This window comes from Lygodium microphyllum, chromosome 19 (genome assembly GCF_053477565.2).
Source record: "Lygodium microphyllum isolate KBCC chromosome 19, Lygodium_microphyllum_v1.1.10, whole genome shotgun sequence".
Taxonomy (NCBI): Eukaryota; Viridiplantae; Streptophyta; class Polypodiopsida; order Schizaeales; family Lygodiaceae; genus Lygodium; species Lygodium microphyllum.
This window is the reverse complement of record NC_141153.1, coordinates 67,384,546-67,528,724: the sequence shown is the minus strand read 5'-3', so window position 1 is coordinate 67,528,724 and position 144,179 is coordinate 67,384,546. Positions and strand designations below refer to the sequence as shown.

At 43.5% G+C, this 144,179-nt stretch overlaps 1 protein-coding gene across 7 annotated transcripts; it reads left to right on the top strand.

Moving 5' to 3' along the window:
• The first annotated feature begins 33,363 nt into the window (after positions 1-33,363).
• Positions 33,364-128,906, top strand: LOC148019979 (phosphoglycerate mutase-like protein 1). 7 transcript variants are annotated; one of them, XM_087700209.1, is made up of 11 exons: positions 33,364-33,529; positions 33,879-33,947; positions 65,383-65,438; positions 87,809-87,916; positions 104,858-104,937; positions 105,007-105,169; positions 126,183-126,257; positions 126,891-126,979; positions 127,070-127,189; positions 127,322-127,366; positions 128,500-128,906. In XM_087700209.1, the coding sequence occupies exons 3-11, from the start codon at positions 65,385-65,387 to the stop codon at positions 128,591-128,593; spliced, it is 828 nt and encodes a 275-aa protein (XP_087556335.1). In that variant the 5' UTR covers positions 33,364-33,529; positions 33,879-33,947; positions 65,383-65,384; the 3' UTR covers positions 128,594-128,906. The 7 variants fall into 7 exon arrangements, with proteins under 7 accessions (XP_087556335.1, XP_087556339.1, XP_087556337.1 ...); XM_087700213.1 differs by having other exon boundaries at positions 33,381-33,537; XM_087700207.1 differs by lacking the exon at positions 33,364-33,529 and having other exon boundaries at positions 33,647-33,947.
• Positions 128,907-144,179: the final 15,273 nt, after the last annotated feature.

Below are 144,179 nucleotides of genomic sequence, written 5' to 3'. Positions count from 1 at the left end.
TAGTGAGTTTAGCTCTTCAGGAGTAATGGTACATCTCAGCTTCTTTGTTTTTTTCTTTGATTTTCTATTTTTAAGAGTTGCTTTACTTTCTTTGTTTGGCTTTCTTGATCTTCTTACTCCACTCAGGATTGGTCAATTCACATCAAAATTATCTCTAACTTTCCTTAGCGCTTGTTCATGTAACTTTTTCTTTGGTTCGGGGTATAGTCAATTAACCATGGCCACTAATGCTTTTCTTGATCCACAAAGAGCACTTGCTAGCACTATTACTAAGATTTGGGTTTATTCTTATAGCTCAATTAATGGTAAAGTTGACTTCCCTTATTCTAGGAAGATCTTCTTAGGTTATGATCCTATTTGTTTTTGGTGCAATTTAGGTTTAGAGTCATTATCTAGACACTAGTATTGTTTAGCTACAAGTGAGTCCTTGGAGCTTAGGCCTAGTAATGTAAGTGGATTCTAAATATTCTAGTTTGAAACTTTCTTTGGCAAGGTGAGATAGTCCTCTAGCTTACTAGCTTGTTCTACTTTTTTGCATTCAAGACTCAATTGGATTAGTTAAGGGTCTCGGTGGTTTGTCCCAAGTTGTGCTTCCACTTCCTCTCGGCTTACTCCCACTTGTCAAGGCTTATTCCAAGGTTCTAGGGACTTCATTAACCATTGCATGAGGCTTAATAATAGCCAAAAAGACCAACAAACACCTTAGCACAAGCAACATGAATTGTGTCTAATTTTCAAGCCTTCTTCTCTAATCAACAACCACCATCAAAACATTGATCCAACTAAGCAATCAATGCCAAGACCAAGTCTAGGGAAGACATCTTGACTATAGAAGAAAAAACTTTATCAAATTCAACACCATATCCCTACTTAAAACCCTTTGCAACCAATCTAGCCTTATATACTGGCTTAAGGTGACCAGGGGTACTCTTCAACTTGTACAATCACTTCCATGGCAATGCATGTTTTCCACATGTAAAGAAACTAAGTCCCATGTATAGTTCTTCTGCAATGAATCAAACTTAGATTGCATAGCCCTCTCCCATGAATGATAATCACCTTTGTGCATAACCTCCTCATAGGTAAGTGACTCAGCAAAGTTATGACCATGACATAGTCTATAGAGGTCTCATAAGGATCAGGAGGATGTGAAGCTCTAGTAGAGCACCTCAAATCTAGCCGTGGAACCTATATGGCATGTCCTCTCTATATAACAATATGATCCTATGTAACATGTGGATTATGGGCCACTACATCATCATCAACTACAACAAGCTATTTCGTTAGGGTTAACTTTATAGTATAGCAAGAGGCTCCTCTGAAAGACCAACTTGAATACCTCAACTATCTGCTCAAGTTGCTTATGCATCTTCTCTTCATGATACATAATATCATGGCTATGGATAACCCTCCAAGCCTATGGATCCCAAAGGTGACATCCCATCTCACCTACATCACCATATCCAAGAAAGATGCACTTGATAGACTTTGGATCCAACTTATTGTGCCTATCCTTGGAAACATGGTAGAAAGTCTCACATCTAAAGACCCTCAAATGAGCCTATGAACAAAGGTTTCCAAGACTATACTTCCTCTGCAACATGAAAATCAAGAGCAATGCATGGGGATCTAGTAATGAGATGCACAATAGTAGTAACTACCTCAGCCCAAAAGTACTATTGTAAGCCTACCTTAGTAAGCATACTATTGACTCTTTCTTGAATAGTCATATTCATATGCTCTGCAATATCATTCTTAGGTGGGGTGCATGGGGCACTCAACTCATTGTTAATACCATGTCCATCGTAAAAGTGCACAACTGCCTTAGAGACATATGTATCTTCATTGCCAGACCTTAGGCATTTCAATCTATACCCAGACTGGTTCACAACAAGAGCAACAAAGCATTGAAATATAGTCAAAACATAATGTTTTTACTTAATAGGATAAGCCTAAACCTTACACGAATAATCATCAATAAATGCCACAAAGTAATTGGCACCACCCACCCAATGATTTATATGGCATGAGACCACACACATCAAAATGGATAAGAGTCAAAGGCTCACCGTGCATGTAGAGCTAGATTTTTATGAATGTTATGTGTTTGCATGCCATAAAGATAATGATCACATGAGTCAAAATGTGAGTAATCAAAAGGTGGAAGATACTACAAACAAATAAGTGCTTATATTCCTTTCAAACACATGTGCCCAAGGTGAGGATGTCATAAAGATACATGTGGTAAGACAAGCATAGCCAATACATGGTCAACATACCCAGATACAAACAAAGGATAGAGGCTAGTAGCCTTGGCACCTCGAGCAAAAACAAGATGACCATGGGTAATATTCCATGCAGAATCACCAAAGAAGACATGATATTATGTATCATCCAACTATTTAGCAAAAACTAGGTCAAGCTAGTACATAATGTACATCATGCAAAAAAAAAGAGTCATATGAAGCAAACTGTAGTCTAACATCCCCAAAGCCAATGATATCCAATGTAGTGTCATTTCTCAATCTCATAGAACATGTAATGCAATAACAGGTATGAAATCAATCCTAGTTTTTAACATGGAAAGAAGCCGCTTAATCAAGTAGCCAACAACACTCGGAGTAAGTACGAGAAGCATTGGTTAACTAAGTAGTATCAAGAGAGAAAGCAACTAAGATATAGTCATCATCAGACTTGGCTACATTACATTTATCTCTTCAATCTTCATGCTAGACTTACTAGGGATGATGCTACAACCAACAAACTTTGCATTATCCTACGCTTTCACTTCCCTTTCTCATTAGGCCAATCATTGTGCATTTTATGGCACTGCAACTTAAAATGAGCCTACTATCCACAATAAATGGAATATCGAAGAGGAACTTATGTATATAGGACTTACTATAAGATTGCCCACGAGAATGAGACTTTGAGCTATGAATCTCTACCATGGTTATTATGGCCGTTACCACCATTTTTGTCTCTAACAATCAATGTATGAGAAGTGCGAGATACATCAATGTTTTTCATGTTTATCTCTTTGATCAATAGAGCACTCTCTATATGTTACATTTAAAACCACCGTTAAGGGGATGAGCACTCATAGTAGTATGAAAGGTATCCCATGACAACTTAGACACTGTAATAAGGAAGAGCAAATACTTAATATTATCTTGAAACTGAATGCCCTATGAGATAAGCTGACTAAAAATGGAAGAAACTCGTTTAAAAGAGCAGACATATCCATACTCTCCTTCATGCAAAGGTCCACAAGCTTCTTCAAGTAGTATAATTGAGATGTAGGACTTTGTTTGTCATAAAGATCACAACTATTTTCCACAATGCATAAGTACCACCCTCAGTATCAATGACATTAAAATACACCATCTTTGATCATGATAGAATGATAGTGGACCCTCTACATCATAAAGCTCAAACTTTATATCCTCTAACTTTAATGGTTTAACCTACCTCTTTTGCACTAAGACTCGCTATATCTACATCTTTCAATATTGGAAGTTATTGACATCAAGCTTTTCAATATTGAAAATAGCACTATCAACCAATGAACCTACCATAATGACTATAAATGTATGTAAATGACAAGAATATGGGTTGTTATAAATTTAGCAAAACAATCCCAATTTTGATCCAAAAGGGCGGGTAAAAGGGTGGGAACAAACAAGGGTAAAGCTACTCACCAAGTGCAATCACAAGAGTGCAAAAGCAAACTCTCTACTCTCCAAAAGAATGTTGAAAACTATAAACACAGTAATGCTAAAATAAAGGCAACAGTATATGTCAATCACTCGTGGGCAAATAGCCAAGAAAGCAAGCTCCCACTGCCAAGGATATCTAGATAGCAACCCAAATACAAAGAATACAATTAAACTCAAGTGCATCATAGATATATCTAGGAGCATAAGCATCCAATGAAGCTTCAATATCCGTAAGTGAGTAAGCATGGAAGCAAGTGGCAAGTGCCTAAATACATTCAATGTAACTCAAAGGTGAGCCTCAAACATCATCCATAGACATTTCTAAACACATACATTAGTGCCAAGCACTCTCATATGCATGTGATATATCCAAGAAGCATGTAGACTTTAATACATAAAGCTTTCCCAGTTAACTTCTTGCTACCCAAACATTGTATGGTAGTAAAACCTTGTAAACACTAAGCTATTTAAGCTCAAATGAAGTCAATAAGCACCTCAATACATCCTCATGGCATGCACCAGTTATTTAGATACCAAATAAGCATAAATAAAATCATACATAAGCTCCAAACACTAAAGAGACCACTATTCCAAAACTATAGCAATAGGTTTTCTATAAATGACAGTAGACAACCGAGATGGGGAAGCTCAAATGATGCCCAAGAGGAAGCCTCCAATGCATGGGAAAGTTTCCAAGTGTTTTGTCAAATGCTAGAGAGTATGGAGTACTCATACTAAGTTGAATGCTTTAAAGAATTAGCTCAAGAAGGGCTTCGAGATGAAGGACATGGGACAAGCCTCAAACATACTTGGTATGCGTATTAGTACAATCACTCGAAGGGACTTCTCTACTTACACTAAAAGGAGTACATTTCACAGAGTACTTGAGTGATTCCATATGCAAGATGGTAAACCTATTGGCTATCTTTTATGTTCTCATGTGAAGGTTAGTCGGTTGGATAGATGCTATGATAGCCACTCGTTCTAACATAGCATTTATAGTAGGATTTATGGCACATTAGCAAATATGTGCATTTTCTATGGCAACCAGGATACAATAGTGATGGGTTACACTGACTCAAACTATGTAGGACATGCAAAGGTGTATTGGTACCTATGCTAGAGGTGCTATCTCTTGGATGTCCAAGATGTAGAAATGCACAACCTTGTCTTCTACTGAGATTGTGTACATTGCAACCACTAACGTTTGCACGGAGGCCCTATGGTTAGGCCATTTGATTACACATCTTGTTATAACTATGATTCCTACACTACATTTGGATTCGATGAAATCCAATTGTAGTGTACATTGCAACCACTAATGTTTGCACGGAGACCCTATGGTTAGGCCGTTTGATTACACATCTTGGTATGACTATGACTCCTACACTACATTTGGAATCAATGAGTGCCATTCAATCTTCCATGCAAAGACAGCACATTGAGATGCATTATCACTTCATCAAGGAGGTGGTAGAAGACAAGACTATTGAGCTTTTCAATATACCTATGGATAAGAATCCTACATATCTACTCACTAAAAGTCTCCTATTGGAATGATATGCTTTCCTTAGGAGATTGATGGGTGTAAGATGAGATGATATCTTTCCTCATCTTATTGTACTCTATGTACATGATGTACTTTTCTCTTTTTTTCTCGTACTCCTCAATGAGGCACATTTGCCTTTATGTGGGAAGTTGTTGGGGGTTAAAGGTCGCATGTGCCTAGCTACCTACATTTAATGTATACAAACCTGCACACCTGTACACCGCAAGTGGCAGGTGCCCATCATTGTCACTTTATTCTTTATTCCATTAGTGACAAATAGAATAAGGAAATGTAGGTCACACATTGTGACTGTTGGAGTTTCCACACACACACACACACACACACACACACACACACACACACACACACACACACACCTCTCTCTCTCTCTCTCTCTCTCTCTCTCTCTCTCTCTCTCTCTCTCTCTCTCTCTCTCTCTCTCTCTCTCTCTCTCTCTCTCTCTCTCTCTCTCTCTCTCTCTCTCTCTCTCTCTCTCTTTGTGTTATAGCTCTTGCTTCCACTTGTGTATTTCAATTCGGTCTCTAGCTTTCAAAAGGTAGGGTTGCACACTATATACAATATCAAAGTTATGTGCGCAAAGTCAGATGGATCATGAATTGCATAAAAGGCACAAAATATCAATGATGGTGACCATTTGCATCAATCTTGGTGGTCTTATTGATTGGTTGGAGGTCTCTAGTATTTTGGGGGCATGGGATTTAGGGATACACAATTGTATAGGAGGTTCTAGGTTAGATTGCACTCAGGGGTGGACACAAAAGACATAGATGTAGCTTAGGGTGGTGTTTTTATGTGTCAAGTTTCCCATTGATAATTGTATTTTGATCAAGGACTCAATATATAATGGAATATAAGCATACATTGGGTGTTCTAACTTAGTGAAGGTGGTGCTAGTCAGTGGAGGTGGTCTATGGATAAATCAAGGTAGTATGCATCAATTGGATCTCGATCATGGTGGTGGGGACCATCTTTTGAGTCATTCACACTTATATGGATGGTGTTTGATCTCTTTATTAACTAGATCTTGATATATTTAATTATGAAATGGTCTCTAAGTGCTACTAAAGCTAGTGCATAGTCTAGATGATGTACCAAACGCTCAAGGAGTTCAAAAAGTCTTAGTCACGATGATCAAGTGGTGTGACCGTAGGTGTATGAGGTGTCTTGGATGTAATGAGAGCACAACTAAATACCCAATGATACACACAAGGTGGATATAGGATCTAGGATGATCGATAAACCATGCAAGAAAGTGTCCAATTCAAATATCAAAAGCGAGTCTAGATTAACCATACAAAGCTTCTACTTGTGCTGGTGTGGACATAGAATCAATCACTCATGACGCTCAACATTCAAGTGCTTAGATGGTTCAATACATATGCATATAGTCATGGTGCTCTAGATCTTGGATGTTATAAACTCACTTGGTTATGGTGAAAAGCACAGCATATAGCAATCGTGGTGGTTGATCTTTGTGTATGAAAGTCAATCATGATGATGTAACTCGCTCATGGTGAAGCCAAATTTAGTTTGTTAAGGCGTCAAAGATGAGATATCCAATGATGGAGCAAAAGAGAAACTAGTCGTGGTTGTGAAAGACAAACAATCCAAGTCATAGGATTAGTCATTGTGATGTGCAGAGTAGGGGAGAGACAAGCTACGACAAAATCACAACCCTAATACTTCAAGCAAGATATAGACGAGCAAACAACACCATTCTCTTCCACATTTCAATTGATTGAATAAAAAATTCATTTGTATTTTCTGCATGTAGAAGAGATGAGAGAAGCTATAAAGACCTTGTGTTGTGGATATTGTAATCAAATACTTTAGTGGTTCCAAGTTATAGGATAGATGTAGACCCCCTCCTTTACTATAGTTATTGTAAGGTGTCAAGGCTTCATATGCAAGAAAAGCAAGTTTCTTTTGAGAAATAAAAGGGCATGGATATGCAAAGAGAGATGTTACATATAGCTATGCCTTTGTTTTGAGAAAGGGGGATGGGGGAAGCAAGTTCCTTTTTTGATTTGCAGTAATCACATGGTGGTCAAAAAGTAGTTGTGCGGATGGTGGTCAAAAAGTAGTTCCTTATTTTATTTGAAGTAATCACATGGTGGTCAAAAAGTAGTTGTGTTGATGGATTTGTGGTAATTATGCCAACAACTCAAACTGATCATGTGGCACTTAAAGGTGGTGACACTCATGGTGCAAATCATCCCACTCATGGTTATGATGTGGCACTCATGGTGGTGGCTACAAATAATAATATCATTTACATATTCAAGGTGCAGATCTAGTTACAAACCAATAAAAATAAAATTTAGTGGTACATGGATTGATGGTGAGAGACACATAAGGTCAAGATCACATGCCACTGTTGGTGTTGATCTAGAGTCAATCATGGTGATGATAGCACATATACTCATGGTGGTCCCCATTGCAAGCATAGTGATACCAAGGGGAGATTATGAGTAGGCCATATGGATGATGAGTAGTCCATATGGAGCTAGTAGCAAAGATGGTCCACAATCCTTGTAGAAATTGTTAACCACTTCTAAGCAATAAAATTTACACATGTATCCCAAAAACATGTAATTGTGTGATAGTTGTATAGTTATAAAGGTGTCCCACTCAGTCATGATGGTGAGAAAATCATATACGATGATGGAAAACACACTCAAATTTATTCTTGTTATACAAAATATGAGTTAGGCACAATAATTTGGATGTTGCACACAATATTATAATCTTAAAGGCATGTAATAAGATTATTATGACTTCTAGAATGACAATATTATGACTTCTAGAATGACAATTGTGTTTGTCTATGGTCATTTCTTGCTTGTAGATTATGTAATGCATAATGGTTTCAGGTGATAACAAAATGACCCACAACACTCCTACTTCATACAAAGTGATGAAAATCGATTTCCTATTATTGAATAAAAAGTACAAACCATTAATGGAATGAAGTATTCCATATGCTTCCATTTATGCTACACAAGCAAAATACGGCACTAAGCTCAATGATCTATGCAAAGAAGCTAAACATTGCATGCATTGTATGTATCCTTTCCTTTACACAAGATTTTGAATCAAATTTTATATGAAATTTTCAAACAAGAATAAGATGAATCCTAATCTAGTCTATTCTCTACTCATTCAATCCATCAAACTAGTTGCATTTCAATTTGGCCTTCTTGAACTAGTTATGTGTGTTTCAAAGTAGTAATGTCTTTTAGTAGGTGAAGAGAAAAGCTCAATCCATCTCACAACCTCCTAGTCCACCATAACATTTAATCCCATGGATTCCTAATCAAAGAGCAAAGGTTCAATCCTTTTGAGTTATCATGGCCTCCTATTTCTATATGTGGTATGAGCAATCTCAAAGAAAGTAGATTCTACCTTGGTTCCAGAAATAGAACCCAAAATCCCACATCTATGCCCAGGGGTGGTTTCAAGAGCTTCTCTCTCTTCTATAGCATAAGCTACTTCTCACATAGTTGACTCATACAACTCTAGCTTTGGAACTAAAAATGTTGTATCCACTTAATCCTATGAATGTGAACAAACAAAGCAAGCTCCAATTTTGTGGTAGCCAAAACTTACCTTTCTCACTATAGTATAAATTACTAAAAGGAGTTTGAGGTTCTCATGATTCAAGGTATACACACTTGAAGATTTCTAGTAGCCTCTTTAATCCAATCTGCCTTCACCTCCACCATCATCAAGAAGAGCAGAAAAGTAAGAGGAAGAAGAAATTAATACAATAATGGATAAGAAGCTTCTTCTTTTGGCATCTCACTCTCTCCCTCACACTCTTGGACACTCACTCTCTTTCTCTCAAGGTGTGATGATGGACACTTAAAGCTCTCCACATGTGATAGAAGAGAAGAGCAAAGAATGGAGTAGAAGATTCTTCATGGCCTTTGACTCTCTTCTTCACACACACTCTCTATCTCTCACTCTCTCAAGCTTTGCCTATAGTGGATGCAATGAGGGAGAATGTTGGACTTTTCATGATTGATCTACTTGCCCATGGATTTGTATTGTGTATGGATCTTGTATGCATGTATAAATATAATTTAAGAATATAAAATTGTGACGACACGAGATCTTTCAATTTGCACAAAAAGGAGCCCAAATCTCACTTTTTAACAAAAATATTCTAGTAGAATATGATGAGATACAATTAAGATATCATGCATGCGAATTCTCGATGCCTAGATAAATATTAAAAGTTCCAAATATTTGCTCCAATGATTTTTGATACCTCATTGAACTTCCAACTTACTTTCTTTAGCTTTAGGTTTCCTTCTTCCTTTGAGTAGATTTCCTTTCTTAACTCATGTGACCTTGATTTGAACAACCTTTGGCCAACTCCTTTGACCTTAATTTTTCAATCTTTGTGGTTTGAGATTAACACTTGCTTCTTAACATTTGGTCTTAGTTGAATTTGTTTGACTAGCTTTGACTTACTTCTTTTCCTTTAACTTGGAACCCTTTTGACATTGACATAAAAAACAATGGTTATAGTATGTCTTTGTACAAGGTTTTCTTTCTAGTGATGTAGGATAATGAGAAGCCTTAGGTAATTGCAAGTGGTATGAAGTAGGATTTAGAAAAAATATTGAAAGCTCAAATAAAAGCATCAATGACACCACCAACTCCCAACGATAGAATAAGTAAGTGCTCTGTGAGTCCCTAGCATTTACATTATGTATCATTGGAAGTTTTAGATATTGTGCTATGCTTGGTGATATGAAGTTCCATTGTACCTTGGATAGGGGCAACATGTCAAACCCACTCTCTCCTTAGTTAAAATCATGTAGAAAGAAAATCATGCATGGACATTGTCATCAAAGGCATTATGATCTCACGTTGGATACTCTATGCATGTGTCCTTAGGCTTCAATTTATATTTTTCTTTCCATATCTTGTTATCCTTGCAAGATTAGGCAAAGGCTTCTCTATCTACTTGGACCAACCATCTTTCAATAGTGATTATGCTTGCTTTGAGGTAATCAACAATTGAGATCGGCAATATCTTCTTGAGTTTTGGTGTGACGATGAAGTCAAATGCAAAGCCTTAAAGTACTCTGTAGCCTAATTTAAGCCTCTATCCTCCTCCTTTATATATATAACAAGTGGGATCTCACATATATATTGGGTGACAAACTGGAACATATTGATGAGCTCATTGGCCTACTCGAGGTGTAGTTGAAAAAGTGGTAGTTGGTGGTTTGGTAAGGGGTATTCTTCTTCACTAGTGGGTACTTCAAGGTGCTCTGATGCCTGTTCCATGGGTACATCTTCTAGGATTGGTGACTCGTCCTCCTACATATTAATTTACATAGATGATGATGAGGCTATTCTTAGGGCCTCCATGGTTTTCTTTTCTATCATTTTTAAAGTTTATGGGTGGGCATTGGATGAGGATAGCTCAGTGAATGAGAATAGCACTATGATCTTCATCCCTCCATGGTTTTGGAAGGTAAATTAATGGCAAGAGGTAAAACCACTTTGGGTTCCTTTCCTTTCCTTTACTTGAGCTTCATGCTTATTGTTCTCTGTTCTCTAGCAAACTATAGCCTTTCTTCAAGATTCTGCTACATGGGAGCCTTTTCTTCCATCTTTAATTATTCATAGGACATTGTAGTTATTATTTTTGGTAGTCATGTTCTTATTCATCAAATATTGTTGTTATTCTTTGGTAGTCATGTTCTTTGCTAGTTATAAATCATAGGACATTGTAGGTATTCTTTAGTAGTGTCATGTTCTTTAGCCCTTCATTTTAATGCACCCTGTTGCTTTTTTCTCAATACTTCTAAGCATGTTTGAATTTTTGCTTCTTCCTAGTGATCTATTATATATTTGTCTTGTTTGTGCTCCATGGACCTCTGAAGCTTCTTTAATCTACTCTTCTATTCTTTTTTGTCACCTCTATTTGCTCCTGTTAATGACAAACTATGAAGGGCAAGGTCGAAGTAAAAGCCATTGAGTCAAAATCAAAGTCAAACTACAAGTGTTTGAACTTATTTTGAAAAACATATTAATATTTGGGCTTCATCAAGTTACTTTGGGCAGTTGCAAAATTGTCAAAGAACATTATGTTCGTAATTGTATTATATTGTGAGAACTAAGATCACTCTCCCATGAAAATTCTAAAATCTCCCAATGATGGAATGTGCTATTCCAATCACAGTTAGGTAAAATGGGTTTCATTATAGCTAAATGAGCATGCATGAAGGGCCAACTAAAAAGCCTCCAATGAGGATAGGACACCCAATAATTAGAGGAAAGCTTGAAGTTGAAATCTATGCATAAAATATGAAAAATGAATAAAAGAGCTCATTCTTATGTGTGCCAACTTAGTATTCAAGCTTTTTCCTTGCACTTGCTCTTCTACTTCTTTCTTGCTATTAAAAAGGGCAGAGGATGAGACACTCCATCAAACTCATTATCATCTTCTTCTTCGTCGTCTTCTTCTTCTTCGTCGTCTTCTTCTTCTTCTTCTTCTTTGTGCTTTTGCAACGAGTATCTCAAGCTTGGTAGAAGAATCGAGATCATAAATCAAGGCTTGGAGCATAAGAAGGCCACTCAAGGATCATGAAACCATCTATCTAATCATGAGACCATTTGTCTACTCTAAGCGTAGAATACAACAAGAAGGAGAATGAGGTGTGTTTACTACAATCTCATAGTCATTGGTTTTCTTTGGCTTGGTCATGGTCAGAGTGAGTCCAATGGTTTGAGGAAGGAAGTGAACAATTAGGTGAGAGCTAATCCATTGAGATTACTCAAACTCTTGAAATGATAAGAGTTTTGTTCATGTCCCATCATTGAGTGCATGTGTGAGTCCATAATCAACTAGCTAAGGTGCTTACTTTCTTACCATGTGTAAGAATAGAAAACTTGCAAAAGTGTGTGTGAGAGATTGGTGAGGAGTCCATATTTTAGGTGCATGGTGCAAGTCTCCAAAACATGCATGGTTATATTAGAAAAAAGTGGATTGTTTAATTGTTTGTTTTATTGATGCACAAAATAGGAACAATTAAAGTGGTACTCTTAAGTTGAGTTTAGTTTAGTTAGAATGTGTAGATTCATAAGAGTAGGAAAAATTAAAATAACATTCAGTAAAGTAAGGGAGAGATAATATTTTCTTTGTGTAGAGCTACTTTGATTCTTTAGGGTTCAAAGAAGGAGTAGATTGGCTTTTGTGTGAAGAGGAGAAGATTCTAAAGTCTATGGATAACCCCCTATGGGAGCATTTGTGTGGCAAGGGACTTGAGTGCAACTCAAGAGGAAAAAAGAGAGACAAGGATTGAGAATGTGACTTGCAGCCAAGGACAAATAGGGTGAAGTAGGAAAAAACAAAGAAAAAACTCAAGTGACTTGGGAGATTGACAAGAGCTTATAGTGAGCATCATTGTACACTTAGTTTAGAGGGTAAATAATTTCTTAAAAGAGAATAACTACTTGTTAGAATGGTAACTATCTCCTAATATCCTAATGATTAAGAAAAGGTTGGATGTTGCCAAAAGGATTTAGTTGAAACAACACCTTAATTGAAGTCGAGGCCACTTGATTCCTTTGAGTAGATTGACTAATGAAAAAGAAGGGAACACTTAAGTGCCACTCTAGCACTCAAGTGCAATTAAATTTGAGTGCAAATAAGATATGCAACTCGTACACTCTCAATTGCATTCTAATTGCCATTGAGCACTTGAGTGTGCACTAAACAACCACTTTACACTCAAATGTGACTCAAGACACTTATATAGACTCGATTTTTATACCCATAAGTAGCCCCCCCCCCCCCCCCGAAAAAGCTAAATCAAACTTACCTCACTCAAGTGAAGCTATCAAAAGCAAGAAAAATCAAAGAAAAAGTGAATGCTAGGAGGAGAGGTGAATTTCTTGTGGTCTGAGAGAGAGAGAGAGAGAGAGAGAGAGAGAGAGAGAGAGAGAGAGAGAGAGAGAGAGAGAGAGAGAGAGAGAGAGAGAGAGAGAGAGAGAGAGAGAGAGAGAGAGAGAGAGAGAGAGAGAGAGAGAGAGAGAGTAGAAAGCAAGCAAGCCTTTTGTAAGGAAAAGCAAGTGAGCCTTCTAAGGAAGCAAGGCAAGCATTCTACTGAGAAATAGAGGTCTAGCATAAAAGAACACATATGCAAAACATAAGAAGAGTGAGAAATAGGAGAAAAACAAGAAGGTAGAAGACAATATCATCAAGCACATCATCTTCCAATTGACCTCCATATATAATCTAACCACCACCTCTATTGATCTCATGGATTATAGAGAGGAAAACATTTAGGGTTTCATTGTTAACTAATATCAACCAGCATTAACATCAACTAACAGAGTGGGTTAAGGGAGGAATAAAAGTCAAGTAGGTTTGCCTTTTTTTAATCATAATAAAGGATTGGCCATTAGACATGAGCATTGTCCAAATAGTTCGCTCGAGTGCACATGAAGGAAAGCACTCTAGTAGAGAACCTAGTCATTATTCTCCCTAATAATGCTTCATAAAAGTAGTTGGGCCGCCCCATCACCTACTTGGATGTGGTTAAGCTCGAGTCACCATAATCATCTTATTTTGACTTGATTGATATATATACATGAAGTATTCAAGCCTGTTTGGTACTTGGCGACCATCCTATGACACCCACTTGACCACCGAGTGGCTCTTGGACACTCAACTCAACATCTTTACCACCCTCAGTACTCATTTGCATGCAAAGGTTTAGTTTCATGGCACCTCAATCAATTGGGTTCATAACTCCTTATCGATCACAAGCCACACTTATTTAGTTGCATGCTACATAGCACTCATAACTCTAAATATGTTGACACTGGAATGCTTAAAACACCCTTATCAACATTGCATCCCATGAGATGTTGTTGTATGGCATCTCCATCAATGCCATCTACCCTAAGCCCATTGACACACCCATGTGTGTGTACTTTTTCTTGCAACTCAAGGCCAAGATCCTTGTGTAGTCCATGGTTGACAGGATTAACCAAGAGGTTTGATTGTGGGGTGCCCAATTCAAGGACAAAGAGGATGCTAAGATGACCCTGTTCTTAGCTATTGATGACATCGGATGTAGTAGTGGCTACAATATCATCCCGGATGGCACCTTCATTGTCACAAAGTAGTTCAATCCTTTCATCAAAGAATAATGGAATAGAAGGCTACATGCAAAGGAATTGGGCACTCGAAGTGGAACTTGATAGGGGTGAGAGATAAAAGAGGGATTGTTGTTGCAAACCAGACCATGTGATAAATCTAATATCATAAATATCAAATATAAAAATTATTATAAAATATAAAATAATCAAATAGGTTAAGAAATTCCAAGAGAACAAGAGAAACACACAATGGGTTCCAATCTCGCCAATGACAAAAGCCATGGTTTGCCATCCTCTATTATAAAATATTGATTATATTGTCTCTACATTTACATCATACATTTAATTATGAAGAAAATATATACAATAATCAAACCATAGAGTTTTAGATATGAGAAGGTTTCTTATAGCTTGTTGTAATTTATGCAACAAACACTACAAGGATATAGGAGTATAGTGACGGCCATTTTCGACGCAAATTAGCGGCGTCGCTATTTGCGTCGCATTTAGCAGCGGTACTCAGGCAAAAAAAAGCGAGCAGAAACCCGAGCGCAGCATTTTGCACGAACGAACGAAAGAGGGAGCGAAATGGAGAGCGAACTATATCTTGCGTTTGAGAGGGAGAGGGAGAGAAAGAGACAAAGAGGGAGAAGGAGAGCTTCTCATCGCTGCCACCGCCATTTGCGAAGAAGAGGAGGAAGTGTACGAAGAGTGAAGAGGAGCCGTCGAATCCATCCTCGGGCCTTTGCGGTGAGTGTATTGTTCCCTCTTGGTTTGTTTTTGTTTTTTCTCCTTTTATTTTGCTTGTTTTTGTTAAAAATGATGTGTACTGAGAGAGAAAGAGAGGAAATGAGAGAGGGAGAGGAAGAGAGAAAAAGAAAGAAGGAACGAGAGAGAGAGAGGGAAAAAACGTTAAACATAATAGAGAAAGAGAGAAAGAGAGAGAGAGGGAGGGAGAGAGGAGAATGAATGGATAAAAAACCAAAGAGAGAGTAAGATCATGTTTTTTAATTTCTTCTTTTCTTTTTTGTAGTAGTAGTAATAGTAGTTCTTTAATTTCTTCTTTTATTGTTTGTAGTAGTAGTAGTAATAGTAGTAGTACTTTGTTAATTTTTTCTTTTCTTATTTGTAGTGGTAGTAGTAGTGGTGGTGGTAGTAGTAGTAGTAGTTCTTTAATTTCTTATTTTCTTGTTTATAGTAGTAGTAGTTCTTTAATTTATTCTTTTCTTGTTTTTTGTAGTAGTAGTAGTTTTTTAATTTGTTCTTTTCTTGTTTTTAGTACTAGTAGTATTATTTAATTTCTTCTTTTCTTGTTTGTTGTTGTTGTTGTTTTTTATTCTTTTCTTGTTTATTTTTGTTGTTGTAGTAGTAGTAGTACCAGTAGCAACAGCAGCAGTAGTAGAGAGAGAGAGAGAGAGAGAGAGAGAGAGAGATGTTTTGTTAAAGAAAATGAGAGAGGGAGAGGAAGAGAGAAAAAGAAAGAAGGAATGAGAAAGAGAGGGAATAAACATACAACATAATAAAGAGAGAGAGAGAGAGAGAGAGAGAGAGAGAGAGAGAGAGAGAGGAAGGGAGAGAAGAGAATGAATGGATAAAAAACAAAGAGAGGGTAAGATCTTATTCTTTAACTTCTTCTTTTCTTGTTTGTAGTAGTAGTAATAGTAGTAGTAGTGGTAGTGGTAGTGGCGAGGTCCGGTAAGGTCCGATGAAATACTACGAGACGAGAAACACTCTAACATATGTTAATTTGTGGGTAGGTGGAAACTTTACATACATTAATTTTGTTGAGTTACAAGAGAAGAAATCCCTTCTCAAACAATTTAAGAAAGAAAAAAAGAATGATAACAAAAACAAATTGTTTGTCGTAATGTAGACCAAATGGAAAACGATGAAGGTCGTGATGTTCAAGATCACAAGGCATATCTTAATCAACGTGTCCCATATCCTTGCTCTCAATGTAAGCTGGAATTTCCACGTGGACGACATTTCCACGTGGAACGTATCGACAAAATGCACTCCGTAACAGATTATGGTATCATGGCAAAGTTCGAGCAAGAGAGCCGACGACGAGCAACGGATCCAAACACAATTAGAGATGAGATGGAGTATTTTGAGAACTTGCAAAGTATTATCACAGTGGATTACCATAGCTTCTCCATGATCCTATTCGATATATGCAGTGGTTCAAAGTGGTACTTAAAGGAGTTGGAGCAACAGTTCGACGAGGTCCATCTAGATTTCTCGAAATAGATTCCGAAAAAAGATGGACGGATTTGAATGACAAGTTTGTGTTGCCGGCCCATTGTGAACAGGTGCATGAATACATGTTTTTTTTAATTTTATTATGACATGGTATATGTCACAAAAGTTAAATCTCTCTTATACGTGATTTTGAACATGTAATTTTCTATCCAAACCCTCGACAACCTTGATGGTGGTATGTTATATCTTCAGCTCCCCGAAGTACGAGAGTATATGATCAAAGTGATGTTCCCAATGTAGATGAGGACAATATGCAAATAGAGGGGTCGATATTGCAAGGGGTGGAGGCCACCGAAAGCTTGAAGCATTTAGAGGAGGCAGAATCGGGTAACAATGATGGAAATATAGGAGTCCATGAGAACGAGGTAAACTCATCCTTTTGTGGTGACATGTCTATCGACCTTCTAGTGTATGCGGAGTTGTGTTAGGAAATTGACATGGAACCATAGGGCACTTCATACTTGGAGCATCCACCTACTCAATTCGTTGACGAATCACTTATAAGGGTACATACGATATGCATTAACTAAGATCATTTTTTTAAGATTTATATTACCGTACTTTGCTTGATTTATATTGATTATGCTAACATCAATTTTTATCTGTGCAGGTGACCTTTGTGGATATTTAGATCAGCACGATGAGTCGAGGGATGAGTGACAAGGAGCTACACGAGATTTTTATGCGTATATCTCCAGATCAGATGGCTCGATTCAGAGATATGGCAGACTAGGAGCTATCTCAGACACCATCAAGCTGTTCTGTTAGATCTACTTCGGTGTGCTATGATGCTTCAGTTTCCAGTAGACGAGGTCGACGCTCCAGACTTGGGCCGGATGGAGAGAGTGGTTCTGAGGGATACTGCGGAGACATGGATGCAATGAGCCCACGGTTGACTCGCGATATAGGTGCTACTCCTTGCTCTTGTGGCAGTTCGAGAGAGCGTGGCTCAAGTGGTTGTTGTGGAGGTACCAACACAGTGTCCCTGTCTCGTCATTCTGCTAGAGTTGCATCACCTATGGGATTTTTCACATATGTGGGGACGTCTACTCCAGTTACTCCATCTTTTGCTCAACCGTCCACAGGTGGCACCTCTATGGGTGCTACTCCGAGAGATACTACCCCCATAGGTACACCAGATGTACAGGGGTCTCCTAGATATGCCCAGAAGCGTAGTCGCAAGTGGGAGAGTACACATCTTAGACATACCCCAGAGGGGTATGGATACTTTGTAGATGATAGGACATGAGCCATCATCATGAATGATGAGGGGAGGAGGGTGATGGATCGTATGAGAGAGTTGTGCCAACAAGTTTTTCGGCACAACGTCTTGGATCATTGGAAGAACATACCGGAGGGGAGCAAGGACTACATAGTAGCATCCTTGCATGAGGAGTTTCTGGTACCCACCGCTACAGTAGATAGGTATTCCATAGGCTGGATGATGGAGTGCATGCGTGTGTACATGTCACACAGACGATCGGACGCATGCAAGGCACTTAAGAGTGGGGCCTCAAAGCCCGAGTGGCTATATGCGGATGACTGGCACCGACTCAGGGAGGAGGCTACAAATTCTCCAGGACGTTGGAGATAGCAACGCGAGCCGGCGAGGGTATGACTGGAGGCAGGAGTGGTCCATCATCTTGGGAGTGGCAACCACAGGACATATCTAGAGGACTTTGTAAGTTTTTCTTTTATTTGCTTGCTTATTTTTTTGCAATATCCCTTGTACTGACAATCGTGTTTCTAGTAGTTGTATTTTGTTTTCTTTGCAGCACTCCATAACAAACCATGATCCCACCGACCTAGAGACTCGATATGCAGAGAGACATGGTCTCACTGCATTGATCAACCAATTGTATGGACGCGACAGCCCTGTAAGTTACTCATCTTTCTTATATGTAGTTACTAATTTTAATTAAAATGCATTACTATATGGTGGATTGATGTGTAGTTGTTTCTTTTTTTGCAAAGTCTGTTCGATGCTCCTTTGCGGTGGGATGAGCTTTCGGATGGCGAGGATCTATAGCTCGCCCTTGGATTCGTGGAGCGCACATACTCTTCTTTTTTGGTCATGTGATTTGTGTAGGCATTTTCTATGCACTATGTTATTATCATCCTTTGTATCTTGCCATAATTGTACCGTCACTTTCATTACACGATCTTGTATTTATTTTATGTATCAGTCTTATGATTCAAGCACACATTGCCTTCATTTAGATGAGCATTGTACACATGACTGAAACTCTTTTGTATGGCCCAAATAAAGCACATAGTGCTAGCTGCCCTGCCACAAAAAAAAAATCCCTATTACCGTCGCTATTAGCATCTCAAATTTACTGCAGGCATTGCTATTAGCGTCGCAATATGCATCACAAAGCGTCGCTATTTGCATCAAGCGACGTTGATAGCGACTGTTCTATAGCGTCACTAATATCGACGTTTTTTGCAACGGCGGGGGTAAATTTTTTAATGAACATTTTCGTCTCTTTGAATGTCGGTATAAGGCCTGTATCTTGTAGTGAAAATTTGTGCGCCAAATTATGATTTTGGGACATCACCATCCTGTCAAAGGAATATGCCAAAACTCCCAAAAAAGACTCTGAAAGCTCTAAATTTTAACTCTGAATGAGGAAAAACAACAAAATTTATTTTTTACATTGTTCTCTTGTTTTGCACACGATCTTGTTGTTTCTCCAAAGAAAACTGGGAAAGCTTTCTAAAAATAACCACATAAAGAAAATAGCAAAGTGGCCCATAAAGAAAGCTTGTTTTAATAAAAGCATATCTTAAAATTTTTATTTTAGTATTATATTAAAAAATTAAATCAAATAATCTAATTAAAAGATAAATTATTCATTTAAAATTACTAGTAAAGAAGCTTAAACTACGATGGCATGCTTGGAGATGGTGTATTGGTAGCCTACAAGGTTGCCTAGGATGGTAGTGACACTACCCATGTGGATGTTTCTTTGAGTAGGGATCATGGCACGAGTGACATGCTTGGTACCAAAGCGCATCCTCTTAACTTTGATGCATGTGACATTAATAGAGAGAGAGAGAGTGTGTGTGTGTGTGTGTGTGTGCGTGAGAGAGTGAGAGAGAGAGAGAGAGAGAGAGAGAGAGAGCTTTATTTTCAATTGTGCAAGTAAACTCCTTCATTAGGTGGTGTATTCGAGGTTTAACTCCCCTTGAGTTTAACTTTTTTAAAGTTAAGTTGTAAATTGCCTTTTTATATTAGCTATCATTTAATTGTCTAGGATGTTTTTGGTTTGAATGACACTATATTTGAAATTGCAGTCCATGCTAAGACCATACCATTGCATATTATACTCATAGCATGTGCGTGCACACATATACACTCACTCATAGTACCATGAACTCTTAAATGTAGTTGACTTTAGGCAATGTGCAACATGCAAATGGAGCATCTGCTTGACATGGATGAGTGTCAATTTGTAATAATAACAAGAAATAGAAGGCTAAAAAATACCTTGATAGTTATCATATTTCAAGAAAATCGATTGCCAAACTAGACATATATTTTATGTCTTCTTAAAACATAGTTCAAAGAAAATGAGATCATATTTGAGGTAGCCTTCCTATATCTAAAAGTCCAAAAGCATCCCCATGCAAAGACCTATCCTCCTTTGCCTCAAACATAATTTACATTTTTGCTCCTCATGGGAGAGGCTTAGCATCAATGGCACACACACACACACACACAAAAGGGCTAAGGTTAGATTGGTTCTCTTTTGATCATTGACACACACACATAGGCTAAGGTTAGATTATTCTCTCTCTCTCTCTCTCTCTCTCTCTCTCTCTCTCTCTCTCTCTCTCTCTCTCTCTCTCTCTCTCTCTCTCTCTCTCTCTCTCTCTCTCTCTCTCTCTCTCTCTCTCTCTCTCTCTCTCTCTCTCTCTCTCTCTCTAGCTAAGGTTGATAGAGCTAAACAATAGCATAATGTTTGATTAGGTTGAAAATTTTGCCCAATTAAAAGTTGCTGACTCATCTCTTAAGATCTCAATTCAACAATGTTCAAATGCATACCTTTGTAGATGTGAAATATACAAGCACAATGTCTTATCTAACAAAGCAATTTAACTTTAATATGTGTGCTTTAACATTATACTTTAACTTTAACAGTGAAAAACTTAAATCATCTATCTACAAGCATAACTAACAAATTGTTCAACTCAAGGTAATAAAAGATGAGTGGTGAAATGGATTGAATATTCAACTTTGATACATTTATACATAAGTGTTTTAGATAACATTGTGACCAATGTGTTAAGAATTGCTTTGCCTTGTTAAGAGAATACATGCTCTCATTAATGACTAAGCTCACAAAATAATGAGAAAAGGGAAAAGAAGAGAGATTGAGAGAGGGTGGCAAAGGGGGAGGAGAGTCACAGCAAACACCATCTATCCTTAGATGCCCTAATGACCCATGCTTGCATTAGTCCTAGCACAGAGTGCTAGTGGACAATATATCTATACTATCTCTTATTATATGATCTACCGAGGCAAAAACAAAACTTGACATCTATATTATCTCTTAATTGTACGATCTATTGAGGCAAAACCAAACCTGACATAATAGCTACCAAGCCTACATGGCAATCAGAGAATGATCTTAACAATTGAGAAAAAAAGATTTTAATGACTAAGCTTATGAGGTAAAAATCTTTTAAAATCTAAATATATATGTCTCTCTGATGAGTTGCAAGAGACCAAAATGCCCATTAATATACCCTCTATTAGAAAGCTAGTTGTGGACACACACACTCACACACACACACACACACACACACACACACACTCTCTCTCTCTCTCTCTCTCTCTCTCTCTCTCTCTCTCTCTCTCTCTCTCTCTCTCTCTCTCTCTCTCTCTCTCTCTCTCTCTCTCTCTCTCTCTCTCTCTCTCTCTCTCTCTCTCTCTCTCTCTCTCACAGAGCAGGTAAGTGTATTCATAATAAGCAACAATGCACCCATGCATGTTCTCTTACTCTCCCTCTACATCATGCTGGTTTGATATATGACTTGATTGTAGATAACAGCCTTTGGCCGGTGCTAATTTAGGGTTTTGCTAATCTCCCCTGTTGTTGGATTCACCTTGATTGGGTATCGATTTAGGGTTTTGCCAATCTTCCCTATTGCTAGATTCACCTTAATTTCTTCATTGTGACCCATCATTATTATGTCGTATTGAATTTGTGGATAGGCAGTACCATCGTAGGTCCATGAACTTTACATCCCAACATTTTCCTCAGCATGGAGAACAATTGATTGTCATTTTCTTGCACATCAGCCACTATAATAGATTACACACTCTTGAGAGTCTCCAACCTCTATCTTTGAAAAGGTAAAAGATTGCATGCATTTTTAAAGTTGAGTTTGTCGATTCCCGCCATTCTCCCGTCTTATAGACATTTTTTGGTGCTCCCATTTCTAGCCCCTGCAGGCTGGATGCATGTGCTAGTCTTGTTCCCCCACCAAAGCATGATGATGTCTCGGTGCTTGCTTGGTCTCCATCACTTGCACAACGTACGCCATGGAGTCCCCAACAATGACTGCATTTTGCCCTTTCCTATCTATCCGAGCAACGAGGGGGAGGATGGAGTGCATGAGGCTGGAAAGCTTCAAGACAAGGGTGTTCATGAGGATGGTGAGGAGAAGCAGCAATTGTACACTGCCACAGCCTACTGTCCACTACAGCTTTAGCTCCAGGCAACAGGCCATCATCATGTATGTGGTTCATGACCTACTATCATCTTGTACATTTTGATCGGTACTATGAGTGTTCACTAGGTCATACCACCTGTGGCATTGTATGCTCTTCATGCTAAATGCATTATATGTGGTTGTCTTATGATCATGCAAAACGTGGTATTATGTGTGCAAATTTGTGCACAACATTAGTGATCTAAGTGAGAATAAATATTCTATACATTCGTGCTACACATTTGAAACCTTAGGCTTTCAATTATGAGAGAGGATACATAATCTTTCAACCCAATAGCTCTCAAGGTTTTTATAATCATTGTTTATTAATATTGTTGTGATTGCTATTGCCATCATTGTCGTTGTCTTCTTTATAGCATAGGTATACAAATCTTTTTTTTTTTTGCACTTAGATTATATGTCGAGGCTTGAGAAAATCCAAAGAAGTGGCATAGATGTACAACTATATTTGTGGTAGGAGAGTAAAAAGGAGAGCGGATATATGGTAAAGGTTGTATATATGATAATGTGGCCTTGAAATGTTGTTTATGTAAAAATGGAAGGACAATGAAATATTTGACATAAGGTATGGGCATTGCTTTGCAAAAGAAAGCCATTGGAAGACTAAGTTTGTTAAAGAGGGTATGGAAAGAGGTTATACTATAGGAAATAAGTTGGTGGACATGTATGCCAAGTTTGGATTGTTATTAGAGTCCCATAAAGTGTTTGATAGCCTTCTAGTAAATGATATGGTGTCATGGACAGCTTTAAATGTAGGATATGTAGAAGGATAACATTATCATGAAGGGTCTAATAGCTTGGAACAAATGCAATAAGAAGGTGTTTCTCCTAATGCTATCACATATATTAGTGGCTTGAAAGCTTGTAGTGGTATGGAAACTTTAGATAAGGGCCAAGAAATGCATGTTGAAATTGTGAAAAGGGGGTTTGACAAGAAACCTCAGATTGGCAACATCTTAGTATATGTGTATGCCAAATGTGGGTCTCTTGCAGAAGCACTAGATTTATTCAACAATCTTCCAATGCAAGTTGTAGTCTCATGGAATACACTCCTTGCATGGAATATGGATTTTGCAAGGATGCATGTGATTGCTTGAAACAAATGTTGTCATAGGCAGTGTCACAAATGATGTGACATTTCTCTACTGCTTTTGATGGCTTGTGCTAGCATAGGAGTTGTAGACAAGGGCCATGAAATACATTTGAGGGTGTCCAATCAAAGTTTTTTTCAAAACATGTTTATTGGCAATGCATTGATTGATATGTATAGCAAGTGCAATTCAAAAGCTGAGGCACAAAGAGTGTTTAATGAGCTCCCAGTCAAAGATAAAGTCTCATGGAATGCCTTGATTGCAGGGTATGCTAGACAAGGTTGCAATGAGGAGTCACTAAATCACAGCCAATTTTGAGAACATGGAAACCTAAAGAGCCTTCTGTTAGTAGACATGTCAACTCATGTGTGAGTCTGTGCATGTAGAGGCTGGGCACATTATTTAGGATATTTTAGGCATTGTTTGTGGTCTTCATTTTGGTCATATTTAGCCTTTATTGATAGGCGACCTGATCATATTGAGGTCATATTCTTGTCTTATATATTCAGGCTCCTCCTCCTCACTCAGTCACTCATTTGCCATCACATGTGTGGAGACTTCGTGGAGAGAGGAGCCAGTGCTGGTGCCCATGCAACTAGTGACTCACTGTTGTTGTATGCGACTGTCTCGTTGTTGGATATATGGATTCCATTTCCCGAGCATACATCTAAGTTCTCATATGTATTGTGTTCTTTAGTGTTCTTTATTTCCCTTTCTCTTTTGTCTTGTGTTTTAGTAGTTTATTGCAACATATGTTTACGCTTCCATTGCTGCTCCACTTCTGACACTTTCAACTTACATGCTCAAATGCAAGATCAAGGTTCATTACTAAATGGTGTTTCTTTCATGGGATTCTTGTCAGCATGCACTAATTCAATTGTCGTTGAAGTTGACAAGAAGGTTCATGCTCAAATTCTATGCATCAATGGAGATTAGTTTTTTGACATGATCATGGAAAGTGCTCTCATTGATATGTATAGAAATTGTGGGAATATGTCTGTTGATCAACATGTCTTTAAAGCATAAGGACAAGGGTTCTATCCACTTGGAATGCTTTAACTGCAGGATATGCCCAAGAGCTAATGCATGTAGGTTGGTGTATATAAGCTTCTCTTAATAAGCTTAAAGGGGCAATGCCAAGAGCATTGACACAAAATCACTAATCTTTCTTGTGACAAGATAACCTTGCATACATCCTAACCTTTGGCTCAACTCAACTCATACATAGACCTTGATTGACATATTTATAGAAATTGAGTGATTCACAAAACAACTCAAACCACATGACAACCTTAACAATGGGCTATCACATGGACTTGTGTGGACTTGCACATTAATAGATTAGGTGACTATTATATCCATCAGACCTGTAAGATATACCATAAACACCTCTTATGTAGTCCATAACATTTCTTGTAGAGTCTATTATTACATATGATGAGTCATTACTAAATGAACTTCAAATCATTGCTCAAACAACATGTGTTATCAATAGCTTGTGTCATCAACAATAGCACAACAATTGAGAAACATATGATGTGTGAGATATAAAATTCTAACATAAATCATAACTTTGCAACAACCGGCATGTGTTCTACATATCAAATTTTTGACATAAATCATAACTCTGTAACCAGCTTGCATAAATCATATGTGCAACTAGCTTGAACAATTGTTGTTGATGCTCTAATCTACACACAACTAAGATATTGAAACATTAAATATTTTGCATGTAATTTTAAGTAAGAATTCAAGACTATGCTTGAAAATCCTGACTGCATTAGAGACATGAAATTCTGACACCAAAATTGATTTTGACATAAATCATAACTCTACAACCAACTTGGACAAATCATCTATGTAACTAGCTTTGATGATTGTTGTCAATGATCTAATCTACACACAACTGAGATATTGAAACATTAAATACTATGCACTCATCATACGTGCAACTAACTTGGATGACTGATATGTATACATAGATGATAAGTGGTATGCATTTCAAGTTGTCTGTACCAGCGTACTATGTATTTCAAACTGTACCAATGTACAGATGCACTATGCAAAGATGATAAGTGGGTATATTGCAAGCATACTAACACATTTTGGAAAACTCAATAGAACAAAGGGGAGTTAAACCGCCTTAACATAATAGCATGCTGATCTTGAATCCCTCTACAGGAGGGGGGAAGGGTTCAATGAGATAACCACTCCCTCCCCACTTCCCATAAGCCAAAACGATGTTAGTATATGACTCGTATATGATTCTTTTGTTAGAATTACCTTCAATTGAAAAGAAAACCAATATTACTTATGCTCAACTGATAAACTAAAATATATGAAAGTTTTGAATTCAAAGCTATTGAAAAAGAAATACATAAACCAAACTCTAGTATGGAATATACACTAAGCGTCTACATCTTCATCTCTATAAATTTCCTCATGAACATTTGGGTGATAATGAAGGTGGCGTCAAAGGTACTCTTGATACATGGGCCTTGCTAGATTGTCTCATCTATCACTCCTTGACTCAAAACAATGATACTCACTCTTATTCTCTATAGGGGCCTCATCCACATTCTGTCCTCTTTGCAATATATCTAATATATCTTCTGTAGCGACTACACGTACTTCATTCAGGTAGATGTTGCTTGCAATTAGATCTCCTCCTCACTGCTTGAAGTATTAAGATCATTCACCACTTCATACACCCAATCTAAGATGAATGAATCTCCATGCACTATACACACATGTTGTGTAGAACATGTTGTGACCATGCTCGAAACATTCATCAAATCCATGTCACACACCTTCAAAAGAATTGTAAATCTAGACTTCAGCATACTAAATGCTCACTCCACTGGCATTCATGTACTTGATTAGATGAAATTCCAATGGTTCTTACATATGTTCAACCCTTCCCTAGAAGCTTTATATGGAGTTAGCATATATTGCCTTGCTAGGTATGCACAATCCCGAAGAAATATTTCCCAAGCCCTTGAGACATACACCTTTGGCCAAGCTTGCTTTGAGAAAACAACACAAAATCCGAATAGCACCTACCCAACCAAGATCATAATCCCATACACGACAATTAGCCATAACCACCAAATGTAGCAATATGGAACAAAATCCCTTGCAGTTGAAGTAATTTGCATGGTACATCCGTGGAGCAATTATTGGAATGTGAGAACCATCGATTGCTTCGATTATGAATGGAATACCTCTTATTGGCTCAAAGCCCTCAAATATTTTGCTCATTGCTCTATCATCTAGCCACTTTACCTATAGATCATGAAGACCAGACTCTTTTATAGCTCAGCAAAACAATTCACTATATTGCATGTTGTACTTATGGCACAACCATACAAGTCCCTAATAATCTCTAAACTAGCTCCAGTTGCCAATCTATGTAGTGCAACACATACATGCTTTTGTACAGGAATTGTACATGTGCACTTTGCATTTCGACTTTGTTGTTGTATGGTTTGAGAGAAGTGTTTCAACCCCACAATATCATGTCGATGCTTTAACCATGTTGCCACAACTTGCTCTTCCTCTTGATGACTAGGGCTGTGAGGAGCTTCCTCTAGGATTGTTGCTATTAATAGAATGCACATACATGCACACAGCATGGGCTTCTCTTCTAACATGTTTAATATTTGAGAGAGATCCATGATATTGCAAAGAAAACAAACATACAAAGCCAAACTTTAAATTCATGAACCTAAACCATGGTATGAAGTAATCAAAGGGACACAATGCAAAATTTAAAGTGTAGAATCCAATCTAGCATGGCTTCAAGTTGCATACATTAGTCATTTTAGAAAGAGTCAAGATACATCAATCTCTTCTAGCTTGGTCAAGAAAGTGGATCAAAGCTATTCCCAAATTCTCTAAGATAGTGAGCCTTCTATTCTTAGTTGTCTCCCTCCATCCTTCAGCTTCATATCTCTTCTCATTTGCATGTTGCAAGTGGACAAGTAAGCGATAATCTATGTCAAGAACTTGAGAAATCAAGTTATCAATCTGTGCATCCTTCTTGTTGGCTGGACTTTGTTTGTTGTAAGTTGGTTGGCTAGTGTTAGATGGCAAACATTGGCCTTCTTTTGGAATCCCTTCTATAGCAATTGTCTCTTCAAATAACACACTATCTCTTGTTGTTGAAGCATGGTTGTATAGACATACATGAGTTGGATCATGCATGTACTCATCTACGACATCATACCATTCGCAAGTTCGTTGAGCATCATTACCAGAGATTGAGGCATGCAACCTGTGAGCTTTGCATGCATTACACACATGACACCACTTCTTACGATATACCTCACTATCTCTATCAAAGTTAGAGTACATTGCTGCTAGCTTGTTTGCAAACTTTGACTACAAGTCCATCCCCTATTTTTGTGGCTTGTTAAACTCATCATTTAAATCACTATGCTTATGACCTAAATTGACTACCCAATAGTCCTTCCATTGAGTTTGTTTACCATGCTCTACCTCATCACTACCTTCAAGTCCTTGACTTTCACTAATATTCTTTCTCTTTTTGGCTTTGTTCTTAGTAGACTTGTTGGGTTGATTCTTTTCTCCTCCAATCAATTTTTTTTTCCTCTTTGACCCTTATGCTGATGTAGGTGGTGTGTTTAGGATTTGGGATGTCTTTAAAGCTTACATTGGAGTAGAAGGATCAGGGGAAGCATCCAAGGGTTGACTTTGACTCATTATCATGGTTGGCTTTGACAAGAGAAGGGACATGTTTTTGGACAGTTAGGCTGCATCGTGAAGAATGCTAGAGTCATAGAGGGATATATAGGGCTAAGGTTTTGGGAGGGATATAAATGAGCTTGGTTGTACATTACCACAAATAGTTGGGTATTGGACAATTGAGAGACATGTGACTCTATCAATTCATCATTAAGCTGTGAATTTATCAAGAGTCGTTGCATAGCCATTTTTTTGTTCAAATACCTAAGATGAGGGCCAAATGGATCCATATAAATAGAAATGTACAAACATTACAAAACGGATGAGAAGTTAAACAAGGAATAGAAAAGATTCATCATGTACATTGTGAAAATTGTAGCAGTTGCAAAAACACAATTGCCTTCTACTTCAACAATAGCATGCATCATTATATAAGTAGACAAATCAAAATTTCATTCTTGCAATATCCTAATTTAAGATAGAGCATTTAAGACTAGTCATCCATGAGAATATGAGATCATAGAAATGCTCAAAGAGAGAAAACATAAAACTTATAAATCTACAACTTAAAATAGTGTATAGAAAAAACTCCATTTATTAAAGAAAATAAAAGATAATTGGATAATCGATATTGCAAAGAGTGATTGATATTGCTGCTACAATATTCAAACAATGAGTAGAGAGTCCCCCATGTATATTCCTACATTCATATAGACAATTGAACTTAATAAGTGTTCCTTCATGTGTTGCTCTTTCCAAGCTTGAATTTAACAAGTAATTTGAAATCAAACATAGATGAAGAAATGATGTTGCATAAGCTTGAATTCGACTGGTACAACTCAATGTCGTGATTGTAAAAATAATTTATTGATGGCAACATATAGGTGTTGTAGTAGAAGAAGATGAGAGTAGAGCTAGATGCACACAAATATCATTGTATGCAAGAGAGAATGTGATTAGCCGGATGCAGTACACAAATATCATTGTATGCAAGAGAGAATGTGATTGTTATTAGCAAACACAAAAAGGAACATGAAACCCATTATAGAGACAACGGGAACAATGAAGCATCAACATGATGAACAACTTGAGATAACATAATTGTCATGTCTAGAGCTATATATATAGCCTCTTAGAGATCCAAACCAACGTTAGGGCTGGCCATTGACCTCAGCGCTGCCAATCAATATTAGGGCGCCGAAGCAGCTTGCGCATGCAAGAGGAGCGTTCTCTCTCTCTCTCTCTCTCTCTCTCTCTCTCTCTCTCTCTCTCTCTCTCTCTCTCCCCCTCTCCCTCTCTGTGTGTGTCTCTCTGTGCCAATCGACAAACAGGGGAATAGTCAGTGTGTGGAGGAGAAACAGTAGGTGGGTGAGGGCCGAAGATAAATTTCAGCATGGGTCCCGCTTTTATGGGGACATGTCGGTAAACTCCCGGTTGCTGGCCGGTCTCTCGACCTTTTCGTTTTTTCAAAGTCAAGTCAAAACGAGATATAAATCTTCCACCAATGTGATTCGCAGGCGCGTGGTGTAAGGCTTCAGGGTGTGGGATCGGGGGTACAGGGTTCAATCCTCGGGATGATCCTCCGGGTGAGACCAATGCACCTTTTAGGGGGCTTTTAATTTGTGGGCCCCACACTCACCCAACGACTGGGTAAACCCGTGAAAGAGCGTGGGGCCCTTTGCTGATATATATCCACAGCCTCTCCTGCCGAAGATAAATTTCAGCATGGGTCCCGCTTTTATGGGGACGTGCCTCTAAACTCCCGGTTGCTTGCCGGTCTCTCAACCTTTTTGTTTTTTGAAAGTCAAGTCAAAACGAGAAACAAATCTCTCACCAATGTGATTCGCGGGCGCGTGGTTTAAGGCTTCAATGTGTGGGATCGGGGGTACAGGGTTCGATACTCTGGATGATCCTCCGGGCGAGACCAATGAACCTTTTAGGGGGCTTTTAATTTGTGGGCCCCACACTCACCCAATGACTGGGTAAACCCGTGAAAGAGGGTGGGGCCCCTGCTGATATATATCCACAGCCGTGGCCTATGGTCAACTGCTGCACCGGCGGGGTTACAGTGTGCGGGCAGCTGGAAGTACGTGCAGGTCTAGTGCCACCACAACCATTGGACGACGCTGTTGAAGATGGGTCCAGTCCCGGCGAGAGGTGGAGTCGGCGAGAAGCAGACAGCCGTGGGAAAGGTCTTTCTTTGGAGGGTGATGATTGGTGGTCTTCCGCTCGCTTCAACTCTTTCCAAGCATCGAATCTCAAGCGGCAACTCTTTCTTTTGCACCACCACTATGGAATCCACCCGTCATCGTTTTATTTCTTGCCCCCTCACTCAGAAAATCTGGTCATTCTTGTGAGCCATTTGGCGAATGGTGGCTGGTTTCTCGCTATGCTCGTTTGATTGGGTTTTTGCGCAGCCCAAATATCCCATACCGACACAGCCACATATGAAGATCTTGTTTCACTTTCTTCGATATTGGGGCTGTTGGCACAACTGGACCATTCGGAATGCTTTTCTTTTTGATTCCGCCTATAATGTTCAGCGGCATATTGCTAGGCTTAAAGGTCTCTTGTATTGGTAGATAGATCTTCTCCGGCACTCTGACATGCTCTCTCAGGAGGACTTACGTCCCTGGCATATGGCAATTTCCTCTGTGTCTTTGCCATGACTTTGTAACTCTTTGGTCGTCTTGTTTTTGTAGAGAGTCAGTGTGTACACACGATGGGGTAGAGCCATCGTGTATCTTGTAATCATGCAAACTTGTACCTTTTTCGTAATTAATACAATTACCTTTTACGGAAAAAAAAGACAGCCGTGGGAAGAGGGAGGGCAACGCCAGTGCCAGCACCAGTGAGAACGGGATTTTTGGATGGAGAGAGAGATTAGGTTTTGACAATGGAATAGTTGAATTAGGGTTAGGGAGTGATAGATTAGGTTTTGAGGATGGAGTAGTTGGATTAGGGTTAGAACTCGCTCTCTCTCTCTCTCTCTCTCTGCATTGAGTCTTAACCCTCGGCCCCTTCATTAACATTCTTAGGTCATCTTTTGTGTGCATGTATGAGAGAGAGAGTGTGTGTAGATAACTCTTATCCACTTACCCCATCTTTAAAACCCTATAGTATACACAAACACTTGCATGCATGTATACATATGCACATGCTCATGTAAACATTCACACCTTGAGAGAGAGAGAGAGAGAGAGAGAGAGAGAGAGAGAGAGAGAGAGAGAGAGAGAGAGAGAGAGAGAGAGAGAGAGAGAGAGAGAGAGAGAGAGAGAGAGAGAGAGAGAGTGAGAGAGAGAAGATAATCCTTATCCACTTGCCCCATCTTCAAAACCCTATAGTATACGCAGATACTTGCATGCATGTATATGTGCATGCATGCTCACATACACATGCACACCGAGAGAGAGAGAGAGAGAGAGAGAGAGAGAGAGAGAGAGAGAGAGAGAGAGAGAGAGAGAGAGAGAGAGAGAGAGAGAGAGAGAGAGAGAGAGAGAGAGAGAGAGAGAGAGAGAGAGAGAGAGAGCGCACTCTAATACACCTACCCCATATTCAAAAGTTTATATCTCATAAGGAACATAGAGATATACACAAACATATGTATGCATGCATGCACACTTATCCTCCTTTATTATGTATTAGTTGTTGGTCCTTATTGACATTCCTAGGGGAGAGAGAGAGAGAGAGAGAGAGAGAGAGAGAGAGAGAGAGAGAGAGAGAGAGAGAGAGAGAGAGAGAGAGAGAGAGAGAGAGAGAGAGAGAGAGAGAGAGAGAGAGAGAGAGAGTGTGTGTGTGTGTGTGTGTGAGTGAGCGAAGAATTAAATTTGGAGAGAAAGGGGAAATAGAAGGGAGAGAGTACATGTTTGCGCGCACACACACGCGCACACACACACACACACACACACACACACACACACACACACACACACACACACACACACACACACACACACACACACACACACACACACACACACACACACATCCTAACCCCAATCCACCTCCCACGCTCTCAAAATCTATTTCCATGCCCGAAATTGTATCTGATGTGTCATTCTAAATGCCCTAATCTTGCATCCCCTTCAAAAACTTAACTCCTATCCAAAAATAATAGATCTTACCTTATCATTTATAAGATAGACATATATACAAATGCATACGTGCATGCACACATGTACATATACACACATCCCCCTCCCCCCACCCCAATATTAGCCTTGATCCTTTGCCCCTTTATTGACATTCTTAGGTCATCTTGAGAGAGAGAGAGAGAGAGATTAGGTTTTGAGGATGGAATAGCTAGATTATGGTTAGAACACACACACACACACACACACACACACACACACACACACATACACACACACACACACTCTCTCTCTCTCTCTCTCTCTCTCTCTATGTCAAGTCTTAACCCTTGGCCCTTACATTGATATTAAGTCTTAATTGTGGCCTCAAAACCTAATCTCTCTCTCTCTCTCTCTTCTCTCTCTCTCTCTATATATATATATATATAAACATTTGGTCATTACATTGATATTGTCTTAACCCTCAACTTTAAGTTTTAAGAGGGGATGCAACATATTCCTTGACATTGAGTCTTAACCTTTGGACCCTCATTAACATTCTTAGGTCATCCTTTGAGAGAGAGAGAGAGAGAGAGAGAGAGAGAGAGAGAGAAGATAACCCTTATTCACCTACCCCATTAAAAACTTTCATGCATGCTCAGGTACACACGCACACCTTGAGAGAAGAAGAAGGCCTTTGACCTCAAGACTCAAGAATGATTCAATGGTTAATTTGTGGTGGATGGGAAGCTACCATTGACATGTTTAAGGCAATAACACATTTTAAGAAGAGGGTGTACATATATAGAGAGAGAGAGAGAGAGAGAGAGAGAGAGAGAGAGAGAGAGAGAGGGAGGGGTAGTAAATATTGAAATATAGAAAATAGTCTAGATGTACATACCCATTAAGAATATCTCTCTCTCATCTTAATGAGCAACATCCATATATGTTTTTTTGAATGAGCGATATATGGTTTTTTTAAAATTTTCTAATGTGATCGTAGATGAGGTACCACCAACAGCATCATCCTCAACCGGTAGGCCAACCCTGAGAGCTGTGTTACCAATTGGCCTACTACACACACGTAAATGGGGAAAAAAAAGAGAGAAAAAGAGGAAAATACGCTAACACCAGCAGGGCGTTCTGGCTTTCTTCTCCTTCCCCACGATCATTATCTGCAAAACAGCAGCAGCAACAACATCATCGTCGTCATCATCCTGCTTCTGTAGAACGGTACGAAGGCAAGATTCTCGCTTCTGATCTTCCATTTTCACGATGTTGTAGCATTTTGGAGCTCCGAATATTCTCCATGCTCCTGTATTCCGTCGATCCTTTTGTTTTTGCTTTTTCGTTTGGGGTGGGGGTTTCCGGGTTTGTCTGCCTCCTTTTGCTGTGTGGCGGAATTTTGGCCGTTTTACTCGCTTTACTACAGCCATTATGTTGAGTGGCATCATCGTCTCTAGCTCGCATTTTGCATACCTTTCTTCGCTTGCTCCTCCTCCTCTTCCTCCCTCTCCTCCTTCTCTTCCTGCTTCTCCTCCTCCTCCTCGATCGTCCCTGACCCTTAGCCCCTTTGCGACAGGTTTCCAGAGGAGAGGCTTCTGTCTACGGGCCGCGTGGAAGGACACCAGTGGCGAATCCCCTTCTCCAGGTGCGTAATCGGACGCGCTCCCTCACATTATGGAGAGAGAGAGAGAGAGAGAGAGAGAGAGAGAGAGAGAGAGAGAGAGAGAGAGAGAGAGAGAGAGAGAGAGAGAGAGAGAGAGAGAGAGAGAGAGAGAGAGAGAGAGAGAGAGAGAGAGAGAGAGAGAGAGAGAGAGAGAGAGAGAGAGAGAGAGAGTGGCGAATCCCCTTCTCCAGGTGCGTAATCGGACGCGCTCCCTCACATTATGGAGAGAGAGAGAGAGAGAGAGAGAGAGAGAGAGAGAGAGAGAGAGAGAGAGAGAGAGAGAGAGAGAGAGAGAGAGAGAGAGAGAGAGAGAGAGAGAGAGAGAGAGAGAGAGAGAGAGAGAGAGAGAGAGAGAGAGAGAGAGAGAGAGAGAGAGAGGTTTTCTCATCAATATGCTAATCAGTATCCTTTTTCCGATTACCCATGATCCGATTTTCCACATTACATTGTTTCTACCATTGATCGCGATCGAATTGTCGACATTATCACATGCGGATTGTTGACATTATGTGTCTTAATCGCCACGTAATTGAGACACGTACGGATTGTCATGATCGAGTTGTCGACAATGTCACACACGGATTGCTGACGTTTTGTATTTTTGTTGGGATTAATCACATAGGGATTGTTGACATTATGTGTCGTAATCGCCAAGTGATTATCTTGCGACATTCTTGTACAAATTATACCTCACGTCATTGGATCAGTTTTTAAATAGCTCTTGATTGCCTCTCTTCTCTTAAATGCTTTTAACAAGTCATTTGGATCAGTTTCCAGAATCTCGAAATCACCCGTTATAGGAATGCAAGATGTATGGTTCTAGTACTCTCCGTTTATTACGGGAAACTTGTCCACTATTCAAAATAAGGGCAACCTTTCAGGCTATACGGCCCTTCTATGCGACATTATATATGGGTTTCATAACTAAAATACTCTGAAAATTGGGCCTTATTTTAAGGGCATGAAACTAATCGGTATTTTAAGTTTCAGCCAGTAAGTTAGACATATGTTTCTAATACATATGTTGAAGAAGGCTTAAATACAAACAGATTGTGAGTATTTGAGTTATGAATTGTGAAGCAGGTATGGCAGGGTGTTCCAACAGACAGGCTTAGCAGTCAGACCAGCCAGTGCATGGGTAATTGGGCCTCAATGTTGACTGCCAAGAACTTAGCAAAGGCCATTCTCCTCTCCCTGCCTTGCATCTTACCTTTATTTTTTTGTCATTCCTAGCATCCACAGCACTCTCTGCTGCAGATTTGCCAAAAATAGTATACGACACACATGAGAGAGAGAGAGAGAGAGAGAGAGAGAGAGAGAGAGAGAGAGAGAGAGAGAGAGAGAGAGAGAGAGAGAGAGAGAGAGAGAGAGAGAGAGGCTACCGTCGACGCCGTGAGCTTGTCCGCCTGTCCCGCCCCTGTTTGCCTGTGCCTGTCGGATCCGGCTCGCCTGACGACCGCTCACCTGCGCTGCCTGTGCTCGTTTCCGCTGCGTCAGGGTGGCTGTGGCCCCGTCGACGCCTGAGAGACGCTGCCCTCGCCAGTCAGCCACCGTGGTGGTTGCCCCAGACTTTTAACGCCTGCAACCTGTTCGTGTGACGTCCTGAGGGTCGTCCTCCGCTGTGTGCAAAACCAGCTTACAGGGGTGCAGATTTCTAACTCAGCCAACAGTGATCTGCACTGTGCGTCAGTCCTCCTTCGAGATCAGCTCGTCATACAAGATGGCTGGTTTGGATCTGGATTTCATAGACCAAACGGTGGCAGCACTTGGCCCGGATTCTGATGCTGAGGAACCGGAGGATATGGTCCCGTGCACTGAAGAGATGCCCCCGGGTCCTGACATCCAGCCTGTGGGTAAACGTACCAAGCATACCTCGGAAGAGATAGGTGTTATTCAGGATCGTTCCTATGCGCAGGTTGCTTCGAATTCTGTGGACTCTCAGGAGGTGGACTGGGAGCATCTGCTGGAATTTGCCAACACTCTGCTTGGCGAATATGTTCAACATAATCAGGAAGCCTTCTCTGACTCTGCACCTGACGATGTTCTGGAAGCTACTGTCGACCCCAAAACTGTCCTACGCTCCTTTTCGGTGTTTTATGATCGCGCTGTGATACTCTTCTTCACTGGTCGAATCTCGCTGATTTCCCGTATTCGCCAATGGCTGCAGAGTCTGCTCCAAGGGGAATGTGTTGAAGAGATTTTTGTTGGGTCCCGAGGTTTTTTTGAGGTCCTCTTGAAAACTGAGGCGCACCGTGCTGCTCTCCTGTCTAAACTGCCTTTGTTTTTTGATCGTCGGTTGGTTCATGTGGTTCCATGGTGCCCGATGGCAGATTTTCAGCGCCTCCTGCAACGTGAATGCCCTGTGTGGGTAGAAGTGGAAAATTGTCCGGTTGTTTATTGGCCGCTATTGAAGGATGCTATGGCCGCTGTGGGCACGGTTCTGGTCCCTCCCAGTCTCAGGGCTGTGAATCGCAACCGCTTGTGCATGTTATGGGATACTGCACGGAAAAGGCCTGCGTGGTTACGCCTCAATTGCTCTGGCATGCATCCGTTACACTTTCGTTTGAAATGGGGCAATTTTGCAGGCCATTGCTTTTCCTGTGGACAGTTGGGGCACTTTATGGCCGAATGCCCAGAGCAGCAACACATTTCAGATGCAGGCCATGTTGCTCCACCCATGGAAGATATGGTGTGTGATGCTCCGTCGCTAGATACTATCCACCCGCCCCAAGTTCTGGCCAAAGGTAAACAACAGGTTTCGGGTCTGGATTCCCGTGCCACTGATTGGGTTGAAGTACGTGCAAAAAAAGGCAACAGGATTGTTGCTGGTATGGAGAGTACTGTGCCTACTACCTCACAAGATTCCATGCGTACATATATGCGCAGGAAGGAAATGTTGTCTTCCGAGCGCTCTGCTCCTGCTCTGGTTTCCTCCGCCCCCCGTCCTCAACCCGCCAAGAAAATGTATTCGGATCGTCTAAAGGGTCCACCTGCAAAGCTGGCTTTTGATACCAGAGGCAACGTCATTACCCCGTGGGACCGTCGTTATCCACGTTCCAACCCCAAGCAAGCAGATATGCCGTCTACTTCCAAATCTGGTCCTCAGACCTCTTTTGCGGTGTTGGCGGATTTCTTGGATGAGGGAGTCCTGGACATTCTCGCCGACAAAGTCAAATCGAGGCAAGCTGTGCCTCGTACCTGATTGTGTCTTGCATACACATGAAAATAGCCACGTGGAATGTGCGAGTAATTTGTTCTCGACACAAGCAACATGCCATGTGGACTGCATTGTATGAGAATCAGTGGGATGTCCTGTGCGCTGTTGAGCACAAGAGTCACGGTGACGCCGGAAAAGTTGTGGATTGCCATGGCTTTCGTTTGTTCTATGCAGGAACACAGGCCATGCATTATTCGGGTGTGCTCATGATTGTACATGCCAAATATCAGCCTGTTCTTATTAAAAATGATGTTCATGGCCGCTTTTTGGTGATTGAAATTTTATTCGAAGGGGAAATCTTATGGTTACTTGGCCTCTATGCTCCGAATGATTCGTTATCTCGCCGGGAGCTTTGGCAGACTTTGCAGACTTCCTTGTCACTTGGCCGACGGGGCTTCTTCATGGGGGATTTCAATATGTATGTTGATTCTTCCCAGTCCACATCGGAGCACTCGGTAATGGATGCGCCGGAAAGTCGTATGTGGCATGAGTTGGCTCTTGCTGTTCTTAAGCAAGATCTCTGGTCCTGGCTACACCCGTCTTCTACAGGATTTACTTTCCATTCGGCCCAGTATGCAACAACATGGTCGCGGTTGGACCGTATATATATCATGCAGAATGATGATTTTCTGCCTGAGATGCTCGAAATAAAAGCGCTGGAGCAATATGCCTTGTCGGACCATTTCCCTCTGCAGTTCGAGTTGCTTGCACAACCCATTGCACCTTTCAAGCAATTTCTGGAGAGACTCCCTTTGCGTTTCAACTCGTCCTACTTGAAGCATGCAATTTTTCAGGGCTATATGCAGCAATTGCTTGACAGATTCTTCTTGGACTTTTCCTCTCAGGGCACTGCGTCATTTGAAAGATTGCTCTCTAATGTGCAGCGGGTTGCTCGGCAGTATGGGATCTATCATGCCTCTCTTTGTCGGCGCCGTCGACAGGCAGCGGCGGACCTGCTGGTTTTGGTTCGCTCCCTGCTGGTGGACACTCCGGATGATGCATTTCTGCTTGCACTGGCCATGCGGGTGGCCGATCTTATTAAAGAATTTCAGTTAAAATCGTATCAGCAGGCCAAATTGCAACATCTGACAGAGACTTTGCAAGATAGTGCATGTTAGACCCATAAGTTCTTTTCGAGCTCTCCATGCTTCTCCTGCTCGAGAGAATCTGACCAGACTCGAGGATGCGCAGGCCACCTTATCCTGGATCCACAGACTATTGTGCATATGTGCAGGAATTATTTCCGTGACCTTCTCGGTTCCGCTTCTCCACCTTCAACCCAAATTACTCAGGCCCGTTCGGTTTTTTATGACCTGGTCCGCAATCAGCTTCCGCAGGACATGCAAGTTACTCTGGAGTCAGATATTGGTGAGGCAGAGGTTATGGACGTCTTGTTACACTTCCCCAAAGATAAAAGTCCGGGTTGGGATGGTCTCACCAATGAGTTCTTTGAAGCTTTCGCTACCCAACTGGCGAAACCATTGCAGGCTTTGTTTCAGCAGGTGTGGGAAACGGGGATCATGCCTCCCTCATGGAAACAAGGACTTATTAAACTGCTTCCAAAAGTTCCTTCGCCATCTAAGTTGACACAGTGGCGCCCAATTTCTTTGATGGGTTCAATGTACAAAATCTTTTCCAAAGTAATGGCGAATCGGCTTCATAAGCATCTCCTTGCCCTTGTGCACCCTCTCCAGTATGGTTTCATTAAGGGCCGCAATATTCTACACAATGTTTTGAATGCCCAATTGGCCATTGATTATGCCAGGCATTCTAATCAGGAGGTGGTACTGATTCAACTGGACCTGGAAAAGGCTTTTGACTATCTGGACTGGTCTTTCGTTGCTAAACTTATGTCTGCTATGGGCTTTGGTGCTCGGATGTCTCGTCTAATCTACACCATTAGTGCTGCGGCGTCTTCGCGAGTCATGCTGAACGGAGGTGTTACTGAGCCATTTGTCCTTGCCCGTTCTGTCAGACAGGGGTGCCCTTTGAGCCCTTTATTCTTTGCCCTTGCGACACATCCAGTTCTTTCCATGTTATCACATATGGCCGCCTCTTCTTAGTTGGCCGGACTGTTGCTTCCTACAGGACAGCACTTCATTAGCCAATCCCTGGCGGATGATACCTTTATAATTTTGCGTGCGGACAAGGATAACCTTCGAACAGCATTTGATGTTTGGGGTCTCTTTGGTCAGGCGTCAGGCCTTCGTATCAATGCGCTCAAATCAGCCCTTCTAAGCTGCACGGAGTCGGATTTGCAGTCCTTGGACTGGCAGGGTCTGGTTGTTCCTCGTGGCTCCATTGTCAGGCAACTTGGATACCCTTTGGGTGTTGATGTTCCTCCAAAGCAGCTTCTGCAGTGGATTTCTCAGAAAATAGTGGCTAAGTTTATGTATTGGAAGTCTCAGGCCTGGCCCTTCCATGTTCGCCTCAAAGTAGCCCAGATAATTATGTTGCCAATGCTCACATATTTCTTGCCATTGTTGCCGTGGACTACTACGACTCTGAATGCTCTTACTCAGTCTATTCGCTTCATGCTATGGAAAAAGGACTCATTGCACGCAGGTATTTCCTGGATCTCGTGGTCGCATGCGTGCACCCCCAAACGCATGGGTGGCGGAGCTATTTTAGATGCCCAAACTCACATGCAGGCACTTCGTTGGTCGCTTTTCCGCGCCATGTGCTCGGATCATCATCCGTGGGTCGCTATAGCCCGTTATTTCCTTGAGGGCCATGGGCTTCTGCATGGCAATACCCAAATCCGCAGTTCTTGGTGGCATGTTCTTAATGCTGATTTGCGGTTCTCCAGTTCTTCTTCGTTGCTGCTTACTCATTTGGTATGTTCTTGGAAACACGTCCTTCAAAAGGCTCAGTGGCATCCAACGGAGGATCGCTTGGCTACTAACTCTTTTCAATTGGAATTAGTGGCAGTCTCGCGTTTACTTTCGTGGGAAGGTAAACATGAGCTTAGACCACAATTCAACTGGATGGCACGTTTGGGCTTGTCTTCGGTTGCGGATGCCACCCTTGCCAGTCGCAATGTGCTTATATCGTTTCGTACAGCTAGGAGGCTTTTCAGGATCCCTCGTGGATATAGGCCTTTATGGGAACAGCTTTTGACGGTGCTCCAGAGCAGACAACCCTTTCCTGCTCTTGCTTCGGATCATCCCTGGCAGGATTGGGACCTACAAGGCCGGCTGAATTTGAGCAAAGCTTCTGCTAACCAAGTGTATCATCTTCTCATTAAAGATCATCAATGGCTAGTTACTAAAGCGAATGCTTTATGGGGATTGCGTAAATCCCGGTCATGGTGGAGGGCAACTGTGATGGAGGGCTGGTTGAACAAGACACCCTTTAAATATAAAGTCTTTCTTTGGAGAGTGATGATTGGGGGTCTTCCGCTTGCTTCGGCTCTTTCCAAGCGACGAATCTCCAATGGCACCTGTTTCTTTTGCACCACTACTATGGAATCCGCCCGCCACCGATTTATTTCTTGCCCCGTTGCTCAGAAAGTCTGGTTATTTTTGTCGGCTGTTTGGCGAGGGGTGGTTGGTATCACCCTGCGCCCCTTTGATTGGGTTTTTGGCCAGCCCAAATACCCTGCGCCCGCCCAGCCACATATGAAGCTCATATATCACTTTCTTCGATACTGGGGCTGTTGGCATAACTGGACCATTCGGAATGCTTTTCTGTTTGATTCCGCCTCTAATGTTCAGCGGCATATTGTGAGGCTTAAGGGCCTCTTGTATTGGCAGTTAGCTCTTCTCCATCGTTCTGATTTGCTCTCTACGGAGGACTTCCGTCCCTGGCATATGGCAATTTCCTCCGCATCCTTGCCATGACATTGTAACTTGTAGTTCTTAGAACCTCTTCACATGATGGCTTGGATTGTCGTCATGTATCTTGTAATCAAGTAATCTTGTATTTTTTTCGTAATTAATACAATTACCTTTTACGAAAAAAAGAGAGAGAGAGGCTGGTCGATGGCGCCCTGTCGTGACCTGCCGCCTGCACCGTTTCGTTACCTGCGCCCTGTCGTGACCTGCCGCTTGCACCGTTTCGTCACTCCTGGGGGTCGGGGTTCCTGCCGCCGTCGCCCTGTAGTTCCGTCAGGATTTGTTTTTCGCGTCCTGGTCCTGAGCGCCGTGTTTGATCGTCCCGGCTTCTGTTGCGCCTATCTACTGTCCCGTCACGCTGCCACGCCTGCAGACACCCATCTTGGTTCGACGATTGTGCTGTCCGCGGGTCCGCCTGCTCGCGTTTGTTCTTCTTTGCAGAGGCGCACAGCTATTGTCAACCCTAATCTCGACAATCGTCAGAGAAGCAACGCCTCGACCAGAGTGCCCACTGATCTGTACACAGAGAGAGAGAGAGAGAGAGAGAGAGAGAGAGAGAGAGAGAGAGAGAGAGAGAGAGAGAGAGAGAGAGAGAGAGAGAGAGAGCCTCTGACGGCTTGGCTGCATTTGCACGGCTGCTCTCTAATGTGCAGCGGGTTGCTCGGCAGTATGGGATTCATCATGCCTCTCTTTGTCGCCGACGTCGACATGCAGCAGAGGACTTACTGGCTTTGGTCCGTTCCTTGCTCGTGGATTCCCCAGATGATGATTTTCTGCTGTCACTGGAGAGGCGTTTGGCCCATCTTATTCAAGTATTTCAGTTGAAATCTTATGAGCAGGCCAAGCTGCATAACTTGACTGACACATTGCAAGATAGTGCCTGCCAGTCTCATAAGTTCTTTCGCGCCTTGCATGCTTCTCTGGCTCGCGAAAATATGACTAGACTCTAGGATTCGGAAGGTCGCATGGTCACTGATCCGCAGACCATTGTCAATATGTGCAGAAATTATTTTATGGAACTTCTTGGTTCTTCTCCCTCGCCTTCTAGCCAGGTTACGCATGCCCGCTCGGTCTTCTATCATCTGGTCCACCAGCAGGTTCCACTTGATATGCAAGCCACTTTGTAGGCGGATATTTGCGAGGAGGAGGTTATGGATGTTTTGTTGCACCTGCCTAAGGATAAAAGTCCTGGTTGGGATGGTCTCACTAATGAATTTTTTGAGAACTCGGCCATGCAGTTGGTAAAGCCATTGGCGGTCATGTTTCAGCAGGTTTGGGAAACAAGGGTCATGCCTTCCTCATGGAAAGAAGGCCTTATCAAACTGATTCCCAAGGTCCCTTCACCGTCAAAGCTGCAACACTGGAGACCAATTTCTTTGATGGGCTCGATGTATAAAATCTTCTCCAAAGTGCTGGCGAATCGGCTTCACAAGCACCTTCCAGCTATTGTGCATCCTCTCCAATATGGTTTCATTAAGGGCCGCAACATTTTGCATAATATCTTAAATGTGCAAATGGCTATTGACTATGCGCGGCACTCCAGTCAGGAAGTGGTATTGATTCAATTGGACTTGGAAAAGGCGTTTGACTATGTGGACTGGTCTTTCATTGCAGATCTCATGTCTGCTATGGGCTTTGGTACCCGGATGTCCCGATTGATCTACACCATTAGTGCTGCGGCTTCTTCAAGAGTTATGCTCAATGGTGGGGTTACAGAGCCATTTGTCCTTGCACGCTCGGTCAGACAGGGTTGCCCTTTGAGTCCTCTCTTCTTTGCCCTGGCGACTCACCCGGTCCTTTCAATGTTATCCTCAATGGCGGCTTCTGCTCAGCTGGCAGGATTGTCTCTTCCTTTGGGGCAGCACTTCATTAGCCAATCTTTGGCTGATGACACCTTTATGATTTTGCGGGCGGACAGGGACAACATTCGAAAGGCATTAGATGTTTGGACGCTCTTTGGTCAGGCCTCTGGTCTTCGCATCAATGCCTTTAGGTCAGCCATTCTCAGTTGCACGGAGTCTGATTTACAGTCATTAGGTTGGCAGGGCCAGGTGGTTTCCCGTGGCTCCATTGTCAGGCATCTTGGATACCCGTTGGGGGTGGATGTACGGCCAAAGGACCTACTGGAGTGGATTTCACAAAAACTGGCGGCGAAGTTTATGTATTGGAAGTCGCAAGCGTGGCCATTCCATGTCCACCTCAAAGTGGCTCAGACAATTATGCTACCAATGCTAACGTATTTCCTGCCATTGCTGCCGTGGACGCCTACTACTTTGAAGGCTCTCACTCATCCCATTCGTTTCATGCTATGGAAGAAGGATTCACTGCAGGCAGGCATTTCGTGGATTTCATGGTCACATACATGTACCCCTAAACGCCTGGGTGGTGGCGCTATTTTGGATGCAGAAACTCATATGCTAGCTCTTCGTTGGTCTCTTTTTCGTGCCATGTGTGTGGATCATCACCCGTGGACCATCATAGCCCGTTATTTTCTTGAGGACAGCGGGCTACGCCATGGTAACACACGGCTTCGGGCCTCCTGGTGGCATGTCCTTAATGCTGACTCGCGATTTTCTAGTCCCTCTTCCTCTTTGTTACTGCACTTGGTCGGCTCTTGGAAAGTGGTGCTCCAAAAGCCCCGTTGGCATCCAGTAGGGGACCGCTTGCAGACTAACTCCTTTCAGCTGGAATTGTTGGCAGTATCGAGATTACTTTCCTGGGAAGACAAACATCAGCTCAGACCGAGATTTAACCGCATGGCCCGTTTAGGTGTGACTTCGATTGCGGATGCTACCCTTGCCACTCGCAATGTCCTCGCATTGTTTCGGACTGCTAGGAGACTTTTCAGGATCCCGCGCGGATACCGTGGTTTATGGGGAAAGCTTTTGTTGGAGCTTCAGGGTAGGCAACCCTTTCCTGCCCTGGCTGTGGATCGTCCTTGGCAGGACTGGGACCTTGTAGGCCGGTTGAGTCGCGCCTTGCATGCTTCTCCGGCTCGCGAAAATATGACTAGACTCCAGGATTCGGAAGGTCGCATAGTCACTGATCCGCAGACCATTGTCAATATGTGCAGAAATTATTTTATGGAACTTCTTGGTTCTTCTCCCTCGCCTTCTAGCCAGGTTACGCATGCCCGCTCGGTCTTCTATCATCTGGTCTGCCAGCAGGTTCCACTTGATATGCAAGCCACTTTGGAGGCGGATATTTGCGAGGAGGAGGTTATGGATGTTTTGTTGCACCTGCCTAAGGATAAAAGTCCTGGTTGGGATGGTCTCATTAATGAATTCTTTGAGAACTCGGCCACGCAGTTGGTGAAGCCATTGGCGGTCATGTTTCAGCAGGTTTGGGAAATAGGGGTCATGCCTTCCTCATGGAAAGAAGGCCTTATCAAACTGATTCCAAAGGTCCCTTCGCCGTCCATGCTGCAACACTGGAGACCAATTTCTTTGATGGGCTCGATGTATAAAATCTTCTCCAAAGTGCTAGCGAATCGGCTTCACAATTCGTGGATGGTGTAGCGGCATTGCTGTAGCGGTAGCATCTGTAATAGTAGCATGTATTGAGCTAGTTGTGGAGCTAGTATCAAGAAACTTTGTAAGAACCCATTGGCTTGTTGACTATACCTTTGTTTTCGTCTTGCTCCTTAGAAGCTTCTCTTTGTATGCTTGAATCTCCAATAAGAATAGTCCTAGGCATCTCTGGTTCATGCCATAGTTTTGTGCCTTCATACATTACTTTGGCTCGAATTGGTACATTGTCTTGCATACAACTTGACTATGGTCATACTATCAACTTCGAGAAGGACTTTTGTTTTGCTTATTGATTGTACTAGATTGATGTTGTAATCAAATACATTCATAGTTCTATCTTTGGCTCACTATAGGATGCTATTTAGTGTACTTTAGTAGTTGATCATAGCTGGGTACAAATTGAGATGCATACATAATAGTTTTTGATACATGCAAGATGTAGGTTAAGTATATACAAACTTATGAATTATAGTCAAGGATCTAATCTTTGCTAGAGTTGAATGACTCTATAATGATTGTCGATTATAAGTCCTCATTATAGTAATGGTTATCAAAAATAGTCCAACAACTCCATACATGCATGTGTGTATGCATACAACATGCATATTCATAATCACACATGCATGCATCACACACACTCTCTCCTCTACAATGCACACATACACACACACACAATCTATGCATGACTTACGTACATCCATATAAAGAGATTTTTGTAAACACATATTTAGATTGGATGCATCAAGCTCAAAAGAAAGTCTTACATTTGTTGTTAAGGTCTTGTTCATGTTTATTGGACATCTGTCTAGGCATTCATACTCAAGTCAAATCACTAGCTCCACTAGAATATATGCTCTATTGAGGCATGCTGCTCTCAAGGAGGTGGACATGCTTGTTTCTCCAAGTAAACTAGTACAAGTAGTCTTCTTTATAGACATCAACTATAATTCCACCAACTCATGCATTCCTTGAGAAGACTTCCATGCATCTAACTTAGATCCATGTAGGGTCACTCCCTCGTGAGATTGATCGGCCTCCTTTAAGATCATAATCTAGTCCCTTCTGATTTTGTCAAATCGCAATTAGGAGCATAAATACTAACTACGTGTAAATCTAGGCCTTCAATATTAATCATGATCCTAGCAAACTTTGCCTACTATTAATTACATAGTACTTCATCACTATGTAAAGAGGCTCAAATCCCTCTTGAAAAAGGAAATGAAATTTCCCTTTGATCTCATAATATACAGTGCATCTATAAATAAGATGCCCTCAAACTAAACCTCTTGGTTGCATAATTGGCAGGTGCATGTATTCTTGGATGTGTGTATATTGTCTTGTCTCAATCCTAAGCTATTGTGATGATGTCCGCATCTGTCCAATAGCAATGCATATCTCATGGGAGAGGTGGATGTCCATGTATGTTGGCTTGACAATGAATCCCTTTGTGGACATGTGAAAAACATCGCTAAAATTGTGCCATCTTCATACCAAGGGGCTCTAGGGGTTGCATCCATGCATGATTTGTATCAATCTCCACAATATCTTTCTTAATACCTTGATTCCGCTCTGTATGCGTGAGATCTAAGTATGGGCAATACAAAGTGTATTGAAGTGGTGGGAGTGCATCCATGTATCTTAAACCATGACTCCATCTATGCATACTAGCAATGTGTATCCCCACTCTCCACTAACTATTTAGAGGAAGTCAATGCCAATCACAGATATCTATATCTAGGGTCCAGGGAGCTCGCATATTCTTTGTAAGCAAGTTATGGCTTGAATTAATGCCCATGTGTTGGGGCTCAACTGTGGATGTGCAGAAGTTTGAGGAGGAGTGAGCGTGAGAGTGTGACAGTTGGTGAGAAAGAGAGGAGTGAAAGTAGAATCCGATATGAGTGTACCAACAATGTGTGTTGGTACATAGAATAAAATGTATTTATACTTAGGGCATATTAAGGGTGCATTCACATGTACAATTGAATAGTGTGTGTGTACTATACACAGAGGTCAAAATGGGCCTTTATTCCAACAACCTCCCACTTAAAGGTCTGAAGTGAACCTCTAGTCAACTCCCACTAGTTGTATGCAATGCTCATGTTAAGCTTTGCTTAGACTTTTAGTGAGAACATTTGCAGGGTTGTCCAGTGTTTTGATCTTGGTCAATGTGATTTGATCATCTTCCAGAATCTGTCTAATAAAGTGATATCACACATCTATATGCATTGTGCGTGAATGATACATGGCATTCTTAGCCAGATACACAATACTCTGGCTATCACATCCCAAAATTGCAGTACATATAGACATGTCGAGATCCTCTGCAAGTCTGCTCAACCATATAGCTTCCTTAGAAGCTTTAGTAGGGCTGATATCTATTCAGCTTTAGTAGTACTCAGTGCGACGATGTTCTGCAACCTGGAATACCAAGAAACGGCTCCACCAGCAAATTGTAAAGACATATCCATTGTTGGACCTACAAGTGTCCAAGTCACCTGCCATGTTTGCATCACAATAACCCTGCAAAATAAGTGCACCCTGCCCATAGCAAATACACTTGCTTTGTGTACCCTTTAGGTATCGAAGAATACACTTGATAGCCTCTCAATGTGTTTTGCCAGGATTTGACATAAACCTGCTAACAACTCCCACTGCATGAGCAATGTCTAGATGAGTAGCAACCATAGCATACATAAGAGAACCACAAGCTGATGCATAAGGGACTCCTTTCATAGCATTTGCTTTTATGTCATCTTCTGGGCTGTTGGCTTTACTAAGCTTAAGGTAAGGAGGTAAAGGTACCCCAAAAAGCTTAGCTTCAGCCATGTTAAATCTGTTCAGTACCTTTTCAATGTACTTTTCTTGAGATAAAAACAACAATTTTTGCAATCTATCTTTGCGAATCCTCATGCCCAAAATATGCTCTGCATTCCCCAAATCTTTCATGGAGAAAGCTGATTTTAGTTGACTTTTGAGAGCATCCAAGCTAGTCTTCCTTTTCCCAGCTAGCAACATATCATCCACATACAAAACAAGTATGATGGGGCTGCCATCTATATCATTTTCATGTACAAGCAATGATTTGTATGGCTGCGTACAAACTCACGAGATAGCATAAAAGTGTCAAACTTTTTGTACCACTGCCGTGGTGCTTGCTTCAGCCCATACAGGCTGCATTTTAGTTGACACACCATTTGTTCTTTTCCAGGAACTACAAAATCCTTGGGTTGTTTCTGTGAGAGTGCGCAACGGAAGAGGAAATACGAACACGGAGGGAGAGAGAGAGAGAAAGCAGAAAATAAGGAAGAGAAATCTGCACTGACTGAAATGAATGCTGAATACACTGAAATGGACTGATCAGTCCCTGCACGCAGCCCGAAGCGTCAGTGAAGGCACCAGATCAGGCTGATGATGATGGCAGCACCACCACGGGGGAGAAGGAGTGTCGGAATCTGCAAGAAGACAAGTGACCAAGTGGGGAGGGGGGCTGCCAATAAATAGGCAACGGACAAACCCTAACCCTAACCCTAAAATGGGCGCAAACCCTAAAATGGGCGCAAACCCTAAAAGTGCCCTAAAATGGGCGCAAACCCTAAAAGTGCCCTAAAATGGGCGCCCCACTACAGTGACCAAAAAGTGGCCGGGCAGCCAGTGGCTGCCCACTAAAAGAGGCCAAAAAGAAATACACAACCTAAAACAGCCAATCAAGAGTGACTAGCCTCCCCCATCATAACACATGACAGACATGTCAGAGCTCCTAATGTCCTCGTCTGACTCAGACTGAGGCTCACAGGCAGGAGATGACAAGGCATGACAAACATGACTGCTAACACCCCCTCTCAAATCCTGGATGTGGCTGAAGGCCGAAGAAGAAATGGATCCGGGGATGGCAAGAGGAATGCCAATGTCGATGAAGTCCGTCGATGTAGACTGCCGCTGAAGGAGCTCCTCACGATCCTGGGAACCCCCCTCTAAAACACTAGGGGTCAGGGAATCCACAGCCGCATCACCGAGATCGTCCCCCTCTGAAAGGGATGGGGGGTACGAGGGAACCACTGGAGGAGAAGGTGGGGGATGGGAAGAAACCTGTGGAATAAAAGGTGCACAAGCGGGAATGGGTGTAGCAATAGACTGCCTCGGAGGACCCTGCATCAAAGAAGGGGAATGGAGCCTGTAAAGCCCGCTCTCCTGCCAACCTGTAGATAAGACAGCTCCTGTAAAAGAATCCTCAATAACAACGGCATGCTCGGTGAAGATCACTCGTGTGCCAAGTCTCGTAAGGCCATAAACTGAGAGGAGGGGAAGGCCCAAGTCCGGAACATGTAGGGCCTGTGAAAGGAAGCTCGTAGGTCGGTCTGTAAACAAAGGCAATGTGCCAACACCACTAATAGGCACCGATAAAATGTCACCAACAGTGACTGAACCCTCTGATGGACGGAGATCCTGTAACAAATCACCTCGGGGAGTCATATGACTCGAAGCACCATTGTCCACTAACCAAGGCTGCGCAGAAGACACTGCAGCCACGGAAGAAGGATCCTCCTCCAAAGCATGGATATGAAGGAACACTGACTCATGGGTAACAACTGGTGTAGAGGCAGAAGAAGGCTCCGATGTAGATCCACCCTTCGCTCCCGGACGAAGGTGAGGGTACTTCTTCCAGCATTTCTCCTCGGGATGTGTCCCTTTCCCATAGTGTGGGCATTTCGGTCTCTTTGAATCTGAGTCAGAGCCTTAAGAACTGTCCTTCTTCTTAGCCTTTGACTTCTTCTTATTCTTCTGTCCTCCCGAACCTGCAACAAAGGCTCTAGTGGAGTCGGATCCACTAGCACTGACCTCTCTGAGTCGCTCATCATGCTCCAAGACAAGCGGGGATAGCTCCTCCCATAGAAGCTTCTCACGGGTCCTCGATGTAAGTAGGCTGGTGTAGAAGACATCAAACCGAGGCGATGGCAGCTGAGTCAAAAGAATCATAGCCATGTCTTCAGAAGATATCGTCCGACCGAGGGATGCAAGCTCATCCCTCATATCCTGTAATCTGTTGATGTGGTCCTTCATGGAAGGACTATCATCAATAGCGAGCATCCGCAACTTCTTTTCAAGAGATATCCGGTGGGCAAACGTCTTCTGTTGATAGAGAGACGCGAGCTTTCTCCACACGTCCGCTGCAGTCTTCAACCTGTGAACATGAACAAGGACAGAATCCTGCAAACTCAGAAAGAGGAAAGATCTGGCTCTAGAATTAAGCCGATCCCATAAGGTTGCACGATCCATAGATGTCCCATCTGCGGGATCCACCTTAGGCCGGGGAATAGGAACAGAAATAAGCTCCCAAAGATCAAAGGAGTCCAAGACACACTCCACCTTGCAGGACCATAGAGAAAAGTTGGAGCCATCCAACCGGTCCTCTTTGGGCAGCTGAGGAAGTACGGGTACCTGTACAGGGGGTACCAAAGGCTGCATCTTCGGCCCACTGGAAGGGGCTCGCCGAGATACATGAATAGAAGGGGGACGAGAACGAGGAATAGACTCCGGACGACGGTCCTCGTGATAGAAATCACGCCTCCGTTCAGATGAATGTCGAGACAAAAGCTCATCATCTGAGTCATCAAAGCCTGTAAACTGATGAGAAGACATCTTCCAATCTGCAAAGTACCAAACACCAAAGAAAACTGTGCCGATGCCGAAGAATGACCACCAGAAGGGTCACCAACCACCAGAAGAACCACCAAACTCCAGGAAATCAGGTCGCCTATCACCAGGAGGTGAAAACGCAGCTGTGTAGGGCACAAAATCCAGAGGGAAAGTTGCCAGGCACCAAAACGCAGCCAAGAAGAGAAGCGCCAGCTGGAGATGAGCCGCCAGGAGGGAAAACGACAACCTTGGATGCAAAACGCAGCCTGTAGTGGAGTCGCCCAGCTGAAGAGAAGGCCGCCCAGCTGAAAATGCAAGGAGACAGGGCTGGTTGATGACGTGGCAGCCTCTGGAAGGGGCTGATGCAGCAAACGCAAATATTCAGACCACCTGGAGGGGCCGCCTGGCTGTTGGAGAGAAGGGGGGCAGCAACAGATGATAGGTGTGGTCTCTCTCCAGTCGATGAAGACCTCCGTGCTCTCAGTTTGGCGATGATACCATGTGAGAGTGCGCAACGGAAGAGGAAATACGAACACGGAGGGAGAGAGAGAGAGAAAGCAGAAAATAAGGAAGAGAAATCTGCACTGACTGAAATGAATGCTGAATACAATGAAATGGACTGATTAGTCCCTGCGCGCAGCCCGAAGCGTCAGTGAAGGCACCAGATCAGGCTGATGATGATGGCAGCACCACCACGGGGGAGAAGGAGTGTCGGAATCTGCAAGAAGACAAGTGACCAAGTGGGGAGGGGGGCTGCCAATAAATAGGCAACGGACAAACCCTAACCCTAACCCTAAAATGGGCGCAAACCCTAAAATGGGCGCAAACCCTAAAAGTGCCTGTGCCCTAAAATGGGCGCCCCACTACAGTGACCAAAAAGTGGCCGGGCAGCCAGTGGCTGCCCACTAAAAGAGGCCAAAAAGAAATACACAACCTAAAACAGCCAATCAAGAGTGACTAGCCTCCCCCATCATAACACATGACAGACATGTCAGAGCTCCTAATGTCCTCGTCTGACTCAGACTGAGGCTCACAGGCAGGAGATGACAAGGCATGACAAACATGACTGCTAACAGTTTCATGTAAATTTCCTCATCAATGTCACCATTCAAGAAAGCTGTTTTTACATCCATTTGGTATAGCTCTAAGTCCAATACAGCAGTGAGAGCAAAAAGCGCACGTAGAGTGGTCATCTTCACAACATGTGAGAAGACCTCTTAGAAGCCAATCCCTTCCTTCTGTGCATACCTTTTGGCAACTAGTCTTGCCTTATACTTGGGTTTCCCATCAACTGTCTTTACTTTGTACACCCATTTGTTTGAAAGAGGCTTCCTTCCCTTGGGCAATGACACAAGCTCCCAAGTATCATTTGATTATAGAGATTTAATCTCTTCTTGCATAGCTAGCTCCCATTTACTGCTGAATTCGCATGACTTGGCCTCTTGTATGTAAGAGGCTCACCCTCATCTGTTAGCATCACATAATGCAAGGAGGGGTCAAACCTATGTGGTTGCCTTCTTACGCGTGTAGACCTGCGTATCCAATGATCAACATTTTTAGGAATTGGGTCTACATCTGGAGGTATATTATTTTCAGCATTTATTGGTTGTTGTAAGCCATTTTCAGCATGCTGTTCATGCTATACATCACCTTCATTTTCATTACCAGCACCTGCATTTTCATAATCAGCAAGTCTATCTTGCTGTCCATGACCTCCTTGTGCTCCTATTTGTTGTTTATCATCATCTGGCTAAAAAATAACCGGTTGATCATCAGTTCGAGCCTGTGTACAGCACCATGAGGCTCATTTTTTAAAGTAATAGGTGGTTGCAAACTCTGAAATTTGACATTTTTCATATCTTCATTAGAGGCTAAAGTACCTTTCAACAATTTGGCCTCATTGAACACAACATTATGGCTGCGAATAATTTTCTTGGATTGAGGTAGCCACACTATGTAGCCAAATTCACCCTCATCACCATAGCCCATTATGCATAAATGGTCATCTCGAACATGCACAAAAGCATCACAGCCAAATATGCGTAAATGGTCATATGAGGCTGATTTGCCAGACCAAACCTCCTCAGAGATGCCATTATTTAAGGACTTGTTTGGAGAGTGGTTGCAAATGTGAATCGTAGTTTTGAGTGCCTCTCCCCAAAATTCATGAGGGAGATTAGCGGTGGACAGCATGCACCGCACGCTTTCACATAAAGTCCTATCATATCTCTTAGCCATCCCATTTGAAGAAGGGCTGTAAGGGGTTGTAAGCTCCCTCTTAATTCCATGCAAGTCACAAAAGGACTTGAATTCAGTTGATGTAAACTCACCCCATTATCAATTCTCAAGAATTGCAGCTTTTAACTTATCTGAGGGGTCACAAATGCATGAAAAGTTTTAAAAAAAGCAAATACTTCACTTTTCTTTTTCAATAGGTATACCCAAATCCTTTTGGAACAATCGTCAATAAAGGAGACAAAATATGCAGCACCACCCAACGATTTCACGGGCATACTACATACATAAGAATGCACTAAGTCCAAGTCATTGGACCTACGAGAGACACCGAAGTAAAATGAATTTTTTATTTGCTTTTCAAACTGACACTCATTACAGAAGTAAAGTTTAGAGCCTTTTCCATCAACCCTCTTTAGAGAGGTGAGGACATCAAGTCCTTTCTGGCTCATATGGCCTAATCTCTTGTGCCATAACTCCAAGTGACTGCCAACATGGAACCCTTTTTCACTTTCCACAATCCACTACCAAACAATGTAGTGTAACCATGCAAGTCAAGTTGACCAATAGATAGTAAACTCTTTTTAATGCCAGGCACATATCTGACATCTTTCAACACAAGCTCTTGCCCATTGTCTAAAGACAAGTGTATAGTGCCAATCCCATCAATGCTGCAAGCATGGTTATTTCCAAGATACACCTTTCCATAAGTGCGTGCATTGGACATAGCAAAATACTCTAAGCAAGGAGTTACATGGAAAGAGGCACCAGAGTCTACAATCCAAGTCTGAGTGACACCATCATCAATTGAAAAAAGTGCATCAATCACATCAGCCTTGGTAATCTGCATATCTTACATGTGACATACAAGGGCATCATAATCAACTGGACATAATACATCAACCTCTGTATCTGAAAGCTCTTCTATGACCACACTAGAGGCCACATTGGCCTTTTCCTTGCCTTTGGCTGCCTCAGATGCATCTGTCTTATCCTCCTCTTCTTTTTATCTCATGCATGCTTCTTTCTCTCTTGTTTCTTCTTGTAATACCTGCAGTCAGATTTCTTGTGGTCCTCTTGACCACAGTGATAGCAAGTAATGTCACTCTTTTCCTTTCCTTTGCTCTTGCTCTTGTTTCTTTGTCCTGCATTCGCATTTTTCTCTTTAGCCGTGCGTCTTACATTATAAGTTTAGTTACTGCCTTCTCCACTAGACATACATCTAATTTCTTCATTCAAGATTGAGCCGCTCACCCCATCATATGAGAGACTGGGGTTATTGCTGAGAGATTGGGGTTATTGCTGAGAGAAACCACCAAGGTCTCCCAAGAGTCAGGCAATGTCATGATAAAAAAGATCGCTCTCAACTTATCATCAAAGTCCAAATTTGCATCTTTGAGCTGATTTAAAATCCCTGTAAATGCACTCAAGTGCTTAGCTGCAGTCTTTGACTCATTCAGTTGCATATTCACTAACTTGTGCATTAAGTGCATCTGATTAACATGTGTGGTCATCTCATAGGTAGTTTTCAGCTTCTCCCATATTGCATAACATGTATCTAAACCCTTAATGTCTGTCAAGATGTCATCAGTGACACCCATCTTAATGTAAGCCACATCCTTTTTATTTACTCTAGCCCAATCTGCATCAGACATTAGTGCGGTTTTATCTTGTTGCAAAGCATTCTCACATTAGGAACAATATGCCTTGCATACGGTCTTTCCAAAGGTCAAAGCCATGACCATCAAACCGTTTGATTTCCATTAAACTCTTGATGTCTGAATTGAAAGAAGTTGCAGCCATTTTATCATGAACACAAGAGTAAATGCCCCTAAACTGCAAAAGCACAAGCTGAACCAGCAAACACACTGCTGTTCTTCCTCAACCAGAAATTAGTCTTTATTGTTTGTACATGAACCAGCCACCGTACGGGCAAAAATGCAAAAATATACCAAATTCTACGCAAACCCCCAAAATTTCAGATTGAAAATTGCTTAAATATTTGCCAATCTGACCCAGTTGAGCAAAATTTTATCAATACATGAAAAACCCTAATTTTTTGGGATCCAATGTCAAGAAATTTTACTCAAAAGAGCAAAATTCTAACAAATTTGGCAAAATCCCTAATTTAATTGAGGTCACCACATGCAATGTCTACAATTTTTGACTTGAATATCACTGCCAGGCATGGATGAGAACAAAACCAAGAAAAGCCCCAAATTTTTGGGCTCAAATTTGTACAGAATTGACAACTATGCTTTCACGTGTGAATCCTTGTTAAGAAGAAGGGGGTAACTTTGAAATTAAAGGATTTTTTTTTGATTCCCTTGAAAAAAAATTGACGGGGGAGGGGGGGGGGGTCTTTTGACCCTGCCCCGTCGCGTGACTGACGGCTGCCATGCGTGGGTCATTGCTAGCTAGCGCCTGGAGTCCTCGTCGTCATGCGTACTTGGTCCGCTTGCTTGCTCCGTTGTGTTAGCTGCCCGTCGAAACACCGCCTGTCGACTAGTCCATTGCTGACATGTTCAGTGCCTGGACTGTCCATTACCACATAGCAGGTCGCCTGCACCCGCTGCAGTGTCATCTATGATTTGGATGTTGCCTACTGACATTTGTTGACTGGGAAGTGTTGGGACTGTCGCTTGCTGACATTTGTTGATTGGGAAAGCGTTGGAAGCATGCATAGAACCTTAAGTTTTGATACTAGTTGGGGTTTAGTTGTGGATGTGCAGAAGTTCGAGGAGTGAGCGTGAGTGTGATGGTTGGTGAGAGAGAGAGAGGAGTGAAAGTACGATCCAATATGAGTGTACCAACAATGTGTGTTAGTACACAAAGAATAAATGTATTCATACTTGGGGTATATTAAGGATGCATTCACATGCACAACTAAATAGTGTGTGTTTACTATACACGGAGGTCAAACGGGCCTTTATCCCAACACTATGTGACCATAGGTGCTCCTCCAATCTCTACTCTAATAATATCATGAGGTACTGATGGTTTACTTGGTATCATGTGAGCAATCATTATTACTAGTGGTCTCTCAATACTCTTCCAAGTGTTTTTGCAAAGACATGGTCCCTATATCGGGGATTGGTATGGCAAGGCTGGGGTAACCAATGTATCAAATAGCCATAATTTAGTCCGGAGTGCTTGGAATTGAGGAAATGCACATTTTATTTTGAGCGTTCCAAGTATTGCATAACCTCTATCCAACATAGCATTTGTTGCATCTTGTTGTAGGTCTTGTAAATGTGGCTTTCAGATATACAAAGGATCTAGCATACTCAACCATATCCCTGCCAAGAGTAAATTGGTGTCTTGCTCAGGTCACTTAAGTGTTCCAAGTGTTGCATAAGCTCTCTCCAACCTGGCATTTGCTACATCTCATAATGAAAATGTAGGTCCTGTAAATGTGCCTCAAATATATACACGGTTTAGCATACTCGACCATATCCTTGCCGAAAGTAAATCGATGTTTCACTCGGTCACTTAAGCTTGTGTGGTATTAAACACCATCACCTTGGTCTTTCGAAGGTTCACTATCAATCCTTTATCTTTGCAAAAACGCTTGAGTGCATCCACATGTCTTTGCAAGCCCTTGGGTGAATCTGTGATCGGTACCACATTATTCACATTCAACAAGATGGGTATCAATATTCTAGCAAAGCTCGTACTTAGTCCTCCTAATCTATCCACATAAGTAGAGTGCTCATTAACATAAACACCAAAGAGAGTAGGTGAAAGTGGGCATCATTGATTCATCTTGATAGTAGTGCCCATCATATCAAAAAGCCCTCTTGGAGCGTGCAGCCTCCTTGTCACTCCTTCATACAAGGCATAAATCCCACATTGTAGATATTCTGGAGTGCCAATATCTTGTATTCGCTACACGAGTTTGGCTCGGGGCATAGTGTGCACTGTGGAATGCTTTGCGATAATCCACAAAGCAACAATAAATCCTCTTCCCACATGCTCTACCTTCCTTTATAATAGTTTCAAGGATCAATATATGATCAAGCATTGTGAACCCTCTCCTAAAGCTTGCCTACTCCCGTGCTCTATACCCATCTCTCTTTGCCCATATGCTAAGCTCATGCTCTAAAATGCAGCTATACATATTGCCCAAGTAGTGATCAATCATGATTGTCTTGTAACTCTCCGGTACCATAGGGTCCGCACTCGTAAAGAGCAGTACAATGGCGTGCTTTGTCCAACTCGCTTCAAACTTCAAAGCCTTGGAACTAGTGATATTCCATGTCTCTAAACCTGCAAACACACTAATTCTGCTGTGTTTGACTGAAGAAGAGCTCGAACGTGGAGAGGAGGCAACTACACCTGCTGCAAGGAAACAATTGTAGACATCCCGCTTGTGTCGAGAGCACTTGTAAAATGCGAAAAATTTGTATTTTCTACAGCAAACAGCAGGCTGAAACTTTGTGTTTTCAGCAGCAGTAGGGTGGTCTTCTTTGAAGGAAACTTGTATATCGTCACTTAGGCGATGATACTATGTGAGTGCGGAATGGAAGAGGAACATGAACATGGAGAGAAAAGGAGAAGAGAGAAGACAACATGAAAGAAAGAAAAATCTGCGTTGAATCTGAAATGAATGCTGAATTCAATGGCAGATTGATCAATCCTTGCATGCAGCCCAAAGCGTCAACGAGGGCTGGTCAGGCTGGAAAATGATGACAACGTTGGAGACGGTGATGGTGATAGAGACCGAGTGTGCAGCCAGCAGTCCTCAGAAAAGACGGAGAAGAATGCCACAATGTGTGAGAGCATTTGTAGAGGATAGAAGAGAGTGATCTGTGCTAGCCAGCTAGTGGCTAGATATAGCCAAAATATGCCAAAATTGGCCAACCAGCAGCTGGCTGACTGCAATAACTGCAATTCGACTGCCGTTTGGGCTTTGAAAATGATGATGTGGCATGTGTGGGCAAGATCACAGCGGTCTGGAGCTGATCAAAGTCAGACAGGGCTGATATGAGGGATGAACTGCGCACAAAACTGAATGACAAACACAACTAGAGCTCCTTTGTCTTCGTCAGACTTTGATGGAGCTAACAACTAGGAGATGAAGTTGAGGGTATTTCTTTAAGCACTTCTCCTCGGGGTGTAAGGTCTTCCCATAGTGAGGATACTTGGGATAGCTGCTTTGATCCCCCTTAGAATTGTGAGGCCAAGTCAACAAGTCTTACTTATGAAAGTATGTGTGCATTGGCTCTGCCAGAATCTATGTCCTTGTTATGCAAATCCTGCTCAAGCACCAATGAGACTAGCTCCTCCCATGTGATAGTCTCCCATATATGAGAGGTGAGGAGATTGGTGTAGGACACACAATAGGTTGGTGAAAGAAGATGTGAGAGAAGTGTCACGTCTAGGTCCCTTGAAGGAATGTCCTTACCAAGGGATATAAGCTTATCTTGAGTCTCCTCCATCATGTGGATGTGATTCCTCATTGTAGTGTAATTATTGATAGAGATCTATCATAGCTTCAACTTGGGAGATAGATGATGCCCGAATGTTTGGATCTAGTAGAGAGTCATCAATCTCTTCCAAACCTTAGCTGCGGTGTAGATATGTCTTACATGCATGAGCATAAAATATGCACAACTCAAAAAGAGAAAAGAGTGGGATTTGGCATTCAGGCGATTCCATGAAGCTACTGAGTCCAAGGTTGCACCAACATGGGGATCCAGGGTAGGTCGGGTGTAGTAGTTCATCCCATGCAACTTCTCGGATGCGGTAGAAAAGGTAGAGCCAAGTACTTGAAGGAGAGGTGCCAACATGACTACCAATCGAGGACTAGAAGCCCTAGAAGAATCTGAAGGGAGAGAATTTTGTAGAGGCCTATCCCACTCTTCAATGTGGCCATTAGGCGGACAATAGTGTTAGATACCTTTTGGATTTTGGAGCCCTTTGAATTGGCAGTTCGAGTTGTTTCCCGCTTCTATGCTTTGAAGGTGCACTACATATGCTTAATTTTGTTGCATACGGCAAAGCAGTGGTCGTAAGCCACCACTGGACTGAAAGCTTCACAATGATGCAATCATGCATGTCTATATAACTTGTCTAATCATAATTTTCGGGAAGAGTAAATGCTTTGATTGAATGCTATCAAAAGTCAATGTGTTTGGAAAGCCAATCTTTGTTACCAAAGGATCATGGCGTGTATCAGAACACAGAGAGTAATCAGTCTAATTAATAATTCTCCTTGTGGAACCATGGGGCTGGTTGATGAATTCCACAAAGCATTGCATGATACATTTGTATTCCAAGAAAGTGTGCTTGTAATCTCTTTTGCAACTCTTCATTATGTATAAGATTGAGAGAGCTCACAAGTAAGAGGTGGATATTATTTGCTAGCTGCTGCTGCCTAGACATGAAAAATGGAAATGGTTGTGAGGATTGACTGCTGGCATCAAGAAATGCATAGAACATTTGGAACATGTGCAGCTCAAAGACTTGCAAAGATTATAATTGTAAAGGCCAAGGATACATGAGTGGGGAGGAGGAGTGGCAAAAGACCGCAGGAGAGATGACGAAATGCACTCAAGAAGGCTATAGAGAGGGGAAGGTGACAATAATGGAAATGCCAAAGCAAGAGTGTGAATGTGATTTTTGAGAGAAGGGTGCAATTCAAGGAGAAAAAAAGATTGTGATGGCGACGACGAAAATAGAGGAACATGATGGCACACATGTGATGGGGATGGTGGTGAAGAGTACAAGATCAGTAGTGAATTGCCTTATTCAACTTTCAGGGTTTCTCACCCTTGCACCAACCAAGTATGAAGGTCTCCTAAATTGAATCATTAATGAGAAAGGTGTTGAAGTAGCGTGACAGAGCTAAGAGTGAACGCAACGGACTAGAGAGCAGTAGAAAGGAGAGAGTGAGCACGACACAATGGATATTTGGTACAATAGACTAGTGTACCTCTTTAGGTTTTAGATAGATATATATGAAAGTACAAATGTGCTAAGGGTGTGTTCACACCCGTGCACATATAAAAGGCACGATGGCCCTTTATTCCCAACAACCTCCCACCTAAAGGCAATGTGCCTTAAGAGGAGAAAAGAATCAGCTAAGTCTAGGTATGTGCAAAGTTGAAATACATATACCCATCCAACTCCTATCATCTGTTGGCAATGAGCAAACCACTTTGTTGGAAGACCCTTCGTGAGAAGATTTGCAAGATTATCATTTGTATGCACTTTGATAAGCTCAATGCTCTTGTTATCAAGTACATCTCTAATGAAGTGATACTTCACCTGTATGTGCTTTGTCTTTGCATGAAAGACGGGATTCTGTGCTAGCATGATAGCACTCTAACTATCACAATGGAGAACAGGTAACTCTGTAATGCCAAGCTCTCCCACCATACGTGAAAGCCATAAAGCCTCCTTGCATGTCTCAGTGGCAGCCACATACTCTACCTCTGTAGTAGACAATGCAACACACTTTTGTAGCTTGGAGATCCAAGAGACTGCTCCTCCAATGAATGCAAACATATATCCAGAAGTGGACTTTTTGCAGTCCGCATGACCAACATAGTCTGCATCCGTAAAGCCAACGACAGATGTCTTTTTCTAAAGCAGATGCACAAATCCTTTGTGTCTTTGAGGTATCTCATAATACCTTTCACTGCTTTCCAATGCTTTTTACCAGGGTTTTCCATGTATCTGCTAACCACTCCCACTGCAAAGGCAATGTCAGGACGTGTAGCAACCATAGCATACATCAAAGTGCCAACAACTGAAGCATATGGTATCTTGGCCATTTCAGCCTTCTCATCATTAGGTGTAGGGTTGTTCTTTGCACTGAGTTTCTCATATGAAGGTAATGGAACCCCAATTGTTTCCCCCCCTCCATATTGAAACGTCTCAAAACCTTGGAGATATACTCTCGCTGAGATAGATAGAGTAATCCTTTTGACTTATCTCTGAGTATTCGTATGCCAAGAATGTGATTTGCATCACCAGGATCTTTCATGTCAAAGCTGCTATGAAGGCTTTGCTTCAGTGAGTCCAAGGCATGAGTATCCCTGTCAGCAATCAGCATGTCATCAACATACAAAACTAAGATAATTAGGTTGCCATCTGCTGCCTTGTTGGTGTACAAGCAACTTCTATGAAAACCTTGAGAGTGCATAAATGTATCAAACTTATGATACCATTCTCTTGGTGCTTGTTTTAGCCCATACAAACCCCTTTTGAGTTTACATACCATCTTCTCTTTCCCTTTTGCCACAAATCCTTCAGGCTGCTCTATATATATGTCTTCATGTAGATCACCATGTAAGAATGTAGTCTTTACATCCATCTGTATGAGCTCCATATCTTCAGTTGTAACAAAGCCCAAAATGGTTCTCAATGTAGTCATCTTGACTATAGGAGAGAAGATCTCATCAAAGTCAACTCCATGTTCCTGCTTGTACCCCTTCGCCACCAGTCTTGCTTTGTACTTTGACGAGGAACCAGAAGCGACCTTCATCTTGTAACCCATTTGCATGGAAGGGTTTTTTTCCCTTTAGGCAATTGCACCAAGTCCCAAGTGCCATTTTTCTCAAGAGATTCCATCTTTGATAACATGGCTTTATATCATTTCTTGTTGTCCTGTCTGTCCATTGCTTCTTTGAAGCAAGATGGTTCACCACAGTGTGTCAGCATGACATAATCAGCCACATTGTTTGCACTAGGAACGAATCTATCAGGTTGTCTAGTAGCCCTAGACGATCTCCTAACCCAATGATCATTGTTTGCTAGCTGTTGAGCCTGCAAATTTCCATTTTCAGCTTGCTGTCTTGGCTTTTCAGCCTGCAAATTAGCATTAGCAGCTTGCTGTCCTGGCTGTTCTTGCACATCCAGTGGGTCATCATTATGGGCAATAGCTAGCTGATCATTTCTAGCATCATTTTTTGTATTTACAGGTTCATTTATAGAGGTATTTGCTGCTGCATAGCAGGCACATTTTGCTGTCCAAAAGTATTTCTTCCCAGAATACAACCCTACGGACCTCCTTAGTCTTTTCGGGTTGTTTGTGCATGCGATCTTCCTGGAAGATAATGTCATTGTTGCATATGACTTTCCTTTTCTCTGGATCCCACAATCTATACCCCATTTCACCCTCGTCACCATATCCTAGGAAAATGCATTTACAAGACTTTGGCTCAAGTTTGCTGCGTTCTTCTTTACGAATGTGCACAAAAGCCTCTCAACCAAACACTTTCCCCAAATACCTGTTCGGTGACCGATTAATCAAGTGAACAGTTGTCATAATAGCCTGTGTCCCAAAGCCATGGATTAATGCAGCATGGGACAGCATCATACGGACCTTATTTTGTATGGTCAGATTCATACACTTTGCAACTCCATTTTGGGGTAGATTATGAGGGGCACTGAGCTTCCTCTTTATCCCTTTGTTGTCACAAAAAGGCCTGAGGTCAGAGCGAAGACACTTAAGTGTCTTATCATTTTGATTTTCAACCAATGCCAAGAATTTTTGAAACTTGTCAAGCACTTCGTCCTTGCTATTTACGAATAGGGTAAACCCATACCTTCCGTATAGCATCATCGACAAAGGTGACAAAGTATTTCTTTCCTCCTAAAGATAACCTTGGCATCTGACATACATCGGAATGTACTAACTCTAGAGGAGAAGATTTCAATGAAAGAGACTTCTTATGAGACGTCTGTGCATGTTTACCATAAACACAATGATCGCAATGCTCAAAATCAGCATAACGAAGACAAGGCAAGTAACCCAAACAAGAAAGTACTTTCATTTCAGTTTGACTCATGTGTCCCAACCGGCCATGCCACAAAGAAACACTTGGCTGCTCAGTCACGGCAACAACATGGTCATGCACACTAGATACATGGAGAGGATACAAGGTATCACTTTTACAACCTCTGGCAATCACTCTAGATCCCTTATTGATCTTCCATTTCCCACACCAAAGGTGATATGAAATCTATCGTTATCTAGCTGCCGTGTGCTAATCAAGCTCTTTTTAGGCTGAGATACATGTTGTACATGTTGAAGTGTGAAGGTAGAACTATATTGAAACTACAACTGCACACTGCCAATACTTGCAATGTCACATGCATAGTTGTATCCAAGATAGACAACACTATGTCGACCCCCTGTATAGTTAGAAAACCACTCACGATGAGGGGTGACAGAAAGGAAGCACTTGAATCTAGAATCCAAGTGTGCATGTCATCATCCGTATCTACAAGTAAAGTATGTGTACTAAAGTGTGAAGAGACAAAGAGTACGTCATTCCCATTGTTACTGTCATGAGTGACTACATTCACCTCTTCAAATTTGACACTGCTCTTCTTAGGTTGACTCTCTTTCTTCTCTTCTTTGCTATCATCTGTCTTCTTGCCCTTTCCTTTCTCTTTCTTCCATTTGTAGCAGTCACGTTTAAAGTGACCCCTCTTGTCACAATGATGGCATTCAACATCCTTACCATGTGATTTACTTCATCCCTTGCTATCAGATTTGCCTTTCTGCTGTGATCTACCCCTAGTATGCAAAGCACTGGAAGACATTGAATGCATTGTTTTGCCAATTCATTTCTTCCATGAGTAGAGAACTCTCTACATCAGCATACAAAAACATTGCATTAGAATTGCTCATAGCAGTCTTGAATGTATCCAAACTCTCTGCGGCAGAGTGCAAAGCAAGAACGTAGCCTTAAATTCTTCATCAATCATGAACTTCAAGGCAACCGGTTGGCTGAAAATGGAGTTAAACTCACTAAAGTGAGTAGACATTGCTCTACCTTCTTTCATACGCAAATTCATAAGCTTTTTCAGCCAGTAAACTTTGCTTGTGGCACTCTTCTGGGCATATAGTCCTTCCAGTCGAGTTCAAATAGCATATGCAAAATCCAAACCTTCAATGTTAAACAACAAGGCATTAGAAATCGATAGCTCGATGGTTGAGCGTGCAAGCTCATTTAACTCATCCTAGTCTTCCTGTTCCATATTTGCGGCTTTGCCCCTTTAGTCTTAATCGGCCTTGCTTGCTTCTTCTGCTATAGGAAATTATAGCACTGTTTTTGCTAGACTGCAAAGTTATGTGCTCCTTCAAGCTTCTTAATGTGCATGAGATGATTGCTGTCGTTGTTGCCAGCCATGATTTTCAGCCCAAATGTGACCAACAAATTCAGCAAATGCATGCCCAAACTGTCACACAAGTGACCAAGGCACAAACAAGTACCAACCAGCAATAGATGACCACGTAGAAGCAGAGATTTCAGATTTGTAATTGAATTTTCAGAAGCACCAAACCATGTGTTACAGCATTCCACAACTGATTACAGCTGTTCCAAAGGCATATACATCTCATTACATGAGAAATCCCAAATTTTAGCTGCAATTGCTGTTGTATATGCACCCACAGGCACAAAATTTGACACGCACTGTCAGAAGCCCCAAATTTTTTGTGCTCAAAGCATCAACCATACATGTGCACTGTCTTTGACATGCATAGAATAGGCCAATTTAGCCAAAATAGAGCAATGTCAGCAAAATCCCCAAATTTTTCCAAGTGCTAGATGTCCAAATTGCATGGAATTAAACCCACATGTACATAAAATGACCAAATGGTGCACAAATTTCGCCCAAACACCAAAAGCCCCAAATTGCACGTGGTCCAATGGGCATCAATGTCAAGAAATTGGTAAATTTCAGCCCAATTCTTGCATGTACATGAAAAGTCTGAAATGTCAGAGGCAAAATGTCACAAATTCTTGCAATTTTTGAGACAAATATCACTGTTGTGTCTCGCTCGCATCAAATCTGGACAAATCCCCAAATTTCTCGGGTTCGATGTGCACAAATTTCAGTGAAATTGAAAAAAATTCACTAAAATGTGAAAAGCCCCAAAATTCCTGGGCAAATGTGCACCGATTTTGCAATTTCTAAGTTAGATTGTCCAGTTTTGCATTAAAGTCCCAAAGTCTGGGAAAAGGCCCAATTTTCTTGGGCAAAATTTCACTTTGTGCCTTTGCGTATGAACACCTGGTAAAGTAATTGCAGAAATTTAAAGTTTTTTTTTTTTTTTGTACAGGAAAAGAAGGCGGGACGGATCTGTTCGGGCTTTGACCAAGGCCCGTCAAACGTGACGCCTGGCATGCGAACTTTAGCTGTCCCGTTGCTTGTCGGTGTACCTATCGTCTGCTTGTCTCGTCGTTGTGTGTCGCCTGCAGCATGTTGTCGTCACGTGTCGCCTGCAGCGTGTCTCCTGCAGCGTGTGACCCGGCGATTGTTGCAAGTCAGGCCCGTCTGCATCTCCTATGACACCTGCCTGTTGAGCCTGCCTGTGACTTGTCTGCCACACACCTGCCTATTGAGCCCGCCTTGACTAGCACTTGTCACCTCAGGGGTGTCACCTCATGCTAGTTACCTCATGGCAGTCACCTGCCCCTGTCACTTGCTTTGATACTAGTTTGTCGAAGCTTGACAGAACTGAGAGTGAACGCGACGGAGAACACACACAGAGAGTAGAGAGTAGTAGAAAGGAGAGAGTGAGCACAACACAATGGATATTCGGTACAATAGACTAGTGTACCTCTTTAGGTTTTAGATAGATATATATGAAAGTACAAATGTGCTAAGGGTGTGTTCACACCTGTGCACATATAAAAGGCACGATGGTCCTTTATTCCCAACAAAAGGAAAGTTTGAAACTTGAGAAAATTTGCACATAGCAACAGCCAGAAATACGAGCCATGCTTTTTGTATTTGGTCTTTTAAAGTAAATGTTTGATTTGATGAGTCAGACCTATAGTGTTCAATGCCTGTTCTTTATTGGAATATACATCATGAGGTGCCATTGTAGCTGACCAGTAAACATCCTTTTTACTCCTTACTCCTCAATCAGACTGTATATCTTTGAAGAAATTGTGAACCATACTAATTTATAATTTTCTGTTTTGTTTCCATTCCAGATATGTCTGGAGGCACAGAAGTACATTTGTTACGAAATTGTAAAATAGTTCACCTGGTATGATTGTGCCTCTATCATGAGAGAGAGAGAGAGTGTGTGTGTGTTACAACATATTCAACTTTCCATAACCTCCTTGTGCACATTATATCTTGTTAAATAGATTAGTCTTTTTGTGAAGCGATGTGGGTGAGTAGTCTAGTCTTTTTTAATTTTAACTTTTCCAGTTCTGAAGTTTGTGAGCTTTTATCAACTGTGACTCTCTCTCTCTCTCTCTCTCTCTCTCACGTGCACGCACGCACGCACGCACACACACAGAGGTGCACCGCTGGAGATGTCGCCTGTGTGTTTGAATCTGGCACTGCCTGTCTGACATTTGCGCCTCCCTCCCTGTACTCGTGTGGACCTGGGGGCCTGCAGCACTGTGAGCCTGCTGTCCAGCGTGCCTGCCACCTTATTCCTGCAGTGTGCACGGGCAGGCACAGAGAGAGAGAGAGAGAGAGAGAGAGAGAGAGAGAGAGAGAGAGAGAGAGAGAGCTATCTCTTTTACGAAAAAAAAAAGAGAGAGAGCTATCTCATTTGGCACTCTGACTTACTCCCTCGGGAGGACTTACTTCCCTGGCATATGGCAATTTCCTCTGCGTCTTTGCCATGACTTTTGTAACTCTTTTATCGTTTAGTACTTTATAAATATAATATCCATTACGAGAGAGAGAGAGAGAGAGAGAGAGAGAGAGAAACACAGCAACACAGAGAGAGAGAGAGAGGGGGGGGGTGGCCTGTGCGCTAGCTGCAAGCAAGGCATCGACCATGCTAAAGTTGAATATCGCCTTCATTGATCAAATTGTGGAGACTTTGGGGCCAAACACAGATACGAATGTGGTAGAAGAAATGGTTCCTTGCACTGAAAAGATGACACCTTGTCCTGAGATGCAGCCATGCTCCGAGGTTCAGCCACTTGTCAAATGTAGCAAGCACACCCCTTATGATGTGATGGTGGATTGTAAAAGTCCTCTACAGTGAGCATCAAGCACTTTCTTATGCACAAATTACCTTGGTTGCTGATGATTCCCAAGAGTTGGATTGGGAACTGCTGTTGGAGTTTGCCAATATGTTGTTGGGTGAATATGCTCAACACAATTGGAAATCCTTTGTGGACTAGGACAAAGTGGATATTTTGGATGCCATTGTGGATACTAATACCGTGCTATGTTTTGTTTCAGCCTTTTATGAAAAAGAGGGGTCATCCTTTTCTTCAATGGCAGTTTTCTAGTGCTTTCTTGGACCCATCAATGGTTGCACTCCATCTTGCAAGGTGATTGTGTGGAAGAAATTTTTCTTGAAATGGGGTACTTTTGCACGCCATTGTTTTTCTTTGGACAATCGAGGCACTTCATGGTTGAATGACCAAAGAAGACCGATGTCTTGGACAAGAGATTGGCTCTGCTAGTCAATGAAGATCTTATGATTGATGACCCTCAAGTAGATGAGGCCCCTGTGAAGATTAATGTGGATAAAGGGAAACAACTTGTGTAGATAGAAGACCAACTTGATCGAGATTGGGTTGATGTCCGTTCTAGGAGAGGTAAGAAGTCTGATGTGGGCATGGCATTTGTTGTGCCTAGCACTTCGAAGAACCCCTTATGCATCTATGTGTAATGCAAAGACAAGCTTTCTTCGGTACACACTGCCAATGACTTGGTTTCATTGGCCCCTCAAAAATCTTCTACTATGAAGGCTTCTGGTGATTGTTCAAGGGACACTCTTTGCTTGGTTTGCTTTTGATCCTCGTGATAAAGACGTTGATATCCAAGGGCTGCCTCAAAGTAGGGGAGTGATCCCTCTAGCTCTAAAGTGGAGCGTAGGGATTTCAATTCATTTGTAGTATTGGCTGATTTTCTTGATGAGGGCACTCTCGATATTCTAACTGAAAAGTGCAATGGAGGCCAAATCAGCCTTGACACTTTGTCATGGTACATGAGGCTTTCTAGTGCATGGCATTTGCTCATGCAATAAGCAACATGACATGTGATTTATCTTCCATAATAATCAATGGGATGTATGATGTGCTCTTGAGCATAAAAGTCACGGTGAAGTAGGCAAAATTGTGGATTGCCATGGGTTCTGTTTGTTTTATGCAGGGGGCTCAATGCAACACTATTTAGGCATGCTCATGGTCATGCACATAAAATTTCAGCTAGTTCTTATCAACACTATTTAGGCATGCTCATGGTCATGCTCATGGTCATGCACATAAAATTTCAGCTAGTTCTTATCAAGAATGATGTGCATGGCTACTTTTTGGTTGTGGAAATTCTATTTGAAGGCTAGGTTCTATGGCTGGTTCGGCTCTATGCTCCTAATGGTCCATCGTCTAGATGGGATTTGTGGCACCGCTTGGAAAACTTGTTTGTCACTTGGCAGATCGGGAGTGTTGATGGGAGATTTTAATGTGTGTTCACTGTTTATCATTTGCAGTCTACATCTGAACACTCGGTGATGGATGCCCTTGAGAGCCGTGCGTGGCATAATTTTGAATTGGCTATTTTGAAGCAGGACTTTTGGGCTTGGCTTCGTTTGTTTGACTGAGGCTTTACTTTATAGTCAACACAACAAAGTGTCACATGGTGTCAATTAGATTGTATGTATGTTATACAAGATGATGCCTTCTTACTAGAGACTTTGGACATGTGAGTGCTGCAGTAATATGGGTTGTCTTCATTTTCCTTTGTAGTTTGACATGCTTGTTCTCCTTGTTGCTCCTTTTGTATAATTTTCCTTTGTAGTTTGACATGCTTGTACACCTTGTTGCTCCTTTTGTACAATTTATTGGACGAAATCTTTTGCGTTTCAATTTGTATTATTTGAAGCATCCAGTTTTTAATGATTATATAGGGTAGTTGGTTGATAGACTTTTACTGTAGGTAAGATTGGTAGGCTATTTAAGAAATGTTGGCTTTGGTCTGCCCTCTACTACTAGATTCCCTAGATGATCCGTTTCTGCTTCCATTGGCTATAAGGCTGAATCTCATTCAGTAGTTCGAGTTGCGATCATATTAGCAAGCCAAATCGAAAAGTTTGAGTGAGAATTTGCAAGATGCATCATGTTAATCTCACAAATTCTTTTGGGGATTGCATGCCTCTCTTGCTCAAGAGAATATGGCTAGACTTTAGTATGCAGAAGGTTAGATGGTTATGGATGCGTAGTCCATTGTGCATAAGTGCAGAGATTACTTTCTAGACCTTCTTGGTTCTTGGCTTCCTTCTATGGATCAGATGACACAGGCCTGTTCAGCTTTCTATGGCTTGGTTGGGGATCATGTGTTGCGAGACATTCATGTTGCTTTGGACAATGATATTTGTGAGGAAGATGTTATGGATGTTTTGTTGGATTTGTCCAAGGACAAAAGTTTGGGATGGGATGGTTTGACTAATGAATTCTTTGAGTCTTATGCTACTAGTGGAAAAACCTAGTGCCAACAGGTTTGTGAGATTGAAATCATGCTTGCATTATGGAAGATGAGTTATGAAGCTGATTTTGAAAGTGCCCTTGCCTTCAATGTTCAAACATTAGTGACCAATTTCTTCGATGGGGTCTATGTGTAACATCTTTTTGAAAGTGATGGCTAATCGCCTCCATAAGCATCTCCTCGACATTATGGACCCTAATCAGTATGGATTTATCTTACAAGGGAAAGAATATCTTACATAATGTGTTTTATGTTTAGATGGGCATTGTATGCTAAGCACTATAAGCAAGAAGTCATGTTGGTTCAGTTGGATCTTGAAAAGTCTTTTGATTACTTTGATTAGGCTTTAGTAGCAAAACTTATGCACATTATGGCATTTGGTTTGCGCATGTCTCGTTTGATATACACTATTGGCACAAAAGCCTCTTTGGGTGTCATGTTGAATGGTGTGAGCCATTCACTCTTGCGTGCTCAGTCAAACAAGGCTGTCCTTTGAGCCCCCTTGTTCTTTGCCTTGGCAACCCATCTAGTCCTCTCCATGTTTTCTCATTTGGTGGATGTGGGGAGATGGCTGGTCTTTCTCTTCGTGTTGGCCAACATTTTTGTTGGCCAATTATTGGCTGATGACACTTTCATGATTCTCAAAGCAAAACGAGATAACCCCGACAAGGCATTGGATGTTTGGAATCTTTTTGGACATTCACCTGGTCTTCACATTAATGTTGCCAGATCCTCCCTCATTAGGTGTCCTGGATTGGATTTGCAATCCTTACAATGGCAAGGTATGGTGATTCCCCATGGTAATGTTGCAAGGTATTTGGGTTGCCCCTTGGGTGTTGATGTTCAGCCAAAGCAATTGCTGCAATGGATTTCTCACAAATTGGAAGCTAAGTATATTTATGGGAAATCTCAAGCTTGGCCTTTCCATGTGCACCTTAAAGTGGCACAATTTATCATGCTACCTTTGCTCACCTATTTTTGGCTGCTTTGCCCTTGGGCTACCTCTACCTTGAAGGATCTTACTAGACATATTTGTTTTATGCTATGGAAAAAGGACTCTTTGCATGCTAGGATCTCTTGCATCCCTTAGAGCCATGCTTGAACTCTTGTGGTCACTAATTCTTTTTTGATGGAATTGTTGGCTGTGTCAAAGCTACTCTTGTAGGATCGGAAACAAGAGGACTGTCCTAAATCTAATCATATGGCATGCTTGGGCTTATCTTTTATTTTTGATGCCACTCTATCGAGTCGCAATGGTTGATTTATTTCCCGATGCTAGGAGGCTTTTTCGAATCCCTCAAGGATATTGCGATTTGTGGGAATTTTGATGGTATTGCAGCCTAGGGAGCCCTTCCTTGCCCTTGATTGTGACCATCCATGGCAGGATTGGGATTTGGTGGGACGACTCCATCTTGAAAAGACTATGACTAACCAAGTGTATCTACTATCACCTTATGATTAAGGATCACCATTGGCTGGCTAGTAAGGGTAATACTGTTTGGGGCTTGCATAAATCTCAGGTTTGGTGGAAAATGATTGTTATGGAGGGTTGGCTCAACAAGACTTCATATAAATGTAGGGTCTTCCTTTGGCACGTGATGGTTGGTGGGGCTTCCCCTTGCTGCAATGCTTTCAGAAGCTGAATCTCCAATGACAATTGCTTTTGCTGTCTCACCAGTGCAGAATCCTCTCCCTATAGATCTCTTTCATGCCCTTAGGCTTGGAAAATCTTGACCCTTTTGTTTGATATTTGGAGAGCTGTGGTTGGCACGTGGATTGGGTCTTTGCCAAAACCAAATACACCACTTTGGCACAACCACATATGAAGATTCTATTTTCTTTTCTATGATTTGGGGGCTTTTGCCACAATTGAGCTACTTGGAATGCTTTTGTTTTTTATTCCGCTTTTGGTGTTTGGAGACATGTTGCTAGGTCGAAGGGTCTCCTAGATTGGCAGCTGGATCTTATTCAGCACATTGATCTTAATGCAATAAACCCAAAAATGCAAAACACAAACAGAGAAGAAAGAGAACTTTTAAGTGAATGAAAGAATGCTGTAATTGAATGAGAGGGTGTACAGATCTTCAAAGGTAGAGCAATGGGAGTAGTCGGAGAGTGATGTCTATGGGAGATAGATCGTGAGGTTTACTAACCACCAGTCAGAGCTGAGATGGTGCTGAAAGTGGAAGGGCAGTGGGGTGGAAATCAAAATGCAGCAATCTCGAGGCTGAATCTGGTAAACTCAGCAATGTAACAACCTGGATGTGAAGGCAGCTGATACCGGCAGCAAGCAGGAGGTTGGGTGACAGCACGGGAAGGCCTGATCTGATGCAGGGTGGCCTGCAGATGCTATAAACACAGGCTGATCAGTTGAGGAAAGTGGGACAGCAGCTGGTGATGGGAGTCATGCTGTAGATGTAGCTGTGTATGGATTCCAAACAACAGGGTGACAGTTGAGAACAGGGCACCCAGGGCTGGAGGGAGTGTCGCAATAGTCGATAAGGGCTGAAGGGCTAATGGAAGAGGGCTGGTGATGTGGCAATAGTCGTGGATGGCTGGAGAGTCACTAGAAGAGTGATGACCTGCAAAAAGGGATGGATTGAGTGGTGTTTACAGGCTCCTATTTATAGATGTGGATCCTCCCAAAATTAGGGCTTTGCCTTATGGGACACAGTCACTTTGGTAATGCTTGAGATTTGGGGCTGTTTTAATGAGCTAATGAAGTTCTAATGTGTAACACATCTTTTTTAGCTTAATACTGGTCTTTGATGGCAAGTGATGGTGACTCGAATCTGCTGAAGATAAGGATGCTGAGCATGGTGATGGGGTGGTTGGCACCATGCTCTATGGAGTATGGCTGCCTAGTCTATTGTGACCTCTTTGACTTGTGGGTGGTGTTGCTGGAGTGGTAGCATCTAGTGAGCTAGCTGTGGAGAGAGCATTGAGAAAATTTGTAAGAACCTGCTAGCTCACTAGTTGTGCCTTTGTAGAAGTTTCTCTCTATATACCTGAAACTCTAATAAGAATAGTCCTAGGCATCTCAGATCTTCGTACTCCATCACCTTGCAGAGGGGCCCAAACCCCTCAAAAAAAGGCAATGAAATTTTCCTTTGATCTCATAAAACACAATATATCTACAAATAAAGTTTTTCTTAGTCTCAACCTCCTTGTGGTATAACTAGCAGATGCGTGCACCCTTAGACATCTGTAAATACCACCTTGTCTTAATCTTGAGCTAGTGTGATGATGTTTGTATTTGTTTGTATCTCCATCCACTTGCTCAAGGTTTGCTTCATAGTGTATTCATATATCTTAGTTGGCATGTGGCCAATCAAAAGGGTCCTGTAACTGCTGGGTACCATCATGGTTTATGAGCAGTATAATTGTATGGTCTAACCAGCTAGCTGGAAATCCCTCACAAATTGTTCTATTGGAAAAATGAGCTAGCACTGGTGCTAGGGTATTGCAAGCATGTGCAAAGTGCTCTACCACATTGAACCATCATGACGAGGATCTGTCCCATTCGTTAACCTCCATATGGTCTGTCTCACTCTCTTTTCCATGAAAAAATTGCAATGTGTTAGTCTAGAGACTTAAGTGAGGGGCATGGGGTCTTGACTAGGAACATTATAAAGTGAGCAGTCATATTTGTGCCAGTCGTCAGGTCTAATTTGTATTGACAATTGACTTTCATGAGTCCTCTTCCGTGCTCTTTTGCTCTCATGTCCCAAGAATATAGAATATATTTCTAATATCTATCTTCAATCTAGCCAAGTATTTCAGTTTCTTGTTTCACACTAAACACTTGAAGAGTGTTCGAGCTTGCTTATGTGTGCATACACCAAGTGCCACCTTGCACTGGAGTGTTGCTCTATAGCCATCATTATACCAACCATTGTGTGGGACACAACAACATGGCAGCATAGTGGATGGCACTGTGTGAAGGCATGGGCCGTTGAAATATATACTACTTCAGACAGATGTCTTGTGAACTCTTCCAATGGAATATGTGAATCTAGCCCCATCAATGAGTTTCCATTTGTAACACGTTGTGTGTGTGTGTGCACGCCTTCACAAATTCACAATGTGGGAAGCTATGTACATATCATTGTGCACTATATGTATGTGTTTGTGTGCGTGTGCGTGTATGTGTGTGTGTGTGTGTGAGGTTTCCTTCACAAATTCACAATGTGGGAAGCTATGTACATACCATTGAGCCTCTTGTACATGATTACATGCCATTATGAAGGTCAAAATAGCATGGTCTGCTGCTAAGTCAATTGATTTGATTGAGATCAACTAATTTACAGTACTGGCTCCCTCTTATTGTTCTAGCATGTTAAACTATTTGATCCTGGCCATTGTGATAGACTATTAAGGATGAGTTTTGGTATTATATTTGGCTCAAAAAGTATTTTAAATGGGAGTTAGGGACAATGCCCCTTTCATCTCACAAACCCAAAATTCTGTAGCCAGATTACCATTATCATCATCATCTTCCATCACCAACAGCTCCCTATGGCACTGTACCAGCCCTTTCTGCTACCCTTGTTGCTGCAATGACATCTCTGCACCATGTGAGTGCCGTAGCTGAAGGCAAGACTGCTGCATTCCAAAACACAGCCCTGTGCTGCAATAATGCTACTGCTTGCTTGCCTATGATATTGCTCTCATGTTGCTGTCTACAAGCAAACACACCACTCTACTACCTGTGCTGCTCCAGTAAAAATAGTCCCATGCATCTCTGATCTTGATACTCCATCTCCCTATGGAGAGGCCACAAAACCATAACCACCTTTATGTTCCTTCTTGGGGATGAGAGGGGCTATTAAGATGGGCTAAATCAGGTAGAATATATATGTTAAATGTAATGACAATTTAATGACTAAATTAAAAAAAGAAATTATGAACAATAAACGTTCTTCTTGGGTGGTTGTACAGCAGCCCAACTCTATAAAAAAGGGGGCTAAGGGGGGAACCACTCTTGATCTTGCACTAGCTTGCTTTATTGATAACCTCCCCACTCTGGTGCCTACCCCCCCCACCACTGGGACTGCTGCTTATGACTGCAACAATTGTCTATGGCACCTCATCTACATCTGTGGACATCTCATATTGCTCAGGACTCCCAAGTTGCATCTGTCTGCTCCTTTCATGCTGCCATGACATTATTTCTGGCTGCTACAAGTGATCGAGACTTCATCAATTGTCATTCTTGCTGTTCATGCTGTTGTTTATGTGGTCAAAGCCTGTGTTTTAGACCAGGTTGATGGCAGGGACTACTGATCCAACTCTTACCAGCCAAAACACAGATATTTCATTATCTACCTCACAGTCTTGTAATCCTACCTTGAGTGCTGGTTGGCTGGTCACAGTTGGGATGCATAGGAGTGAGGGCGCTACTATTTGTGCCATCATGTGACTCTTCCTCTAGCACCACTCAAGTGTCTCTGAACTGCATGTGACCCTAGTATGGCCTTCTGCTTTGAGTCTTCACCCTCATTTTAATTTCTGGCTTCCTTAGCACTTGATACCTTCTCTACTGCTGCTAGTATTACATTATATCACCTCAGTATTATTTCTTTTCCATCATCATTGTGAGGTTCCCTTTTGTTCTAGAGCATGAGCATTTGTTTTGATTAGATTTCGTTCATTTTTTGTGTACTTCACAAGTCACTTGCCCTCATGAGGGCCCAGTCGATAGAACCTCTAATTCTCCCCACTTGACTTGCCACTCGAAGATGGCACTTGAAGTAGAAGATGACCGTACTCTTGACATGTGCTTTATTGCCTTAGAGGAGTTTAAATGGCGAACGATGGAAGGCAATAGAAGAATTTTCTTGAAGAGGTCCACTGCTAGGTCACTTGTAATTAAGTATAAAGCTTGAGCTCTTGAACATGGTGACATGATATTGTGGTGGATCATGACACACTAGGTTCTTGGCTATGGCTAAGTAGCTTTGGTCATTGCATCAAGAAAACATCACAACTCTCACAGAGGAAGCCCTTCTCTACTAGCAATCTGTCAACCACAATGTCGTGGGTGGTTGCATATGTAGTCTTATACTTACATCTTAGAAGAAAGAGCAATGATGGGCTGCTTCTTGTTGTTTCATGAAATAGCACTCAGACTGGAGGTAAAGTGAAAGCCTATGATGGATGGTCACTATTTACATTTGTCCACTTTAATTTGAATTTGTCTATCCTATGAAGGTGCACCCTCCATACATCAAATCTGGTGCCCTTCACTGATAGCCTAGAAAAGAATTTTGTGCATGGAAGAGCTAAGATGACAATTAGTGTTGATATGTGCCGATGATGTATGGATGAGTTAGATCCGGGATCCATTCAATACTAAAAAACATTTGTCAACTGGTTCTTAAGAAGACTGCTAGGGTTTGCACTGAGGACACACAGAGTGTACGACCACGATAGAAACACAAAGACACAGACACAGACATAGAGGGCAAAACTCAAACCCTAAATGCAAAACTCAAAACTCAAACCCTAAATGCAAAACTCAAAACTCAAACACTAACAGAAGAAGGGAGAAAGAGAACACAACTCTGAAGTGAATCAATGATGTAAATGAATGTAAGAGTGTACAGTGTGCTCAAGGGCAAAGCAATGTCGGAGTGTGACGTCCATCGAAGACCGATCCCAAGTCTGTGACCACCAGTCGGAGTGTAGGAATGCTGAATAGTGAATGGCAGCAGGCTGGTCACCAAAACGCAGCAGTCTAGAGGTTGGAAACTGGTAAACGCAGTAGTGTACCTCCGATCGGGGGCTGGAAACTGTGCAGAGTCTGCTGTAAACAGCAAGCTGAAACAGTGTCTGAGAGTGTCAGGGCCTGCAATGCTGAAAATGCAGGCTAGCTAACCCTGGAGATGATGGAGAGCAGACTGAATAGCAGTCTAGGGACAGTTTGGAGCAGTCGCCAGCAGCTGAGAGCTGTTGCCTACAGCAATGGACAGGCTGAAGATGATGTGGCTGCAGTCGATGATGGCTGGACAGCAGATGGAGGTGGGCTATAGGCTGGAAACTGGGCGCCAACGCCAGCAAAGGGTGTGTGGGCTGGTGTAACTTGCAAACAAGGATGATTGTTGAATGGGGGCAAACTGTCTATTTATAGATGTGGAAGGGCGCCCCAAAAATTAGGGTTTCCACTAAACTTTCTCGAACTACTTCCCGTTTTAGGGTTTCCATTGAGCTCTCTCGAACCGCTCCCCGTTTTAGGATTTTACTCTAAAAGAGCATTTTTAGTATGTTTTGGGGCTGTTTAAGAGACTAATTAGCAAGTAATGCATATTTTAGCTGAACACTCCCTCTCAGGCCCAATACTGAGCCGAAAGGTTAGGCGAGCCATTGTGGTATTGATGTACCCCAAGGCGTCCCACCCCAAATCAGCCAAGGTATCGGACAAAGGGTGCACGTTGGCTGCCCAGTGGCCTACCAAGACTACAGAGGCGATGGTTATCTTACCAAGGGAATCCAAGTGGTCACCTCAGAGAGGACATGGCATCGGACAAACGGTGCACGCCAGCTGTCCAATGGCCTACCAAGCCTTACAAAGGTGGATGGAACTAAATGAAACTTTTGTGTGTTTTTTTTTTTCCTTTTGAATAAGTGTGGTAAATTTTATGGGATGTGGCCGATTGAGGGATAGTGACCTAGAAGACGGGAGTAGGGAGGGTACACCCAACACATCACAAAACAGTACAAGCTAACCCATCTACTCAGGGTGTCGATGAACGAGAAAAAGTAGGTGATGAGGTATCCATGTGATGAAGAAGGATGGTGGTGTGGTAACAACAGCCACCGGTGGAAACAACTTAGGATCGGCTCAAGTGGTGCTCTGTACAATGAGATGCAAAGTATGCTATATGTTGAAGAATGCTCACGCAGCAGGTGCCACTTGGACAATGTCCCTCATGGAAAAATTGTTCACTTGCCCAAGCGCCCTAGTACAAAGATGATGAAATCATGCAATGCAAAGGGTAAGGTACAACAGGGGGGAGAAGCCGATGTCGAAGACAAAGTGCTGAAGCCTGTAGAATACCAAGAAGGGTAGGAACCCCCTCTCAACCTGGATGTAGACGCCGAAGAAGAAAGAGGAGTCTGATGTCGGTCTTCGTGTGGTGCCGAGAACCATAAGGAATGAAGAGGAGGAGGAAGCATCCCAGCTGGAAGAGCTAGGTAGAAATCACTATCATGATAGCATCAAGAGAGATGTTGCACGATCCGCCTCAGGAGGGGAAGCCTCCATGCTGGTAGAAGAGCAAAACTCCAAGGATGATGAAACCATGAAGGAACGACGCATATCCCAAGTCTCCAGCCCAGGTAGGACTGGGCAAACCTGCATGTTAGCCCTATATTGAAAACAAAACTTGCAAAGGAGATCAAAGTTTGCAATTACAGAGGTCAGTAGTAAGATGCTCCCAAAACAAAACAAAACAAAAATGAAAAGCTAACTGAACGAACAAGTGCAAAGATGCAAATGTGTATGTGTGTGTGAGTAAATGCAGCGGAAGACTTAAAATATAGAGATAAAAATCCTATGGGCCCGACTCTAAGAGTGCGAAAAATGAATGCTAGACTGACCTAGGGTATTCTGAAAGAACCTAGAGACATACTAGTCTAAGAAGGTGGCCACCATCGCGTACGTCCAGTAGCAAGGCTTTACCAAGGGAACGCCTGACGAGGTGGGGAGGAAGGTGAGATAGATGCATGAAGTGCACGAGGATCGGAACTTGCAGACCAATCAACCAATCCTTCAGGAGTAGAGAAGGATGGCCGGTGAGGCTGTCCGGGTGCCACATGTCCAGCAGTTGATTGCTGTGGGGTGTGGAGGAGCAGATGGGGCAGCAGTGGAAGGCGTAGCCCCACTGGACTGTGAAGTCGTAGCAATCTGCTGAGGCTTTTTAGGTGAAAGACCTTGGGCCTTGGAGCGACACTCCTCGTCCACATGGCCTGCTCTCTGGCAGTGTGTGCAAAACCGGTTTTTCTTAGGGAGTTGCTGCCAAATAGGTCTTGATTATTTGGTTCCATCGGAGGAAGAGGATTCACCCTTTGATTGGCTTGCCTTTGCATCTAGCGAGTTCTTGCCACTGGCAGTTTTTCCTCCCGAAGTAGAAGCAACCAACCCCCGCTGCTCTGAATAAGGCTGTGATGAGGATTTCTTGTGGACTTCATCATGCAGCCTTGCATAACACAAGAATTGACACTCAAACTCATAGAAGGTTGGCAATCGAGGTTGGAAGATGATGTGTTGAATGAAATTGAAGTATTTTGTGGGCAACTTATTCAAGAAGAATGTAATCTGATCGTCATCTAACTTTGGAGAGCCAGTAGTGGCGAACTCAGCAAGTAACCGCCTATAGTCAGCCAGCTTGACTTTCAGATCATCCCCTTCCTTAAGAGAGAACTCTTGAAGCTCAAAGTCGAGATTGATGCGTTGAGTATGATCACGAGCCGCATACGGTCGAGAAGGTGACTCCAACACTCTGATGCGAGCGGGAAGTGCTGCAACTGAGAGTGAAACTCAGGAAGCAATCCTTGCATCAGCTCAACATTGGCTGTAGCATTGCAGACTCTCCATTGACGGATGTAGTCAGGGTGAGCTAGTCAAGGGTCCGGCATAGGCTCTAGACCAATGACGAGGTTCCAAAGACCTTGAGACTTAAGCACTTGTTGCATGAAATTCGACCAAGTAGTGAAATTTGACCCGTTAAAACGTGTCTTATCCGTGAAGGCATTCTTGGCTGTTGCAATAGGAGTGGTAGTGCTCGGAGATGGATAGTGTGAGAAAGTGTAGTGGGGGTAGGATGGGGGAGTGGAGTACACTTGGAAAAGGGCCCCAGAGTGCCCACCAGGCATGGGGGTTAGTGTGCAAGGTAGATCCATAGGTAGGGATGGGCTGACTAGGCATGGGCATGGTAGCCACATGAGGAACCCAAGGAGGTGGGATGGGAACACGGGGAGCAGAAGATGGGAATCCCTGCGTAGGTGTAACCCAAGGAGAGTGTGAAGATGCACCATAAGCTGAGGATGGAAACCCGTGTGTATGAGTGGTCATGGGAGATGGGAAGGTGGGGATAGTGAGGGGGATGCCCATCACAGTCGACCCAGGATTGAGGGGGGTGCTCATTTGTTGAAAGGTGAGAGGCACTGTGTTAAAGGGTGGCCTTCCCCCTAACGAAGTACCATGGTGCAAAGAGGTAGAGAATGGGGTGGAGAAGGAAAAGGTGCTATGAGCGGAGATGGTAGATCCAACCCCTAGGGTGTGTGATGCAGATGTGGAGTATAATCCAAGATTTTGGAAAGATGATGAGAAATGATCAAGGTGTGATATAGAGAGGGTGGGATGGGAGGGAAGTGAGATGTGTGTGTAGTATGCTCAAATGAAACAGAAGCTGTAGATGTACCTGAATTTCGTTTGCTTTGTGAGCCCTCTCTATTGAAGTTCACATACGCAAAGCCATATGGATCGTGTACCTCAAAAGAAGAAACATGCGAGGGTTTTGATTCATGCAACACAAAAGAATTGTACAAACCTGACATTGGACCTGGCGGAGATGATGAAGATGGATCGCCAGATGTTCCGAATGCCGTATGTCTTCCATGTTCGGAGAGGTGGCCAGCCTCACCAACCGGTCCGAATGTGGTAGCAAAACTGGTAGGAGGGGTGTAAATATCAACGTACTTGTTGTGATAGTACTCCTCAAAGTCCTCCTCTGTCATGTTAGTGAAATCTGGTGAAGGTGGAGCGTCGTTCTCCTCACCGAGTCCATAATGCCGTCTCAGGGCCTCCAATGATGGAGAAGCTTGATAAGACATCATAGGAACTGGAGAAGAAGGAGTCTGGGACATTGTGATTCTGTTACGAGTCGTATTGTGTGCCTTGCACAAAGACTAGCTCTCAACAATATCTGTAGGATACTCTTTACAAGAGCACCGGCTCTGATACCATGTTAAGAAGAATGCTAGGGTTTGCATTGAGGACACACAAAGTGTATGACCACGACAGAAACACAAAGACACAGACACAGACACAAAGGGCAAAACTCAAACCCTAAACGCAAAACTCAAAACTCAAACACAAAAACTCAAATACAAACAGAAGAAGGGAGATAGAGAATACAACTTTGAAGTGAATGAATGCTGTAAATGAATGTAAGAGTGTATAGTGTGCTCAAGGGCAGAGCAATGTCGGAGTGTGACGTCCACCGAAGACGGATCCCAAGTCTGTGACCACCAGTTGGAGTGTAGGAGTGCTGGATAGTGAATGGCAGCAGGCTGGTCACCAAAATGCAGCAGTTTGGAGGCTGGAAACTGGTAAACGCATCGGTGTACCACCGATCGGGGGCTGGAAACTGTGCACAGTCTGCTGTAAACGGCGGGCTGAAACAGTGTCTGAGAGTGTCAGGGCCTGCAATGCTGCAAATGCAGGCTGGCTGACCATGAAGATGATGCACAACAGTCTGAACAACAATCTGGGACAGTTTGGAGCAGTCGCCAGCAGCTGAGAGTTGTCGTCTACAGCAATGGACAGGCTGAAGATGATGTGGTTGCAGTCGATGATGGCTGGACAGCAGATGCAGGTGGGCTGCAGGCTGGAAACTGGGCACCAATAGCAGCAGAGGGTGTGTGGGCTGGTGTAACCGGCAAACAAGGATGATTGCTGAATGGGGGCAGCCTGTCTATTTATAGATGTGGAAGGGCGCCCCAAAAATTAGGGTTGCCATTAAACTTTCTTGAACCGCTCCCATTTTAGGGTTTCCACTGAACTCTCTCGAACCGCTCCCTATTTTAGGGTTTTACTCTAAAAGAGCATTTTTAGTGTGCTTTGGGGCTGTTTAAGAGGCTAATCAGCAATGAATGCATATTTTAGCTCAACATTGGTATTTTGGGACAATTTGGACTTGAGATTGATGGGATGTAAGATTGAACTTTCTTTGAGCCATTGCGAAGACTAAAAGTAGCTTTGTTGTGTAGCTTTGCTCTGAGATAAAATTCCTCTGTGGTATGTGAACATCTCTAAGGAAGAAATACAGGATATTCAGCTTACAAACTTGAATTTGCGTCTTGGTTGCCCCTTGTTTGGGGTCCATGTTCAAACCTCAAAGTGATGCTATATTATCTATTCATCTGCATATATGATGATCAAGGTGATCATCTTGCCTTCACATTAGCCCAATTATGATTGACTTGGTTCTGTTGTTTTGCTCTATTGCAGTTTTCTCTTTTAGTAAACTCCATTTGAATGGCATATGATGCAAAATATTGGTCAAACACATGAGAGAGAAACTTGCCTCCGAGATTTACTTCAATCATATGCAGCTTGTAAGTAGAAGTCTTTGCACCAAAATAACCTAATCCCGTGGGGAGATAGACAAACCAGGAAGCTTCGTCGCCCGTCATCGCTATCTTGCCACTGCGCCCCCCGCTACCCCCCGTCTCTCCCATCGACTTACCACAGCGCCCCCCCCACGACCCACCCGCTTCACTCGCTTGTCCCCTCCCGCGATGCGCTGTATCCCCCCCCCCCCCCCCCCCCCCCCCCGCGCGTTGTCCCCCATTCCATTCAACCAACAGCTCCATGCCCCTCACCCGCGCAACTTCAGTTTGGAAACATCTCTAGTGGTGCCCAGTGCCTCCATCATCATCAGAAAACAGAACAGAATGCCCGTCCATCCCCTCGGTTGCTCCCTCCATTTGGAGCAACCCCCGCCTCTCCCCCCCCCCCCCCCCCCAACCCCAATCCCCTCTAGTCCAGTAGTGTGATCGACATGTATCTTAGTAGGGACGCGCAATGGAAACCTTTGGTCAGACGCCGACACATTCTGCGAGTGCCCCCCCAGTCAAACATCTTGCGCGTCATCCTCTCTGAGAGGAACAACTCTTAGCAGTCGTGCCACAGAGCTAGAGCTAAAAGAAACAACAATCTTCGATCAGGTCGTAGGACACTCCCCATCGAGGGCTCAGCTTCGGGATTGGCTTCACTCTACATTGCGGAGATCGTGGAGGCGGTTCTCATGGGGCAAGGAATCTTCATGGTAGGACTCGCCTAGGTAGATGCAGCTCGTGAGCTAGTGACCAGTTCACCCTATGCTTCCATGAAGGGGGCTATCTACATGGTTTCTTGGTATAGTGGCTTCACAGTGGAGGCATTTGTGCTCCACAATAGGTTCCTTAGACATTTGGTCACTCTACTCTTCTTCCTTGGATTGGCAGTAGAGTATCGCTAGCTAGTGGAGGACTTCGGACGGCTCTTCGACAGTGTCCTTCCCGCTTCCTTCGCGGACACAGTGACAGCAGCAGGAGTCCCAAAGGTACAGGCGGCAGTAAAAGAGACAAAGAATATACCACAGTTTGTGGAGATTGAGATAGGTGGACACTCCTTTAGGCAGCAAGTCATTGTGATCGGGTAGCCACGGCAGTGCCTGTGTTGCCATGAGTTTGGGCATCAGGCAGTAGACTGTACGCGATTTGGAGCCAAGATGGCTTTGTCGAGAGGCCCACAGGTGGATGCAGATGGCTTTACACGGGTCCAGAGATGACAGAGGGGGAGATCGGCAGGGGGGCTGCAGCTACCCCCTCAGAGACAGCTATGGTAGAAGGGAGCAAGAGAGCGAGGGTCCCCCCCTGGCAGAACACCACGCGGGCCCCCCCTCCTCGCCCCACTCGGCAGGATCACAGGTCTACGCATCCACCCCCCACGGAGGCGTCACAAGCTACCTCCCTCCCTCGCCATGGTCTCCCCCCCGACCCTATCCACAGCCTCTCCCCTCTAGAGCTACCGCCCCCCTCCCCCACACACACATCCGCCGGGTGCCCCCGACCAGCCCACCACCCCTCGTTTCTCCTCTTTTCCACCATCACCCTTGCCGACCATCCCCCCTAATCCCCACCCAGTACAGGTGACCTCCCCTCCATCCATCCCCCCTCCCCCCACCCCACCCCACAGGAGGGGAGGAGCCCCATACGTCGACATCCTTCACTCACCGGCAATCGAGCCCCCCTTTCTCCCCCCACACAACCACGAGCTCATCCATCCATGTCGCCCGTCACACTTTCCCGAGATAGGTGCAGTTGCTACCACATGAGTTTTTTTGCAGTGGGCAGTGGTCTTACTTTAGAGTTGCGGAGCGTGGGAAGTTTCCACTATGCTTGGAGGTGGGAATCTTCGTGGTGCGTAAGTCAAGGAGCGGCAAGGTCCATTTACTAGCACCATCGGATAGACCAAACTACGCCTTCTTTCAGACCTCTCACACAGGAGACTGGACGACGACACAGATAGAGGAGGTGAAGAGCCAGGTGGCAGACCACATCTCCCAGTGGATGGGAGAAGGTGGACTGGTACTTTTCTCCTAGCAGTGGCCAAGTTGCATGATGGACATTAACTTGTGGCTGGGGCCCAGGTCCTACATGTGAGCATTATCTTTCTAGCCCCTCCGCAGTAGAGAGCGCCGATGGATGTGATTGAGTGGCCTCTGTTTCTAGCGGCCCGCTTCTACCAGTGTACAGAGTCTCGCCTCTCAGCTTGGCTGATAGATGCCTTGGTGGTACCACAAGGCGTATCCATTACTCCCATGGTTTGCAGGAGGGCTACCATGGGAGAATGGAGTTCACCGTTTAGGTCGGCAGTGAAGCGTATCTGCATGCCTCATAGCTCCTCTTCTTCATCAGCAGCTTCCATACCAAACAGATGTTTGTTTGGTTAGTCACAGGTTTCCCCATGAGTTTACATCTTGCATCCTGGAATGTGAATAGCCTCCACTATAGTGGAGCACGTGGTTCCAGAAAGTTGATTGTTCGGCAGAAGCTGTAGTCTACTCTTGTCGGACAGATTGACATCTTACTTCTACAAGAGCACAAGCTCACTTCTGCCCAGGCCCAGCGGGTAGGGAAGGTACTCTCGGGCAATTCACACACCTACTGGGAGCACGCCATCAGTGCATATGGCAGGATTAGAGGCGTATACACCTTGATTGGCTCGAGCCTCACCACCTGTGTACGAGACCACGGAACGATTGTGGCAGGGAGGGTTCTATGGATTAGATTGGATATTGGGGACTCGTGCCTTGGAGTCCTCAATGTCTATGCCCCTATTGAGGTTAGGGCACGTAGTAGTTTCTAGGTGGAGATTGCAACAGGACTCCCAAAGGTGGACTCCTGGATTGTTGGAGGAGACTTCAACAACCTGGAGACCTTGGAGGACCAGCAAGGCAGTGGCGGAAACTACCAGGGCATGGCGGGGGAGGAGCAGGAGGCATGGGAGGTCTTTCTTCTGGTAGTAGGAGCACGCGATGCTTGGAGAGACCCAGCTTTCCATAGGAGGGAGAGGTCGTTGGACTTTTCTTGGTGATACAGGCGGCTAGGCGGAGTCTTGTTGGAGGGGCTAGACTGGTTCTATGTGGGAGGGTAGGGATGCTCTCGCGGAGGCCAAGTAGGGCAGTTGGTGGGCACCACTTTGTTCGATCACCACTCGGTTCTCTTGACACTTGATCCCCCACTCGATCCATAGGAGGGAGGAGGTGAAGAGACAGATTGAGCAGATTTGGACTAGGGAGCGGGGCAGCAGGGACTGGATCGTAGAGGAGGTTGCAGAGGTCCTAGCCGAGTTCAAGCAATATCTGCCAGGAAGCAACTCTACAGGCCAGGCAACAAAGCTGGAAGGAGGAGAGAGTACTCCGGTGGGACCTAGCAGCCACACAAAGATTACTACAGGAGGCACCAGGGAATCCTATCCTCCATGCACAGTAGGTGCGTGCGGCACCAGCCTCGCACCTCAAGAGAGCAAATATGTAGGCTTTGGGATCAGTATGGGAGGACTCGTTCTAGCCCAGACGAGGTGATGGAGATCGCCACCGACTACTACAGATGCCTTTTCTAGCAGGAGACAGCCTCAATTAGAGGTGAGCGATGGAGATGGCAGGTCTGGGATCACATCTCGTCCCTTGTCACATGAGATGGGACGCTCCCTCCTAGTCCCCTTTACAGAGAAGGAACTTGAGGAAGCCCAGGAGAGGATGGTCTCTCTAAGGCCTTCTTCACTACCTACTGGGAGGTGGTGAAGGACCCCTTACTATAGGCCTTCTAGGAGATTTTCACTTCGGGATGGATGCCAGGGAGTCTTTCGGCAAGTCTTATGAGTGTCCTCCCCAAAGGGGGAAACCAGTTAGAGCTATACCAATGGAGATTGATCACCTTGTTGTCAGTGGCCTATAAGGCACTGGCAAAGATGATTGGTAAGCGACTCTGCCCTGTGCTTCTAGATATCATTCATGACGCACAGACATGCTTTGTTGAGGATAGGAGTATCCTAGACAATGTCTTCACCTTCTTTGAGGTGACGGAGTGGGCCTAGCACAGTGGTCAGGGATTGGCTATACTACTCCTGGATTTTGAGAAAGCCTATGACAGGGTGGACTGGGACTTCTTAGAGGGCACTATGGTGAAGATGGGCTTCCCCTAGGCATGGATCCGTGGGGTCTCTGCACTGTACAGATCAGCCACCAACAAGGTTTTCATAGGTAGCAGGCGAGGGGAGGAGTTTTGGCTGGAGAGATCAGTCCGGCAGGGCTGCTCCTTGGCCTTGTACCTGTTCTTACTCTTTGTAGAGGTAATGTCGCACTTCCTCAGGTCACGTGAGCGGGCTATGCAGCCTCTGACTTCCAGTGAGAGAGGAGATGGAACTGTTAGACTCAAAGTATGCAGATGATACAACACTTTACGTAGAGGACGATGAGTTGATGCTGGAGAGAGTGAGACTGGCCCTCAAGGTGTTCTGTACTGCAGCAGGAGCGAAAGTCAATTGGCGAAAGTCGGTTGGTTTCCTTACAGAACTGGACTCTAGCGCAGAGTGGGACGTCCACTTGCGATTTAGATGGGTGAGTAGAGGGCAGACCGTCCGTTACATAGGAACAGAGTGGGGCGTCCACTTGGGATTTAGATGGGTGAGTAGAGGGCAGACCGTCCGTTACCTAGGGTTCCAGGTGGGACTCGACATCACTCCCGCCCAACAATTTCTTCTAGTCCTTGATTCTATTCGGAGGAAGCTGACCTACTGGAGCGCCCCCACATCCAGTGGGCTGGTTGGGAGACAGGCCCAACTCGCACCATTAGGACATGGCAGGAGGTGTACATGAGGGTGGACGAAGAGGTGTTGCAGTGAGCATCATGTTGTCAGAGAGGAGTTGAGTTGAGGAGAAGAGAGATTGACGCAACAATACCTCAAGAGTGGCTTGCTCCCCCGAGACAAGAGCCGGTAGAGCTCGGGGAGGTATGGGCCGCCAAGTTTTCACCAGCAGGTATACCCCTATAGGTGGGGGGTTAGAGTGGGAGGCGCCCCACATGGGACCTTCTTCACTGTGCAAGAGGGGGGGCATTTGGCCCTTGACAGAGGGTAGCACAATGAGGGGATAGTTGTCCTTTCATGAAGGAGGATTTAGGTGGTTGGTCTTCAGGGGAAGACATGGCGGTTGGACCCTTATGTCTTTTGGGAAGAGCTTAGGGAGTGGCGCCTCTGGATGTGGGAGGGCAGGCCACTTGGCAAGTTGGAGTGGGATCTGGGAGAGTGGCTATGGCCGGCTATTGCGGTCGCCAAGAAGCCATCGAGGTTCTTGGAGTACATAACCAGGATTGGTAGACACATACTGATGCAAGACATAGATTAGGCGCTGTCGTGCAGCAGGCATTGGGCAAAGCACAGCATCACGGAGGCTTTTCGATGGACCTTCTGACGCCGCCTATGGGATAGTTGGAGGCCAAGGAGGGTATCGTACTTCCTATGGTCGGTGGCACATGGAGGCCTGGCGGTGGGGAGCTGGTTAGCCCAGATGTGGGAGGGAGGTTGTAAACACTGCACACTGTAGCCTCTGGAGTCCCCAAAGCACTGCCTTTGGTCGTGTGGCAGCGCAGCTCGTGTGGAGAGGAGCATGCCGCATCCTTTGTCGTACAACACCCAACCTTGGATATATCTCATGGGGAGCTTTCTGTTGGCAGGCAGTTAGCAAGGGCCGTCACCTTCTGTACGAGGCTGGGATGCAGGACACAATATTCATTATTGAGGTAGGGTTGTGTGCAGTGGTTGGTTTGGAGGCTCTACCCATCCGCCAGGTACTGGAGCCCACAGCAGACCGCTTTGAGGTTTGGGAGATCATAGGGAGTCTTAATGGATGGCATATCTGGAAGGCGCAGTGTGAGGAGGTTTTTGGCGGGGAGAGACTTTCAGCACAGGCGACGTTAGCAGAGCTCTGGACCTCCATCATCCACTCCCTCTGCGGCCGATGGGACTAGGTGCAGGGCGAGTCTCAAGCTGGGCAGGAGCTCCGTTTTCATTTCATGCGCACGTGGGGCGGCCAGGACCTGTTTTTTGTGATGCAGGCAGGCAGCCCCAGATGGCGATATATCCCCCCTCCATGGCTTCTTGCCCCCGTCCCCCCTAGATTGCCTTGAGAGGTTTGTATATTTGATATATCCATGACTCTGTTTCAGCTCTAGCTAGTTTGTCGAGCATGGGCACTTCCTTGTATTCTGGTTTTTTCTGAAGTAATATAATTAGCCACACTTTATTTGCAAAAAAAAAAGAAGTCTTTGCACCATGCTGCCCCACATGAGAGAGATACTCACCTCCAAGATTCAGTTATGGTCTGCACCTTGAGAAGAAGTCTTTGGAGCATGCTGCTTCACTTGTAGCACTTGTGAAAAGTGAGCCTTGGACTTAAGAAGTAAGCTCAAGTGTGACTTGAGAGCTGGACAATTAGTGACGTGCAATAGAAACTGTGGGCCTGGTTGCGTTTGTGTTACTCTCTGGTTTCTACTTACAACTTTTTCATTCTTTTGTTTTGTTGACTTATGTTGGGAGAAGGCAGGGTGATGCATGTTCTTTAATCTTTTCCATGTTTGTGTGTGCCTTCTGCAATTTGTATGACTGTTGAAATTTAATTTTATTACTAGGTTAGGCATGCACAAGGATTTCACAATGTTGCTGGAGAAGTTGACCACTTAGCATATATGTCTTACAACTATGTCGATGCTACACTCACCCCTCTTGGATGGAAGCAGGTATGATCAATATTGGGTTGGATAGTAGGAAACTTCTTCGTGGTAAACATTTGAAGCCTGAAGCTCAATCCTGATACTCTACGAATGTATTATTTGATAATGAAGCAGATGTTTAATGATGTGTAACACCTAGTTGTATCAGCTTTTTTATTCTAGATAGTGTTTTTGATACAAACTTACAAATGCTGCTTTTTAAATTATTTCTCATTTTCACCGGCAGTATTAACTCTAGCATTAAAGCATTGGAATCATGGAAGGAGATAGGAAATAATGCACAACCTTTCATACGTTTTTCTCATGTTTTCAAATCCGTAGGTAACACTTGTTTCCCCTTCTTTGTGTTGGTAGCACTATAGACGTCTAGTTTTCCTGGCATTCCAGAAGGCAGTGCATGTGTAATCATTGCAACATTCATGACCACTTTGTTGCTTGACAACCTTACCCCTGTGTTAGTGTCTTCCCTAATACTATGCTGACCTTTTGTTATATCCTTGGACATCATGGATGAGTGGCCGGAGCATTGGTCATTGACCATTAGTGACCATTCGGTCACAAGTGGTCACGAGGTGCTAACATGTCCTAAAACCTAGGAAGTTACAACACTTTCCCCTTGTATTTGATCATTGGATTTATCTCATTGACTGCTATGTAGTGAGATTGCTTCCAATGAATCAATCTTGATCATGAGCTGGAGGAGTATTAAGGAAAGGGACCATTTGAAAGTCAAGTTTGTGTGAGTATAGGTGGGTACTTATCGATTTTGCTAACATAGGCTCCCTGGGGTCAAATGATGATTAGCTTGCATTATATTTAGACAAGCTCCCTTTTAAATAATTCCGCTTCATGCAGCAAGTCATTTCAGCACGTCAATTGCCAACCTTCTAGGAGCTTGAATGTAAATTCTTGCATCACACGAGATTGGATGGGAAGTCCACAAAAAGACCTCTTTTCCATTCTCATTTTTAGAGGGGGCTTTGGTATCCCTTTCTTCGAAGGGGAAATCTAGGAGTGGGAAGAACTCTCAAAATGGGAAGGTGACATCCCTTTCTCATACGAAACCAAAGAAACCAAAGAAACTAAGCCCATCTTGCAGCAACTCCCTAGAAAGAGTAGGTTTAGCACACACTGCCGGTGCTTAGGCCATGTAAACAAGGAGTGTCATACTAGGGCCAAGGGTCTCCCACTAAAAAATTGATAGCAAGCCGTGATTGCATTCATGAGTGGTACTCCCCTCGGATAGTCAAGAGGGGGTCCTCCTCCAACAGTTGCAACTTGCATCTATTGCTCTTGATACTTTTGGTACATAGCTCCCTCAATGGTGTGCTGTTGGACATGTGGCATATGGATAGCACCCTTCGCTGCTGCAACCAAAGAAAAAAGAAGAACCACCCCATCTTGAAAGTTTCAGCGAATGTTGGGCTGCCATGGTCTTCCATATGTAGGAGTGATAGACTAAAGCCTCCCTATTGGAAGTTTCTTCAAAGGCTCCTCACTTGGATGAAGACCCTCGAAAACGAGCGCAGCCAAGGTTTTTTTCTACCTATCTACGTGCATGATTCCTAACCCTTCTCTAGATCTTGGCTGTATGATGACATCTCAAGCTACAGTTCCAAAAGAACTCTAGGACTTCCCCCTTCCTCTCTTGCTTCAAGTATGCACTATCTCCCTTGTTTCTTCCATGCCATAGCAAGCATCCTAGAGAGTTATCTTTCTCGTTTGCTGTCCTCTTAATCCAGGCTGAAATCAGGTGCAAAAAGTGCAGCCTGCTGTCCCCTAATCCCATGACTGCATCCTCCACAAAAAGCTCTCCCACTTGTGTAAATTGGTCCTTAACTCCTTGAAGTAGGGCCTACTCAAATCTCCAAGTAGGTTCTAAGGTTAGCACTTAACTAGGACTCTGTATCTTGTAGGCATGCAGGGCACTTGTCAAAACTCCCAGTCATGTCTTTTCTTGGGCTTATCTCCCTATGCAATAGGGCAAATAATGTCCCATGGGCTTACAATGTAAATCCTTGTGTACACGATCTTTCCCGTTCCTTTCATCCACTGAACTTGTGATCACATGACATCATGAACTTTGTTGCTGAGTTTCTTCTTTTTTCTCCCATTGATCACAAGGCGATGGCGTCTCCATTGCTCCAGACTAGCAAAAACAGCATTCAACACATCAAGGGAATAATCTATTTCCCCATCAGTTACATGAGCAAGATGATTCTGCACTCTTGTAATGCTCCCCCTCCCTATGATGTGACAATAATTGCATTTCTACCGCTTTGAGCCACCGCTATCTCCATAGTTGCTTGTGATGCATGTCTGACTCCAAAATGTGGCCTTCATCATGACTACAGCATGTTGGAAGCAGAGAAAACCAGCTACAAATGGAGGATAATGCAACTAGGTGGAGTGTAGAAAAGGAGGATGAAGGTAGAGAGATGAATGATAAGGAATGAAGCATAGTTGAAGAAGAAAAGGCGAAAAAAAAAAGCAAATTGCAAGATTGAAATGTATAGCCGATATTGTAGGTAAATTATTGTCCCTTGTTGTTACATCCTAGGATATCATGGATGGATGCTTGTAGCATTGACCACTAGGTGTCACTAGGTGTGAAGGCATCACCATATATTGCAAGGAATCTATGCACAACTAATATAAATACTAGCTAGGCAAGGCCAAAGTATGGTGTATGGTGCAACATCTAAGTAGGAGGTGCATCATGACTCTTGGTTCTAGATATCCTTATAAATGGGCACACCAACTTTGCCTGCTTGGAAATAATGGATCATTGGTGGAATATTTTACTAGCTAGGCAAGGTCAAAGTATGGTGTATGGTACAACATCTAAGTAGGAGGTGCATCATGACTCTTGGTTCTAGATATCCTTATAAATGGGCACACCAACTTTGCTTGCTTGGAAATAATTGATCATTGGTGGAATATTTTACTTTTTTTGTATTTTTGTATTGAGTAATTATATTATCTCCATTGACTAAAGAAGTATAAAGTTAACATGACTGAAAGAGTACAAAAGTCACATGATTAAAAGTGTACAAAAATCACGGCAAAGAAGCTACAAAAATTGTTGTATGTCAAGGAACGAAGTCCTTCCTAGAAAGAAGATCAGTTTGTTGAATAAGATCAAGTTGCCAATGTAGGAGATCCTTTAGACTTGCAAGATGTCTCTACACATTAGAAGCAGAATAAAGCAACAGAAGCATTCCAAGTGATCCAATTGTGACTACAGCCCCAAAATCGAAGAAAAGGAAATAGAATCTTCATATGTGGTTGTGCTGGAGTTGTTAGCAGAGTATTTGTCAGCTCATGTGTGAGTCTGAGCTTGATCTGGGCTGGGTATTTTTATTAGGTATTTTAGGTATTTTTCTGGTATGGCATTTTATGTCATTGGGGCATTTTTATGCACCAGTCGGCCAGCATTAATGCTGTCCGACCAGCATTATTGCTCCCCACTTTTTCAGCCTATTTATACTCAGTGGCTCCTCCTCAGTCATCATCATCTTCACCATCTGCAGACTCTGTGGAGAGAGGAGCCAGAGCTAGTGCCAGTGCCCACGCAGCCAGTGACTCACTTTTGTATGCGACTGTCTCGTGTTCAGATATATGGATTCCATTTCCCGTGCATACATCTGAGTTCTCATCTGTATCGTGTTCTTTCTTTTCTCTTTTTGTCTTGTGTTTCAGCAGTTTATTTCAGCACATGTTTATGCTTCCACCGCTGCTCCACTTCTGACATGGTATCAGTTTTTCAGGATTTGTGTTTCTGCTGTGTTTTATTGCTGATTTCAGGACTGTTTTGTACCCCTGCTGATCAGACGACTGCTGTTGCAGCCAGGCGACCTGTTTTGGGGCTGTTTTCAGCCTGCGTTTTTCATCTGCAACTGCTGGCGACAGTTTTCTACCTGTTTTTCTCCAGTTTACAGCCTGCATTTTGCTGATTCAGCATCTCTCGTGGCTGAGTGACTGTTACTTCAGGCCGTTTTCTCTGTTTTTGGCAGTTTTTGACTGATTTTTTGACTTTCTGCAGCAGATTTTGTCTTCTATTGATCAGATTTTGGGTTCTATTGCATGTGAACTCTCTTTTTCTGTAGTCTGTGCTTGTGTTTTGGCTGTGTTTCCTCTCTCAATTCCATCTCTTCTCTACTTCTCTTCTTATCCTCTCCATATGGCTCCTCCGTGCACTTCCACTGATGATAAGTTACATATGACCTCCATGCTTCTTGAGCATGAGACATCCTTGAGATTACAGGGGCGGCTTCCGGCACATTATGGAGGTGAGGCTTATGTAGCTTCAGAGAGGGGTGACGGGAAGAAGAAGTCGAAGACCCAGTGTTACCACTGTGGCAAGAAGGGACATTTGCGGAAGGACTGCAAGAAGTTAGCGGCTTCCAGGAAGGAGGAGCAGAAGACGAAGCGGGATGCTGACTCTACCGATGAGTCCTCTCCTTCATCAGACTCCGACTCCGATCCTCCGACCAAGGTGAAGTCCAAGGCGCGGAAGGGATCCTCTTCTTCGGATCGCGGGAAGGGCTTGGTGGCCCCTTCCTCGGCTGCTTTCTAGTGGTGGTGATGAGGTCATCCCTCACGACTCTCTTGTGCCAGAGAGGGAGTGTGAGCGGGTGTTCAGATGGGGCAGCCGCGCCTCATCTATACTTTTATACAGGTGCACAGGTTCCAGAGAGGGACGTCCCTGACGCATTGACTTCAGTCTGGTGGAATCCAATCCTGGAGCTGGGATTGACATCCAGGTTCATGATGAGCTGGTCATCTGACAGAGAGCGGGAGGCTTTCGTCTGGAGCTCACATGAGGGGACACTTTGGTGGTCTGGCCAAAGGTGGGGAATCCATGGTCACATATGTTCAGAGGCATTTTTGACAGGATGGTCTTGTATGCTACTGCGAGACATTGATGATGGACACAGAGACATGCTATGATCTTCTCTATTTTCAGGTGTTTGGTACGATCGACATCGACATCAGGTTCTCTCCGAGGCACCTTGGTGATGGCTTGATCACCCACTGCTTGGGTATCCATGGTTCTACTTGGTGGTTCTATGTTGTATAGTTTCTGATCCCTTTTCATTGTACTATTGTATTGTATCAGATCACTCATGATTTGAGAGAGGGTGTTAGCAGAGTATTTGTCAGCTCATGTGTGAGTCTGAGCTTGATCTGGGCTGGGTATTTTTATTAGGTATTTTAGGTATTTTTCTGGTATGGCATTTTATGTCATTGGGGCATTTTTATGCACCAGTCGGCCAGCATTAATGCTGTCCGACCAGCATTATTGCTCCCCACTTTTTCAGCCTATTTATACTCAGTGGCTCCTCCTCAGTCATCATCATCTTCACCATCTGCAGACTCTGTGGAGAGAGGAGCCAGAGCTAGTGCCAGTGCCCACGCAGCCAGTGACTCACTTTTGTATGCGACTGTCTCGTGTTCAGATATATGGATTCCATTTCCCGTGCATACATCTGAGTTCTCATCTGTATCGTGTTCTTTCTTTTCTCTTTTTGTCTTGTGTTTCAGCAGTTTATTTCAGCACATGTTTATGCTTCCACCGCTGCTCCACTTCTGACAGGAGTGGGGTATTTAGGCTTGGGGAAGAGCCAATCAAATGGGCACAATGATGTGCCAACCATAATCCTCCAAATATCATACAAAAGAGTCCAGATTTTTTGGCCCAAAGGGCATGGAAGAAATCAGTGGTGAGAGGATTCTATAGTAGTAAGGTGTAAAAAGCAATTGCTATAGAAAATTTGACATTCTGAAAATGCCAAGGCAAGGGAAGCCCACCAACCATCACATGCCAAAGGAAAACTTTACATTTATATGGACTCTTGTTGATACAATCCTCCATTACAATTATTTTCCACCAAACTTGAGATTTATGCAAGCTCCAAACAGTATTGGCCTTAGCCAATGTGGTCCTTAATGATACACATGGTTAGCCAAAGCCTTTTCAAGATGGAGTTTGTTGAGCTAAAAATGCATTAGCTTTATTAAAATAGCCCAAAACTCAAATTAATTAATGAGTTAAGACATTTTATTACAAAGAAATGTGCTGCTAGAGAGTTTTTGTGTCCCATATGCAAACCCTAATTTGGGAGGCACCAAACATTCTATAAATAGATAGGCTGTCCTCCATTCAGCCCAATCTCGTTTTGGCAGTTTGTAGGTGCTAGAGCTTTGTTGTCCACACCCAATGTGCGGAGGGGATCTCGGCTGGAGCTGCCCACCATTAGTGTCCATCAACTGGCGTTTGCTGCTTGGCCTTCTATTGCAATCTAGCTTGTCTCCTATTGTCACCAGCTGCCATGTGTGCAAAAACTGCTGTGTTTGCAGTAGTTGCTGACCAGCCTACCACGACATCAACCAGCCTTTGTTTCATTGTGTTTGCTGTTGTCCTAGTTTGCCACATCATTACTTAGATGGATTTTGTTGTTCCAGGTTCATTGCTGCCTGCCACATCATCATTGCTGGCTATGTTTGTAGATTTCCTGCATTTCTTTGCCTGTGTGACGCTAATTTGGCATCCACTGCTGCATTTGCTGTTGCCGGACACCTTAAAAGTCTGTCTTGCTGTGTCTTGGGATTTGTCAGAGTACAAGACACTCGCCAACTCATACTCTTTGTCCTAGCCCTTGAGACTTGGGAGTTCGGGGGTCAATATTCATTCACTACATAGCGTGTTTGCTGCATTAGCATTGTATTCTATTTGAATTGAACATTTCATTATTCACAGTGTTCATTTTCTCTAAGTTACCCTAACCCTAACCCTGTCTGATTATTGGTTTGTGCTTTGTCGTACGATGATACTTGAGTTCCTGTGTTAATATTTTTTTTAATAGAGTTGTCCCACAAGATGCCAATCTTGCTATGAACGATCAAAATCAAGGGTAAGGAAGGGCTCTCTAGATTGCCATATCATCAAAAGTTGGTCCTACAAAAGGGATATGAAAAAGCCTATTGGTTGTGTGGAGAGACATCAACCCATAGTGACTTATCAGAGTGGCATTAAGAACAAAAGATAAGCCTAGGCATGCCATACAATTCAATTCAGAACGGGCCTCTTGTTTCCCATCACACAAGATTAGCTTTGACAAGCTAATAATTCCATCTAAAAAAAAATAGTGACTAAGCGATTCTCTGTAGGATACCGCTACTCTTTTTGAAGTACCAACTTTTCCATGAGCATATTAACTAAGACACCAAAAAAGAGGAAGATGATGAGAAAGGGGTTTAAACATTAAGGACATGCCAGCAAGAGCTCTGAATACTTGTATTACCATGCACCACATCTCGGTCTTCAAGAAAGAGACTAGCAATAAAGACCTAGGGGTGCCGATCAGTGCACACAGCATAAAAGAGAGACCAACGAAGAGCAACATGAGCTTGTGCATTTAGAACAACTCGGCCACCCATACTTTTAGGGATGCAAACACGGCTCCAAGAGATCCAAGAGATATCAGTGCACAAAAAGTCCTTCTTCCATAGTTTAAAATGAATGTGTCTAGTAAGATCCTTCAAGGTAGAGGTAGTCCATGGAAAAAGCAAGAAAAATTGAGTGAGTGTGGGTAGCATGATAAGTTGTGCTACTTTAAGGTGCGCATGCAAGGCCACGCTTGCGATTTCCAGTAAATAAACTTGGCTTCCTATTGTGAGAAATTCATTGCAAAATTGCTTTGGTTGAATAGCAATGCTGAAGGGATAACCCAAATGCCTTGCAACAATACTATAAGGAATCTTATTTGATTTAGTACAACTAGAAAGAAAGGATTTGGCAACATTACTATGAAGACGAGATGTATGTCCAAAAAGATTCTTGACGTCTAATGCCTTGTGGAGATTATCTCATTCTACTTTGAGAATCATGAAAGTATTATTAGCCAATGATTGGCCAACAAAATGTTGGCTAAAAGCAAGAGAGAGATCAACTAGCTAGTCTATGTCCACCAAATGAGATAACATGCACAGAATTAGACGAGTTGTCAAGGCAAAGAACAAGGGGCTCAAAGGGTAGCCTTGTTTGATTGAGAATGGAATTCAACATGACCTGTGAGGAGGCACCTCTATTGATAGTGTAGATTAGGCTAGACATATGCGGACCAAAACCCATAACATGCATAACTTTGGTCACAAAAGTTCAATCCAAGTAATCAAAAGCCTTTTCAAGATTGGATGGAACTAGCACGATTTTTAGCTTGGAGTGCTTAGCATAATCAATGCCCATTTAAACATTCAATGCATTATATAGGATATTCTTTGCCCTTGATAAATCCATATGTTGATTAGGGTGCACAATGCTAGAGAGATACTTATGGAGGTGATCAACCATCACTTTCGAGAAGATTCTATACATAGGCTCTATCAGAGAAATTGGTCAGCATTGTGGGTGAGGGCACTTTGGGAATCATCTTGATAACTTCTGCTTTTCAAGATGCAAGCATCAATCTAGTCTCCCAAACTTGTTGGCATATGGTTATCAAAGGGTTTCAACAAAGTAGTAATAAGCCTCAAAGAATTCATTAGTCAAACTATCCCATCCTGGTCTTTTATCCTTAGGTAAACACAACAAAACATCCATAATCTCTTGCTCGTGAATATCATTGTCCAAAGTAAGATAAATAACTAACGACACTGGATCTTCAACCAAGGTTTAGAAAGCGGAACAGGCTTAGATGATTTGCTCAGTAGAAGAAGAAGAACTAAGAAGGTCTAGAAAGTAATCTCTACACATATGCACACTAAATGCCTGGTCCGTCGTCGCCATCGTCAGACACGCGCGCTACAGTCTCCCCCGTCGCCTGAGCCGCGTCAGTCGCCTGAGCCCCCGCCGCCTGAGCCCCCGTCGTCTGCGCCCCCGTCGCCTGAGCCCCCGTCGTCCGCCTGAGCCGCGTCCGTCGCCGTCGGCCTCTGCTCGTCTGCGTCCGCAGGTACGTGTCTTCGCCTGGCTGCCTCTGCGCGTGCCCGTGAGCGAGAGAGAGCGCGACAGCGAGGAGTCGCCTGCGCCCTGGAGCCATAGCCTGTAGCCCCGTTGCCTGTTCCGCTCGCCGTCATCTGCAGTCCCGTCGCCTTCTCCTGCAGGCCCGTCGCCTGCATCTCAGAGGCCCGCCAGCTGCGTGCTTTGCCCTGCTGTCGCCCGTCAGATCTGCGGGCTCCGCTCTTGCTCGTCGCCTGTCCGCCCTGTGTGTCAGGGCTCCTGCCGTCGCCGTTGGACCTGGGCCCCGTGGACTTTGCTTGCCCCATCGCCTGCCCCGCCGCCTGCCTACGGTGCGTCAGTCCTCCGTCGTCCTCAGATCGTGATCCACGATGGCTGGTTTGGATCTGGACTTCATCGACCAAACGGTGGCAGCACTGGGCCCGGATTCCGATGCTGAGGAACCTGAAGATATGGTTCCGTGCCCTGAAGAGATGCCTCCTGGTCCTGACATCCAGCCTGCGGGTAAACGTACCAAACATACTTCGGAAGAGATAGGTGTTCAGCAGGATCGTTCCTATGCTCAGGTTGCTTCAGATTCAGTGGACTCTCAGGATGTTGACTGGGAGCATTTGCTGGAATTTGCCAACACTCTGCTTGGCAATTATGTTCAACATAATCAGGAAGTTTTTTCCGACTCTGCACCTGATGATGTTCTGGAAGCCACCGTCGACCCAAAAACAGTCCTGCGCTCCTTTTCCGTGTTTTATGATCGCGCTGTGATACTCTTCTTCACTGGCCGAATCCCGTTGCTTTCCCGTATCCGCCAGTGGCTGCATAGTCTGCTACAAGGGGAATGTGTTGAAGAGATTTTGTTGGGCCCCGGGGTTTTTTTGAGGTCCTGCTGAAATCTGAGACGCACCGTGCTGCTCTCCTGTCTAAACTGCCTTTGTTTTTTGATCGCCGGTTGGTTCATGTGGTTCCCTGGCGCCCAATGGCAGATTTTCAGCGCCTGCTGCAACGTGAATGCCCTGTGTGGGTAGAAGTGGAAAATTGTCCGGCCGTTTATTGGCCACTACTGAAGGATGCGATGGCAGCTGTCGGAACTGTTCTGGTCCCTCCCAGTCTCAGGGCTGTGAATCGCAACCGATTGTGTATGTTATGGGATACTGCAAGGAAAAGGCCTGCCTGGTTACGGCTCAATTGCTCTGGCATGCATCCGTTACACTTTCGTTTAAAATGGGGCAATTTTGCGGGACATTGCTTTTCCTGTGGACAGTTGGGGCATTTTATGGCCGAATGCCCGGAGCAGCAACACACTTCGGATGTTGGCCATGTTGCGCCGCCCATGGATGATATGGTGTGTGACGCTCCGTCGCTGGATACTCTCCATCCGCCTCCAGTTTTGGCCAAAGGTAAACAACAGGTTTCGGATCTGGATTCCCGTGCCACTGATTGGGTTGAAGTACGTGCAAAAAAAGGCAACAGGGTTGTTGCGGGCATGGAAAGTACTGCGCCTACTACTTCACAAGATTCCATGCGTACATATATGCGCAGGAAGGAAATGTTGTCTTCTGAGCGCTCTACTCCTGCTATGGCTGCCTCGGCCCCCCGTCCTCAGCCCGCCAGGAAAATGTATTCGGATCGTCCAAAGGGTCCACCTGCTAAGCTGGCTTTTGATACCAGAGGCAACGTCATTACCTCGTGGGACCGTCGTTATCCTCGTTCCAACCCCAAGCCAGCAGATATGCCCTCTACTTCCAAATCTGGTCCTCAGAACTCTTTTGCGGTATTGGCAGATTTCTTGGACGAGGGAGTCCTGGATATTCTCGCCGACAAAGTAAAATCACGGCAAGCTGTGCCTCGTACTTGATTTTGTTTTGAATACACATGAAAATAGCCACTTGGAATGTGCGCGGCATTTGTTCTCGACACAAGCAACATACCATGTGGACTGTATTGTATGAGAATCAGTGGGATGTCTTGTGCGCTGTTGAGCACAAGAGTCACGGTGAAGCAGGCAAAGTTGTGGATTGCCATGGCTTTCGTTTGTTCTATGCAGGGACACAGGCCATGCATTATTCGGGTGTGCTCATGATTGTACATGCCAAATATCAGCCTGTTCTTGTTAAAAATGATGTTCATGGCCGCTTTTTGGTGGTAGAAATTTTATTCGAAGGGGAAATCTTATGGTTACTTGGCCTCTATGCTCCGAATGATTCGTCATCTCGTCGGGAGCTTTGGCAGACTTTGCAGACCTCCTTGTCACTTGGCAGACGGGGTTTCTTCATGGGGGATTTCAATATGTGTGTTGATTCTTCCCAGTCCACATCGGAGCATTCGGTAATGGATGCGCCGGAAAGTCGTATGTGGCATGAGTTGGCTCTTGCTGTTCTTAAGCAGGATCTATGGTCCTGGCTACATCCGTCTTCTACAGGGTTTACTTTCCATTCTGCCCAGTATGCAACAACATGGTCGCGGTTGGATCGTATATATATCATGCAAAACGATGATTTTCTTCCCGAGATGCTCGAAATAAAAGTGTTGCAGCAATATGCCTTGTCGGACCATTTCCCTCTGCAGCTTGAGCTGCTTGCTCAACCCATTGCACCTTTCAAGCAATTTCTGGGGAAACTCCCTTTGCGTTTCAATTCGTCTTACTTGAAGCACGCCATCTTTCAGGGCTATATGCAGCAATTGATTGACAGATTCCTCTTGGACTTCTCCTCCCAGGGCCCTGCGTCATTTGAACGATTGCTCTCTAATGTGCAGCGGGTTGCTCGGCAGTATGGGATCTATCATGCATCTCTTTGTCGGCGGCGTCGACAGGCCGCTGAGAACCTGCTGGCTTTGGTCCGTTCGCTGCTGGTGGACACTCCGGATGATGCATTTCTGATTGCACTGGCCATGCGGTTGGCGGATCTTATTAAAGAATTCCAGTTGAGATCATATCAGCAGACCAAACTGCAACATCTGACGGAGACTTTGCAAGATAGTGCGTGTCAGACCCATAAGTTCTTTCGAGCTCTCCACGCCTCTCCTGCTCGCGAGAATATGACCAGACTCGAGGATGCAGAAGGCCACCTTATCCTGGATCCACAGACTATTGTGCATATGTGCAGGAATTATTTCCGTGACCTTCTCGGTTCTACTACTCCACCTTCTCCCCAAATTACTCAGGCCCGTGCGGTTTTTTATGACCTGGTCCGCAATCAGCTTCCGCAGGACATGCAAGCTACTATGGAGTCAGATATTTGTGAGGCCGAGGTTATGGATGTCTTGTTGCACTTGCCCAAGGATAAAAGTCCGGGCTGGGATGGTCTCACTAATGAGTTCTTTGAGGCTTTTGCTACCCAACTGGCAAAACCATTGCAGGCCTTGTTTCAGCAGGTGTGGGAAACAGGGATCATGCCTTCCTCATGGAAAGGGGGACTTATTAAGCTGCTTCCAAAAGTTCCTTCGCCATCTAAGTTGTCTCAGTGGCGCCCAATTTCTTTGATGGGTTCAATGTACAAAATCTTTTCCAAAGTAATGGCGAATCGGCTCCATAAGCATCTCCCTGCCATTGTGCACCCTCTCTAGTATGGTTTCATTAAGGGCCGCAATATTCTGCACAATGTATTGAATGCTCAACTGGCAATTGATTATGCAAAGCATTCTCATCAGGAGGTAGTACTGATTCAACTGGACCTGGAAAAGGCTTTTGACTATCTGGACTGGTCTTTCGTTGCTGAACTTATGTCTGCTATGGGCTTTGGTGCTCGGATGTCTCGTCTAATCTACACCATTAGCACTGCGGCGTCTTCGAGAGTCATGCTGAACGGAGGTGTTACTCAGCCATTTGTCCTTGCCCGCTCTGTCAGACAGGGGTGCCCTTTGAGTCCTCTATTCTTTGCCCTTGCGACACATCCAGTTCTTTCCATGTTATCTCATATGGTAGCCTCTTCTCAGTTGGCCGGACTGTCGCTTCCTACAGGACAGCACTTCATTAGCCAATCCCTGGCGGATGATAGCTTTATGATCTTGCGTGCGGACAAGGACAACCTTCGAAAAGCATTGGATGTTTGGGGTCTTTTTGGTCAGGCGTCTGGCCTTCGTATCAATGCGCTCCAATCAGCCATTCTTAGCTGCACGGAGTCGGATTTGCAGTCCCTAGACTGGCAAGGTCTGGTTGTTCCTCGTGGCTCCATTGTCAGGCATCTTGGGTACCCTTTGGGTGTTGAGGTTCCCCCAAAGCAGCTTTTACAGTGGATTTCTCAGAAAATGGTGGCCAAGTTTATGTATTGGAAGTCTCAGGCCTGGCCCTTCCATGTTCGCCTCAAAGTAGCCCAGACAATTATGTTGCCAATGCTCACATATTTCTTGCCATTGTTGCCCTGGACTGCTACGTCTCTGAATGCTCTTACGCAGTCTATTCGTTTCATGCTATGGAAGAAGGATTCATTGCACGCAGGTATTTCCTGGATCTCTTGGTCACATGCGTGCACCCCCAAACGCATGGGTGGCGGAGCTATTTTAGATGCCCAAACTCACATGCAGGCACTCCGTTGGTCTCTTTTCCGTGCCATGTGCTCGGATCATCATCCCTGGGTGGATATAGCCCGTTATTTCCTTGAGGCCCATGGGCTTTGGCATGGTAATACCCAAATCTAGAGTTCTTGGTGGCATGTTCTTAATGCTGATTCGCGGTTCTCTAGTTCGTCTTCATCACTCCTTACTCATTTGGTATGTTCCTGGAAAGTGGTCCTCCAGAAGGCTCAATGGCATCCAGCGGAGGATCGCTTAGCTACTAACTCTTTTCAATTGGAATTGCTGGCAGTCTCGCGTTTACTTTCATGGGAAGGTAAACATGAGCTTAGACCCCAATTTAACCGGATGGCACGTTTGGGCTTGTCTTCAGTTGCGGATGCCACCCTTGCTAGTCGCAATGTGCTTATATCATTTCGTACAGCTAGGAGGCTTTTCAGGATCCCTCGTGGATATAGGCCTTTATGGGAACAGCTTTTGAGGGAGCTCCAGTGCAGACAACCCTTTCCTGCCCTTGCTTCGGATCATCCCTGGCAGGATTGGGACCTACAAGGCCGGCTCCATTTAAGCACAGCTTCTGCTAACCAAGTGTACCATCTTTTGATTAAAGATCATCAATGGCTAACTACTACAGCGAATGCTTTATGGGGACTGCGTAAATCCCGGTCATGGTGGAGGGTAACTGTGATGGAGGGCTGGTTGAACAAGACACCCTTCAAATATAAAGTCTTTCTTTGGAGAGTGATGATTGGTGGTCTTCCGCTTGCTTCAGCTCTTTCCAAGCGACGAATCTCCAATGGCAACTGTTTCTTTTGCACCACAACTGTGGAATCCGCCCGGCACCGATTTATTTCTTGCCCCATCGCTAAGAAAGTCTGGTTATTTTTATCGGCTGTTTGGCAAGGAGTGGTTGGTCTCCCCCTGCGTCCCTTTGATTGGGTTTTTGGCCAGCCCAAATACCCCACTCCGGCACAGCCCCATATGAAGCTCATGTATCACTTTCTTCGATATTGGGGCTGTTGGCATAACTGGACCATTCGGAATGCTTTTCTTTTTGACTCCGCCTGTAATGTTCAGCGACATATTGTGAGGCTTAAGGGCCTCTTGTATTGGCAGCTAGATCTTCTCCAGCATTTTGATTTGCTCTCTAGGGAGGACTTACGTCCCTGGCATATAGCAATTTCCTCCGCGCCGTTGCCTTGACCTTGTAACTTGTAGTACTTAGAACCTCTTCTCATGATGGCTTAGATTGTCATCATGTCTCTTGTAATCAAGTAACCTTGTATTTTTTTCGTAATTAATATAATTACCTTTTACGAAAAAAAAAAGAGAGAGAGAGAGAGAGAGAGAGAGAGCACTCTTGTACGCATATAAACTGAAAGAAATAGATTGATAAGGATAGGGGAGATACAAGCACAAGTGATAGGACTTGAATATAGGCTAAGCTATGTAGCTAATCCTACCCTTATTTAATTCTAAGTGGTGTAAAATGTGTTCACACCTACATACACACTTTTACAAACAATAATGTGTGTTCACACATGAGGATAAATAAAGCTAATAAATGCCCTTCGGGTCATGGTCGATTGAACCCTATGACCTGAAATACACAAAGAAATGAAAATGGGTTCAAAGGTGCGTGTGCATGAGGATGGTCATGACATGGTCTATTGAGAAGCTCAAGGATCCACAGTAGGACATGTGTGTGGATGGCTTAGATGCTAATCAAAATCTAGCGTGGCTTAGATACACCAAGCACATGACTAGAAGTCAAATATAGGGTTATAGCTTTTGGGCTCAACTCAAAGGTCACGCAAGAAGTGGTTATAATCCCTTGTGAAACATAACTCCTTTGTGAATCATAATAAAAGGAAATAGAAAGAAATACAAGTAATTTTGGATTAAAATTCGGGAAGAGAACCCCAAACAATTATTTCATATTTATGTGATGGAAAGGTCTTAGCACCTATGTGAGCATGGCTAGTGTCTAATTTCAAACACATTTTTATGTTTTAATTTGTCATTTTATATTTTTATTAATGTTTAAATTATCATTTTTAAAATAATAATTCAAACATTATTAAAAATGTCGCAATTATTGTCCATCACTTGTGACAGTTCAAAATAATAATTAAAACGTTAATAAAAATATCGTGATTAGTGTCCATCACTTGTGACGGTGTTGCTAGGCAATGGATGCTTGGTAGGTCATTTTATGCACGATGTTGAAGGCGTAGAACTTAGGCAATCTTTAGCGCGCCTTTGGCGGCCTCAATTTGATGTCAGAAGACTCTGACGTTAAAGGCCCCAAATTTCAATGAAAAAATTTGGAGAAATCAGGCTCAGATCTTATTGTAGTGCCAAAACATGTTGAGGTAGATTTGATGGTCTATGTGGGCAGAATATTGGGCAGCCACACATGAAGCTGATGTTGAACCTGCTCTGATACCATTATTGGGTATGGAGTTTCCATGTGCGATCAGCAGGCTATTGTGTATGGAACTCCATGGAGCCAATCAGCTCTCAACAACCAGACCTTTGTGGGCAAGAAGGCAAAGAAAGTAGGATACTCTCCGAGGCCTCTAGCTATTCCACAAGCATCTCCAAAAAGTTAGTCAAAGGGCATCCATGATAGTGTGTTCTGCGCAATGCTTGTTGTGAAAGGGCGCCTAATGCCTGTCCTACATCAATACATGTTTGTTGATCCTGGCTGTATAGGCTAAGCAACTTTTTGGCTTCTTGGCAATTGCCGTGGCTGGCCAAAGCCACTCTTGAGGGTCCTACTGAAGCTCATCTAGAGGCCAGCTCTCCCCAAATCCAGAGGCACCACTCTTGGAAATCAACCCAAGATACGTATGGGTCCAACACCCAAGTTTTCCCTTGCAGTCCAATAATGCGGATCTTCCTCCAAGGGATAGCTAATAGCTCCGTGTCTTGCTGAGCTTTGTCTAGGACAGATCTGGTCCAATCATCATGGTGGCTTAAAATAATAACATTAAAATAAAAGTCTTCTGGGTAAGTCAAGGCTAATTTTGGGCTGTTTTCCCTTTGGCTGGGGTAATGCCTTTTGAGCCTTGCCTCTTCACCCTTTGGTGTTTCAGGTCCTTCCAAGAGGTGTCTCAGGGCGTTTCCTGCTTCTATGATTGTGTGGATTGTGTGCCTCCTCCATGATGTGATTTTATGGGAAGAGAGGGATGATATGCTGGTGGACCTGAAGATGCTGGTAATCTGTGGCTGTGATCTCTGTCTCTGTGTGTAGAAGCCCCCCAATGTCTTTGTAGCACAATGGCATCTCTTTCTCATAGTATACCAAGCATCTATTGATACTCAAATGCAGTCTTGTGAAATTAGTTTAGCCTGTTATGCTTTTTTAGTTAACTTGGCTTTATTAGGCAACACTTTATTTTATGACCCTGTGATGTACTCGTACCTTCATACAGAGGTTAGTTTCATTTGTGGTTCTAATATGTCTACACTTTCAGGTTGACGAGCTCCGTAAGCATCTGCAGAACATCAATCTTACACAAAAGATTGAGTTGGTAGTGACATCTCCATTAATGAGGTAATGAGAAAACAATGTGCATTATGTTGTCAATTCTCTGGATACATATCTTACTATTGTGGTGTGTAGAACAATGCAAACTGCAGTTGGAGCTTTTGGTGGACCCCAGCACATTGACAGTGATCCATTGCCTCCTTTAATGGTGGCAAATTCTGGTGGAAGCACACGTCCAGCCATATCTTCTTCAGGTTGTCCGCCAATTATGGCAGTGGAGTTGTGTAGGGAGCACATGGTGAGGTCAATATTTTATTATTGTTGCCTGTTTGGAGTGGTTTCACAGGTTTCAATTCTAATGTCAATAGTTGCTGTAAGTCTGGTGGTAGGCTGAATTGTCTGCTAAGATGCCATTATTACTTGTACCTTCTAGTATGCATTAATATAATATCACGGCCAACTTATGATAGTATAAGCATTCGATATAATCAGACAATCATGATGTTGTTATATGCACTTTAGCCTTGAGCAAGAATGCGTGTTGCTGTGATTCTGCAAGTGTGCTTGTTTCAACATCCTGCCCAGCTTCATTTTGCTCATGGCGTCCCATTAGTCAGGCATCTGTATTGCCTTTTCATTCTAATGTTGTCTCAACATTATTGAGTTACATTCCCTCCCTCTGCTGAGTGAGAGTTCCGGTTGTCATTAGTGAGTCAGTGTAGGAGAAGTTTTACTGTCCTGAGTTTTCTTTCATGGTATTGCAACCAGGGTCTAGGGCAGGCTGCCATCTGTGTTCTCTAATCAGAAGATAGCTTGGTGGTATAGAGGGTGTTGTAGACTGCCTATATTTCTGGTAACAGGAGGTGTTTCTTCTCCGTCTTAAATTTGAATGATGAAATAATAGATCTGTTGCATTTGGAGGAAGAAGATTGCATCTGCACTAGGATCAGTTGGATATCATGCCATGGTCATAAGTTGGAGCCAACCCTTGTTGAGAAATGTGCAATCACATCCACCATAGCCACTTTGTATGGAACAAACAAGGCAAAGAAACATATTGTAAATAAAGCCTTAGACTAGGTCATGTATGCATGGTTTATTAAAACCATGGTTGGTGATTACCATGGTCCTTTTCCACCTTTTTCCACCTACCAATACCACATATTGTAAGCCTATAAAAGGCACTCATCCCTACAGTCATTTCATAACTCATTCTCATCAATTGTACTTGCATTATACTTGGATAATGTCAGTTGTTCTTCTTTATCAATGTTTATGTCTCATTATGATTGTCTATTTGCTCATCAGTGATCCTCCTTAGCATACATTCTCAATATTTTAACATGGTATCAGAGCTGGTCTCAAGTTAATGAGTCATTAGGCCACTGATTGGGTCATTCCAGTTTGAATTTCTGGCTCCCTCCACTTTCCCATGAATCTCTCCCCTACCTCTATAGCCACCCACCCTCAATGGAGGACTTGAATCTCTCAAACCAAGTCGTTTCAACTCGTACTTTCTTCCGGGGAACTCTTCCTCTACTCCAGATGCTCCTGCCTATCACTTCACAGTGTGACATTGCCCAACATATGCTTCAGCATTGCGCCTGTATCAGCCCGCTGCCAGTTTTTGCGCCTTCTCTGTTCGTACCATCCATTCAGCCTGCATTCGCAACGATGTTGACGAATGACATAGGGCTTTTGAAGCTGACACTTGAGCTTCCTTCTCATCAAGTTTTGTGTCAAATGGCTCACTTCTCGATCAGTTGTGAACAAAATATCAGTTGCCTGTCAAAAACCTAAAGAGGACAGCCATATGTAAAAATTACACGGTGCAGCGAATAGAATCTAAGAAAGAGATAGAGATAGAGAGTACACAATTGAAGAGAGGAGAATTAGTAAATTTCTTTAGCTCCAAACAACTGATACAGAGATGGCTCTGTCCACCCATGCGCTTCCACTGTGAAGCTTAGATGGCGATCTAGACAGAAGATAGGTGAAGAGCTTAAGGCTAGCTGGAACAACTTTGACTGGGTGAAAGATGGATGATCCATGACTGTGAAGGGGTTTAGCTTTATAGCCCACGAAGGCGGTTAGGTCGGCTTGACCGACCTACATGAGCCTTTAGTCCGCCAGGGAATATTTCCTTTACCGTCAGGCCGGGAGCGCTGCCCCCAGACCCCCACCAGGGGGCTGCTGGCCCCCCTAGGATCCCCCAGTCAGGGGCCACTTCCGCGGCCCCCGAACCCCAAAATAGGGGCCCCCTTTTAACTCCCTTACCCCGCAACTCGATGCAATGTGCCTCGAGTTGCTACCAACTTAACTACTCAGTCCAACCCAAAGATTAGATCCACAATGGTCACCTTTTTGCCATCCAGTCACATAGACCTCATCTGATGTACAAGTCAGGATTTAACCAATATCCGGGCTCACATTTGGCTTCTCCTCATAATGGGGGCCTTACAACTTTGGGCACCATGGATCATCGGTGGCACATTATGAGGGTGGGGCATTGAGCATATCTAACACCATAGCTATCAAGCTTCAAGCTCATGCTTCACTTCTTTCTCTCTCCTTTGGCTCAAATCAAGTCATTGACTCTCTAATCTGCCCCAACACTCAGTCTTCAGCAAGCATTCAAGTGATTTACCAGCAAGGAGGGGAGAGAAGAGATCTTGACAAGATTTACAAGCTTTTCAAGAAAATACAAGCACAGTATCCATTGATACTCATCTAGTGCTTTTAGCACTTGTGTTATCTAACACAATCAGCTTTGCCTTTGATCAAGTTTGAGTTTTTTTTGCTGCTCCAGGATCAAATCAAGGAGAGGAAGACTCGAACCACGGACTTGCAAGACCTTGAAGATCCCAAGTTTAAAGGGCATACTGGTCACCTAGTGTCAAAAGATGACGTACTAGCGAGGCAGTAGGGTTTGCGGAGAGGAACACCGAGTGAACTCTGCAAATGTGGAGAAGAGAAGAGAAGAGCGAAGAAACCCTAATGAATGGAATGATGAAGCTCTGAATCATGGAGTGAATGTGATACAAGGGAACAAGGGTGCCATAGCACAAGGAAGATGATGAAGACAGCCACGAACCACGAACCGTAATGTCCTCCTAAAGAGTGAGGGCAATGGAGAGACTGGAGAGAAGAGGTGACAGAGTGAATGAATCAACTGTAAAGAATGAGAGAGAGAGTGGCCTATAAATAGGCATAGTTAGTCTAGGATGGCACCCCTTTTTGGGGCCGCAAACCCTAAACGTAAAACGCAGAAATGCAAACTGTGGGTGAAGGGTTTCTCAACACCCCCTCACAAGCCCAAAAAGGGGGAACAAGAGAAGAGTGAGATGGAGATGGAATGCTACATGTTGAAGAATGCTCATGTAGCAGGTGTCATTTGGATAGTGTCCCTCGTAGGGAAATCGTTTACTTGCCCAAGCGCCCTAGTACAAAGATGATGAAAACATGCAATGCATAGGAGGAATGTCAGACTTTGTGTGGTGTCGAGAACCATAAGGATATGCCCGTACTTGATCTCGGGAGGTGGCTCCATGCTAACCAAGTGACCAAGGTAAGAAGAGAAGAGGAGGAAGAAGACGTAGAGGATCCCTAAGATCCAAGATTTCCACCTGAAAGGGAATCTACAGTAAAGAATAGTAGACAGAGTGAAGTGGAGAACTCGAAACTCAACCTCGGGAGAGAAGCCACTAGCACTGTGCATCCATGTTGGAAGGAATATGAAAGCCTCGTCACCAAGTCGCAGTTGAACCTCCAAGGTCCCGATCTAGATGGTACTTGAAGATCATGGGTATCAGTAGAAGAGATGACTGGTCGAAGATAGCCACCCCAAGAAAGTAGAGGATGGGTGAAGAACTTCATGTGGAGTAGGTTCCCTCTTTGAGGGGGGAGGTGTAGGGGTCCTCCGCTAAAGTTGAAGAAGAAGTAGATGCCCCCTCTGAGAGCAAATAAATAACATCCCCCTCTGAATCCCCCCCTAGAGTAGATAGGGAATCCAAAAACTCATGGATCACGAACTCCGAAATATCTAATGATGAGAAAAGTGCCGCCGGTCCTGCCGAAGAAGGTATCTGGGGTGCCAAAGAGCTTCCAAAGGTAGCCTCTCGAACTTGACTAGTCGAGTGTAGGGAAGGGTGGGACTCAGAATGAGCAAGAGGTGGGCAACAGTCATTGTCTCTCAGTGGAGCGGATTGGGTAGCCGAAGAAGGAGTCAAGCAGCCACCGTCTCTCGAAGGATCGGATTGACGAGGAGACGATATCAAATAATCACTGTCTCTTGATGGAGCGAACTGCAGATCCATAGGTCGTGGAAGCCACTGTAGCTGAAAATAAGTGGGAGAAGACTGCCGCTGGCATTGCGACGATCTCTAGAAGGTCGTAGCACCAATCGATCCTCCATGTGCTAAAAAAGACTTAGTGCGCATCGGATGCGTCATATTGCCTTGAGCATAGTACTGTGATAGCCGATGTAGAACGATCTTTGTGGCCCAAAAAGGAGAGGTAGCACAAGGAGTGCTTGGTAAAAGACGCATATACTCTGGGGGGGTGGGGAGCGAAGGTTGAAGCTGGCAAGCATCGGTGGTGTGTTTGGTGATGCCATAGTAGGAGCACCTAGTAGTTTGGCCATCTGTTGGTAAAGAAGCCATGGGTACCAGTGTGCCTTGCTTAAGTAGAAAGAGGTCAGCCACGAACCAGAACCGCAATGTCCGCCTCAAGGGGTGTGAGGGCAATGTGAAGCACGAACGGTAGTGTCTGCTGCAAGGGGTGAGAGGGCAGTGGAAGGGCTAGAAGTGAACTGCCAATGGGAGGAGGATGCTACCAGCAGTAAGAGATTGCAACTAGTAGAAAAATGCAGGTGAGGAGAGAGAAAGACTAAAAACGTAGGCTGCAGGAGAGAGAAAGACAAAATTTTTCTCTAAAAACATAGGCTTCAGGAGAGAGAAAGACTAAAAACGCAGGAAAAAATAGCAGTAATAGTCGATATGCTGAAAACAGCTCCGAACAGTGTGTGATAGGTTGGAAATAGGCGCTAGACTGTTCTAGACAGCAGTGACCAGTTTGGACCACGATGTCCTCCACGTCCGAGGTGTGGGCAGCAAGCTGAAAGAAAGACCTGAAATCTGCAAAAAATGAGGTTGTTTTCTGAAAGGAAAGTGATCAGCAACAGTCGCTTTGCTGTAAACAATTGCAAACTGTTGGTGGAAGGTTGGAAACAAGTGCCAGACTATAGATGACAGCAAGGGACAGCTGAGACTGCAATGTCCTCCGCGAAAGGGGTGTGGGCAGCAAGCTGAAAACACATGAAACCCGCAAAAACGAGATTGTTTTCTGAATGGAGAGTGATCAGCAACAATTGCTCTGCTGTAAACAGCTGCAAACTGCGGGTGGAAGGCTGGAAACAGGTGTGCCAGATTGTAGATGACAGCAAGGGATAGTTGAGATTGTGATGTCCTCTGTGAAAGCGGTGTGGGCAGCAAGCTGAAAACACCTGAAACTTGTAAAAACGAGATTTTGATGCAACGGAAGAAGAAGAGAAGTGGATGCTCGGAACCCATCACTAGTCTTTGCCTTCATTGGAGTGGAGGATTTTTGCCGGTGTTTGAGCAGATCCAACTCTGATACCATGTCAAAAGATAACGTACCAGCGAGGCAGTAGGGTTTGCAGAGAGGAACACTGAGTGAACTCGGCAAACATGGAGAAGAGAAGAGAAGAGTGAAGAAACCCTAATGAATGGAATGATGAAGTTCTGAATCATGGAGTGCAACGGTGTCGGATTCCATACATGGAAAACTAGGATCAAACTGATCCTAATGAAGAAAGGCTTGTGGTCAATCATAAGTGGTGAAGAAAAAAAACCAAGGGAAGTTGCACTTTCAGTTGTATGGGATAAAAATAATGATAAGGCTCAAGCTATTATCAAGCTTAAACTTGATGACAGCTACATCCATCATGTTGATGATTGTGAAACCTCTCACGGGACATGGGATCGATTAGAAACCTTGTTTGGAGCTCATTCAAAATCCTCCAAATATGGCTTACTGATTGAATTTTTTAGGCTTGACATGCAAAGTAATACCTCACTTGCAACTCATTTGAATTATATGGAAAGCTTGTTGACACAACTTGCAGGAATCAACTTGAAGATGGATGAAGACATTTGCATTGGAGTGCTTCTCAAGAGTCTTCCACTTGAGTTTGATAATGTGTCTACCACATTAATCAACATGCCAAAGCCAAAGTTTGTGGATATCAAAGCCTCTCTCCTAGAAGAGAAAAAGAAGATTAAGAACAAGGGAGAAACAAGCATCCCAAGAGGAGACCAACAACTCCTCTATGTGAAAGGGAAGAAGAGCATAGTCTGTGACTTTTGTAAGAAAACTGGGCATATTGAGAAATTTTGCTATGCTAAGAAAAGGTCTCAAAGAGCATATCTTGCTACCGTCAAAGAAGATGAAGACAACAATAAAGAAGAAGAAGAAGAAGAAGAACCCCAAGAACAAAAGGATAGGACTCCCCAATCCCTCTTTTGTAGCTCATTTTTTGATAGACTTTTTTTAGTTTAAAATGTGGACTTGCCTAATGTTCCCACCATAAGCTTCTATACTCCTCATGTAACCTCTGCACACTACAGCCTCTACACACTTAGTGAGGCCTTGTAACACGCTCTAGCTTTGTATGGTTGGTTTTTTTCCATATCTACACTTAGCAAGGTTCTACCCATGACAGCCTCTATATACTCAATGTCTTTCTTGGTTGTGATTGAGGAGGGGTGTTGAGAAATGTGCAATCACATTCACAATAGCCTCTTTGTATGGAACAAACAAGCCAAAGAAACATACTGCAAATAAAGCCTTAGACTAGGTCATGTATGCATGGTTTATTAAAACCATGGCTGGTGATTACCATGGTCACTTTCCACCTTTTTCCACCTACCAATACCACCTACTGTAAGCCTATAAAAGGCACTCATCCCCACACTCATTTCATGAGTCATTCTCATCAGTTGTTCTTCTTTATCAATGTTTATGTCTCATTATGATTGTCTATTTGCTCATTAGTGATCCTCCTTAGCATACATTCTCAATATTTTAACAACCCCTTAGGATGTTGATGCTTAGAATTAAAAGGATCTAACCCCTTGGGATGCTGATGCTTAGAAGACAAGGGATTAGAGGAACATTTGGAATCATTAGGATTGTCCACATCCGCTGGATGGGACAACTCATCCGATCCACCGTGCCCCTTCCTGTCCAATATGTCCAATCCTATCCATACTCGTTTGATGGCACCTAGCTATCCATTAAGCGGGTGCACCTGCACCTCGCGAGATCAAGTATGACTGTTTTTCGCCCTGTTTTAGGCAGTTTTTTCCCAACGGCTCCCTCAGCCTTCTCTAACAGCTCTCTACTTTCTCTCTGTCTTTCTCACACACACTCACATATAGTGTCTCACACTACAGCCATCTTTTTTTTTGTAAAAGGTAATTGTATTAATCATGAAAAAAGGTACAAGTTTACCTGAGTACAAGATACACGATGGCTCTAAGCCAACCTGTGTAAACTGTCAGTACAAAACAAGGAAAGAGTTACAAAAATCATAGCAAAGACACAGAGGAAATTGCCATATGCCAGGAAAGTAAGTCTTCCCGAGGGAGCAAGTCGGAGTGCCGAATGAGATCTATCTGCCAAAGCAAGAGGCCTTTAAGCCTGGCAATGTGACCCGGAACATTAGAGGCTGAATAAAAAAGAAAGGCATTCCGAGTGGTCCAATTGTGCCAGCATCCCGAGTATCTAAGAAAGTGGAACAAGATCTTCATATGCAATTGAGCCGGTGTGGGGTATTTTGGGCATACAAATATCCAATTGAAAGGGCTTAGTAAGAAACCCATCACAACTTGCCAAACCGCTGACAAAAGCGACCAGATCTTCCTTGCGAGAGGGCAAGAAATAAATCGATGGCGGGCCGATTCCACAGTAGTGGTGCAGAAGAAACAATTGCCGTTAGAGATTCGACGCTTGGAAAGGGCCGAGGCAATAGGAAGACCGCCAATCATTACCCTACAAAGAAAGACCTTGCATTTGAAAGGTGTCTTGTTCAACGAGCCCTCCATCACAGTTGCCTTCCACCATGACTGAGATTTCCGCAACCCCCATACAGTATTAGCTTTAGTAACCAGCCATTGATGATCTTTAATCAGAAGATGGTACACCTGGTTAGTTGAGGCCTTTTCCAACTTCAACCGACCTGCAAGGATCTAGTCCTGCCAAGGACGATCCACAGCAAGGGCAAGAAAAGGGTTGCCTGCTCTGGAGCACTAACAAAAGCTGTTCCCATAAATCACGGTATCCACGAGGGATTCTGAAAAGCCTCCTGGCAGTATGAAACGATATGAAGACATTACGACTGGCAAGGGTGGCATCTGCACAACTGAAGTCAAGCCCAAACAGGCCATGCGGTTAAATTTTGGTCTGAGCTCATGTTTGCCTTCCCATGAAAGTAATCTCGAGTTTGCCAACAATTCCAGTTGAAAAGAGTTAGTATGTAAGCGGTCCTCCACTGGATGCCAATGCGTCTTCCGGAGAACCAATTACCAGGAGCCGACTAAATGAACAAGCAGGGATGAGGAAGGACTCGAAAACCGAGAGTTTGCATTAAGAACATGCCACCAGGAGCTTCGAATTTGTGTATTACCATGTAGAAGCCTGCGGTCCTCAAGAAAATAACGGGCTATAACGGCCCATGGGTGATGCTCCATACACATGGCACGAAAAAGAGACCAACGAAGTGCCAGCATATGAGTTTCGGCATCCAAAATAGCCCCATCACCCAGGCGTTTAGGAGTACATGTATGTGACCACGAAATCCATGAAATACTTGCATGCAGTGAATTCTTCTTCCATAACATGAAACGAATGGGCCGAGTGAGCGCATTCAAAGTAGTAGGAGTCCAAGGCAGACATGGTAAGAAATAAGTGAGCATTGGCAGCATAATTGTCTGAGCCACTTTGAGGCGAACATGGAAGGGCCAAGCTTGCGACTTCCAATACAGAAACTTAGCTGCTAGTTTCTGTGAAATCCACTGTAGTAGTTGTTTTGGCCGAACATCAACACCCAACGGGTACCCAAGATGCCTGACAATGGAACCATGGGAAACCACCTGTCTCTGCAAGCCCAATGACTGTAAATCGGACTCTGTGCAACTGAGAATGGCTGATTTGAAAGCAGTGATACGAAGACCAGAAGTATGGCCAAAGAGCTTCCAAACATCTAATGCCTTGCGAATATTGTCCTTGTCTGCTCGCAAAATCATAAAGCTGTCATCAGCCAAAGATTGACTAATGAAGTGCTGACCAAAAGGAAGAGACAATCTGGCCAATTGAGTAGAAGCTGCCATGGAAGCCAACATCGAAAGAACCGGATGAGTCGCTAGGGCAAAGAAGAGAGAACTCAACGGGCAACCCTGTCTCACAGAGCGTGCAAGGACAAAGGGCTTTGTAACACCACCATTTAGCATTACTCGCGGAGAAGTCGCAACACTAATGGTGTAGATCAAGCGGGACATCCGAGTACCAAAGCCCAAGTAGACATAAGTTCTGCAATGAAAGACCAATCTAAATAGTCAAAAGCCTTTTCCAGATCCAATTGAATCAAGACCACTTCCTGACTAGAGTGCCTTGCATAGTCAATAGCCATCTGCATATTTAAGATATTATGCAGAATATTGCGACCCTTAATGAAACCATATTGAAGAGGATGCAAAATGGCCGGAAGATGCTTGTGGAGCCGATTCGCCAGCACTTTGGAAAAGATTTTATATGTCGAACCCATCAAAGAAATTGGTCTCCAATGTTGCAACATCGACGGCGAAGGGACCTTTGGAAGCAGTTTGATAAGACCTTTCCAGGAGGAAGGCATGGACCCTGTTTCCCAAACCTGCTGAAACATAGCCGTCAACGGCTTCACTAGTTGGACAGCCGAACTCTCAAAGAATTCATTGGTGAGACCATCCCAACCAGGACTTTTATCCTGAGGCAGGTGTAACAAAACCTCCATAATCTCCTCCTCACAAATATCTGTCTCCAATGCAGTTTGCATATCAAGTGGAACTTGATGTCGGACCAGATCATAGAAGACTGAACGTGCATGCGTAACCTGGTCAGAAGGTGATTGAGAAGAACCAAGAATATCTAGAAAATAATTTCGGCACATATTGACAATAGTCTGAGGGTCAGTGACCATTCGACCTTCTGAATTCTAGAGTCTAGTCATATTTTCTCGAGCAGGAGAGGCATGCAGCGCGTGAAAGAACTTATGAGTTTGACAAGCATTATTTGGCAAGTTCTCGGTCAAATTTTGCAATTTGGCCTGCTAATAAGATTTTAACTGAAACTCTTTAATAAGATCGGCCAAGCGCATCGCCAGTGACAGCAGAAATTCATCATCTGGAGTGTCCACCAGCAGAGAACGAACCAAAGCCACTAAGCCCTCCGCTGCTTGTCGGTGCCGCCGACAAAGCGAGGCATGGTGAATCCCATACTGCCGAGCAACCCGCTGCACATTTGAGAGCAATCGTTCAAAGGAAGCAGTGCCCTCAGTAGCGAAGTCCAATAAAAATCTATCAATCAATTGCTGCGTATAGCTCCGAAAGATTGAGTGCTTCAAATAAGATGAGTTGAAACGTAAAGGGAGTCTATCCAGCAATTGCTTAAAAGGTGCAATGGGTTGTGCAAGCATCTCAAGCTGGAGAGGGAAATGGTCTGACAAGGCATATTGCTGCAAGATTGTCATTTCCAACTTCTCAGGAAGAAAATCATCATCTTGCATAATATACATTCGGTCCAACCGCGACCATGTAGTTTTGAGGTATCGGAAAGCGATTCTTTATCACGATCTTATTCAAAGCACGATAATCAATGTACATTTGCCATGAACGGTCTTTTTTCTGCACCAAAAGCACTAGAGAACAAAAAGGAGATGAGTTGGGCTGAATCAGCCCTTTTCCTAACAGCTTATTCACCTGACTCATAAACTCCTCCTATTGGGCTGCATTTACTTTGTAGAGTGGCTTATTAGGTGGGTTACTTCTAGGGATAGGATCTATGCCATGATCTTCAAGCTGAAGCAATCTATATACTTGTGATCCTTCCCTAACTTAGACATGTTTCCAACATTCTCACGATCATCTTTATCCTTAGTAAAAACCAAGTACGTTGAAAGATGATTTTTCATTACTTTAGAAATGGCAGCTGCAGATACAATAGGGATAGATTGACCTTCCAACTTCACATCAAGTATGAGTGCCTTTCCCTTATGCTGAATAGTGATATATTTTACACGAGAATCAATCACTAGATGCATACGGTGACACCATAGCATATTGAGCAATACATCACAACCCTTTAAGTGGAGCAATGAAGAACTCTTCACTGTCCACATATCCCTATATATGAAACTGAAGCTTTCCAATGAGTAGTGTTATGGGCTCTGCATGGCCTTTATATACCATTCCAACTTGCCCCATGGGTCCCATCTCAACCCTTCTAATGCCTAGACAGGCTGCCATGTCTAGAGAGATGAAGTTAGCTCGTGCACCATTATAAGAGAAAATCAATGGATGCCGATCCCTAATTTTCCCCCATGCTCTACACAACTCAGTAGCGTCATCATTGGGTTGATCACTAACAACATCAGATACCAATCCCATTGATGTTTTGGACTTCTTTCCTTTAGAATTTCCCTGGTTTTTTTATTTTTCAGCTTGTTGCCTATTGGGACAGTCCCTTGCAATGTGGCCCTCTTGTTCATAAATAAAACATTTTGTGAAAACATTTATTTGCAGCCATCAATTGCCTACATTGTGCCAATGTTTTCGAGCCCTTTCTTTGTTGTTTTGGCCTCTTTACAAGTAAATTTTTATATTTGCCCCTTTTTTCAGCCTTAAACAACTTTTTATTTGGCTTCTTCCCACTTTCTAGGAAGCCCAAATCCTTCCCATGCAGCAAAGCATCGGTTGTAGCAATAGTTTTTATTAGTTGAGACATGCTATACATGGTGGATTTAATGCAAAAATCCTTGATTCCTTTGGGCAGCCACAAACATATTTTTCCACTTGCTCAGAAGGGGTATGTGGGGATAAGAGATATCGCATCGTACCTTTCGTACACGACAACCCTGGGAAGAAACGGAATCAAGTTCATGGCTTGTTAAAAAGCTTATTACTTTGGTCGAGGAAAAGCCTTTGTGAAAAGATCTACCAAGTTATCTTGGGTAGGTACGTTATATCTCCAAGTAACATACGCTCATGAACATAATGGTAATGAACTTCTATATGCTTTGTGTGGGCATGAAACATTGGGTTTCGCGCAATGGCCAAAGCACTCTGGCTATGTAGATAAGTGTCGGAGTTGTTTGGTGTATAGAAGGTTTGCAAGTAACTTGCGGAGCCAAACACACTTCACTATGGCTATGAACTTTGCTCTATACTTAGCTTCACAATGGAAGTAGCAATTGTAGTTTGTTATTTGCTGAACCAAGAAACAAAAGATGTACCCAAGAAGAGGCAATTGCCACTATGAGAGACACGAGAATCCAAACATCCAACCCAATCACTACCAAAATATCCATGCAAAGAGAGTGAAGAATGAACCTTGTAGAAAAGGCCAAGATCGTGGTTGCCTTTAAGGTATCGAAAGGCACACTTCACTGTCTGCCTATGAAGTATTGAAGTGCCATGCATAAATATGCTGAATAGGGAGATAATGAATTGAAGTTCAGGCCTTGTATGACATAGATAAATCAAGTATCCAACAGCTCAAGGATCTGACCATCATTAGAAGTGAATGTAAAACTAAGCTCCAAGGGAGTAGACACGGGCTTGCAATCCTCAAACTAAAGAGCTGAAGAAGTTGTCCAATATACTCGGACTATGCTATGATGATGCTCCCCTTTATGGTGGCAAATTGGATACCCAAGTAACAGTAAAGTTGTCTTAAATGTTTTAATTTGACTAGCATTGGTCCCAGTGACAAGCAGGTCATCCATATAAAGTACAATAATAATAAAATTAGATCCTCGATAACAAATGTAAAGAGTAGTCTCAGTAGGGCTATTATGAAATCCAAGATGCAATAGATGAGAATGTATGCAGGCATGCCAAGCCCATGGAGCTTTCTTTAAACCATACAAAGCCTTCTTGAGATGATAAACTTCATGCTATGAGCCTTTGACTTCAAAACCCGGAGTTTGAGAAACATATATCTCTTCGATGAGATATCCATGGATAGATGCCGTCTTGATCTCCAAATCATGTAGCTCCTAATGAAAGTGAGCAGGAAGGGCAATAATAATCTTTATGGTAGTAATGTGAGAGGTAGGGGCAAAGGTCTTCTCAAAGTCAATTCGTTGTTGCTGGGCGTAGTCCTTAGCAATAAGGCGAGCTTTAATACTCATCAATAGAACCATTTAACTTTCTTTTAATTTTATAAACCCGTATGATACCTATTATACGCTTACCATCTTCCAAGTGCATCTTGATGGATGGAATCAATCTCTACCTTCATGGCTTCCACCCAATGATCATTTGAAAGAGCATCTTTATAGCATAAAGGCTCTTCATTGCATGTTGTAGCCATCAATGCACATGTAAGAAGATTACCTTGTTCCTTGTCAATAGAGGCTCATGTGCGGGCAGCCAAAGAAAGAGGTTGCAGCTTATCAGGAAGACTATCTAGTGCCACGAGGGACTCTTTTAGGCTGCTGAATTTCAGCCCTTGTCTGCTCCAAGTGATCATGAATAGGGGGCTCCTCATCGGACAAGGTATCATGATGTTGTTGTGGTTGTAAATCAGGCTGAATAGGCTGCTGTAAACTATTTGCAAGTGGTCGAAATGAAGGTTAGCCATGGAACCATTATGGAAAGGTGGTAGTAGGCTATCAAAGATGTCCGAAGCATCAATAATAGGTTGTTTTTGACAGTTCATCAAGGGGTGAGAAGCATTTTCAGCGAAGATAACAGCTCGGTTGACAATAATCTTGGTTATAGAGGGTTGATAAAGACAATACCCTTTGCTTTCAGCACTATATCTAGCAAATATGCAGCGGATAGCCTTATCATCAAGCGTGTATCTTTTTGAGAAGACACATGGGCTTACATCAATGATCTGAAAATCCTCATATTAGAGAGAGAAGGCTTGGAGCTCGTCCATGTCTCATAAGGAGTGATGGTGCACAAGGCTCTTATGGGACATTTGTTCAAAACATAAGTGGCACATAGAATAGCATCAAACCATAAAGGATTTGGTAAATTCTTACTCTTCAGCATGCATCTTGCCATCTCCATGAGTGACCTATTCTTCTGTTCCACTACATTTTGTTGTAGGGAGTAAGGGACGATGCATTAATGATGAATGCCTCAAGATGCAAGATACTTCGAAAATTGTTTGGAAAGATATTTGCCCCCTTGTCGGTGCAAAGGTTCGAATACTAAAGCGGCTTTGGTTTTCCGCCATGGCAATAATATTCTTGAAGCAAGAGAAGACCTCATACTTAGATTTCAGCCTATATACCCAAGTGAGCTGGGATTGTCATCAATAAATGTGACAAAGTATAGGAATTGACTAGTGGATTTGGTCCGCATAGGAGCACAAGCATCTTACCAAGTAAACAACCTTCACAAATGTGATTAGATCGTAAGTGAATTTGTGGAAGATTTCGGACCATATCTTGTGGTGATTGGAGCTTCATCAATGTGTGATAGTTAATGTGGCCAAGCCTCTGATGCCATAAATATGTATCATGAAAGGATTTCTTTGTTAAAAAGGCATGATCAATAGGATTTTCAACAACTTGTCGATCATATGTATCGAGACGATAGAGACCTTTAGTGAGGGTGCTTGTTAAGGCAATGGAAGAAGAGACTTGATCATCATATACCGCATATGGGGAGCCATGAAAAAATGATACGAAACCCTAAGGTTGCAATGGTTGAAATGGAAATAAGATTCTTCTCCATGCTTGGCAGGTAGAGAACATCGTGCAATGTCAAAGGAGTGCCCAAAACAGAGACAATGTGCACATGACCAATGCCTTTAATTGCATAAGAGGCATTGTTAGTACACATGACTGTGCCACCCTTAGGTACGTGAGAGAGAGAGAGAGAGAGATAAATCTCGGCAAGAGGTGATGTGCTTAGATGCACCATTGTTGAAATACCAAGTAGAAGCCCCATTAGTGATAGAAAACAAAGTATTATGAATAGAAGGATTATACTGGCACTAAATGAAAAAAGTATAATCCTTAAGTTAAGAATAGTTTGTGGTCTCATGTGTGAGAGCAAGACTGGACTCCTTTTGTTTCTTCAACACAATGCGCTTACGACATTCAATGATGTCATGCCTCATCTTTTAACAAAAATTACATCTCTTCGGTTTGTTGATTGTATCCTTGGAAGGGATGGACTAGCATGAAAGGATATCTTTGATGGAATAGGTGTGGAAGTAGAAAGATGATGGCCATGAATGTCTGATGATTTTTAACCAGCAGCCTTGTTTTTTACTTTCAATTTGGCTTTTGTACGATAATGCATGAAAAAGGCGTGTTCAGTTTGCCATAGTGGCATTGCAGTTGAGATGGCTTTGTTCTTCTTGCAACAAAAGGGACACAAGTTGCTTGAAACTATAGGTAGCTTGGTTGCCCATAGTTGCTAACCGCAAAGTTGTAGCCAATGAGTCCAGTGGGCCATTAAGAGTGATGAAAACAAACTGATTATTTGGGACCTTTTCATCAATATTTAATAATTGTTCAATAAGATCTTTGATTCTGGTGAGATAGGCATCCATGTTACCTCCTTCCATGCGAACGTCTTCCAGTTGCTTACGTAGGTAAGCAACATGCGCTTCACTATGCACTTAATACAATGATGTAAGCTTATCCTATTCATCCTTGGCTGTCTTGCATGATCGAACGTGTGGAATGATGGCTCTCTTCATAGATAAAGCGATTAGGGCATGCACTTGGGCTTCATAGCCATCCTATCGAATTTGTTCTTGAGCGGGAGGCGATGTGGAAGAGGATGATGATTTAGTATCATGAGAGCTAGCTCTTGATGTGGAGGTAGGAGGTGGTGCGGATGTTGGAGAAGCTGACCCTTGTTTAGTGTTGTTGACAATATGTCATAAATTCTTTGCGATAAGAACATGTCACATCATGTAAGCCCACATCAAGTACTTGATGCCATCAAGCTTGTCATCGGCACCAAGTATACCCAACAAATTCTTATTATTGTTGGGCCAATAGTGATACCAAAGCCACTTACCTTTTTCACCACCTTCGGCATTGCTCGCAACCATTTGTAGCTAGCATTCCAATTGAGCTTCTCTTGCTTGGCCGGCTGCACCACAAGCCATTGTCCCCGCTTGACTCCATTCTCTTCATTGGCGTTTATGCACATAGTGCCACTTCTTTTGTCCGTCTGCTACTAGCTGCTGCCAGTTTCTTCATCTCGTATGCCTATTTTTGGTCGTGAGAATTCTTTAAATGGCCTCAATTGGCATGCCACCTATAGCCCATGCACGGACACTCTGCAACTCCAAGCTTGCAGCCACCCTTTTTTCCACCTTCCCAACAACAATGTAGCCTTGAAGCCTGTAAGCTGATCCAACCATAAGTAGCATGTCTATTAGAGGTGGCAACTATTTTGTAAGAGACACAGATAGCTCGCATAGATAGTAGAGAAGCCTCGCCACATCACCTTTGAAGGACTCTTGGCACCTCTATCACTCTTGTTCTATTGCTAGTCCAAGACTACAATGGAATGTCAAATTGCTATGTCACCGTTGCTCATATTGACTTGCAGGTGCCCTTGAAGCTCCACATATTGTTGAGTTGACCTGCCATGCTGCGACTCATAGAGTAGGTGATACAAATCATCATCTGTCTCCACATATCTTGGACTATGTAAATCTTGCATCTCTTTAAACCATTTAGTATGGCTGATTATATGACTCAATGCACCTTAATCAACATACCATAGGTAATCCCATGTCCCCTTTCTTGTTACAATATTCATTGTATGTTGCATAGTAGTTGGCACACTACCCCTCCCAACCACAACTTGGATCAAATTTGGGATTTTTCTTAAATCCACCCAATCCAACTTTGATTCCATAAAAATTTTGGGGATTTGCTATTAATTTTCTCAAACTCATCACCGAGTTGAAGAAATTCAACATTCGTGATTGACAATGTTGGGGCTTTTCATTGGGTGCCTCCAATTTCACTTCAATTCTGCCACCAAATTGGGGATTTCATTGAATTGGCCAAATTTTGCTTAAATTTTATCACCAGATTTGGAGTTTTTTTGATATTTGGCGTTCTTTATCGACATTGAGGCTCAATTCATTGACAGGTTCAAGATTCGATATCATGTGGGTAAAAATTTCATAAAAATTTACAATTGTTGGCCCAAGTGTGAAGTAATTGTGTGGTTGATTTAACAGAGAATGAATGAGAATGAAGGAATCAATTGATACACAAGAATATTGGATCAAATTTCTTAGTAAGTGAGAGAGAATACAATGCTCAAGGCGACTACATTGAAAAATGTCACTCATGTGCTAATGATGCACAAAGTGTCGTTTTATAATGAAATGAAATCCTAACAACTTAATTATAATAGAAAACCCTAAATAAAACCCTAATTCTAGTGTCACTTAGTGCCTAGGATACCAGGGGCAATAATTGCATTTAATGACACTTTAAATGCCTAGGGAGCTTGGATCATGGATCAAAGGGCATCAATGCCATGAGATAGCCTACAATGTACAACTTATTGTAACTTTTGCCTTTGACATCTAGTAACATCTCGAGGTCCTTGGTCCATCATTCTAAAATAACTAACTTGCACATTACATGTGCATCTCACATTTGCATATTCGATTAACACTTAAGCAAAGTATCAAAATTTCACATTCTTGCGATAGATCTCTCCCATAAAATCCTTACAATTGCCCTTGATTGTTCTGCAATTTGTCAAAAGCATCCATCACCACTATGGTGGGAAACACATGGTGGCATCATATTCTTCAAAAATTATGTGCACCTATTGCTTAACCATGCTTATGTCTTTGAATATATAAAATTCTAGTTCCTAATTACGATTCACACACATGAATCATAATCATTGTGAAAATCATAAGGGATGAATCCATATGCCAAAACCCAACACTATTTTGACCAAGAATGCAAAGTATGCATAAACCAAGCATAACTAGTGCCTTATCGCAATGATGTACTACATGATACTCGTGTAAAGCTACATAAACTACAAACCACATGTAGCATATACATTTGTACTTCTCTTGCATCATCCACAAATGTACATTGCATGCACTCCATGTATCCTATATATGCCTTGCAAATGCACATTACATCCAAATGTACATACATGCCTTGCAAATATTTAGTTTCAAAGCTTAGATGCAAACCATACACATCTACAAACCAACTCACAATGACTAGTACACTGAATAGTAATCCCAATGGCAAAAATACAATCAACATATAGTGCCCATGATGCAAACCAAGTATATCCAAGATCCACTACATAACTGAGCTGTCCATCAGTAGGAGAGTGGAGGTGCAACCTTTCCCTTGAGCATCATGCAATGTTCCGGACCTTCTATACTCTGCTGAACCTGAAAGAGCACAATCCAAAGTCGGCGCCAACTAAAACACATAAAGGTAAAGTGTATCATTGCGGATGATTTACTAAGTCACCCTCCATACATTTGCATCCTTTAATAGGTGAAACAATGCTGAAACTTCACTAAGATGCAAAAGGCCCCAACATCATGCCAATAATACTATACATAGGGTTTTGCATTCCACTTGTCATACTCGGAGATATACAGAGCCTTGCATACCATGCATAGGTGGTTGCATACCAAATACATTTAATCCTTGCATCCCATGGCTCAAGCATTATCAACCATTGCTTGGAAAGCCAAACTACCACTGAAGTATCTTGGGTGGCCCACATTAGGATGCATGCCTTGTTGTTCAAAAGGCATTGGATTTGCACTTCCAATTTGGCCTTGCATATATAAAGTTGCCCCGTTGGCATCATTTGCTTACGCTCACTATCCATATTTGGAACATCATGCCTGCTACATTGGCTCTTCCTTCGTTGCAGTTGCTATCCGAAAACTCTTGAAGGCAATATTCTCTTCTTGCCTTGGTTACCCTTCTTTGGGAAGTTTATAAAGCACATGAAATGAGGATCTTTTGCCAATTGCATAAGCATTTCAATTGCTATCCTCAGTTGATCTTTTAAATGGTCATCAAATTCCTCTCCCTCTTGCTGCTATCTCAAAGCTCTTGAAGACGATATTCTCCTCTTGCCTTTGCTGTCCTCCTTTGGGAAGTTTAAAAAGCACATGGATTGAGGATCTTTTGCCAATTGCACAAACATTTCAGCTACTATCCTCAATTAATCTTTAAATTGGTCCTTGAACTCCTCTCCCTCTTGCTGATCATCAACTTCAAGAGTCCTAGAAGGACCCACCTCTTGTCCAATCCCCTCATTCTCAGCTTGCTAGCCATGTCGTATGCCTTGTCCAAGATCAGGCATTGCATTTCCCCTCTCATCATGTGATTTTTCAGACTAAGAGGCATCATCAATGCTTGATCCTATCTCACCATTTGAAGACATTCTTGATGTAGTGCTCAATTGATTACAATTTCAGCACTAGGGAAATGCTTTTGACTTCCAATTAGGTGCCGTTGGCCCACCAATTCATAGGAGTTGATGGTATCCGGGCAATGGAACCATGAAACTAGCCTTTCTTCCCAAATAGGATGTTAAATAACCTGATTTAAGACTAATTACAGCAAGTATAAAATTTACATAAACTGAAAATGCAAATGTTACCACTTAATCTTGGACATTGGACACTTGGTTGGCCTCGAAACTGACACCTCTTGCAGTATTTACTTAATGTGTATTTATAAAGGTTGAAATACACTAAGATCCAGTCTAATCTCCTCCTTTAATCTTCAATATATCTTGCTGTCTATAGCAACCAACAAGCCTTCAAACCAAATTGCCCCTTGGTTTGCTTGGGGATTGGCCTTCAATCTGCTGCTTATGACGAATTTTGCCCGAAACTTAATGTTGGTTGGCTGGCCTCTCGAAATTCTCTGAAATCCCCATATTTCAGTTGTTGAATTTCAAGTACTAGGCTCCCATTTCTGAGCACTTTTCTGAGGATGGCTGGTGAACCCCAAGTTTTGCTGTAAACTAGGGTTTAGTAGCATAAATTTTCCAATCGCAAAATTGGACCCTCTTGGGACTCAATTTGGCTGAGCTCTCTTGAGGGAGGTTGTGAATTGGTTGATAGAATGGAGAGTAAGCTGGAGAGAGACAAATTTCAAAGTTTCATCGCTAAAACTGGCTGAAATTTGATGCTACGCTGCTATGAATGACTGATTTACTGCATCCCACCATCAGTAGGAGCTCCACATGAAGTTACCTACTCTTATGGGGCCCAAACTTGCTGTTGCCTACTTCTAGACAGCCTATAGGGGCCGTCACCTACCTCCAATGGCCTCTTCACCAGCTGAGGGTAGCTCTTTTATAGTCTCCAATGGTTGGGCTTATCACCAATGGTTGGAAAATTGCAGTAGTAGCACTCTCTTTGCCTCTCCGAAAATTCACCATACTAGAATGAGGCTCCAACTGCCTTTAATAGCCTTTCCCTCACTTGTATGGGCAAGTTTTGCCAAGTGGCAGCTTTCTAAATGCCTTTTTACAAAATATTCAGTTGGAAATTTAATTTATTATTACTTCTTACTCAAAAAATTGACTTTACCAGCCAACAATTAAAATAGCTAGGCCTATTTGTCACCCAAGTGTTCTTGAGCATTTATTAGCCCTTGAACTGACATTAATTATTTAATTAATGCCTAGTTCCTCATGTCCCACTAACATTCATGGCTAATAAAATGATCCAGGCCAAAATCTATACCCAAAATACATCCTCAATGTTTCTGATATAGAGTGTGATTGTGTCTTTCTTTCAAATTTGGTGCTTCCCATATGATTGGAGTGCTTCTGTTGATATTGTTAGTTTCTCTGTCAACAATAAAGTTTTGCTAGAGAACATGTAAAAGTATGCTTGCCCTGAAACACACAAGCCTCCCTTGAAATTTAAAGAACACAAAGAACAGGCTTAGACCTGGTTAAGTTTTGAAAGCAACCATTTCGTTTGTGTTTTGATGATGTCTTTTTTGTTCTTAGGGAGTACACCCTTGTGACAAAGGTCAATCTATAAGCACATATCGGAATATATTTCCAGGCATTGACTTCTCTCAGGTAAGTAGTGTTTGCTGCAAGACAACTACTCTGATTTAAAGAATATTTTTTTGTGATTAATCTTTATGCCAGTCAATTCACTTAAGACCAGGAATAAGGATTGCTTCTGTAGTCGTGTGATACTAGGATCTGCCTTGCCACCTTTACTATATTCATGTGTACTGCCACCTGTCATGGCACAGAACTGTTTTGGATTTCTAGGTGAGCCACAACCACCTCAATAATTTGATTACAGCTTTCTGTTTGCGAGCTGCTTGCACTTATCAATCACTCCAGGCATCCAGTTCAAGTATTGTTCAAGCCACAAAGATGCTAAAATCTGTCCCTTGTAGCTGCCTTTTTCTTGTCCCCTTATTTTTAAGGACCTTTTGCACAGCTGACAACTTGTTCCTCCTTTTCTTGGTTACCCCTGTAAATTGGATTTTCAAAACCCAGAACAAGTAGGTGTTTGTGATCTCGAAATTTCAAATTATAACCTTCTGTGGCCTTTACTGCAGTGTTGTGCCAATGATTTCTTTTTCATGGTATTCAGAATGTCCTGAATTATAGACTAAATGGCACCATTTTAGATTGGTTGGAACTGGTACAAGCAATTGTTCGTGACTATGATGCTCTGCTTAATTTTATGGATAGATAGAGAGAGATGAGGACATATTATGGAAACCTGATATACGAGAGACAAATAAAGACCTGATAGCCCGTGGTAAAAAATTTCTTGAATGGTGGGTACTAAGTTTATGGCAAAAATAATCTAGTGCTGAACTTCTGGCTTCTGCATAAATATTGACATCTTTTCCTTCTTGAGAGTACAGGCTTTCAATGCGGAAAGAAAGAGAAATTGCAGTAGTTTCACACAGTGGATTTCTAACCCACTTAATGAGTGCTTTTGGGGAAGGTTGCTCTGGGCATATCCAAGGGGAGTTGAGAAAAGGGTAAGATCTTTACAACGAGGGTTAGGTTATAAGAGTTACTGGTTGATAGCTTCTGTTTTTAGTTCGTATAGCTACATTCTGCTGGTACATACCATAGCCTTACTTTCGTGCTTTCTTTTCTTGATTTTGCAGATTTACAAATTGTGAAATGCGATCCATTGTCTTGGTGAATCAAAGGTAATGCATTGCAGTTCTGGTGCTGTTTATCTCATGCTTTTCAATACTTAATGAGTTTTATAGCATACAAGGTTAACAAATGCACATGGTGGACTAGAGGCAATTTTCATACATTTAGTATCGTTCTTTGATATATGTACATGAGTACTTGCTAGGCCTAACTCAAGAATCCATTTATAAAGCTTTATCACAGTAACAATTTCCCAAATGCTCTTTATGTTCTTTGAGATATTACTGCCAGCTCTCTACTGAGGTTGCCCATGCTATCCACTCATTGCTGACAACCCCTGCTTCAGAGACACTCCTAACTCAAGTCTCTTTATCATGAGGAAAGTGTTTTTTTTTTTTTTTGGGGGGGGTGGGTTTGGAATTGTAATCCCAGTATGTCTCTGTGTTTTTTTGGGTGATTCAAGTGTGGGTGCTTTGGATAAAACTTATTTTTTCTCCCGCTGTCTGAATAGAAGGCTCAACATATGACAAATTGCTAGTATCCTTCAACAAGTTGCTGAAGCAATTAGCAAAGTGTGGGCTGAATATATTGTGTAGGTATGTCTTTTGGAGCTCACCCTGAGTGCCCTGGAATATACTCCTAGGGCACTCTTCAAAACCTTTTGAGTCATGGGGCAATCCCAAATGTGGTGTACTGTGTCTCTGAGCCTTGTCTGCCATCCTACAACTTGAATAAGCAATCAGGCTCTTGGCTCCCACATCGGTCATTGCGGAGGTATCCTCTCATATCCCCAAAATTTCTACCTCTTGTGAACAGCAAATTGGGTTGTGTCAACATATGTCTATGTAGCTCTACTAGCCCGATTCTTTGTCTAATGCAGCTATTGCACTCTTTCAACTCAACCTCATACCTCGTAAATCTTCCATCCTCTGGACTATAAAATGGAAGGATTTGTTGAGCGCAAGTGCTATGGAGCGTGAGACTGGAATGAGCAGGGATAGAGCATGGATTTCTATTGAAATTTGCCTATAATAACCTGCTAATTTTCTAGATTCTAGACAAAAATATTGCAGAGACTTATTTCATCCTTTACTTAACGGTGTGGTGAAACATTATATGTCAGATTGTGTAGGTGATCTGGAACTTGAACAAAGGTCCTGACTGCAGTCTTGTTGTTTTGCAGGGAACTGGGAGTCCCTATTCCAGAGGATTATCATGGAGGAAGTCCTCCAGGTCCAGATGTCCCTTGTGAAGATGTCATTGAAAATGGCCTCTGAAATCTTTCCTGCCCATGCTTGTTTGGGATCATAATCATATTACCAAAACATAATTGGCATTCATATCCTTGAGACCACAATTTCTCCCAGAGGGGGAAATTTTCAGATAATTTTGTGACTGGCAGCGGAATAGCCTCTTTTCAGATGCGACATGTATTTGCAAAATCAATTCACATCAATCACTCAAGAGTTTTGTATCAGAAAGTATCTTAGCAGCATTGTAGCCTCACTTTGCATTCTGTTGTTACAGTGGTTTACTGCATGCAGTTATCATTTGTAAGCTTTCTTTCAATCCATTTTTGTTAGACTTCTAGATTCTTTAGACCGTTAGTTTATCATGCAACAAAAGTTTTGCAAGGGCCTGTGTTATCTAACATCTATGGCCATCAACTTGAAAGGCCTATGTTATGATGCATAGCCTGCAAAATTCCAGGTCAGTCATTGGATAGAACTGCAAGTTTCGTTTCTCTTTTATGTGATCAACATGTGTTTTTCTCTCGTTTGAGGACACAATGAAATGGTAGGGAAATGGGGAGATATGAAAAAGAAAGTCTTTATATATTATCGTAAACACTATCTGGTTTTCTAAGTCACCATAACTGTGCCTGTTTCTGAAACAAACAAAATGTTTTTGCTCTAAAACCATGACTAACCTACAAATGTTATTTCTTCTTCACCCATACAAACGCTTATCTTGATCGTGAGTGATTGGCAGAGATATAGGTATTTGCATGTGATTGAACATTTGAAACGAATGCACCATCATGCCTCCTAAACGTGATTTGCATGCGGACGTATACTTTTTTAGTGCACCCTGGTTGTAAGAAACCACGACTTTGCGATAAAAAACTGGTTGATAATTTTACATTGTTCTCTTGCAAATTTCACTCAATTGATACCTACCAAAGCCATGATTATGCATTTTATGCATTATGAATTGTTGGTGCTAAAGCGTTTTATTATGTTTATTACTATATTGAACTAGCTTAGATTAGTGTTAAATTGTGATTCTTTTGTCGTAATAGATCAATGATGGTGAGTAATGTGCTTTAGCTTAACAGTTCACATCATCTCCTTAATCATCTCATAGCTATTGTATTGCATAGCTCATTTATAGTTATGAAGTTCATCTCATCAAAGTGCATTTCATTTAGCTCTAAGAATTCAAACTACAAGGTTTACAAGGTTCATGCTTTTTGATGTTGTTTTAAAAAAATAATTATGGGGTAAACCCACAATACCTCTTTTTAATCACCCCAATTCCACAACCCCCTTTTAAGATTTTATCCCTATAAGATTCTTCTTCTTATAATGTTTTAATGGTATTTGTCAATAGCAAGTGTCAATATCAAAGCATCTAGTTAGATTATGTTGGAATCATTGCCAATGCCACCAATGGTAAAAAAGGCAGCATTTTAGGAATCAAAGATACCCAATCCTGTCAGGGCAAGTATCAAGTGAGTTAGGGGTGAAGGTTTTCTTGCCATCGATATTTGAAAGCAAAAATGACTCGTTAGCTTTTAGGATGGCAATGTTCAAATAGCATGAGAATGTCCTAGTTTCAAGCAAGCACTAACAATTAGCCATAGAAGCCTTCAATGAGGTAAATTGTATAATGATCATAAACCATGGGTGAGTAATGCATAGTTCTTTCTTTGTTATGGCCATGTAAAATAGATTTACATATTCAAATTGCTGCATTGTCTTGGAAAATGTAAAATGGAAAGTGGTTTTGAAGTTCAGAGATGGAGTTCCAATCTTGTTTTAGAATGGTTGTAAGGTAAAATAGGAATTTATGCCACCTTCAAGATCTTTAGCCCATACTATAGCTTGAAATTACATGTTAAAGACTCTCTCACCAATATGGTCAAAGGAAATCACCAAATAGTATAGTATACTAAACAAATCTACAATTGAAACCCATTACTTGATTTCTAGACAATTGATATGCTTTAAGGTGTAATAGTCAATATTATTGATTTTGAGAAATGTTACTGTAGAATAGTTCTAGCTAGAATGACATAATTTACTCAAATAATTGAATTCTAAATGTAATATATTGAAGCCCTACACCTTCACTAGTATATCTAACAATTACATAAATTATTTAAACACCTTTTTATATGTAAATGGTTGTGGCTTGACTATCTCAAAAACTACAATCCAACCTTTTGGACAAATATACACTTGAGCTAAGAATATTACCACTTAGCTATCCTATCATAGCCCTCAAGGTCTTATGCCAAAATATTTTGAGGATTGATTGATACAACCATTGGGCATACTTAGAGCACATAAGCTATAAATCCATCAGTCACACCCATTACAATGTGCTTGTCTTTATCGTGCATTGGGCATTCTTGATGTTTGGGTTTCCTCTTGAGTTTGTAGCTAGGAGCTTACTTGCTTGAGAGGGGTTGATTTTGTGTTTGAAATGGTTTGTTGACCCAATAGTGTTAATTCACATAGCCACAAAAGACACACATGCTTACATTTTTACTCTGCTTATGTTGCCACAAAACACACACACACACACACACACACACACGTACACACGCAAGCATGCACATATTCATAATCTTTCTCCCTATCTATATGTCATACTTGGTAGTTAGCATTGGGAATTAGGATCTCCTTTCACAATCTATAGCAAGGTGATTGATTGATAAGTTGATACATGGATATATACACTAACTCACCAATAAGATTTGCTTTAAATTACTTTTTGTACTTCAAGAGTTTTTCACACACACACACACACACACACACACACACACACACACACACACACACACATATATATATATATATATATATATATATATATATATATATATATATCACACACAAATATACACACCTATCCATATACTCACACAAGACACTTGCACACCAACTATAGTCCACTACTTGATCAAATTGTCTTAATCTTGATTACTCCTTAGCTTATTTCTATTTACTAAATTGGATTTGCTATACACTAGAAAAAAGTCTCTAGTAATAACTATGTTCGAAAAACTACTTAATATGAGCTAGCCCTCTTCTTAGAATAACTACATATGAATATGAAGCTACTAAAAGATATAGAAACTATAAGGCTCTCTCTCTCTCTCTCTCTCTCTCTCTCTCTCTCTCTCTCTCTCTCTCTCTCTCTCTCTCTCTCTCTCTCTCTCTCTCTCTCTCTCTCTCTCTCTCTCTCTCACCACAACCCAAAAGGTATGGGAAGCTTTTTACTACTCACATGAAAATGAGAGGGTCGATCCACTCAATTGCCATTATCCATGGAGGCATGGCAAAGAGTATGAGGAAAGCAAGCATGGTATGCAACTTTCCTAGGATTCCAAATGTAAACATATAGATAAAAACTATGAATTCTAGCCCTTTGGCCTGGTGCCATCATTCAACCATTTTGTATAAGATTTTAGCATTTTCTGAGACCCCTCCATCACAACTTACAATTACCTCAAAAATCCTAATAAAGTTGCTACAACAACAACTCATACCATATAGAGATGGGCCGCCATCACTGTTTTTTATATATAAATAAATGTTGACCACATGGTGATGGCTTGACTCCACCTTAGAGTGGAAACCTCAAGGTGGCATTGTTATCTACATTTTGTGTACAATTGTTAGAAGACAAGATGAGCAATAAGTTTGCTAAGTGTACACACTCCTTTCACAAGTCATCCTAGCAGCTCTGCAAATTTGTAAAGGAATACCTCTGTGGGAGCTTTCGCTCAACCGCCAAGACCCACGAACCGCTTATTGCTTCAAGCGTTCCAAGCGAGCTCTAATGGCTATCTCTCACCTAGCCGACGCGCCATCGATCCTATGAGTATAGTGAGCTTTTCTTGATGCCGATATGAGTTGCCTCCTCTCTCACACACATCGGTAGCTCCACGATCCTATATGCAAGCTCAAGCATCCTCAAGCCTCCTCCACCTCCAAGCTTCATCCTCCATAGCCACGCGCGCAAGAAGAGAGAAGAGAAGATAAGAAGAGAAGAGGAGATGGTGAAGAGCTTCACCCTCTTGATCCCTCACTCTCACATACTCACTTCCTCACACTCTCACACTCCCTCTCTCAAGAGCACACATAAGCAAGAAGATGAGAAGGAGAGAAGAAGAAGAAGACTCTTGTTGCCACACACCAAAAGAATGAGCTCTCATTCACTTTTTGAACTTTATATATACAAACCCTAAAATCCCATGGGCACCCATCCCTTTTTTACATGACCGGCCATTGTGGCAAGGTCCTTTTTCCATTTCTCTCTTCTAGCCTTATGCCTCTAGCCTACACCCGTTTAGTATTTTACAATTGGCACAGGAGGGAGCCTAGCGCTCTTTTATAAGAGTTTTCTGAGTTTTTTGAGGCGCCCTTCATTTAAAATTACGCTTTTTTGCCCTGGCTTGGTTTTGGAGGTCGCTTGCGTGTCTTTGCTCTTTTTCCATGTTTATCTACTTCTTTTCTTCCTTTTTCCACCATCTCGACTTGGGGTTAACATTACCCCCCTCCTAGACAGGTGCCAGTCCCATGGCACTTCTGTGTTGTTGTAGGTTGACAGGCAATTGTCCAAGTGGTGTAAAGGTGGGGGCCACTTGGAGACTCAGGTGCTTGTGGAAGCTGTGAAATGATTTTTGTCGGAGAAGCCAAATGGGTATTGCGTGGTTGACGGGGCCTCCGAAGTTGGTGGCTCGTTTCTTTTTGTGATGCTTAAAAGGAGAAGGTGCGGTGTTGTTTCTAAGGGGAGTGCCTACGTCATTGTGTTAGTGCATTGTGCTCGTGCTAGTGGAATGGGGAGGTGGATCTAACCGCAAGCAAGCCTAGGTGATGTCCCACACTTGAGGATCCCATTTGTGCCAAGGGAGGTGCGGTGCAAGTGTCTTAGGGTGACAGGTCTAACCGTAGGCGAGTGTTACCTCCCTAGGCATGTCCTGCCCTTGATGTGCCCTAAGCGCGAAGTGGGGGAGCAAAAGGGCTAGGGGGTTGGGAGTGGAGCCGGCCGACCGAGGCCATCGGGCACGCCTAACTTGAGAACCCCTAGGTGCAGTGATCGTGTTTTATGTTGTGGTAAGTGCTGCTGCAAGTGGGGTATGTTGTTCAGTCCGTGGAGAGTGTTTTTCGTGCTTTTCCTTTCATACTGGTCCTTTTTTTTAAAATAGTGGAATGAATGATAGCCAGGCCTAATCCTCTTCGTCTGAATGAGGGGGGGAATGAGGGTGGATGGATTTGCGCAAAAATTGGTGGCTTTGCATGTACCCTTTCAGGTTCATGCGAACGTGGAGAGAGGTGGTGGAGAGGAAGGGGTGATTACACCTAGTAAATTGGCTGTCACTCATGTCCTCTAGGAGAGCTAGGCAAAAGGAGGGGAGTAGGCTAGCTCTCATCATTAAGCGTGCCATAGCGCAGTTATCAATAGCATTGGGGTCGAAGAAGAGGGGAGGCAGTCTGTGCTGTGGAGTCGGGTCCTACTTAAGTAATCTAAGGTAGTTACATGTAGTTACAAAAGCCGGGTCGGGACATGAGGAGAAATCAGCGAGGAAGCGCGTAATAGAGTCATCTAGGCTTTCTAGGTTAAAGAGGAGGGCATGTTCAAAGGATACTACATTGGAGTTATAGATAATGGGAAAGTCGTAACGCCTGTGGAGGGTGGCATCAAAATCCATGCCTACCCTTCGAGGGTATGCCATGTATGTGGGGTTGTTCCTCTCGAAGGGCAGGGTGTTACAAAACGCCATCCAGGCGAGCATACTAATGTCGCATACTCACCTCCTCCACAAAGGTTGGCTTTTATAGCCCAGTACCGTGTGTGGAACTTCAAAAACTTTGTTTTGCCAGTAGTCGGCCTCTTTAGTTCCCCAAGAGGTGGGGGTATTCTCTCTCTCTTCCAGCCACTTTTGCCCTAGTCGGCCACTAATCGCGATCACCTCCTCCATCACCTTTAGCGGCAAGACCCTTCGCAGGCTGTTGGGCAGGAGGAAGCTAAAGGTGAATGGATCCTTTTCTTTTTCTAGTCCCTCCCAAACCACTAGCTTTGCATGGAATCCAGCTCGGATGTCATTAGGGCAAGGTGGGAGGGGTGCGGATGGCTGCACTGCTGGCTTGGCCCTTAACTGCTTCCTGGCTTCTTCAACTAGCTTCATGCGCCTCTCTTTAAGTGCGGCTTGTCTCTCCGCAGATGGGTCCTCCTGTTGTTGCTCTTGAGACTGCGGTGAGGCGGGTTGTGGGATCACATCTTCTTTGAATCTGCCCATGTCGAATTTGAGTTCTGCTTCCTCCCCCTGCCGGTCTCCCTGTGGTGCTCTTTCTTCAAATCTCCTAGGGGGTTAGGCCGGCCAGCAGTAGGTATTTTCTTTGCTCTTCCGGGCTCAGTCTAACCTCCGCAGGTTGGGGTGGCATTTGTAGTCCTGCATGCAAGGCTCTGCGTGCAATGTTAAGCTTCTTTTGTGCTACCTCCAACGATTCTCCCTCCTCTGGACGGGTGGTTTCCATGATTGTGTTGAGGAAGGCCTTCTGTTGGGCATCGAAGGCCACCTAGGCGGCTTTTGCCTTGCTCTCTGCGATGATCTTCTCTTTTTCCACCAGAGCAAGGCGTCGTGCCAGTGTCTTCAGCCTTCTTTCATTTTGCGTAGCCCACTCCTCTGCCCTCTTGTTCATCTCTTCTAGGCTCTCTCCTTGCCTTAGGACCAGGGTCGTGAGCCTTTGTCCTTGGTCCTCCTGTTCTCTGACCAGTTTTTCATGTTTCTCTTTTTTGGAGTTCAGCTGATTGGTCAGGGACTCGATCTCGTTCTGCTGCTACTCCATGTTTTGTTTTCTTTCCTCGTCCCTGGGATTGAGCTCGGTCATAAGCGCTTCGACTCTGATGGTTTTTGCAATGAGCTCCTCATCTTGTATGATCAGGAGCTTGTGTTCTCTCTATGTTTTCACAAGTTTCTGTGTTTCATTGTCTAGTAGCTACCTCTAGTGCTCTTCCCTGTCGTCCCTAGCCTTCACTTCTTGCTTGAGATCTGAGATCTCCCTTTGCAGCATGGCTATCATTCTAGTTTTGTCGAGTTGGAAGGCAACTACCGACTCCCTTTCGGTCGCCAACTCAGCCACAACTATCTTATGTTCCTCCTTAGCTTTCTCCAGTTGGGAGAGTAGCTCAGTGACATACTCGTCGTAGTTAGCTGATGGCATCATTGTTGTGTGGGTTGGTGATGTCGAGGCTTCCACCTTCTGTCGTTTGGGGTCTTGCCTTGATTCCACATCAGTGGCTGGCCTCTTTCACCCTGTGGCCGTAGTTTTGGTGCTTTGTCCCTAGCCCATTTCCTTGTTGATGAAGTACTGCATCCATGCCACGAAATTTGAAACATCGGCACTGATTGGGATGCTGGGGGTGATGGTGGTTGGTTCTGTGGGAGGCACCATGAGGGGAGGAATCGGGTGGATTGGGGCTTTGCCCTTGTTCTCAATGACACCGGGCGGCACAATTTCCGGTGTCTGTGTGCTAGAACTTGGCTCTCCTTCTCTTTGCGGGCTCAGATTCCCCAATTCATCTGCCTTGCTTTGTTGTTCGATAGACAGACATGTAGCCTCAGCCAGGTCTTCTTCCTCCTTTCTTCTTAGCTCCTCGTCTTCCTCCGCGGCTTTTCTTTGCCTTTCCGCTTCTGTTTTTCGGCATTCTTCCTCCTTTTTGTCTTTTTCTTCCTTTTGCTTCTTTTTTCTCTCCTCGGCCTCCTGTTTTGACAATCTCTTTACCTTTTTAACTCCTCCTTTTCCTTTTCTTCTTTTTGTTTTTCTTTTTCTCCCTCTCCTTGGCCTCCTTAAGGGATTCTTTTTTGGCTTTCTCCAAGTCTTCGTTCTCCTTCCTGCGGCCTTCATCCTGTTTCTTTTTCTTTTGCGTTGCCTTCTTCTCAGTCCCATTGACCTGCTTTTTGCTTTTCTGTTCTTCCCCTTCTTCCTCGGTCTCAATCCTATCACTGGACCTCTCCTGGTGTTGATGAGGGGGTGACCTGTCAAGTGTTTTTCCCTCCCCCTCTTTTGCCTCCTGCGTCTCTTTCATGGCCTCCTGGATGAGCGCCGTTAAGATGCTCCCATATGCGATGAACGAGGCTTTGGAGGAGGCCTTCTTTCTTTCTGCGGCCTTCGACGCTGTGGATTCTTCTACTGCGGGCATGCTTCCTAAGGCTAGCGCTCTACCTGCCTGGTCAATGGTCTTGCACACGTAGCCGTTCTAGTCGACTTCGTGCAGGGTATGCGCCGCCACATTCTCCAGTATTGGCACACTGATCCGGTGCATCAACGCATTGTAGCATTGGCTGGAAAAGAGTGCAAGTATGAGTTTCGCTTGCAACCTGGTCTCTGCATTCGGGATGTCTTGGATGTTGATGTCGTCGTTTGTCACCACATCCTCCTTTCTCATCCCCAACATGGCATATATATCCCTCTTCTGCTTCTTTTCCACCTTTGGTTCCAGTCCCAGTGCCTTCTCCACCAAGGCCGAGGTTAGGCGAACCAATACTTGCTTGGCATTCTATCCTCTTCCCACTGTGACGGTGCCGCATTCGTTGTCGGGGTCGTAGGACCTGAGAAATTCCACACAGCTCGTGTGGTCGGGTTCTTGTGCGAATCTTTCCAGGTACTTCTTGAAGTTGCAGCTTTCCACGACTCTCCTGGCCGCCTCTTCCTTGGCCACTAATCCTTCTACATTATGAATAGTTCGAAATTTCAATTGGTTGTAGGCGCGGCTCTCCAAGGTGATGTTGTATTGCGTTCTCTACTCTTTCATGAATGGGAGCCGGTGGGCTTGGTCTTGCTGCGACATTTTTTGTTCATGTCATAAACCAAAATTTTCATTAGTGCTTTCCACATAGTAATTTGCTGACTGCTGAAAAAGAGAAACTCTATGCTTTTTGAATGAATTCATTAAGAACCATTGTAGATTTTCCTTTCCAACCTTTAACTTTTTGCCTGTTTTTCATAATTTTTGTTTATGTGTTTCACTAATTCCCCCTCCCCTTCTAGCTTGAGAAGGATCCTTCCTAGGATTTAGAGTCAAAAGGGCGAGACCGTTTGGCATGGTGGCGTAGGAGTTACTTGTGAAGGAGCCAATCATAGAATTGGGGGTTGTATTCTAAGTGAGCGTCACGGTCCAAATCAGAGGGTTTAATCCCCACTTGTGTGATGTATGTGAAAACATCTGTTAGGAAGTCACCAGAGTTGACACGGCTAGCAACGTGTAGCTCTTCCTCAGTCAACAAGTAGTCGAGGTAGGGGTGCCCTTTGATGTGTTGTTCTATGGGACGGCCCTGAAGAGTGGTTAACACTTGATACGAGGTTGGCGCGACATATGTGGGGTCATATTCCACTGTTTGGATAGCGTGGCGCTGCTCAGCGTTGGTCATTATGCGGCACCCTTCGACTTCCCATTGTAGCCTAAGAGTGTACCAATGCTTCAAGAATGGGGAGTCGGTATCAGCGAGCTTTGATAACACTGTGATTTCTTGCTCGGTGATCGCCGAAGTGGATCGCTGATCATATGACATGATGAGACGTTGCTTTATGGCTTGCTCCTTGGATATCTTGTTGTTGAGCAATTCAACAGCGGAGTGGGAAGCATTTGTGAATGCTAATTCAAAGGTTTCCCAGGAGCAGGGCATCGTTTTAACTTCAGTTGCAGAGGGTTTCTCCAATAGTCCTAAGTCCAAGCGGTCGTAGCTTAGTGCTAGCGTTATGAAGGTGGTGTCTAGTCATTTAATGCATTCCACCACGTCATCCCTCACAATGCTTGACGACTCGGGCTGCATCGCGGAAAAGCGTGGGCCACCACAGTTGAGATTACAACACTTTTCGTGCTGTCGTGTCTCCGCTAAAGTGTCCTCCAGCAATACCGCCGTGTGCTTCTGAGAGCACATTGTGCATCTCATATTCGCATACGCATCTGTGTAACAATCCGTCTTGCCCCAACCTGTAGAGTTGGCTTGCGATCAGCTGATAGGGCTGGATCTTAAGGATCGATCGCCTAAGTCGGGTTTTTTCTATCGGTCGATCAGGTAATCCATGTTCAAGCACTTGGACTATATCATCCGCCCAATATGGCATTAGATCAGCCTTGAATAACTCTCTCCCGCTGGATAGGGTAAAGAGATGGATATCAGGCAATTCGTCAACAATGCCTTGCCCACCCAGTGGTCTCTCCCGTGGGAATGCGTGACATATAGTCAGCCATGTAGTATTGTTTTCCTTTTCATACAACCACGGAGATGTCAAATTCCAAGAGCAGAAGGAGCCACTGAGCTATGCGCCCTGTAGCGCAAGGTTTGTTTACTAGGTAGAGCAGGGCTTGATGGTCCACAAAAAAGGTAAAAGGTGTGGCCAATAGATAGTGCCGGAATTTCTTCACAGCAAACACCATGGCTAACCCTTCTCTTTCTGTCATCGAGTAGTTCATTTCCATCTCAGTGAGTTGTCTACTAGCAAAGCTCACTGGATAGTCTAGGTTGTGTTCGCCAAGTTGGCACAACACTGCCCCCACGGCAAATTTAGAAGCATCGATATGCACGTGGAAAGTAATGGTCCAATATGGGGCTTGTAGAATTGGTGCAGTGGTTAGAGCCTTTTTCAACTCTTCATATGCTCGTTGGCATGCCTCGGTCCATTCGAAGACGATCAGCAGCTTGTACAAGGGTCTCGCGATCCATGCATAGTTCAGTATAAACCGCCGATAATACCCTATATGGCCTAGGAAGCATTGGACTTCCTTGTAGTTGATTGGGGGTGGAAGGTCGACAATAACCCTGCCTTTTGAAAAGTCAGTGGCAATGCCGCTCTTCGACACCAGGTGCCCTAAGATGCATCCATGCTTTACCCAAAATTGACACTTTAAGGGGTTCAAGGAGAGACGATATAAGCGACACCACTCAAAGACTGCGCGGAGTTAATCTAAGTGTTCAATCCAGGTTGAGTGAACACAGAGGTCGTCAAAAAAGACTTTCAACTCCTTGCGAAGCATGTCTTTGAAGATGGCGCACATGAGGCATTGGAAGGTGGCGGGGGCATTCGTCAACCCGAAGGGCATGACTCTGTAAGCAAAGACGCCCCACTCAGTGGTGAAGGCAGTCTTGTGTCTGTCCACCGCAGGATGCACTTGCACCTGGTTGTACCCTAAGAAGCTGTCCAGAAAATTGTAGGCTTCCTTGCCTACCACTCTCTCAAGCATGTGCTCGGTGTACGGTAATGGATAGTTGTCTCTCTTAGTAGTAGCGTTCACCTTCTTGTAATTGACGCACACTCGGATCTTTCCATTCTTCTTCATCACAATGACCATAGGTGACACCCAGTTTGTGTATTCAATTTCATAGATGAATCTCGCTTTCATTAGCTTATCAATCTCCTCTTTGACAGCATGAGCATGTTTTGGATTCATAGGGTAGGTCGCTGCTTGACCGGCGTTGCGTCTGGCGTCATAGGTATGTTGTGAGTCACGACACTCGGATCTACCCCCTTAAGCTCGTCTAAGGACCAGGCGAGCACGTCTATGTACTCTCGCAAGAGAGCGACAAGACTCGTTTCTTCTTACTCAGTCAGGTCATCAGCAATACCAGTCAGGGTGTTTCCCCTCCCTGGGCTAGGTTCATCTCCTTGACCTTGGCTGGTCCCTCAATTGGTTAGCTCGTTTGCCCTTGACGCTTGGCACCTAACAGAACTACTACCCTATCCCCTTTTGTGAATTTCATAAATCATTTAGGGAGGTCCTGCGGTTTTCACTGTTCTTCCATTTGCGTATCCCTGGGTTGGTTTGCTTTTCTTTGCCTCAATCATCTGCGCCTTAGGTGAACGGGTAGATCCCCCTTGGTGCGTCTAGCCGTAGTCGGCCTAGGGATTTCTGGGTCACTATCCGAACTAATCTCCAACTCAGAGTTAAACTCCCTGCCATCACTAGAAGAGGTGGTCTCCCCTCGTGGGCGCATTTCGGACAGTGACTCTGTCATAAGCACTGATGTTGTTCCTGGCTGGGCTAGGCCTGCTTGCCCAAGGTCTATGGCCTCTACGCGTTCCAACCAGGCACGGTCGCATTCCATGCGCATGACTCCTTGCTTTACCCTGAAGATACTCTTTTTCTGCGGCTTGGAGTCTGCTCGTATTTGCTCTATTTCTTGCCCCTCCGTGTCATATTCCACGGTGTCTACCTCGCCCTCGCTTTCTTCACTGAAGGATTGGCACTCTTCATATTCGTCGTGAGAGTCCTCTCTGTCAGACTGCTCATCGCCTCCTAGGGCTTGGTATATCTCTTGTCGTTGGTCAGGAACTAGGGCCCAATTATACATGAGGTTTAAGTCATGCACTCTAGTCCATTGCCACTTGGATTCACCCAGGAGATCCTGGAGTGGTTTGAAGTTGGCCGTTGGATTGCCAACTAGTTTTTCCGTTAAGTATTCCAATATTTCCTGGAGTTCCCTTTTGTTGGTCGCGACTTGGAAGTTGACAGGTTTAGGTTTCCCACGAAGGGTTCCTGACATCATGCAAACTGGTGCGGAGGGTGTGTCATTAGACTTGTCGATTGTTTTGATGGCTTGCTCATACGCCTCGTGATCAGAGAACGGTATGTCAATTGTAGCAAGGACGTGCATCCAATCCTGCTCATCCTCTGGGCATGGGATATACTTGGTCAAGGGCCCATAGGACTTCTTGACCTGGGCGTTACCCTTGAGCATAGCAGAGATGGCATCCAAGTCGATTGGTGAGGTCTTTCAAGTGTCCATCTCTATTCTCACGGCATCCATTCTATTGCCAAGGAAGGTCAAGCCGTTGTTGGGCATCCAGGGTTGGCCTAATAGGATATCGTAGTCCACTCCTTTCATGACTATGAAGTCCACAGAGAATTGGACACCTGCGATCTTCACTGGCCAATTCTTAAGCACCCCGAATGGCTTGGCTCTCATACAGTTTGCTGATGTGACATTAAACCTAGCAGTTTTGATAGGCGGGTTTTCCCAAGTCTGAAGCACCGTGTGGCTAAGCACACTAACCCCAAATCCCATGTCCACAATTCCCTTTCTTGTTGTATCGCCTAGGGCTAGAAGCGGTAAGACTGCATGCATCTCGGAACCTTCCCAGAAGACATTGACATGTAAGGATTTAGGCATAGAGTGCAGCGTCAAACTCGGTATTTGTGTCTCTGCATCCTGGTCATGAGGGTCTGCCGTGACCTACTCTCTTGACCCTTTAACCCACTACTTAAGATCTTGCCATAGGGTGGGATGCTACCTAAGTAGATCTCCCAGGCTAAGTCTTACCGGGGTAGTCACCAACATGGTCAGGAGATCGTTGGGTGCTCGTCTCTCTCCTAACCTAGATCGTCCTGACCAGTGGCCATGACTAAACCACGGCCCCATAGCACCAAGGCTTGGCCTTAGCAGCAGTGCTTGTGGTGCAATTGCTTCTCCCGACTTTGGTTGAGGAGGTGAGGTTTGCGTGCTTATGCTGGAGAGGTCATCGATTTCATCCTCTAGGATGGGCTCAGCGTCTTTTAGATGCTCTTGAGCCTCCTTTACCCATTCATTCACTTTTTCTATGGCCTCTAACTGTCGCCTTGGATGCGGGTATTCCCCTACTTAGCGCTTCCCTTTTCGGCCGTCTTAGGGACTGAAGTCTCTGCCTCTGCATCTGAGACCTTCTTTCCAGCAGGCAGAGTTGCAACACTCTCCATTTTTAGTGAGATTTTAGCTTCCGACCTCTTCTTCTTCCGCCTGCGACTTTTCTTCCCTATTGAAGCTGTGTCGATGTTGCTGGGTCCTGGCAGTGACATGCTGGCCTGCCTTGTTTGGGCACGTGTCATGACCCATAACAGAATAGGTGTTGCCTCCCCGTCGAGGTTCTCGACTCCAAACAATCCCAACGGGACAGATGGTACGTTGGCTGAGCTAGAAGATGGCTTTCGCTTTGGGCAATCGACGAAGAGATGGGTGATTCCGCACTCAGCACATCTTTGGTCAGCCTTGTCTCTGTTTTGCTGCTCCCTTTCGGGGCAGCGTGATGAGACATGACTAGGGTGACCACAAGTCCAACAGGTGATTGGATCCTGCATCTGTCCTCCAAGGTCTCTGCCTCGTCCTCTTCCTAACGCCATCACCGGTACGGGGCGATAATCCATGAGGACAGCGTTGCCCTCTTCGTCATGTGAGATGTAAGGGCATATGTAAGCCTCTTCCTCATTTGGTTCCTCCACATAGTGGACTGGAGCATCGCTTGGTGGATGGGTCACGTAAGGACCAGGTGGTCTGGGTATGCCAGTAGGGTTTATGTCCATCCTAGGAACAGTTGGCTTAACGTCGTTAGGCACAGGAAGGGCCAATGGGGCTCCCCTTCCGAAGAACGACTACGGCCTGGTTGCTAGGTAAGGCTGGCGGTAGGGTTGCGAATATAGAAGTCTTCTTGGTAATCTACAATGTGCGATGTCATGACCAAACCTACTGCAGTTAGCACAATGTCTTGACCTAGGGTCTTGACACTCGACTGGCAAGTGGTTTCCGCCACAGTACACGCATTGGACGTGTGGGCGCGTTGGTCGTTTCAACATGCCTTGCAACCTGGCTAATTCCATCTTTACATCAGCCAAGTCTTGGTTTGTCTCGGTGGCCTTCTCCTTATCTTGGGATGATGGGACCGATCGCTCACTAGAGGCTGACGCTCTCTTTGAGCTTCGCGAGTTGGTCTCTTCTAGGTTCGCACTCCTGGAGCTCCGCTCCTTCAGCTGATCATCGACTCTGATGGCTTCCTCAAACACTCTAGCTAGCGCATCTCGCTGCAAGCTCGAATTGCTTGCCAAAGCCTTATATAACTCCTCATCTCAGATTTTGCTGATGAATACAGTAGAAACTGCTCTTTCAGTCGGTCGCTCGCCCATACGTAGTCGCGAATATCATCCTTCTCTTTCTGCTTGATGTTCATAAAGCACACTAGCAGATTGTCGGACTATCCAAGCTTGGCAAATCTCTTAATGAAGAGATCCCTGAGGCCACTGAACTTGGCTCATTCTGCGGCATCTAGGCTTGTATACCAAGTCCTCCCCTTGTCACCTAAGCAGAGCCCGAATGCTTAAGAGCGTTGAGTCAGGTCATTGAGGCCGTTGGCTTCGCAGACTTGTTCAAACTGCTCTACAAAGCTGTATGGATCGTCGTGGGGTTGGTATTTGTCGAGTTGTTTGGCAACGATGGGGATTATCCTGTGAGCAGAGATGTCGCTAGTGCTGCGGCACTCTGCTCTGCTGCTGTGTCATCTAACAGCCGCTTCATGAGAAGCTCCTCAACGTCAAGTCTCCTTCTAGGGCTCTCTCGTGGTCTATTTGGTTTCTTCCTGCTAGGTTCACCACTCACTGCACCTCACGCAACTCCGTGCTTTGCCTTTGGCTCTTAGCCTACTGGTCCCTATTGTATTTGACTATGCTTTGCAAAGCCTTACGGGCTAGTTTCCTCTCTTCTTCTAGGTCTGCGACGATAGCATCTGTTGTCCTGCCCCACGGTGCTCGTACCGGGCAAGTGCATCATAGCCGCTAACTAGCTGCTGAATAGCCTCCGAGAAGACGTTCAAGTCGAGTTCCTCA

What these genes read in the sequence shown, in the direction of transcription:
- LOC148019979 (XM_087700207.1), top strand. Translation starts at nt 33,734, where the DNA reads ATGTTGAGTGGCATCATCGTCTCTAGCTCGCATTTTGCATACCTTTCT. An exon ending in TGGCGAATCCCCTTCTCCAG is followed by an intron (nt 33,948 to 65,382) that starts GTGCGTAATCGG and finishes TTTCCATTCCAG; the next exon opens with ATATGTCTGGAGGCACAGAA. An exon ending in ATTGTAAAATAGTTCACCTG is followed by an intron (nt 65,439 to 87,808) that starts GTATGATTGTGC and finishes TTTTATTACTAG; the next exon opens with GTTAGGCATGCACAAGGATT.